Below are 111,714 nucleotides of genomic sequence, written 5' to 3' on the forward strand. Positions count from 1 at the left end.
CCTTGGCAACTTTACCACTGGACTTCAATTCCCAGAATTCCTCATGTCTGGCTGGGGAATTCTGGGAGTTAACATCCACACCTCTTAAAGCTGTGAAGGTTGAAAAACATTGAGCTACACCATTGTGGGGTCCCCCCCCCAAAAAAACCCCACAACAACAATGGTACAGTTAATCCTTGGTACAAGTAATTCTTCATCATGACTGGCTGAGGAATTCCAGGGGTTGAAATCCACAAGTAGTAAAGTTGCCCCGGTTGGAGGCCCCTGCCCTACATCTTCCTAGCAGCATACCCTGCTGAGCTACAGACCAAAGCCTTTCAGGAAAAGGACCCTGAAGCAGCAGTTAGCTAAGAAAAAAAGTACAGTTAGCTTTGCCCAATTTATATCTCAAATCCTGGGTGGTTTCCTTATGAGCACTACTGTCTTTTGATGTGAAGAATGTCTAGTTGTTCCTTCAAAGGCAGGGAAGGCCTTTGGTAACTGCCAGTTGTGCTCTCTCATCACCAGGGCAGAACAGGCAAGTCCCGTGGCTGTCAGCGGTTTTAGACATAGGACTTCCTGCGCAGATTTATTATGCCCAGCACATTAGGAAAGGAAAAATGAGTCTAAACCAATGAAATTTTGCTACATGTGATTCGTTTTAAAAATACACGCAAGGGCCTTGCTGCCCTGGGCAGGGAAATGGCCAGTAAGGATATTTCATGGGTATTTTCATTCTCTTACAGAAATTAAGAATGAGTGAATCCTTTGTTTGTTTGTTTGTAGGCACGTATTTGAATAAACAGGTGTCAGCCCCCGCACCTCTATGACTCTGCACAGCAAGGCACAATCCAGGAGTGTAAAAACATTAATAGCAATAGCACTTAGACTTATATACGGCTTCACAGTGCTTTTACAGCCATCTCTAAGCGGTTTACAAAGTTAGCCTTTCCCCCTCAGCAATCTGGGTCCTCATTTTACCCATCTCAGAAGGACAGAAGGCTGAATCAACCTTGAGCCAGTAAGGATTGAACTCCTGGCAGTGGGCAGAGTCAGCCTGCAGTAGTGTTTTCTAACGATGGATGGATGGATGGATGCAAGGAAGATGGATGGATGGATGGATGGAAGGAAGGAAGGAAGGGAGGGAGGGAGGGAGGGAGGGAGGAAGGGCAATAGCACGTAGGCGTATATACAGCTTCACAATGCTTTTACAGCCCTTTCTGAGCAGTTTACAGAGTCAGCCTCTTGCCCCCAACAATCTGGGTCCTCATTTGACCCATCTCAGAAGGACAGAAGGCTGAATCAACCTTGAACCTGGTGGGATTCGATCTGCCAAATTGTAGGCAGCTGGCAGGCAGCAGAAGGAACTTGCAGTACTGAACTCTAATCGCTCTAAGCCCTACTGTGGCAAAAAAAAGTTGTAAAATCAGATGAGACTCATTTAACAACTGCCATCATAAGTCAAGGACTCTCTGTACAATTGGAAGGCTCAATTTAATGAATGACTACAATTCCTCTCTTCCTCCCTACTCACCTCCAAAAGACGAATGTTGGCTTTGAAAGACAACAAAATTTGATCCCATGCAAAGTGCTCTCTTCCATTTTGAAGTACTTTTGGTAGCGCTCTCTCCTTTTAGAAATTTCTTTTAGAAATTGTAGGACAGCCGAACTCTGCCTGACCGAGACCATGACTCTTAAAAAATACCCCTTCATGCTTTTCTTAGCAAATGAAGCTGGCAAGACAGCCCATACTTTTAACACAGAAGTGTCCAACCTTGGTAACTTTAAGACTTCCAGAATTCCCCAGCCAGCATGTTGAAGTGCACAGATCTTAAAGTTGGCAAAATTGGACATTCTTGCCTTAATATACCGGCCAAGCAGTGAAAAAGCACTTACAATAGGTCACCAACCATGTGTAAATACAGAGGCAGGAGATGTTCAGGCAGATTTCACCTCCTGGAGTCCCATGACTCCATGGCTGGTGCGCAACAGTCAGGATTCCCTTAGGAAGTGTGCAATGCACAAATGATCAAAGAGGTGATCTGGAGGAAATCAACTGACCGGCAACTGGGGCTTATCCCAGCACCGACAGTGAGTCCGTGATGGAACAGAAGACCGCAATGGCTATCTGTCCAAAGGCTGCCAATATCATCTGGCTGGCCACAGAAGGAAGTGGATGATAGGCTAGAGAAGCCTTGACCTGACTGAGCAATGTCCCATGCTTTCAAAAAAAAAGTAGAACAGGAAAGATTTGACTGGCAAGAAACTCCCCACTACTATCCCTGCCTTTGTATTTCTTAATGTTTAACCACTGATAGGGACAGTTTCGGGGCAAGAACGCTCTATAATCACCTCAGGCCTTTTCCCTGCACTTAAAGGTTCTTGTTTCAAGCAACTACTGCACAGGAGGAGACACAGGAAATACCATCCAGTCTGCATGTGAGCCTTGTTAACTCGCATCCCTCGTGGTTTTGTAAAAGGTTCCATAATATTTATTAGTCAGAAAAGATGCTGCCAAACTACGAGTGTTATATACCTCCCTTTCCCCCATTCTCTTTCTTCAAAAAGCGTTAGCTGAAATCATTTCAAGAGTTTCAATTCAATTCCTTCCTCTACTGAAGCGTTTCTCAACCTTGGCTGCCAGGCCCACTTCAACTCCCAGAATTTCCCAGCCAGACATGAGGAATTCTGGGAGTTGAAGTTCACACATCTTAAGGTTGCCACGGTTGAGAAAGCACTGCTCTACTGTCACTGGGGACAGATGTACCCAATAAGAGTATTTCCTGGAGCTGTTAAAAACTCCTTTCTCCTGTAAAGATTTACAGGACCGCCTGCCATCAAGATCCTAAAGCCCTGCAGTGTTTTCTATGGAGACTGGGGGGAGAGAGCAGAGAAATTTTTGATTACAGACCTTGTGTTTTTTGCTAAGCTGCAAATTCTTACAAATGCAGACACATACCCACCCACACCCCAACAAGTCCTCAGGCAGCCCAGAATATTGACAAGAAATACTCATAAGACTGGGTGGTTGTTACAGCTCTTAAACTGCTCCACAAAGTAGGCTGACAGAAATTGAGAGTATAAAAATAAGATATTTTCCTTACCGAAGCAAAAACCAAACCAAAAGAAATGGTAAAAAAGACATACAAAGCTCAGGGCCGGCCTGACTGCATGATTCTCAAGCCCCGTGCTCCAGCATGCTCCGTGACCCAGTGAGGAAACGCTTCTCCTGCAGGGCAGGCAGCTGAGACGGCCTCTCGGAGCAGTCTCGGGTGGCCCTCAACAACGCCGGGAGCTACTGCTCTCCATTACCTCTGCACCTCGCCCTCAGTTCAGCTTCAGATCAGCCTCTCGGGGGGCAGAGTACGAGTAAGCTTTCCCCAGCACCAGGCGGTCCCGTAGGAGTTTGAAGAAAGCATAGTAGTTGCTGAAGAGGATCAGGGCCAGCGAGATGGTCTGGTGCCACTTCTCGGAGATCACCAGTGAGTAGAGTTGATAGAAGATGATGGCCCCCTCAAGGAGGAGCAGGATGTTCAAGATCCGCAGAGGCTTGCTGAAAAAAAACTAGAGGGAAGAGAGGATCCTTGGGGTGAATATCCGGCAGCTCCTGAGGCCCAGTGACTTCACAAAGATACTGATTTCAATCCAGGAATCAGAGTAAAATTATACTATTTAACATTCACGCATTTCTTACTTTATTTTATTTATACCCAATGTTTTGCTCTAGTGAGCATTCAAACCGACTTGCCAAACCAAAACAGAACCTAAAAAGTTAAAAGTGCAGAGTAAATATCTCATATCTTCATCAGATCTTTTGCTATTCTCACCTTGAACCTCACAAAATTGCAAAAAGGGAAATGGAACTGCAGCCACTTTGAGGGGGATCGGAGCTCTTAAAAATACATTTTTTTTTAATTTAATCAGTGCTGTGTTGGCTCTCTTGGCTGTCAGAGCAGGGCTGAAAAACTCTGGATGACAAGACAGGAAAAGGGCACAGAAGAGAAGTTTGGGGGAACAGTGGCAGTGCCCAACAGAGAAACACCAAGGTGCGTTCTAAGTTATGGGCAACTGTGTTTACTGACAGGGGTTTATTTAGCATCCTTCAACTTTCTAGCCTGTGGTTTTCAGATCAGCTGCAAGAGTAATGGGCAAATAGTCCAGAAAAAAAACTTTACTGATAAAACCAGCCTTTTGCCAACACAGCAGGGAGATGCAGGGCAGCCTTCACTTTCACACACACTGGTCCTGGAACGCCCCATTCTTAAGAACTCTCTGTTGCTAACAGCGGCATCACTGGCCCTGTGTTCTGGGCGTCTCTATCAATTAGAAAGTTATAGCCCAGCCTTTCTGGTGATGGCAGAATTAAGTTCCCATTTCCTCTTCTTCAGGCAAATGACGAATGTCTTGGCATGCTTTTAAATTAATGTTCCAGGCCCCAAATTGAAAAAATACCCTAAAATAAATAATAAAGAGGGAATAGAGGCTGTAGAAAATTCCCAGTAATGGTTTTCCTGGCTGGAGAGCCAATGAAAAGAACACCATCTTCTTTTCACTCAGGGCTTGGAGGCTTATAGGCAGAAGCTACCTCTGCAACACCCAGAATCCTTTTGGGCTACAAGCTAAGCAAACTGGAGCCTGGTTAATTCTTGGTTGGGAGACCACCAGGAAATCCTAGGGCAGTGATGGCGAACCTTTTCAGCACCAAGGGTCCAAACTGGAATACACATTTGTGCATGCCGGAGTGCCGAAAACCCCCAAAACCAACTGGCTGTTGCATGCATGCCTGTTTTTTAGCCATTTTTGGTTGTTTTTAGGCCCTTTTCAGACCATTTTGGGCCCTTTTCAAGCCATTTTTCGGGTTTTTTTTTTCAGACCGGTTTTGGGGCCCTTTTCAGGCCCGAAAATGGCCCGACCCTGGTTTTGGGCTGTTTTCCGGCACCCCAGAAACCAGGAGAGCAGCTGGCGGCGGTGCACATACCCACAGAGGGCTCTGTGTGCCACCTCTGGCACGCGTGCCATAGGTTCGCCATCAGGGTCCCAGGGATCGTAGGGTGCTTTTAAAAAAAAGTCCCTTAGCAAACCACCGGCTGCACTCATGCAGTCCCTAGAGACCAAACCACTGTGGAGGAAGGGCCGGGCAAGAGGGCAGCCATTCCCGGCCAAATGTTTGTACAAGGAAAGCAGCTTACGTGAAAGCGGAAGTGGGAGACATCCGAAGGCACCGCCACATTGGAGTGGCCCACTGCTTTGTAGACGTTTTTGCTGTGTTTCACTAGCACCCCCTGTGGCCACAGACATTCGTCCGTCCACCTGCAAAACACGTGCAACAGGGACCTGATGGAAGGAGCAGAAGGAGAGGCTGGGCCTTTCCCAGCGGCTAACCCTCCCCTTTGGTGGCACTGACTTCCAAGCGGGAGGACAGAGGACTGCCAAGCAGCACAGGGCTTGTTTTCTTACTGAGAGATACTGGGCAGGAATTTAACATTGGAAAGGAATCTCTCTCTCTCTCTATTTCTCTCTCTCTCTCTCTCTCTCTCTGTCTGTCTGTCTGTCTGTCTATCTATTTATCTAATCTCTCTCTCTCGTCATTGAGAGGAGTCGGGGAGTGAGTGAGAAGGGTAGTAGGTTGTCTTTCAGATCCAAAATCCTGGACTGTAGAGCAGGAAGGGCTGTCAAACTCAAGGGCCAGGGCCAGATGTGGCCCACAGGTTGCTTAGATCTGGCCCGCAGGGCTGCCTTGGAAACCTCCAAGGACCGGCCCGGGGTTCTTCTGCTAGCAAAAACGGTGCTCGGAAGGGCCGCACCACCACCACCACCTTCCCGAGCTCCGTTTTCACTGGCAGAGCCCTGCAGGAGGCCATCACAACCCAAAATGGAGCTTGGAACTGTGGGGTCCCGTTGCCCTGGGAGCTTGAGAGCCGGTCTAGGCACTTGCCCTCTCCTGCCTAGGACTCTGGACAGCCTGCGCCGCCATCCAGGATCCTCCGTGCGGCCTGAGAGGGACAAGGCTCCTCTGGAGGACAAGGGTCTGGTGCTCTCCCTGGTCTCGCCTTCTTCCGCTGGAGACACTGGAATCCCCCAGCACCACCCCGGACACCACAACCCGAGCAATGTCGAGCTGGCCTCGGCCACCCTAGTTACTTAGCAACTACTGACCGATTCCTTCACAGCTCCAGGCAGTCCTTGAATCACAACCACAACAGAGCCCAAAATTTCCGTTGCCAAGCGAAACATTTGTTAAATAGGTGTGACCCATTTTATGACTTTTCTCTTCGCAGTTCTTAAGTGAATCACGGCCTTTGTTAACAGTAACACAACTGTTAAGTGTCTCTGCATTCCCCATCGACCTCGCTGGTCAAGAGATTGCAAGAAGGGATCACTGGGCCCTGGGACACTGCACTCCTTGGCCGAAGATCGGTACACTTCTTCTATCTGGGATGGCCATCCTCTTCCACCGAGCACGCAGCTTCGGGAGGGACGCCCATGGAGTGGTGAGGGAGGAAGGGGACACCCGCCTAGCCAGCCAGGTCAGCCGAATCAACCCTGGCGATCAATGGGGTGACAGATGTCGCAGCCAGATCGCCCTCACATCCAGGGACACTGCAACCGTCATACGTGGGAGTCAGTTGCCCGGCATCTGAATTTTGATGATGTGACCATGGAGATGCTGCAATAGTCATCATTACGTCCCTTTTTTCAGTGTAGTTTTAACGCTGAACGGTCACTAAATGAACTGTTGTAAGTCGAGGACTACGCATATTTGAAGTTACACTCTATCTCCACTGGGGGTCCTGACAACTGCCCCCTCGCAGTCACATGGCACACCGGGGCACTTGGGATCGGTCCCACATTTAGAGTCTTTGGCTGCATCCTGTAGTCACGTGACTATCTTTTATGAAGGTTTTCCTGGAAACCAGCATTTCTGGTTTCTGGCAAAATTGTCCCACAGTGGACCATTAGTTTGTATTAACAATCATGGCAGCCACTTAACAACCGCCACAAAAAAGGGGTCATAACATTGGGTCGGTCAAATGGTTGACCCGTTTTACAATCATCATGATTTATGACCGTGATGGGCAGGTTCTACAATGGTCACAAATCGAGGACTGCCTGTATTGCATTGAGATGATACAATGTCCTGCAAATATAGAGCCACACACTGAAATTAAGCAATTCCTCAAGACAAACAGGTACAGGAAGTGAACTAATGTTATAGATACAAACCTGCGAAATACAGAACGGTGCTGACCAGAGATGGCACACAGGTGCAGCCGCTGCACAATTTCTAATTTCTTTTTCACAGAAAGCTTCCTTTTATGGTAGCCACTTCCCCATTCCCACCCCAAATTGGACATTATGGGCCTTTTACAGCAGACCCAATGCCAGAAGGCTCCTCAGATTTAGTTGGGGCTTTTCAAAGGATCCTTGATGGGCCGTGAGAACCCCACAGAAAATGGGAAAAGAGGGAAGAGAGGCTACGAGCAGGAGGACCGGGCCTTTATGCCAGCTTGTGAGGCCCCAAGTAGCATTTAGCTAGTTGAACACTTAAAAATGGTTAAAATATTTCTAAAAAGGAGACACCAGATTAGATCAAACTTAAGACGCCTGTTACTTTTCACCCCACTGCTTAAGGCGGCATTCTGTACCTCCAGGCTGCAACTGACAATTCTGAGAATTGGGAACTGACAAGTTTAGGAAGGCTGCTTCGTACAAACGGAGTCTCTGGCTGTCTAAAAGTACAGAGAAATTGATTTCTGGAAGACGGAGGCCACTCACTGATGCTGCAGGACGTTGGAGCAAAGAGACGGGTCGACCTTCTGCCAGCAGCCCAGATGTGCAGCAGCCTTGTGCAGGAGGTCGCAGTAGCGGGCAGGCAGCAGGTGCTGCATGAGGATGACAGACGTGCTGATGGAGACCAACAGGAACAACTCGCACGACCACTGCTTGTCGTAATACTGAGTGCTCTGTGGGAAAAGGTCAGGAACAAACAGGGGGGAAAAAATGAGGTCCACAGCTGTACTTTCCAAACTAGGCTTGCATTTCCCAAAGTATCCAGATCATCGAAGGACAGCTCTTTGATGAGTGGGAAACGAGGATTATTTGCGGAAGTCTATAGCACTGGGCCTGATCCAGCAAGGCTGTCCAACTTCTGCATTACATGGTGGTTCTGGGGACCAGAATAGGTCAAGTATGTTCGATTTTAACATCTGATCTGGAGGATGATTTCGAAATAGACTTATGAATAAAACCAAATAAGCACTGACTGTGTTGTAAAATGTGATAAAATATGTGAACCACCTCAAACTTCGTCTCTATAAAAAGGGTGTCCAACTTTGGTACCTTTAAGATTTATGACCTTCAACGGGGTGGAGTTTAAATCCACAAGCCCTAAAGTTTCTAAGATTGGACACCCCTGCCCTAAAACTTATTGTTTTATACAATAATTTGCACAACCAATTTGCACAACCTTGCCCAAGGCACAAAACTAAGACTAAAACTAAGATTAACAGTGTTGGTAGGGACCTTGTAGGTCATCTAGTCCAACTCCCCTCCCCGCCCAAGCAGGAGACCCTACACCAGTGGCCCCCAACCTTTTTTGTACCACAGCCCGGTACCGGCATCACAAAATGATCCACGGACCAGTACCGGCATCAGCACGCACGACCAAGGCAAGGCGAGCCGAGCGACAGGCCGGCCAGCTGTCCCCCGCTTCTCCCCGCCACCTTCAACTCCTCCTTTGTACCTTCTCGCGGTTGATGGGCTTTTCGGGCTCTTTCTTAATCTCCTCCTGAGTAACGGGAGACTCCACCGCCATCGGGACGGATCTTTGTTCGAAGCTGCCGCCCCCCCCCACTTCGACAAAACTAAGGCGCGAGGATTCCTTCAGCACCCAAACGCCGCTTTCCAACAACCGACGACCGACAAGCTCACCCGGAAGCACTTTCTCAAGCACCGTCAAAACAAGATGGCGGCACCCAAGCAAAATAGGCGGCACGGTACAAAATGATCCACGGACCGGTACCGGTCCGGGGCCCGGTGGTTGGGGACCACTGCCCTACACCATTTCTAACGAATGGCAGTCCATGACTGCGTCATAACGCCATGGTCTCAACCCATATCTGAGATCCCTAAATTTATGGGGCTGAAGAAAAATAGAACAGGATAAAACCTCCTGATTCTGAACTACACAGAAGAAACGACTAACTTCTAGAAGAAAGCGACAGTGTTTTTAGGGGGCCGAATGCATGAGGTTAAGTTAGTTATATAAACACGTCAAAACTCTTATGGTTTCTAAAAGGGCCCCCTTCCCTTTCAGAACTGGTCCAACCTCGAGTGAGAGGTCTGCCCGCCCCGCCCCACAACTGGACTGTCCTGCAGGAGCCCCAGTCCACAACCACCTACCTTCACAAACCACACTGGTACAAAGGCCACATAATAGGCACTGAGCATGGAACTTAGCAGCACCTCCTTCATGCGCCAGTTGAAATCCACTTTCAGATACTCCACTTCATTGCGGATCAGATCTGGGGAGAGACAGCAGGCATGGGTGGGCATAGTCTCCATGCTGTAGAGCTGCCGAGTGTGCTGCTTCCAAGTCTCCTTGAGAACAGAGAGGTAGTCCTTTCCCCGCAAGCTGACGTCCCCCGTGTCACGAGGGCCAATGCTGGCCACAGGAGAGAAGCCGCTGCTCTTGCGGAAATCGCAGTTCAGCTGCAGGAAGGGGATGTACATGCCAAACCTTGGAAAAGGAGAGCAATTCTGAAGTAACTTTTATGAAGTTATATTCATCATCCAGGTTACTTTCCAAACACTGAGTAGCTTATAATCTAACTGGTATTCATTTGAGAGTTCTCACAGAAATTAACATGAATCCGTTGCCACTAAGAATACTGTAAAACAAGTCAAGTGAGAGAGTGGGAAGAGGCCTACTTAATGTCAGAGATTTGTTTAAAGTAATTTAAAGAAATTACAAGTAACGTAACGCAATGCTTACTCTGGCGTAGATAGAATAACTTATTAAAATACAGTCATCAAATATCCAGAAGAGGACAACTATGCCATCACTGGCCACTGACCAAAACAACTGGATATTAAAGTAATGGAAACCCAAAATCATCTGGAGGACTATAAATGCTTTGTTCTTTAATACAGGTGGTCCTCAGTTAATGACAGCACCTGGGTCCGTAATTTCTGTCGCTAAACAATGCAGTCATAAACTGTGACATCACATGACAGCCTAGCAATAGCAGGTCCAACTCTTCTTGGTTGCTCTCTTTAAGGGAATCCAGAGCAATCATTAAGCAAGGATATCACTTGGTCACCATTTGTGACTTCCTATCTGCTTCCTCATTGAATTTGCTTGTAAGAAGTCAGAAAAGGTCACAAATAAGGATTATGTGACTTCTGGAGGCTGTGACACTGAGAACTAGCATAAGAACCACTTGTTCAGTGCCATCACAAGCTTGAATAGTTGCTGAACAAGTCATTAAGTATATCTATCTGTAAAAGAACAAAATTCGTTAAAGCTAGATTCTGGCTCCATATATTTTGGATATACAAAACTGTCAACAAGATTTGAACAAGTATGAACAAAGAGAAACATTAAATTGGATTATACTGTATAATAAGAATTTCATTTTTTAAATGTGTGCCAGTGTTGTCACAAAAAAAAAAAAAGTGACAATAAAGGTTCTTATATTTTTTTTCCCAATTTCCTCACTGAAAATAGCAAATTTAGTGTCAGGGTTCTGACCAGGGCCCTAATGCAATTAAGAGTCTCAAGCCATCTGGCAATAAAAATCCAGTCTTTTATTAGGAGTACCATGTCAGCCTTACCTGGACGAAGCCAACTCTGACTTCACCCACTTCACGCCTCACTTCTAACCCTTCTACCCCTCCCCAATGAGGCAATTTCAAGGGTTGTGGAGGTCACTCCCTCCAGGCATTGCTGGTATCCGTGGGAGATGGCCTTGACTTGCTCGGCCAGGTTACATTTTGGTATGACTGAGGAGTAAATGCCTTGGTGCAGCTGCGAGGTGCGATTTCCCATCCCCCTGCCTGTGGCAACTCAAGAGCAGGTCAGGGAAGCTTCACGAGTTGACACTTAGCAGGCAAGTAACAGATAAAGTATTGCTATCTTACTGACTAAAATGGATTGAAACACCTGAAACAGCTACGAATAAATGAATAGTTCTATAAAAGATGTAGGGCCCTTCTGAAGTTGTTCATCAATGCCCTAAAATTACAAATAATCAATAGAACAGTGGAATATTCTGACAATGCCTTATTGATAATTCCCTCATATTCTCTGTCAGGGGTTGTAGGGAGCTCCAAGAACGCAAAAACTGGTGCGGGTGGGCATTAAAGCAGCAAATCAAAAATTATAAACTTCCCAATTTTGTACACGCATGAAACAGACTTGCAGCTGCTCTAACGAAGAGAGATTCCTATCTTAAAGCTTTTTAGAAAGTAAACTGGAAAGGCAACCAATACTGTAATGCTATGAGCATACCAAACTGGATGTGAGGTGACTAGAATGCTATGGCTAATACTCTACTGGGCAATAGCATTCTAGTCACCATGCTCCTCCGATCTGCCATTGCAGTTAAGGTAATGAACCAGAAACCAAGAGACCATGAGTTCTGGCCCTCTCTTAGGCAGGAAAGCCTGTTGGGTGACTGAGCGAATCCCATTCCTTTGGCCCAATCCACCTCACAGGATAGTTGTCGTGGGGAAAATAAAAGAAGACAACTTGAGGTATGTAATGTGTAAGGATGGCACTGGGTGAACAATCGCGGTGGCGCATTGGTTAGAATACAGCATTGTAGGTTAATTCTGCTGACTGCCAGCAATTTGATTCTTGCTGGCTCAAGGTTGACTTAGCCTACCATCCTTCCAAGGCCTGTAAAATGAGGACCCAGACTGCTGGGGGCAAGAGGCTGGCTGTAAACCACTTAGAGGGAGCTGTAAAGCACCGTGAAGTGGTATATAAATCTAAGTGCTATTGATATGTAGTATGCTGGTGATATCCAGCTTTTTAAGAGCCGTGGTGGCACAGTGGTTAGAATGCAGTACTGCAAGCTAACTCACTGCTCGCTCCAGGAGTTCGATCCTGAGCAGCTCAAGGTTGACTCAGTTTTTCAGCCTTCCGAGGTTGGTAAAATGAGGACCCAGATTTTGGGGGGCAATATGCTAACATTGTAAACCACTTAGAGAGGGCTGTAAAGCACTGTAAAGCGGTATACATGTCTAGGTGCTAGTGTATTTAAGCTCCAGGGTGGCCAAGTGATGCCATGGACTGTAAAAGTATGGATGGGGAAAACAGGCTGCAACTCAACAATGACAAAACCATATGGCTGTTGAGGCTTAATGCTTCTCGGATCCAGGGCATTCCAGTCTTTAGTTTTAGATACTACGGTTGCACTGCATCAAGGAGAATTGGTACAGAATCTTTGCACTATTCCATTTTGTTCTCCAGTAGAATCCTCTCCAGGACCAGTTAACAGTCACTCATGCATCAGGTATGTCCCAGGTGGCGTCCTGCAATGTGCTCCATATGGAAATGGCTTTGAAGATCATCTGGAAGGTGCGACTAGTCCAGAATACTTCAGCACAGGAAGTTACGGGTGCATTTCAATGAAGCCATCTTATACCTCTGCTCCATGGAGAGACTGGCTTCAGTGTGCTTCTGGGTGGAATTCAACTATCACCTACACCTAGCTAATGTATGTCACCTAGAGTTAGCCAAAAATGAAGGTGGGATGATACTACTACTACTTCAAAAAGGATGTTAAAAAACACAAAATGTTTTTTTTCAATTAAATGGCATTAGCTTTCATGAGCACACAAAAGCTTATGCCTTTTAATAACATTTGTTAGCCAGAAAAAGGGCTACTGGATTCTTGATTTTTAATAATGAGATTGTTTCATTTTGGGAGTAGTTCAGAACCAGAAGGAAGCAGAAAGATGGGAACTGTGGCAGCCTGTTTGGTCGAGTGGTGAATTCACCAGGCTAGAAATAAGGAGGCGGTGAGTTCCCTAGTCCTGCCTTAGAAGCCAATTGGGTCAGTATGGGCCAGTCACCATCAGACTGAGTTCTAGTCCCACCTTAGGCATGAAAGCCAAGTGAGTCTGGGCCAACCTTGAGTTATTCATAAAAATAATAAAGGAACAATCAAGTCCTCTTTTTTGGTACTTACGGATAACACAGGAACAAGAGGTTGAGGAGCGAGTATGATCGGAAGAGGTGAATGATAGACTGGCACAGGCTCCAGCCTGCGCCAGTTAGGACAGCAAAGCGCATGGTGACAAGGAAGATGGAGCGTGGCAAGGAGACTTTGCCCGTATGAGAAGCCTAAAGGAACAACAACAAAACAAAACAAAACAAGGATATGACTACTTCTGGTTAGGAGGAGGAGAAGAGCAAGGCTTTGCACCTGCCGGCCAGGTAAGGCTGGCTGGCTGATTGGGGAGGGGGCAATCATTAGGTGGCTGCTGCTGCTTCAATAGGGAGGACAAGGAGAAAAACAGCTCCTGCCCGCTTCCCCTGCCCCCAGCAGCTTAAATGCTCCAAGCAGAGCAGTGACTGCACTCGCTCGCTTCTCTCATACCCAAACACACACAGAGTTTGGAGACCTCCCTCCCCCCCTCTCTCTCTCTCTCTCTGCAGGGGCAGTTGCGGTGCATGGGGAGCGGGCGGCTCCACACCTCACCCCACCTTGCTTCGTACTCCCCAACCCTGCTCGGGTGCCTCCTGCCTCCCATGCCTCTGCCCGCAGCTTGGCTGAAGATCGCTCTCTCTCCCATACGCAAAGAGAGAGAGTTTGGAGAGGCCTCCTCCTCCTCTCTCTCTCTCTCTCTCTCTGCAGCGGCAGTTGCAGAGCTTCCGTGCCTGGCTGGCGGGGCGCTCAGGTAAGCTGGCAGTTCCGCCCCCCCCACCTTACTTCATACTCCACCCCCCACAGCCTCGCTTTGTGGCCGTCGCACCAGTGCAGTGCTCAGTCTCCTACTAGGTTATGGAGGCGAGCAAGGAGAAGTGGGGAAGAATGAAGCGGTGTGAAGGGGGGGGTGGAGGACGAAGCAAGGCAGGGGGTGTAGAGCTGCCCCACCCACCCGCCCCGCCCCCCACCTTACCTGAGGGCCCTTCAGCCAGGCCAAACATCCATCCCCACCCAGGGCAGCCACATCCCTCTCCGCTAACCTTTCCAGCCCCTTTTGCCGCTGCCACGTGCAGAGCAACTCAAGTCGTCTGTGGGACTACAGTTAAAAAAACATAGTTCAGACCTTCCAACTTCTCACAAAAGAAAAGAAAAGAAAAAGATCTTGTGAGGTTGGAAGGCCTGGACTATTTTTTTTTAACCGCAGTCCCACAGACGATTTTAGTTGCTCTGCACGTGGCGAGAGAACTGGGCCTGGCCGTGCGCAGGCATGCTGGGATGGTGTGGGCTGGGCTGAAGTGATGCGGGCCGGACCTTTAACAGATTCCAGGATAGCCACGCAGGCCGGATTTGGCCTCATCAAATTGGCCTATGGGATGGAAGCAACACTTCCTTCCTGCTGCTAGGCATTTTCTGGAAAGCTCCTGGAACTAGAGAAAGCCACTGAGAAACGCAGCGCTGTTCTTGACATAGTAAGAAGCAGCCAAGGCATAACCGGAAACAGCAATTTCCGACATCTCTGACGGTCAACTTTACCTCTTTCACTTCCTTCACAATAGCAATTATCAATCTTCTTGCCAGAACAATAGTGGTCACTGCCAGGACATTGAAATCAATGAGGTGAAAATTCTGCAGGAAGGAAAGACAAGACTGTGATTACCCTAGGAGCAGCAATCTGACAAATGCCGAAAAGCAAGAAGAATTCCCAGAGAGCCGTAGGAGAAATAGGAAAATAAAGCCGTGAGTATACAGGTAATCCTTGATTTATGACCATCATTGGGACAAGAATCTCTACTGCTAAGCAGTGGCTATTAAGAGAATTCTGTCCAATTTTTCAAGCCTTTTTTGCCATGGTTATTTAGTGTATCACTGCTGTTACTAAGTGAATCACATAATCTTAAGTGAATCAAGTTTCCTCCTCAAAGCTGCCAAGATTGGGAAACACTGGATTACAGAGTCAGCAAAGATTTCTGAACATACTTCCTGCATAATTGAGCCCACAAATGTGGGAACAAATATGTAACATTTGTAAATATTATTATCTCATAATAATGGTTGGCACATTTTATGAAGTGCACTAGAGTTTATGCTGCAGTGTAGTTGCTGGGCCCGAGGATGCACACTCCAATGGGTGCAGCCCCGGGCTTTTCCTCAGCTATTGCTTTTCTGTAACACCCTTCAAATTAACATTAATAGTTTTTTAAATGATTAAGCCCAGACAACATAGAACAGGGTTTAGCAGGATGGAGAATTCTAGGATTGAAGTCCACACAACTTAAAGTGGTCAAGGTTGAGAAACACTGGCATAGAAGGTTAATATTAACTGAAGGGACTAGATTTAAGAAAAATTATAGTAGCTTTCACTTGCCATGTCATGTGCAGCCCTTATCCATTCCGCAAGACTCACAGCAGATCCTGTTGTAAATTACACTTCTATACTATCTATCTATCTATCTATCTATCTATCTATCTATCTATCTATCTATCTATAAATAAATAAAAATTTAAAAAAGCTAAGAAAAAGGGGGATAGCATTACCACCAGATGGATTCGCAACTGGATGACAAACCGTACTCAATGAGTAGTCCTTAATGGGTCTAAGTCTACATGGATGGAAGTAAGCAGTGGGGTGCCACAAGGTTCCGTCTTAGGCCCAGTACTCTTCAATATCTTCATTAATGACTTAGATTAGGGAATAGAAGAGGAACTTACCAAATTTGCAGATGATACTTAGCTGGCAGGAATAGCTAACATCCAAGAAGATAGGCTCAAGATCCAGATGGATCTTGACAGACTAGAACACTGGGCCATATCTAATAAAATGAAATTCAATGTAAAGAAAAGTAAAGTCCTACACTTAGGCAAGAAAAACCAAAAGTACTCATATAGACTGGTTGAAAGGCTTAATAGCAGTAACTGTGAGAGGAATCTTGGAGTCTTAATGGACAACCAGTTAAATATGAGCCAGCAGTGTGTGGTGGCAGCCAAAAAAGCTAATGTAATCCTAACTTGCATTAAACAGAGGGATACAATCAAGATCAAGGGAGGTACTAATACCACTCTATAAAGCCTTAATAAGACCAGACCTAGAATACTGCATCCAGTTTCGGTCACAACACTATAAAAAAGATGTTCAGCCTCTAGAAAAAGTGCAGAAAAGAGCAACCAGGATGATTGGAGACTAAAACATATGAAGAACGGTTACAGGAACTGGGCTTGGCTAGTCTAGTGAAGAGAAGAACCAGTGGAGACATGATAACAGTCTTCCAATATTTGAGGGGCTTGCACAGAGAGGAAGGAGTCCAAGGCACCCGAAGACCAAACAAGGCATAATGGATGGAAACTGATCCAGGAGAGACTCAACCTAGAAACAAGGAGAAATTTTCTGACAGTGAGAATCAATGGAACAGAAGTTGCCTTCGGAAGTTGTGGGAGCTTCATCCCTGGAGGCTTTCAAGAAGAGATTGGACTGCCGTTTGTCAGAAATGGTGTAGGGTCTCCTGTTTGAGTGGGGGGGGGGTTGGACTAAATGACCCACAAGGTCCCTTCCAACTCTGTTAATCTAATCTAAATGTGACTTTAAGATCTTGCAAACAGGCAATCAGATATAAAATACCCACCAATGAAGTATGGGAGGGAGGGTGAGATGGTGGGTACCACCACACTGTTTTGTAGATGTTTATGTAGTGGACAAAGAGAGCAATAAGATGACAAAAGAACAGCTGGAGTTCAAACAAGATGTTCCTCTCGATGGGAAGCTCTGGGATCTTGCAGTGCTGGAGGGGAACCACTGTTTGGGTTGCCAAAGGGGGGCTGGAAAGGCCGGTCCCTGAACCGCTCCTGCAAGAGGAAAACAGAGCAAGTCAACTAAACGAAGAGGTTCGTCATGTGCCTTACTCTGAAGGAGATAATTCCCAATGGCCCAATTGATAGGTGAACACCACACGATCACTTTAAACTAAGTTTATTTGAACAACAGTGTGGGATAAAAAACAGTCTTTACCTTGAGGATTCAAATAAACTGTATCATAAATGCTGGCCAATAATATCAAATGCCATTCTTATTATTGATAACGCGGATTAAATTTTCTGCTTACAGTGAGACTACAGTTAATAAAATGGAGGCTTGCACAAGTCAGACTTTGTGGCTGTTACTTCCTAGTTACCTTGGAGGAATATGCCCTGTTTTAAAATATTTCTGAGCAAGCCTCTGTAACTGTTTGAGCAAGTGATTAGAGAGGCTTATGTGCATTCAGGAATGTTGGTAATTTTCTGGTATCTATTTTACTTATTCAACTTCCAGAAATGTAATTTGGTCTGACAGATAGTCCTCAACTTATGACAACTGAGCCCAAAATTTCTGTTGCTGAGACGTGTTAAGCGAGTTTTGTCCCATATAACGACCTTTCTTGCCATTGTTGTTAAACGAATCACCACAGAAGTCAGTAACATGATTGTTAAGTGAACCAGGCTTCCTCTCTGACCTTGTCAGAAGATGGCAAAAGGGAATCCTGACATGACCCTGGGACACTGCAACCATCATACACACGAGCTGGTTGCCAAGCGGCTGAATTTTGATTACGTGACCATGGGGGAACGCATTTCTGAAAAGTCATAGGTCACTTTTTTCCAGTGCCATTGTAACTTTGAATAGTCGCTAAATGAACTGTTGTAAGTCGAGGACTGCTTACATTTGTACAAATCTGTTTTGCACACAACTCCTTTCCCTATTTCATTAACATCCCCATGTCCGATCTGTTTGTTCTTTGCTCATGCCATTACAATGCCCTCTAAAGGCTGCTTAGAGCAGGGTTGTCAAACTCAAGGCCTGCGGGATAGATTCGGTCTCCGATGTGCTCGGATCCAGCCTGCAGGGCCGTCCTGGAAATGGAAAGGGGCCTGGCCTGCCTCGCTTCCACCCATCCCATCCCTACTTGCATGTGCACATGAGGCAGCGGGTGAACTTGCACAGAGCCCGGCCCACACCATCCCAGCAGGCACGGGGGTGCGCATGAGGCAGGCACACATGTGCACGCCGGGATGGACTGGGCCTGTGTGCACTGAGCCCGCCTCTTGTGCCTTTCAGGTGTGTGCAGGGGGTGGGGGGAAGGTGTGTAGCAGCAGGGGCTCCGCAGCTGGCCCTCCAAGGAGCAGGTATGGCGGTGCTGGCACCGACAGCGGTCAGTCAGGGAAGACACGCGGGTGATGCGGATCACCAGATGTGCCTGCTCCATCCCATGTGGATGGGACAGGGCAGGTGGCTGTCCAGGCCTGACCGTGTGCCTCTCCCCTGCGCCTCTGCCTCCAGCTACTTCCGTGGCGGGCCAAGAGAAGGCGAGGAGCAGCTGCTGCCAGACACCATCGGCCCACCTGCTCTTCCCGACTGTTTTGGTCCGCGGTTGGAGAGCAGGTCGCCGCTGGTCATCTCCTCGGCCCCCTCAAGGGGGCCCTTGGCCCATGCATGGAGTGCATCCCTGTCACATATCCAACGCACCTCGGCCCTGCTGCAGGCCGCTACCACCACCCAGGCCACCAGCAGCTTGTGCAGGTCCATCAGCAGGTCCAAATGTTGTCTCTGCCTGACTGATATCCATGACATTTCGATGGAATACCTCACATTTTTTTTAATAAATACAAACACAGAGACAATGGATGGATGGATAATAGACAGATAGCCAGTAGAACTGTCAGCAGCATTTTATCTGTGTTATATCTGTATTACATTCAGCAAAAAACCCCAGCATATAGCTGACACTTTATTAGGGTTATTTGATTCAATGATTGCTGTTATTTGATTTAATGATTGCTGCTACGTAAGCATTGTATTAATTTTGGAAACAAAAATAAATCATTCTGGGTAAGGTATTGTCGTAAGTCAAATGTATTGTAAGTCAAACTGCTGTTGCTGCCTGGAGTAGCAGGCCCGCCCAGCCTGAAGGAGGCGAAGCAGCCAGCTGAAAAGGCCAAAGAGAGGTGGTTGTGCATGCGCAGGCCAAGCTGGTGGAAGGCAGCCATTGCAAGCGGGAAAAGCTGGATCTCCACTGGCGCCATGGCCGCCCAGGCTCAGCTGGGATGGTGTGCCTCCCTCCATTCTCTGCTGAGTCTGGGCAGCCATGGTATGATGGGAGATCCGGCTTTCCCCACTCATGGTGGGTGTCTTTTGCCTGCTGGGCCTTTTGCCTCTGCTTGGCCTTTCTATCTGGCCGCTTCGCTTCCATCAGGGTGGGTGGGTCTGCCGAGCAGTGGTGGTGGCAGCCCGCAACGGGGCCAAGGTGTATCAGGTGCATGAGGGGAACGCTCTCCACATTCAGGCCAAGAGCAAGACCCGCGAAGGGGCCAAGATGACCCGCAGTGACCTGCTCTCCAGCCACAAGTCAAAACAGACAGTGGGAGTAAGTTGTCCAGCGGTCCAGATGGATAGCCAGCCCGGTGATGGCAGTGGGCTCTGGAGCTGCAGCGGGTGCCAGCTAAGGAGCCGGCAGACTGCAGCTACGCCTGGAAACCACCACCCCCTGCAAAAAAGGGCGGTGAGCGTGCAGTGACCAAGAGTTTCCGTCTGTAGGTGCTCCACTTCCTGCCTCACCTCACTTTATCCCACAGGATGAGCGCCCCACCACGCCCGCCCACCCAAGACCCCTGGATTCCCTCCCCAATTCCACTCAGTCCTCACAAGCAACACCTACGGGAGTGACATCAAACTGGTCATGCTGAGTCGGCCTCCCCTGCCACCACCACCTCTCCCGGCAGACAGCTACAATACTGATCCAGCCCTCAATGAAATCGAGTTTGACAGCCCTGATTTAGAGCTATCGTCCTCTCCTTATCACTTGCAATAAAGGTAAAGTATTGGATCAACAATAAAGGTAAAGTATTCACCTTGCATTATTTATACAGTGCCAGCTGCATATCTCAAGGCAGTTTATACAGAACAATTAAAACCAAGAGAAATAACCATTACAGCCAAGAGAAGTAGCTACAGCTCCCTTTGCACAGATATATTTTCAGATGGTGTAGAAGCTACCTCCAGAGAAAACCTTGGCCACAAGAATACTTAGCATCGACATCTGGTTATCAATAATTTCCAAATCAAATTAAAGAGTGATTATTTTAAAGGCCTGAAAAATTTAAAACCAGCTCCATGAAAACAGTGAATCATTGCACTAATCTTCCTTGGCTCATCACAGCTGATCAGGATGTGAATTCCAGAGAAAAACACTTTTGTGTTGTGGTTTTACATTTGTTTCAACAAGAACTTCGCCCTGTAGCACAGCTTTACCTGGTACGTGAACGCACACTGGTGACTGAAGAAGTTGTGGAGTGGCTGGCACCACCAGGAGCTCCAGGTTCACAGAGAGGATTGCGGCAGTAGGATGTCCGGTTAGGTCCCCTTCTTCCCCCTGCCATAACCCCTGCCACTCAGAGGGGCAGCCCCACTCCTCAAATGGCTTCTCTGATTCTATGAACTGGAAAGGAAAATGTTGTTAGGCCTGTGTTGTTACAGCAATTCTTAGAATATCCGGAGAGTTCTGTATAGGTTTACCATTTCAAGAAAAGCATCTCATATGAGGGGTTGGTGTACAAATATCAAACCTACACATTACACAAACATGTTAACAATCTGTGTAAGAATGACTGGGACATCATAAAATTCTTCCTAAATTGCAGATACATTAGGCTCAAAGTTTAAAACTAGAAATTTCCTGAATCTCACTTTCAATTTATTCATTATATTACAGCAGCATGTTTCATGTATCTGGTTGCCATTTCTGTTGAACCTCTTCCTTAACCTGGTGCTCTCCTGCTTCAGTGGCTGACTAGGAAAAATGGGGATTATTGTCTAATAATGTGCTAAGGATGCCAAACTGTGGGACGCTGCAATGAGTTCTACTTATAACCATCCTAGAGCTGCTTCATGCAGATACACACACACCCTAATGATGCAACCTGAGTAATCTGGGCATCTACTTTGAGGAATCCTGTTCCAATTTTTGAATATTTTATCACTTTGGAAATATTTGCACATGGGTCTAGAAATAGCACTGCTACATTTAAACATTCAAAACTAATTTCTGAAAATCTCATTTCCTGGGGCCACTTGCTCTCAAGTAGGCTGTTTTATATATACAAAAATTCTGAAAAAAAATAATCTTATGCTACCATCTTGGGCAGAGGTCTCCAAGCTTGGCAACTTTAAGACTTTTGGACTTCAGCTCCCAGAATTCTCCAGGCAGCATAGTTGATAGAGTATATGATCATAAGGTTGGAAGGGACTTTGGAGGTCCTCTAGTCCAACCCCTGTTCAAGTCAGGGACCTTATACCAGGGGTCCCCAAACTTGGCCATTTTAAGACTGGTGGATTCAAGTCATAGCTGGGTGGAGAATTCTGGGAGTTGAAGTCCACAAGTCTTAAAGTGGTCAAGTCTGGGGACCTCTGATCTTGGGGGGAAAAATGGGGTACACAACGAACCACAACTATTTATAGTCATTCATTCCAAAACACTTTTATATCCATTTCGCAAAGTCAGGAACAACCCCCAACAGTGTAAAAGAACCCGCACAATATAGCAGTAGTTATACCAGTTGTTTTTTTCTTTCAAACTTGACCACTTTTAAGCCACTTGTACTTCAAGTCCCAGAATTCCCCAGCGATGAATTGAAAGTAGCCAAGTTCGAAAAACAGGAGGTTAGAGTGTGCACAGTTTAAACAGAGGAAGGGAATGGAGCCATCAGCAAGAAGCCCCTAAAAGTGCCACGGGATAGAGCAGACAGCTTTAAACCTGGAGTAGTTACTCCAGAGAGGGTAGTTGGAGCACATCCTGGAGCCATTTGTACAGGTAGTCCTCGATTTACAGCAGTTCATTTTAACTTATAACGGCACTGGGGAAAGTGACCTAGGACTTGTTTCTCAGAGTAGCACCTTCCATGATCATGTGATTAAAATCCTGGCACCTGGCTACTGGTTCATACTTATGACCGCTGCCAGCACCCCGTATTATGTCAGTCACTTTTTGCCGCCTTCTGGACAACCAAAGTCAATGGGGAAATCGAATTCACCTAACTATCAGGTTACTAACTTACCAACTGTGGCGATTCACTTAAGTGTGGCAAGAAAGATCGTAAAACGGGACAAAACCCTCTTAAGAAACGTCTCACCACAAAAAAAAAAAAAAACCCGCGGGGCTCAATTGCGGTCGTAAGTCGAGGACTACCTGCAAAGGGGGCTTAGGTGGTAAGTCGAGGCTTAGGAGGCAAGAGGCGCTTGTGGAGAACGGTTTGGGGTGATTTGGAGGGGGAAGGGGTCGTTACGGACCCCATTAAACAGTTCTGGGGACCAGGAAAAGGCGTGTTAACAGCTGAAGCATCACCGCGATGAGAGGAGGCGGCAGAAACGGCATCTAATCCGCGCCCCCGCCGCTGCCCTCCTATCGAGCCCGGCGATTGCTCGCCTTCAGGCTATCAAGAAAGCTCGCGGCCAGACCCCGCAGTCTGTTCCGGCGCGACCATTGTGCCTCGCGTGAGGAGGGAGCCGGGCGGACGGGACGGGACGGGACCGGGGCAAAATGCCCATCCTCGTGCCGGAGGAGGCCGCAGCTGCCGAGCAGCAGCACAGGCCGGAGGTCGGAGAAACGCGCGGGTCCCCGCCTCCCCCGGGACGGAGCGCGGCTGAGGCGCTGCAGGAGCCCCAAGCGGCGCATCGCGCAGCGGCCCACCGCCTTCGCCTCACCCATCGCCAGCAGCGTCGCTCAGCTCCAGCGGCCGCGGGAAACAAGATGGCGGGGGCGAGGCGCTCTCTCGGCGCTGGGAAAGGGGACGGCGGCCGCCGAGAGACAAAAGGCCTGTCGCAGAGCTCGCTTGGCTGAGCTCGCGTGAGCGCGCTCCGCCCCTTCGCGTCCCGCCCCTTCTTCTTGGAGGAGCTTCGGTGAGGGTGCGCGCGCAACGCGGCGTGCCCCGTACTCTCTCACTTTGGTCGAATTCCAGCGCGCCCGGAGGAATGGAGACTGGCGCCCAGATGGAAGGAGCCATTTTGCCTCGGGAGCCGAGGCGTCTTATGCAACCCCGCCCCCGGGATTCCAGTCTAGACAAGGAGGCGCTCGTAGCTCACTAGTCTGCCTTGCGAAGCTTAGCTGGAGACGCGCAAGGACCCACCCTTGAGCTTGGAACCCTAAACAAGATTGGATGGGAGACCACCAGAAAATCTTACAGCACCAACTAGACCAGGAGTCCCCAAATTTGGCCACTTTAAGACTTGTAGACTTCAACTCCCAATTGAAGTCCACAAGTCTTAAAGTAGCCAAGTTTGGGGGGCCCTGGTATAGGGTCCCTGGCTTGAACAGGGGTTGGACTAGAGGACCTCCAAGGTCCCTTCCAACCCTATGATCATATACTCTTCATCAGCTATGCTGGCTGGAGAATTCTGGGAGTTGAAGTCCACAAGCCTTAAAGTTGCCAAGTTTGGAGACTCCTGAACTAAACTTAGGCAAAAAATATCCTAGAATATTTGGCATACTTTCGTCTTGTCAGCTATGCAGACATGTCCGTGGAGTCTGCAGAGGAATGAAGCTGCTTTTTAATTCAGACCTTAATTCCTGAACGATCTTTCTTTCTCCAGCTGCCCAGTGAAGTGAAGCTGTTGGGTGGCTGTTTCCCACTACTGTACAATCTTTGGCCGCTATAATTTAGCACCTATATCCTGACAGCATTTTGATGTTAGGTTTGTACCTGTCTTCATATGCCAATGTTTCTTTCTTGAGGTACTGTACCAAAATGGCCACAAATAAAGATCTTTTGATTTCCAGTCAGAGCATTCTCCTGAACTTTAGCTTGCTTTAAATTAAGGTGAAAAATTATATAGCAGGAAATGTTGCTTGCATATGACTAGAATCGCCAACCTGTGTTTCCCAGAGCTGTGCATTTACACTATTGTGTGGTCCCACCTACTCTCCAAACTTTGGAGGAGTATTTGATCACTGAATTATTTAAATTTGACTTGAAGGTGTACTTCAAACACTGATCCTTTAAAAGCGAGGAACTAGATCAGCCACTTTCCTGACAAATATGCACATCCTTTGAATATTTAAGCAGATTCTAACAGATACTTTAAATCCCTACATTTGTTTTTCAAGGGGTTAAACATTGCAAAGCTAATAAAAATGGAAACAATATATCTAGTATTATGACCTTTTGTTCCAACAGCTGTGAATGAAAAGGGGGGGAAAGTATTCAATTCCCCCTTTTTCATTCACAAGTGTTGGAAAGTGCTACATGTGAAAAAAAACAAAAAAAAAACCACGGTTGCTTCTAGTAACCCTGAGAAGTTAGGAAGGACCGAGAACTGTTTGGCAGAAGGATTCTTTCTTCTAAACGGTCCCACCCAGAATGGTTGTGTATATTTCAAAGAGGAAGGGTGCAATTATAATTAAATCCATTTTTTTCTGTTACCTACCTGGTAACAATAAACTTTCTATTTTTCATGTTCTTTCTTTCAATACTGTGATAAATGATTTTGCCTGATCCATATGAAGGCTGAATTATAATTTAAAAATAAAGTTCAAATGAATGTCCATAGGTTGCTCCATCTAGCAAAATGATTAACATAAAATCATATTTATTTAAAATAGGAACCTTTATTCAAATGAATTGTACTATCATAGCACATGAAAATAGATCCAAATAACATTCCTTTGTTCCAGTACTAACCATAAAAAGAGGAATTTCTAGAAAGTCAGTGCATTCTTTTAAAATGTGAAAGTGCACGGAGTAATTATGGAGCAACAAATCACCAAATTGTTGAAATCTTGTTGAAACACTTTACATAGGCCATAAGCGTTAGTCTGCAGTGTCATTTTATGTTAGGCAGAATTTGTAGTACTTCCAAATTTACAACCAAAACTTAGGGAAATAACCTAAATAGGAAGGACTACATTATCTATAAAATAAACCGCCCTGAAGTCCTGTCCAGTACATATAGAGTTGAAAAAGATTGGAAAATCTCCAAGATTTGATAAGAATGTGTTCTATTATAAAACTTGTTTCCAAGTCATCTTCTTTGATTTGAAGACTCCGCCTATTTGGGGAAAAATGGAGAAAGTTACTGAAATATATCACTTAATGTTTTGGTTATGTTCAACAGTAACATACCAATAAAACAGTGGCACAGTTATGATTTAGTGATTTACAGTCAGAGCCCCCAAAACACAATATTCATGTTTTTCAAATTGCCCCTGAAATCACAGTGAAAGTAAGACATCCATCTGGAAGCCAAGATATGTTTTAGTTCCCATTACATACTCAAGAGACTTGTCACTTTCAGTTTAAGAGGTAGCTTGCACCTTCAGACCCATACAGAACTCATTGTAGGAAGAGAGTCATGTTAGTCTATGGTAGGAAAAAAAATCATGAATCAGAGGGTTGCAGGCGGCCATCCCAGCCGAAAATGGAGCATGGGAACCCATTTTTGCTGGTAGAGTACTTGGGCCACCACAGGCACCCCCCGACACGAGTGGCATCACCCACCCCAGCCATGCCCCCCCTTCCCCAGGGCAAACACAACCCTGATGCGGTCCTCAATGAAATCGAGTTTGACACCCCTGGTCTAGTGGTTAAGGCACGGGTGTCAAACTCCTGGCATCATGTTGCCGTCACATGACATTTTGCGAAGCTTCCCCCATTTGTGGAGTTGGGGTGGGCATGGGCTGCGTGTGATGCATCCAGCCCGTGGATTTAACACTCCTGGCTTAAAGCATCGGGCTAAAAAGCATTGCACTAAAAGAGACTGTGAGATCTAGTCTTCTTCTGACCCAAACCTTTTTCCAATAAACAAACATAAACCAAAGGGAACGGAAACCTTTTAGTTATTCTTATGAATCCCCGGTTAAAAGGCTGATGCAAATTAATTAACTTTGATAAGCACCAGCCTCACCCAAACTGTGCGAGGCTGCCAAGAATAACAGATAAGAAATATTTCACAAGAGTCTTCAAATACCAACCTAAGATATTGTAATGTCCACGAGACTGAGTTTCAAAACGTCTTTGCTTCCTGCAAAGAACGTTTGCTTCACAGCTGGCTTTTATCTGCTTGAAGGAAGGGCCATTACCTTGCAGTCTTACTCCCGAGTTACCCATGCTGCTGCAGCTGTTTTCTTCAAGCAGCCCTGCGCTCGTCGGGAACCTCATTGCTGCTGCCAGCCCCCACAATCTCTGCAGGCAGCAGTCCAATCCCTAATGGTCCTGGCCCCTTATCTGAGTCCTCGCTCTCCTCAGCCGTCCGCACCTGCTGCTGGCTAACCACAACAAGTCTCACTTTAGGCATCAAATGCTGCTGAGTGACCTTGTGCCAATCACCAGGAAATGGTGAGTACTAGTCCTGCCTTAGGCAAGAAAGCTGAGTGACATTGCCAGGAGACAGTGAGTTCTAGTCCTACTTTAAGCATGAAAGCATGACTGGGAGACTCTGAGCCAAACCCAGCTGATTTTTCGGCCAGTCACACACTTAGCCTAACACACCTTACAGGGTTTGTTGTCAGGAAAATAGGAGGAAGGAGTCATATGTTCACTGCTTTGAGTTATGTGTAAAAAAAATAGGGGGGGGGGGATATGTAAAATAAATAAATAAAATTAAAATAAAGCCTTAATAACACCCAAATAAAGTATGTACTTTAAAAAGAATACTTGTCTTCAGCTTTTTCCAGAAGAGAGGCAATGTTTGGGCAAAAAAGAAATCTCCACTGAGAGGCCATTCTAGATGGCAAACCATATCACTGCAAAACAGCCCTTTGGGGGCTTCTACCCTATCCTCCCCAAAATGGGGGACAACCAGCTTCCATCTCTTAGTAGGAACTGAGTAGTCAGGCCAACCAAATGGGGAGATGTAATTCTGTAGACGACCTCTTAAAACTTTAATGACAATGCCAATGCAAAAATAACCTATGCAAACTGCAAGAATATGGTTTCAAAACCAGACAAGCAAAAATAGATAAACATACCCAACCATGTTCTCATCAAATGTCACTTTCACCCAAACTGCCAAGCGCTACCTGCAAATGGAAAGACAGAGTAAGTTTCCTCACCACCACACACAATTTGAAATAAATTTTGACATAACTTTTGCATGCAATTTAACGCTGCAGGGAAAGGAAACATGCAACTTAAAACCTACAAATGGGCATTTTAAGATAGCGAACAGCAATAATGGGTAAATAAGGGCTGAGTTTTTACTTGGATTTTGTTGATAAACACAGGACTAGCTACATCCATATTTATATTTAAGATTTAAATCTTTTTGCTTTTGCCCAAGGTTTACAGTTCATTACATTGACAAAAGAGCACAAGTATTAAAACATTATTACTAATTTATGCAGATGCAAGTGGATATATTTTAAGTATCTACTTTTAAAACATCTTTTTTTTCTTTTTACCAACTTTTACATTAAAGTTAACACTTGAAGAATTTCAGTGCTAAATAGTTTATGCAAGTTGCCGTCACAGTTTATGTAAAAGAAATGTGCTATTAAAATCAGACATTTAGGTTACCTTTTGAGTTTTTCGGTGCATGTTAGCTTTAAGACATCCTGAATTCTCCTGCGATAATTTTCCTTTAAAAGGGGGGTTGGGGCGATCTTTTCATCAAGCAAGACATTAAACCCTGAAAGCTGACTCCAAACCGTTGCGGAAAATTCAGTTATTTACATTTTTTTAAAATAACAATCTACAAATAACAACCTTTTTTTGTTTTTGGTTTTTAAAAGTAATTTCCCTCAATCATGCACTTCTGTGAGCAATTTGACAGTAACAGTGGATAGTTTTTTTCACCCCCAAGCAGTTCCTCCCCAATGAAAATCCAATTTTAAAAAATGGCCAAGAAGACAAGCCACAATATTACTTATCCACCTATTCTGGTTTTAGTCCAGGAACAAATAGCCACTTAGGCTTATAGCCAATGGCGGCTTGGAGTTTTTTTTTTTTTCCCAAAGGGAAAGAAGTTCTTTCTCCTTGGAGGCAGGAATTTAGTGACTTGAGGCTGTGTGAACTGGCAAGCTTTGCAATGTTCTGTTTTATGCCCCTCCGTCGTGGGCCATAGCAAATGATCTGCCTGCCCCGGGCATAAGCCATTACTTTTGACTGTTAAGAACTCTGACCCCTTTTCTTTCATATAAAGAACTTTTAGTTTCTAGGACATTGAACAAATTGGCAATGGTTTGGCTCAACCGTGCCTGGTGTTCTATGGAGTACAGTCCATGGGGACGTGCTTTGGGAAAGCGGCCCCAAAAGGAAGCGGGCTGGGGGACAGGAGGAGGCTGTGCCTTTTTGAAATCAACTCTGGTTGCAAGGTGACAGCACAGAATCACTGCCTACAGATGGAAGGTCAATAGCCGGCAGAGAAAGGAAAGGCTTTCCTTAGCCAGTGGCTTCTAGAAAGATTAGACTATGATTCTTACCACCCACAACTTGGGGACGAAGGAAGAAATCTAGTACTTCCCCAGGAACAGCAAGTTGAAGGAGGGTGAAACAAAACATTTATGCAGCAGCTTGAAACCTTGTTCAACTTCCAGGGGGTGAAAAACAGTTTTGTTTTAAAATTAAGCTCATTTGACTTCATAAAGTTTTAAAGTTTCAGAGTATACCATTTTATCTCTTCTGGTTTTAAGTCTTTTGTTTTAAGAAAACAGACCATGTTGTTTAACATTAATTTAAATTTTATTGAAAGAGGAAAATCTATTTTACTGCTTGACCAGAATTAAAAAAAAATGACAATTCATCACATTTACTTTGATTAAAAAAAAGGACTAAACTTTATTGACAAACTGCTGCAGACATCTTGACAAATTTTAGCTACCTATTTCGGCAAGCTTACACATGTAGTAGCATTTAATCTTCCAAGAACAAAATGGGAGGACAGTGTACAAATCTATGTACAAAATAAGCTCTCCTTGGTTTTTCAGCTGCAATGTCCCTTTTTAACATAATACGAGTGTCGAGACACACAAACATGTCACTGGAATGACTAAAAGCTTGATAATGTTGCCAATTGTAAGCTTGAACTATATTATGTACTGCAAACACTCGTGTTAGCTTTCCATTAAAGAAAAAAAAAAGACACAATGCACAGCTACTTATATTTAATATTTCTTAATATCAAAACACTGGGCAGTTAAGAGCAATATAAAATTACAGAGCAGCTAGATGTCCATTTTCTTAAAATCTCTTCATGCACAATTGAGCTAAGAACACTTTTTGCTTGAAAACCTCTGCCTTTAGCATCCCAGAATTTGGGGACAAATTTCAATATCCACATTGGAAATCTTTCTACAAACCTAATTTTTTTTTTTTAAAAAAATTAAATCTACTGAAGAAAAAAACCCCCCACCATTTAATTTGTTCTAGAGGAGCCTTCCTATTGATATTTAAAGTTAAGATTAATCAAGCAATTTGCTGTTAAGGGCAAAATTTTGACATTTGACCTTGCTTTTTAACTGTGGCAATTACTACAGTTACATTTTAATTCATTAAAAAAAAAACTCTGAATTTTGAAATGTAGCCTACTTTGGGATTCTGCAACTAGAACTTTTATGGGTTGCCTAAAAAACAAAACAAAAAAATTTAAAGATTAACAAACTTTAATTCCATAACTGTTAAGCAAGCATGTCACTTTGGAAACTAACATTTTATCTCAAAGTTTTCTTTTTAAAGGTACAGTTGTTGTTGTTTTTATATATAATCTAAACAGAGAAAGAAAAGCAGTCTACACACTTAAAAGTTGAATTCAGTTTTCTAACTCTAACTTATTTAAAATACTACATACAGACGCAGAATCTAGGGTCAAGTGGTCAGGGAGGATGGAGGTGGGAGAAAAAGGGAGCCAGAGAAAAATCAGGGAGACAATTACTTGTCTGTTGTGGTAAAGCAAGAGGAATCCTGGGAGACACTAGAATCAGAAACAACTGTTTGTTCAAAAGGGTGATTTGCCCTGGTGAATGTTCTAATAGCGTCCGTACGGGTGCTCTCTATAGGCTCCCTTCACTGGCCTAGCAGGAGGGGCCTTGAGCGAAGGCCTAGTTCCGTTCCAGTCGTCTTGACCTGTGAGATGAAAACAAAAAACAAAAACCATCACATTTGCCCACTTAGCTAAGAGGAAAAGGGTAGCAACTCTGGGGCAAGGATGATCCCATTAACCAAGAGATTGTGAGAGGCCACTAAACAGGGTCTTTTCAGACTGATTCATGCATTTAGTGATGGAAAGCTTCTGTGCCACTTTTTCTCCATCTTGGCAATTTTTAAGATGTGTGGACTTCACCTCCCAATATTCCCCAGCTATCATGTCTTCGAATGAAACTATGCATTCCACCAGGAACACCCTAAACAGGATTAACGAGAGTCTATGTACTTTCTTATTCAGGAGCAGTTTGTTCAAGAAAAAGTGTGAGTCTATCCACATTTGTTATGTGCAAAACTGTTCCCAGGGTGGCTGAATAGTTTGGGGATATAAGTGTCCTGGAAATGTTATAGATCAGCAGATTAGTGAACTCTGCATATCCATATTACGCTCATCATCAGAACACATACAGTGAGATTTAAATGCTGCTTTCAAGCTTTCCTCTAACCATTTTGTTTTTTTCCTTTAAGCCACTTACTTAGCATGTTATATTCTCCGTTTAGGAATTAAGGTGGCTTATGCTGAGCTTAAGAGCTGCAATTATACTCACACCTGCTTAGTGTCAGCAAAGTGACAGTATAAATGTGTTCTCATAGGTCCAAGAAAAGCTGGCACACAAGAGGGAACTCATTCACAATACTTAATAGAAGAAGGAGGGGGGAACCAAAGGCTTAGGATGGTAAAACAAGAGGAAATCACGTATGTTTCTGTTTTCTTTTGATTGGCTAAAACTCCCAAAACTGCATATTAATTTCAACAGAATTCTACCGAATACCTCCAAAATCAATTCCCCCTTGGACAAATGACTTGTACTCCAATCAACACTGTTGTTTCCCTGAAGTGTTCCACAGATCTTATTTTTCTTATTATGGCTACAGGAAACCAGTTGAAACATCTGCTCCTACCACACTAATTAATTAGCAAGGGCATCTGGGCTCAATGTCCAGAAAGACACAGGCCCTTTTGGGGGTACCTCAAAGCCAGACAAGTGATTTCCAAAAGGCAGAGACTATTTTTTGGGGGGTGGGGGGAGAGGGTCTGTGTGGATTTGAAACAAAATGGAGAAACTATGCTAAAAATACCCTAAGTTCGGTATTGTCCAATCTGGAATAAATTCCAGACTGAAGTTTCTGTATAAAGTCCTGAAGCTGCTTTTCATTGCTCCAATTTGTAAGAGCTAGTTTGGTCTAGTGGTTAAAGCACAGGGTAGAAACTGGGAGACAGTGACTTCTAGTCCTGCCTTAGGCATAAAAGCAGCTGGGTGACTTTGGTCATTCTCTCAGCCTAATCCACCTCACAGGATTGCTCTTAGGAAAATAGGAGGAGGAAGGTGCATTAGGTATGTTCACCACTTTCTGTTGTTTATACAAATAATAATGGTGGGATATATATAAAACCAAATAAATATATTCTTAATGTGATCCCTACAAACGTTACCAGTTTGTCATAGGATCTCTGTTTGAGCAAAACATCTGATGCCCAAATTCAATTAATGAATAAAACTCGAATCCATACAATCACTGTGTTCCTATCCCCTGACACACAGACGTACCATACGCCTCATAAGATTCTTGAGCTTCACCATGTCCATAATCGTAATATTCTGTTTCCCTGCAAGAACAAGAAGAGGCTGTGTTGATGTTTTCTAGATATTATACTGCTATTACTTAGACGGCCTAATTTGAGATTTTTGCAAAACAGTTTTTTGTAAGAAAACAAAGCAGCAGACTAGGTTACCACCTTTAGTCTTACTCATGTATGTCACATATATAGCCAAAGCACATTACTTAAATATAGAATAACATATCTGAAAGACTTCCTTAAAAAATCAATATTTTGTTCCCTGCATCACACTAACCAAGAGATACATGTCAAGATTGACCCGCAAGGCATTTCTTCCCACTTGCAACTTGACAAAGAAGCTAAGGAAGGGGGATAGATATGACTGGAATATGTGGGGAGTTGGGAACAAGAAAAGGAATTTACGTATGCCATTTGCAACCTGAGAAAATCTTGCAATCTCAAGGTCAGATGCATTGGACTTTCGAAAGGTGCAGACTGTTTTCCCAAAATAAAACGTGTAAGTTGGATTGGTGGACAGTGAACAATGGACGGCCCGGGGAAGGAAAAGGTTTTTTTTAAAAAAAAAACTATGGTGCATTTTGCACCAAAACCTTAGAACTGGCTTTGCTTGTTCTATGCCTGCATGGATCTGTCAGTAAAATAAAAAAAATGTCCCAGGAGGGATTTTTGCTACGCATGCCAACAGGACATTGACATGCAATTTACTGACATAGTCAGTGAGAAGCAGTAAGCTATATGCATGTATGCTGAAAAATTTAGAGCAAGGCTAATTTGTGTAGTTTGGCAGAATGCTCAGTAGAATTAGACCTAACACAAACAGAAGCAGCCGTGCTTAGTCTATTACAGGGAGTCTCCAGACTTCAATTCTCAGAATTTCCTAGCCAAGTCCAAAGACCCCTGGTATATTACCAAAAAACAGACAGGTGAAAAGGTTGTGTGTGCTCCTGCTCATTTTGTTATATGAAAATTAGAACTGGTTTTGTTGGGAAAACATTAGAGATAAATACAAAGAGTTATGTAGCAAAGGTATATGATAACACAGAAAGAGATAGGGCCAAGAAAGGCCAAGTGCTGAATGAAGGTATATTGAATACCAGAATGAGCAACCAGTATGCAATCATAAAGGTATTTCAAAAAGTGTGAGCCCTTTTGAATATTCAGTATTTCTGCATAAATATGTGATCTGCTCTCAACACAAGTCCTAAAACTAAAGAGAACTCAGTCAAAAATCTTGAATTCTTCACTAATTGTGGGGAAAATAAGCCCAGGTGACAAACAGTAGAAAGGGTAATAAGCAAATCAAGAGACTTTCCAGGAAATACCAGACAGCTGGAATAAAAAAAAAACTAAAGGGAGGACTTACTGTTGACCCTGGCTATAGTAGCCTTCATATCCTTCATAACTTTGCTCAGCATAAGCATCATCATAGCCCTGAAATGGACAAAAAAAGAGAGAAGGGGGTCAAGGAGCTGGAGTTGCACAGGGGATTCATTAGGGAAGGGAATGGTGCTTCTAATTAAATTCCATCAAGCAGAAAAAGCCTTAAACTCATCTGGAAAGATGATTTAGCACTTGAACTTGAGGAGGCTCATAGGAATTTTCCATGGAACAGAATTTCTTTAAAAAAATTTTTTAGTAAATCATCCAACTGATCATGAAGATAATTCAAGATTAGGGTTAAAATTTCATGATATAGTTGTAACTATGTCCTAACAGCTATTTCTTTCTAGCAACTGTCTATGGAGATTCTCAGTCATCCAGGTCATGATTGTCCCAAAGTTGCTTTTTCAAGAGGAAACTGGACTTTCTGGTTTTTCTTTGAGGATGTTTTTGCTTCTCATCCAGGAAGCTTCTTCAACTCTGTTTCCAAGGTGCTCTCAAACCGTCAAGCATCCAATGTTTAATATTACTTACATAATCTTCGTAGGTCTCTGGTGCAGGAGGAGGAGGAAGCGGTATTCTCTGAATGCCGGCTGCACGAGCTCTTGAGGCAGGGGCCCCTCTCACTGCTGGGAGAGGGGGGACTCCGCGGGTCACAGCTGCTCCTCTTGCAATTGCGCCCCTCACTGGGGCACCCCGTACAAGGGCTCCACGAGGAGGAGGAGGAGGGGGACCCACACCACGTCCTCTGTTCAGAAAAGGCAGAAAAAAGCGATACAGGTGGTCTGTGCAGGAAGGCTGATCAGTTGCTTCTCAGGAAAACAACCTGAGATAAAAATGATTTATCTTCACAAAGCAGAGAAAGAAATGCCCAAATTGGAAACCCAGTCTAAATAAGTTTAAGTATCTATCAAAGTCAGTTAAAAAATAAGTTAGTGTAGCACAGACGTCTCCAAACTTGGCAACTTTAAGACTTGTGGATTTCAACTCCCAGAATTCTCTAGCCAGCTATGCTGGCTGGAGAATTCTGGGAGTTGAAGTCCACAAGTCTTAATGTTGCCAAGTTTGGGGACCCCCGGTTTAGCACTAAGAAGAGTCTGAAACCTCTAACTGAAGGTTAGTTATTTTATTATTTGATTGATCAGAAAATATGGATAAAAAAGAGGAAGCAGTATTATTTGCTACCAAAACAGCTGGCTCAGATTCTTTTATTTAAAGGGGAAGATAAAAATTTTACAGAATAGTTTATTTTCCAAGATTCAATCTTTGAATCAATTGGGACTTTTTAAACTGGAAAGCCAATGTTTTCAAATGTAAGGCAAATCTATCAGCGGACCCTGGAAGAGATGAGGCAAATTAAAACGTGTATAGGACAGTGAAAGTTAGGGTGACTTCAAGCAGTGTTTCTTAATCATGGCAACTTCCACATATGTGGACTTCAACTCCCAGAAGCGTGAATGGACACATTGGTTGCAGCGTTCTGAGGTCAATTCTACAGCTAGTGTGTCACTTCACCTGGAAATGGCCAAAGTTGGGAAAGGATGAACCAAAGGAATACTGCTATTTAAATATATTTAAAAGTCAGCTATGCAACACACTTAAAACTATCCGCAAAATAGTGAAAGATATGCCCTCCTCAATCCAGTTTGGAAACCAGGTAGGTAGCCTGACATTGGAGACATTTTAGACAAAAATCATCCTTGCTCACTGCAAAATATATTAGTACAACTACGTGGGTGGGTATAATGAAAACTGATCCACGATAAAGAGACAAGAATGGCAAGAAGTCTGCTGGAAAAATAACACCACTCTCTTGTATAGTTCTAGGGCAAGTTAAATATACTATAATAAACCAACATTCCAAATTTGTTGTCTAAAAGAAACTGAACAATTTTTATAATGGTTCTCACTTTTTTAACAGGACTCATACCACAGACGTAACTCTCCCAAATTTACTAAAAAAAAATTACTGTTTTATTTAATGGCATTTGTTCATTTTCTGAAACTTAAGTGCAATATTAATGCTTAATCATTTCAAATTAATTATCCATGAATCTGTTCATTACCTAGGAACAGGTGGGGGAGGGGGAACTGCTCCCCTTCCACGGACAGAGATCCCCCGACCACGTGTTGGCTCTGGCACCCCATTGAGATAGGACAACTCCAAAAATTGTTCCTGGCAGATATCATCCATCATATCCTATATAGAAACAAAGAGAATTAATTTCTGTTATATACAGAGCATTTTAATTTGAAAGACCATTTTTGTGCACTCAGCAGCAAATTCTGTTTGCAAAACAGGAGCATATGTTTTTTGCAAAACATTCTTTTGTCTCTTCAGAATTTCTATGTTTCTAATATCCACCAATAAATCTAAGTTGCTTCTTTCACTTCTGTCTCTGCTGTGTACTTTTACCTCTCTTCCATCAAAGGGTGCACAAATGGCTTCAAGCAATCTGCTGTAAGCGGAATCACTATGGTGAGATGGGAAGTCATATAAATCAAACACAATACACACGCAGCACAGGACAACCAGTCTCAAGCAACGTTTTATTCCAGTGTCCAATTGTCTCATTGTTTTCCATAGTTGAAAACCGAATTGATAATTTTAGTTTTTATAGTTTCCTTAATTTGCTAATATAATTTTTATTATTAAAAATACTAAAGCAATAAAAACTAAATTATAATCGAGAAAATAAAAAAGAAAAATAAGAGAGAAGGCTCTAAGCGCAGTAAGAAAATATATTAAAAACATAAAGATATAAAAAGTGGCTTCTAATATTCTTCACAGCAGTTATAAGTACAATTGTTTGTTTATATTAAATTTATATGCTACCTATCTCACAATTGAGTGGCTCTGGGTGCTTACAGTACCATGAAAACACTACAGGCTATTAAAAGTTAGAAACATTAAAATATTAAGCATTAAAATTAGAAACATTAACAGTAAAGTAAATAGTATCAATGCGTAAAAGGACTATATTTTAATCTTTCTCTCTAAAATAACATGACTCTCTTCTTCCCTTAAATTATCTAATAATCAAAATCATAAATGTTCATTGCTTTTATTTTATACAAATAGTCTATAAGGAATTTCCAATCATAAAAATAAACATTGTCTCTTTCTCATCAAGGTCAAGTTGTCCATCTCAGCAAGTTCTGTCAATTTCTCCAACCGGAGATGGTGCATAGTACAGAATCTTTTCATCTTTCTTAGATTTTCTTAACCCCTTCTTTCATATCCGTTATTTATTCTTGCAAATCCAGTTTCCATTTCTTTTTTAAAAGCATTTAAACTATTGATAACCATTACAGTCACTTTCTTACTAAGTTCTTCAAATGTTTTCTTCAGATTTACTAAGTTCTTCAAATTTTGTGAAATGCTCTAATCTGTAGTTGTTCTAGCGAACCTGTTTTACCATATACCAATCTTGCAGCTTTTCTTGTTGATGCCAGTATGAGAAAGTTAAAGTACAGCATTGTGGTGGAATGTAGTCTGGAATCCCAGGAGAGAGGAGCTCTTTCCCAGAGGATAAAGAGGCTTGGAAATTCTAATAGGGAGGAATAGGGTTAAGGCGGCCCTTCCCCGCCAATTCTGTTAACAGAGTTAACTATAATTATTCAGAGAAATGCTTTAATCTGGCAAGATTCTGCCTATATGTGGACAATAAATTACTCAGAAGTAACTCCACATGTTGTTCTTGGGACCTGACACTCATTTGCTAGAATAAAAATAAAAGGCAAGCTTCTCCTTCTCTGGTTTCCTTTTCTCTCCCTTTAACACTTTAGTCCCAATTAGCCTATGTAGTTTCTGTCAGACAGTCTGGCTTGTATTACCAGTATCTTCTTATTTTGTAAAATCCACCAATTATTTAGTCTCCTTAAAAACAAACAATCTGCATCCATAAAAAGATCTGGTCTGTTGGTGCAGCCTTTAAGATATAATGCAAAACACTCATTTTCTTAAGCACTTTTGCATATAATTTACAATTTAAGATAGATATTCTGAATGGAAGAACAAAGCTTCTTGCAATTAAGAGGAAAAAATGCTATCTTAAAGGATTTTAATTTAAAAGCAAAAAGCTTAACAAGATTGTGATTCAAGGAAGTTTTAAACAGATAAAGAAGACAATACTTTTAGAAAATAGAAATATATTTTTTGTAGCAGAGTGCCTTTGAAAATAGTAAAATTAATCAGTTTTCTTTAAAAAAATACCAATTTCAATTGAGCTCAGTTCCTGGTGACTTCATTGAAAGGTCTTTTTAATTTTATTTATTTATTTATTTATTTATTCCATGTAATGTATAAGCTGTCCCAATAACAGACTGAGTACCTTACAGTAATCAATATAAAGTAAAAGGTAAAAAAACTCAATTTGGAGGCAATATTCTATCAAGTCTTGGCATTCAAGAAAACTCCATTCTCTTGACATCTTGGAAGAACGAAATGTGCACTTGCCAGGTAGAATGAACAGAGCGGAGGTCCCAGTCGAAAAAGATGACCCATAGATAATAAGGACCTGTTCCATAAAGGAAATCTATTAGTGATCAAGACAGTTCTTATAAAAGGGGTCTTATTCTGAACAATGGCCAGTCAACAAGCAGGCGGGGGTCTTGCAAACCACTTGTAATTTATGCATAGGCAGAGGAAGGTTGGTAGGTTGCGCCTTTGTGCCTCAGTCTTTACTCCTAGTGACTTTTCTTGGCAATTTTTTTAGAAATGGTTTGCCACTATCTTCTTCCCTAACCGAGGCAGGGGATTGGCTCAAACTCACCCAGCTGCCGAAGGCAGTACTAAACTCATGGCATCCCAGTTTCTGATTTGGTGCTTGCAAACACAACATCAAACGGGGCTCACAATGAATAATCCAAGTGTCAGATGACAAAGGTCGAAATGACTGATGTTACAGCACCTTATTCCGGAATGGAGATATCTGGCACACCAGCCTTTGGTAGGTGTAGCTCTTCTAGCCATCGTCTTCATGTGCTACACCAAGAGCCCTGCTCCTTGTAGGTGAGAGCAATTTCATCAGAATGAAGTAGGAATTTGGAAAATTAGAAATAAGCAACACTGTTTCACTGGGATTTAACCAAATTCAGATGCCCACCAGAACTTTCCTTTGGTCATCAACTTGATATCAAGAGCATACTGATTATCGCTCATTTTGAACTGGCAGATGACCCATCTCATACAGATGCTGAACAGGGCCAACATGACCCACTAGTGGCCAAGGGCTCTTTTTTCATCTCTTTACCTAACAGGACTTATCTCACAAGTGGTCCAGAAGGATGCAACAACATTAGTGGAGGGAAGAGTATCAAGCATTCATCCGTAAGAATGAGTGATGCTGTTTCAGTTGCCATAGCTACCTCTGAATCCTGACCGCAAAGGAACCAGATAGTCTACTTCCTCCAGGATCCTTTGTTTTGGTGAGTCTCCAACACTTTCTCCAAAGTAAGATTGTACTGTGTAATGAGGAGCTGAATCTTTAGAAGAAACACATCACCTGTCCTTCAAGATGACAACACGGAAAGGTTTCACCATTCCTTTTTCCTCTGATTTTTTTCTCTTCCTTGTCTAGCTCTGATATTTCCTGGTCTCCCATCCAAAGAGTCTGAATTTCTCTATTTCATTAAGACGTTTACCAACTCTTTTTTTGCAAAACATTTCAAATTCTTGTGTCTTTGGATGCCCAGAGGCCATTTTTCTAGAAAATGTCTTGAAGGAACAACAGCAAGACTGACTCAATTAATTCCAAAGGTTAAACAGACATAGAAAACTAAGATAGCAAATACAGGCAGCCCTTCTTTACCGACTGCCTCAATAGCGATGGTTCAGTGTTATGACGATGTTAAAAACAGAGTTGTGACCAATCCTCACATTTATGACGTTTATGTTGCAGTGTCCTGCGGTCATCAAAATTGGCTTCTGACAAGCAGAAACAAATGAAGAACACAAAAGTAAAATTGCAAGTCATAGATATTTTGCTTAAATGATAGAATAGGAAGTGGTGTCATAAGCCCCTTGTGGTCATATGTACTTGTATGCCTTTATGCACAACATTTAGAAAGGGGTGTGTGTGTGTAACTGTTACATACCGGAACAAGGAACTTCTTGACTTCTTCCATGGCATGGGCCATAAGAGCATAAGCCTCACAGGGAGGGCCAAAGACCTCAATGAAAACATGCAGATCCATATTTAAGTGAGCATACTTTGGATCGCCTCCTTTGCGCAATTCTTCCTCCTGGAAACACAAATAAATTATAATTAGGATTTTAAAATAGACACAAACCATTCTTAATCACACACTACTTCTTAACATCTGATTACAGCTAAGATTTGTTCTTCTTTCCTAGCTTTTCTTAATGTTATCCATCAAGCACAAGATAAAAACTTATAGTACTGTGAAGGAATTAAGAATTAGGAATGTTCTACCTGTTCTTTTAAGCAGTTTACAGAGTCAGCCTATTGCCCCCAACAATCTGGGTCCTCATTTTACCCACCACGGAAGGATGGAAGGCTTGAGTCTGATGAAATCTGAACTGCCAAATTGCAGGCAGCCGGCTGTCAGCAGAAGTAGCCTGCAGTACTTCACTCTAACTACTGCATCACCGTGGCTCATGGTGATCCTTGAAGGTTAAATACAGTACAGCTACCGTAGAAGGATCATGGTAATCCTTCAGTTCTTTCAGTTCTTCTCATTTCTGTAACATTGATATGCCTGCTGTCCACACTCTTGGTAATTGAAAGCTGGCAGTCAGAATAGAGAATTCATTGAGATAGGAATCCTAATTAACTTGGATGCCTTCTGCAAGGATAAGATCCTACTTCAGACTGATACTAATCATGTCTTTTGGGGGTGGGGGAGGGATGTTTCAATGAGGGGGTGAGGTTAGCCCTTCCATATTCCTGCTGGCCACTTCAAGTGTTTCATGTCCATTGGTAGTAAAAGCCTGAATAGGATTATTGCCCAGATCATTTATAGAACTGCAAAATATTGGGGCTGCCTGAAGATGTTTAAATTTGGAGGCAACCATTTTGAAATTATAACCCATTTACTCAATTTCTATGGAAACAAAAAATCAGAATTATTTATCCAAATAAAACATTTTTTTAATCTGTTAATCCATTTGTAAACTCAACATCATGCAATGTGCTAAGTCCAGTCAGAAAAATCTTCTAATGAGGTATTCATTAAAAGCCATTGAGGAATGAACATCAGTTCAGAGCTTGGTCACACTGCAATGTCTGGGGGCTGAGAGTAGAACTCTCAAGATTCATTTAACTTCAGGAAATACCTTTAGTCTTCAAGCTACAGTGTCAATCTGCAGGTAACAAAAGGTGACAGATAAGTAAATGTTGTATTAGATACTCAAAATTTTGTCTAGGGAGTCCTACCTTTGCCTTGTCTCTCATTGATCCCTTCCCTAGGACAGAAATCTTTGCTCCAGTTTCCTCCTGTAATCGCTTGATGGTGTTGCCTTGGGGGCCCAGTATCTTCCCAACAAAATTGAACTGAAAGAAAAGATAACTTTCTTCAGTTGTCATGATGGTGGGCAGCACAACTTTATTATTTAAGTAGCAACTGTGCTGACTTCAGTATTCCAACCAAAAAGGGAAACATTCTGAATTTTGGTATAGGCAGGAAAGCAACATGACAATTCTGCAGAATAACTTTCATCACTACATTATAGAAAAATCCTGCTTTAATTCTGAATACATCATTCAGCAATAGCACTTAAGACTTATATGCTACTTTACAGTGCTTTACTACTCTCTCTAGGCCTTTTACAGAGTCAGCATCTTGCTCCCAACAATCTGGGTCCCCGTTTTACCAACCTCAGAAGAATGGAAGGCTGGTGAGATTCGATCTGCCAAATTGTAGGCAGCCGGCAGGCAGCAGAAGGAACTTGCAGTACTGCACTCTAACCACTGTGCCACCATGGCTCTTTACTTACCAAATTACCAGCTGCTGCATTATTTATTCCCCTACCAAACCTATATTAAGACGTAAAAGAATAGAACCAAACACAGGTTCAGATCACAATTAGGAGATCAGCAATTGTAGCATTTGCTTGTGATTTACACATTGAAAAGCTACATGTCTTGCATCTTCCATACTATCCTTGCTGTTTTTTCCCTTATTTTCTTTCACTCCATTATTTTGGGCCCATTTGCTCCCCCGCCCTTCTAAACCTATATGTATTTTGGATTGGCATTCTTCCTTCTTTTCATCCTTTCAGACACTTGCCCTTATTGGATTCTACCAATCATATATTCAGGCCACTGCAGGAATGGATGCTGGTGCCAATCTCCTTCCCTATTCCTCAGCCCACTATTTTTTTTACCTTTGAAATTTAATTTCTGAGGCTTCACAATTGTGGCAAATATAGATTGATGGTCCAACATATCTGGGAAATATCTGGTTCCTAACAGTTTTATGCTAATATAATTATTACCGTTCTATAATCCGAAAGTGGTCATAAAGTGAAGGTAATCCTTTTGCAGATGTTACAGGTATCTCACCTTAGGATACTGCTTGACCGGTATAAGAACTCGTTCCTTCAGTTTCATGTTTTTATGAGAAAACAAGTCCAGATAGGTCTCTTCTTCATCCTTCTTTGATTCACCCTTTTGAATTTTGTCAATTTCTAAAAAAAGAAAAAAGTCAGTTATCAGCTGACTTCTATTATCTAAATGAAATGCATGACTTATAAAAAGGCTGGTGCAAAAAGGAGTTTGCAAGACCTCCCTCATTGTTATACTTTCATATAAGCTTGTAAATCGTCAGTCAAACATGATTGCCTCTATTTGTATGGCTGCCCATCTCATGTAAGTGATTCTGTGTGGCCCACAAGAGATAAAAATGAGTTAAAAATCAATATACAAATATATGGAATATATACCCGCTCAGGATATCACATCACAGAACTCAGGAGGTTACACCACAAAACCTCAGGATGCAATACAGCCAACGACCCAGATTACAGCACAAGAACCAGGATGTCACAACAATAGAACTCAGAAGGTCATCACACAGCCCATTACCCAGGTCGTTACAACACAGGAGGCTGACAGACACACAGCCAATATCTCAGCCACACATGTTCTTACGAAAAATCCAGCCAATCTGCAAACATCAACTCCACCTACCAATCAAGAAATGGCAACACAGCCAAACTCCCCACCACTATATATTGGGAGCCATATATATATGACTGTCATGTAAAGCATTCATATAGCCAGTAGAAAAAACTAGAAACTTCTAGACATCAGTGCTAATGAAATAAAAACTATTTGCTAGATCGAGCAAATACTAACAGCCAACTGTGAATCATTTCAAATAAATATAATGGGATTACATGCATACAAAAAAAGTGTATTCACTTAGCATTAGTGAGAAACAAAGTGGTTTTGTGTGCACATAAACATGGAGACAGTTAGAAACAGCTTCGGAAGTAGCTCTGAGTGCTGCAAACAATGAAAAAGCTTTAAATGATTAGCACTCCAAAGCATTTGTTTTGAATGCTTTGCACGGATCTTTAGTAAATATATTTGAGATAGCATGGGAGTGGTGGTAAGATTTTTAATTTGGATTTTGTTTTGCAATAATACTTTATTATTTCTTATGTTACTGTGCTTTGAAAGTCTGCTAAAGTTTGGCTTATAACACCAAAAGATTAAAAAATGAATTATATAGTAAACGTGACTCTCTGACATGAGACAGCTTATGAAAGTATTTGTATTTGTATTGTATAAATTGAATTTGGAACCAGAAACATTATTATTGGGTACAATCAAAGGGATTTTGAGTAAAGATAAGAGATACGTCACTGTACACATCCTAACTGCAGCACGAATTATCTTTGCACAAGGTTGGAAGAATGATAAAATACCATCAGAGGAGGGTTTAATTCAAAAAATAATGGATTGTGCTGAACTAGACAAATTCACGATGGAACTAAGAGTCAAGGATGATCATGATTATTATGCGATATGGGATAGGTGGTATGAGTGGGTGAAGAAGAAAGGTAAAAATGATGTATAGTCACAAAATGAGAAATATGTATATACAATGACACATTTACTGTTAATAGAGTTTTGTATTTTTGATTTTAAAGAATAAAAACTTATGTATAAAAAAAGAAAGTATTTGTATTGATTTTTGTTGTTGTTTGGTATGAAGGCAAAGAACGTTAAGTTCCTTAGAGAACTTGATGTCCAGAGTTTGTGAGGGAAGCGGTCAATTTATCTACCATTATAATTATATTCAGGGAAAATAAAATTGGAGCCTGGATCTATATTTATTGATTTATATTCTGAATTACTGTATATTTTTTCCAACACCGACAAAGCCATGGGAGAATGGCAGCGGCATGCGCAATCCCAGCCCTGAAACTAAGGCCAGAGCCACCACCATGGGCACAACGGGAACGAGGCCCCAGATGTGCCACCAACGCGTGCCCGAAGGCCCTTCAGGCTACAGTGGTCCCTTCTCACCAAGCTGAAAGGGGGGGGGGGAACCCCAGGCAACGATGACCAGTCGCTGGATTCCTATGACAGCGAGGACGAGGGCAAAAACGACCCAATGAAGAGTGGACTGATCCCCCCTTTCGTCTTCCCAGTATGACTCACAGACGCAAAAACAGGGACTCGGGGGACTTTCCAAGCCCTAATAGATTCAGACTGCACTAGATGCCTGACCAACCTAACCATGGTCCTGAAAATGGGGATCAGAGCAAAAAGGCTGGCCCACCCAATCTGGTTCGAACAGGTCGATGACTCTCTATTGGGAGGGGCCCATGCCACTCACTTAACTGAACCAGTGAGGCTAGAGCTAGCAGATCACTGGGAAACCATTCAATTAGTAGTGGCCCCCAAAATGACAGATGCAGTCATACTGGGACTCTCCTGGCTAGATAAGTGGGGCCCGACCATTTGGTGGCAGGAGGCAGCCGCAGACTGAGGATAGCAAGGGGACCCCAAGCCCCTCCTCATCAGCAACCCTCCCAGAGAGCCCACCAGAACAATTGAGTATCCAAGGGATCCCCCTCATCAGTCAGTTTGACCAATTGGATGTCAATGCTGAAAGCAACTTGGGAGAATGTTAAAAAAGTGCTAGCTAAAGCAGCGCAGATCTATAAGAAACAGGCAGACAAACACCGAGCCCAGCAACGGCCATTCCAGTTGGGGGAGAAGGTCTACCTCTCCACAAAATATCTGAGGCTAAGCTCCCTAGCAAGAAACTGGGGCCAAAGTTTATGGGACCATTCCCCATAGTAAAGATCATCAACCCAGTCATGGTGCAATTGAAATTGCCCCGATTGTTAGGGAAGATACACCCAGTATTCCATAGTAGCCTCTTAAAACCCATGCTCAGATCAACCCTGAGGCCCCTACCTTGTGAGCCCCCAGATCCCATGGTCATAGGAGGCCAAACCCATTATGAGGTGCAGCGAATCCTCAATTCGAGACAACTCCAATACTTAATCAATTGGAAGGGCTACCCCTTATCAGAGGCATCTTGGGTGAAGAGTAGGAACGTTCAGGATGATTGCCTCATAGCAAGATTCCATGCAGAAAATCCAACCAAGCCTGGGTGTGTGTGTGTGTGTAGCAACCCTAAATTCTATACCTGCACTCAATTTGGTTTTGCTTTGTGTAGGTCTTCAAGAAGTGAGGGGAGTCAAATGTCAACTCGTAAAGCATGCCTGTTTCTGAGTTGCCATAAGCGGGGGACCAGAAGTAGATTCCACGCTTATCTTACCAAGATTGTAGCTAGGCTACCAGATCTTCTGCCCATGAAAATCCTTCATTGGAGAATGTGATTGATGACACCCAGCCAATGAACGTGCTTCTTGGAGAATCTGATGTATGACACACCCAAGGGGAGGGGGGAAACAGGATCACAGGTGACCATGAATTACATGTGTCAGAGTTGGCTTCAACTGGGATAATGCCAAAATGTTGCTCCTAATAAATCTTTTGGATTCTTTTGAAGCTTGGCTTGAAGCTCATTAGGGCAATTGCCAGAACCCTGACAACCTACCCATCACTCAAACTGGCTTAAACCACATCACAATAAAGCAGCAATGCTTAGGAGGGGAAAAGCATATGTGATTAAAAAGGTTGAGCAGATAAAAATTAGATATAGAACAAGCAAAATTTATCCAGCTAAGCAGAGGCCTGCCAGAATAGTTTTCACCAGTTAAGCTCTGGGAGAACTTCAGAATCTGCATGTGGTAATAAAAACATCCTTTATCATAGCCCATTTATCCATTATCCAGGGAGATTATGCAGAAAGGCTATTCAACCAGCAGATTTGGAACAGCTGTGTCACCGATATACAAGCACTTGGAAGACACAAACAGACCCAGAATTATCTAGAGATAAGGAATCTGTAAAAAGGATCTACAAACTGGAAGACTGGAATCCAAAAGAAATGAAGGGGGGAAAATAGAGGGGAAAGGCAAAAGAAGATCACATTGTATAAAGACATCAAGAATTTTGATTGGATCAAAACCTCATAGCTCATATATTAAACTAGCTCGATACCTGTGCTTCGCTACGAAACTATGCCAGGCTTAATTTTTGGGGAGGAAAATAAGGGGGGAAAAAATTCTGCCCCTGCTTACCATCGGTATTGATCTGGCTAGCATCCTGTCAGTATGAGAAAGTTGAGGGCTGTTTGGAAACAATATTTGCTGTGTGAGCAAGGAGCCTGGGTGTGGCTTAGCTCAACTGTTCTGTACTAAAGCTGCTTGCTGCCGTAAAACTGAAACTCCTCTCCTCTGCTTGTATTTGGAACAGATTTTTTTTCACGTGGGGAGGGGGAGTAGAACTCAGCATCAGAGTGTATTAATAATAACATACAAAATACTAATGCTGATGGTCATTTCGAAAAATCCTTTCTCAGTGAGCACCTAGAAGCCAAGAGGAACGTGCGTGCCTAATTTCAAGTTTGTAGGCTTTTCGGTTCTGGAAATTTCTTGATGATGTGTGAGTGGTATTTCGGTTTTATAGAGAGAGATTCTAACCAATGTATATTTGAATGAGACATATCCCCACAAATGTATTAAGAATTTATAAGAATTCAATTCTAATTTGCATAGCTATATATAATATATATAATATTCAATATATACTACAGCATATTGAGTTTTAAAGCCATATTTTTCAACAAAATGCTTCCTTTTGGCTACTTTGTACATATTTATCTTTTCTGGGATTTATTGGGATTCAAAAAGCATGAGAAGGACTTCCTGTCAATGCTAAAGGCTTTAAATGAACTTTGTTGGCCTGAACAAAACAATGATTTTTTTTTTCTTTGCTTCTAATCCCTTTAAGAATATAAATGTTGTTTCCATTTTTGCATTCTGATGCCTAAAGGAAAAGCAACTTTTACAAAAGTCAACAAGAGAGCTCAAGGTCAAAGACAGGCGTTTCTTTGAGGAATAAATCACTTTGCCCTTGCAAGTATTGCTTTCCTTAAGCATCAAAAGCTGGTGTTTTTGCATAAAAAAGGCTTTCTGGATTCAGGAAAAATAAGCATTTATTTCTAATTCTTCAAAAATAAGCAAAGCTACCTTTTTTTTCTCTCCAAATTTCACATCTCGACTTAGTTAGAAAAGCTTCTGTGTTCAACCATCAGCAATTCTTTAATGTAGCCATTGCTGATGTAATAGGGCTATTTTTAACCCTAAATGCTATGGAGGGAGAGCCTGGTAAATGTGCCTGCAACAGAAAAATGGTTTTTCCACTGTTCCAGTTTTCCCATGAAAGAAAAAAATCACATAGCAATTAATCTTTTAAAAATCCTCCAATAGTAGTAGAAGAAACTGCTTTAAAAGTTCGTTGTTGTGCAGCAGTGGCTCCCAATCTTTGGGGTACAGGAACTGGTTCCATGGAGAAAGGTTTTTCCACGGACCAAGAGAGGGCATGGTTTTGTGTGCTGCCTGCATCTTGTGGATGGGGCTTTGCTTGTTTGTGTGGCCCAGTTGCTGGCATGCCGCACCACAGCCCGATGCCACTCCATAGACCCTGCACTGGGGAACCTTACATATTTTACCAATTCAGCCCAATCACTGGGTAAGCTGCCCTCTCTTGATGTAGAACTTACGTGCTGCATACAGAGATACATTTGGTCAGAAAACATTCAAAGAGAGGGCAAAATCCGAAAGCAGGGTCACAAGGAAAAAAAGAGTTGAAAAGCTTTTTTGATGTGGCCAAATACAGGATAAAATGAGGTAAAACTATCCATGGGCCCTCAAAGCCAGCAAGGTTCTCTTTTATTGGTGGAAATGGAATTTAACTGGCAGAATTTAACTCCCCACGAGGCTTGATGCCTTTGACACATTCATTCCTTTGAGGAATAAATGACTTTGCCCTTGCAAGTACTGCTTTCCTTAAGCATCAAAAGTTGGTGTTTTTACATAAAGACGACTTTCTGGTTTCAGAAAAATAAGCACTTAATTCCAATTCTTCAGAAAGGAATAAATGCGTCAAAGGCAACAAGCATTAAAATAGACATGAAACTCTGAGAAGGGAATTATTCTGACATTGTTATATTCTTTAGTCTAGCAACCCAGAGATAACAGGGAACAACAAGCAACTGATAGAAAAGGGATGACGATTGTCAAGAATTCAATTGTAGAAATCAACAATTTAAGATAAGTTCTTCTAAATCTTGTTTTTCATCTTTGCTTCAACAAATGGAATTTAGAGCTGTGAGGTAACTGACTTCATTTAAAAGGATATGTAAATGCTTCTCATGGGTAAGAATAATACAAAACTGTATTATTAATACAAAACCTTAATACAAAACTGAAAATGAATGAATAACAGTGCCTTCCAGCAAAATTAAACTACAGATCTTCCAACTGGTATGGAAAAGAAAATACATTTTCTTCCAATATAGAATCTGCTTGGTCCTCAGAGCAAGAACACTTCCACCTTACTGAGAGAAGAAAAACAAAGTAAGTAACAAATCCCGGCTCTTTGTTCTACGTTCTGACTACAGTACTTATTTCCAGCCAGTTAAGATTCACTTGATGTAAGAAGATCCTGAAAGCACAACAGCTGCACTGTTGCGATTAGATCCTATTAAGATGGAGAAGGGGGTGCTAGTGAGACAAAGACTGCCATTTCCACTCTGGTTGGTTCCAGAAGCATGAAACAAGAATTAATGCAGATATGCATAGCAATGGCATAGAGAGAGATTACAAAGTCTCTGGACGAGAAGGATACACGGAAAAATCTCTTTTTAAATCTTCTCTAAAACAAAGGCATTCTTAGTTTTGTCTTTTTAAATCAGTGTTTTAAAAACAATTAGCATCAGCTTTACTACACCAATTGTTAAGATAACTATTATAATTCCTCAGAACAGATAAAACCACTGTTATTACAGAGTGTGCTGGAAAAAAACCAAGTAAAAACATTTTTTTTCTTTTAAAAATGGTGCCATCGCACTGTTCCAAAAGAAATCACATGCTGGAAAAGCACAAAGGAAATGCGGGAAGAGAATATCCTATAGCTTGGATTATATTTCCAATTGAAAGAGTAGCAATCAGCATAGAAATATTGTAACAGATCAAACTAAGATCTTAATATTCTCCGAAAGGAATCATCCCCTTCCTCTAAGGGAAGAAAGGCAGTTAAAAAATAGCCTATTCACAATATAGTCGAGACATGCTTCACCTACATCAACTCATTTGCTATATTTACAAAACCGCCTAAGTAAATCTGCTGTACAATCCTATTTTGGTTGGGAGGGTTTTAGCAAAGCAGTTTGGAAGAGATTAAAGCCAGTGTCTGGTAGTGGAAGCAGATGTAAAGATTTTCTGGAAAAATAGTTGGGTTAACCTATTGCCACAAAAGGAGTCTTGGGTAGACTATAAGATTATAGTGCTCAATTCATTATGATATTATCTTTTACCACAATGAATGTATTTGTTTTTGAGTGCAAATAATACTCATTAAAATCTTCTGTGATCACTAGGTATAGAAATGCTGAATTTATCATTATACACAATTTGATACTTTTTGACACCAGACCTTTGTTAAATCTGTTTGTGAACTAGTCCACAAAAACTTACACTGTAACACACAAACAGAGATTTGTTCAAATATACTTTCTTACATCTGAAGGCTGGAAGCCTGAACATTTGATGAGCAAAACACGCAGCTTAAATTTGGGTATGCAAACACAAGGAATCACGTTATTTCAAACGTGTATGTTCCTCAATAAATGCAATGTAAATAATCAGCAAACAGATTTTAATCAAAACTATCATTTGAAATACTCATTTTCATAAGAAACTCAGGTATCAGAGAAGAAAAAAGCAACCCAGAATTAACTTAAGGTAAGTTGTTGATTGCTGTTCCTAAGTACAAAAGAGTGTTTTATGTTAAGACCAACCACATTTACAGGTTTGTAATAATCATGTGGTATGAATATGTGAAAAAGAACTACTTTTCCTACTTACAGGAACAATAAGTACCGTATACAAACAAACAGATAAAATATCTGCACATAGCTACACCACCATCTGTGTTGACACTGGTGCTTTACGAAAGCAATATTGTCAGAAGAGGTATAAAACTCATGGCATGATCTGTCATACTTTCAAGCCAGCCCAAGGCGAAATCTTTCTGAAAAGGAAAAGGGCCAGAGGGAGGATTCTGTGGGCCGGGCACCACTGGTGGTCCGTGAGAAAATTTTGGTGATCCACAGAAAAATGTCACCCCCCCAAAGCAATTAATCCAGGCTGCACCGCCCACACGGCCCAGGGGAACACAAGGCTTGCATCGCTTGCATTGTGAACAACAGGAGGTAGTGAGGGGAGGGGGGAAAGGGTGCCCCACTCGCCCCATGCGCCTGGCCGCTGGGCTGCTTCCTTCCACTTCTTTCTTCTTCTGCTTTTGGCTGCCCTCAAGGAAAGCAGCAAAAGCGTTTCTTTCTCTCCCCCAAACTCTGCCAGAAATGAATCTTTGGGACCCTGCAAGGCCTCCTGCTCCAAGAGGCTGCGCTGGTACAACAATTCTCATGGAGTCATTTCTGGCGGAGTTTGGGGGGAGAGAAATAAAGACTTCTGCATCTTCTGCTGCTTTCCTTGCAAGAAGGCAAAAGTCTCTCTTTTCTTTCTCCCCCCATGGAGCTCCCAATGGAGCTGGAGAGTATCCTGCGATCCCAAATAAAGAACCATCGGTAGGAAAATGGGGTGGGGAATTTTCCTGCAGACTTTTTTTTGGGGGGGGGGATTTTCCCAGGGTCCCTGGTCCTCGGGATTTGAAACGATGAGTTTGGTGGTCCCTGCGGTCCAAAAGGTTGGCGACCCCTGCTCCATACCAGCCAACCGGGCAGAGGTTCTTCCAGCCCGCGGCGATGACTCTGGAATCAGCTCTTTCCAACTATGGAGCTGAAACGTCCCCGAAGAAACCACACGCTGGGAAAGCACAAAGGAAACGCGCGGGAAGAGGAAGATCCTACGGCCTGGATCCCGTCCCCAACTGAAAGGGTGGCAATCAGCATGGAAATGTTGCAACGGATCCAACTGAGATCGTAGTAATTGTCTCCGAAAGGAACCGTCCCCTCCTTTCTCCTTCTAAGGGAAGGCGGGCAGTGAGAAAAACAGCCTCTATTCGCAATAGAGTGGAAGGAACTTTTTTTTTCCACGCCGCGGGTGGCGGAGAGATTCCACAGACACGGAGCTAAGAGGCAGGAGGAGCTCCCGGGGACCCAGGGCCGCTCCGGGGAGGCTCCCAACCCCCCCCCCGCCCCCCGATCGGGGCCCGTCCGCCCGCGAGCCGCGCCTCCTCGCCCGCGAGAAGCCTGGCGCCGTGCCGCGCGTGAGGCGGGGGCGGCCCTCCGGCGCCGCCTTACCTGCTTGCAGCAGCTGCATGGCGTGGGTGAAGGAGGGGTCCAGGCTGTCCTTCTCGGCCATCAGCTCGGGCAGGTACTTGTTCTCGGGCTCGGCCTTGGCCGCGGAGACCGCGCCGGGCATCAGCGGGTGGGCGCCGCGCTGGGCGCCGGCGGGGCCGAGCTGGTGGCCGAGGGCGGCAGGAGCGGCGGCGGCTGAGGCCCGCGCCCTCCGCCGCCCCGCCGCCGCCGCGGGCCGCCCGTCGCGGGAGGCCGCCGCCTGAGGCGACTGGAGTCGAGCCGCCACGGCGGGGCCCGGCGGCCGGCCCAGCCGGGCGGCGGCGGCGGCGAGATCCTCGCGGCGCTGCATCCGCGGCCGAAGGAGCGGCAAAGGCGCGCGAGGGAACAGGGTTGCCACGCCGACGGAGCGGAGGGGCCACCGGGGCGGGAAGCGGAAAGAAGGGGGACGCGGCGTCCGTGCTTGCGCTTCCGGCCTTTCTTTCCGCCGCGCGCCAACTACGGCCGCCGCCAACCGCTCCTCGAGTCAGTGCCCGACTGCGCCTGCGCAGGACTCGCTGCGACTCCCTTCGCGCAGGCGCACCGGAGGGCCGCTCCGCCGAAAAGCGAGACTCTCCAGACGAGGTGCGCAGGCGCCCCCCCCTTTTTTTTTTTCCGCGCACATGCGCATCAGAGATCTCTTTGTCGCGGTGGAGCACGTGGTACCCTCTTCCGTCGCCTGAATTGGTTCGGTGGGGGGGGTGGGATCGGGACTGAGAGTCCTTGTTCTAGTTGCAAGAAAAAAAAGCACAAAAACACGCTTTGTCCTTGTAGCAGGGTCAATGTTACTCGATGTAAATGTGATGTTTCCCACCAGAGCGTCCTGTTGGAGATGTAGTGCAGAGTCTCGTCTTTACGCCACGTTTGTTAAAGCTAAATTTATTTCAATAGGCTTCGTTGATTAGCTGCATATTATTTATTGGAGCTCTGCTCCGGGCGACTTCATTTTTGGTAGCAGTCCAATAATGGTTTACCTTTTTGTTTGTTTTTCCATGTAGTCCAGTGTTTCTCAACCTTGCCAACTTTAAGGTGTGGGGACTTCAGCTCCCCAAATTCCCAGCCGACTGATCTAACCCGCTATCCTGTGGTCTTCCTAACTAGGTTCAATTTATTTGAGATCTGTCAAAGTTGGTAAGATGTTCCATATAACTGGATATAAAGTCTCTTTCAAAATAGGACTTGGGCAATAACAATTTATTCCTTTATTTATTACATGTATAGTATCCCACTCTGATATGACTAGGTGGCTTACAAAACAAAATAGTTAATACAGAGAATAGAAATGCCATGCAAGAGGCCATTAAAATTAATCTGGAGAAAATTAGCAAATTTCAAAAACCAGAGGCCCATCAGCCACAGGATGAGGTCTCAAGGACCCCACCCTGGAGGACTTGAGAGAGAGCAGTACAAATCGGAGGCGGTGGGCAGGGGAATTGATGTCTCATGGAGGGTATTGTGGCAGTTTTGCTACAGTTTTGTAGCCTGTTCGAAAGTTGATTACAGAGAATGAAATACAAAAGAATATGATAAAATGGGCTAAAAACATTGGACACAATACAGATAATCCTTGAGTTACAATGCAGGTAGTCCTCAATTTACAACCACAATTCAGCTCATAATTTCTGTGGTTAAGTGAGACATTTGTTAAGTGAATTTTGGCCCATTTCACAACTTTTCTTTCCGCAGTTGTTAAGTGAACTACTGCAGTTGTTAAGTTAGCAATATGGTTGTTAAGTGAATCTGACTTCCCCATTAACTTTGTTTGTCAGGAGGTTAGGGTTAGGGTGACCCCGGGGCACTGCAACTGTCATAAATATGAGTCAGTGGCCAAGCAGCTGAATTTTGATAATGTATCTACTGCTGCAATGATTGTAAACCATTGAAAAACACTCATAAGTACTTTTTTTTCAGTGCCATTGTAACTTCGGTCATTAAACAAATTGTTGTAAGTCAAGGACTATCTATAACAATAGCCTTCTAGAAGAAGAGAGAGGAACCTACCCCACTTTACATCGTGGGGGCGCTGTGTGGAGAGAGCTTCCTCCTTTAAATTCCTGGGAGTCTACCTCAGCAAAGATCTCACCTGGAAAATCAACACAACCCAGGTGGCCAGAAAGGCCCAACAGAGACTCCATTTCCTCAGGGTCTTGCGAAAGAATAAAGTGGAAAAATGACTGATGACCTCCTTTTACCGGCCCACAATAGAAAAGTGTCCTCTCATATTGCATGACAGTGTGGTATGTTGGCTTGACAGCCATGGATAGAAAAACATTACAGAGGGTGGTGAGCACGGCTGTTCCCTGATACCACTAGATGACCTCACTAGGGCTCACTGCCTAAGAAGAGTGAGGAAAATTCTCAGGGACGACTCGCATCCTGGTCAGCACTTCTTCACTCTCCAACCATTGGGTAGGAGATAGCATAGCAAAGGAGAAGCATAGCCAGTTGTATTAACAGGCTGAAGAACAGTTTCTATCCGTGGGCTGTCAGACTTCTGAACGGAAAATAACTTCATGTCAACATAGTAGGATAAACTTGTGGGGCCGGTGCATTGTGCAACAAGATTACATAGTGCAATAAGATTGGGACTGGGTTGGGGGCTTCTGTCCTCACTGTGAGTTGTGTTGAGGGGGGGTGCACGAAGGGAGGCTCAGCCAATCTCATTGTACACATGTTGTATTCTGACAATAAAGGTAATAATACTAAAGTAGAATCCAAGCTGGAAAGGTAGATTAATGCCTGTTTATAAATAAACAAGGAGAGGCACCTCATGGGGAATCACTTTATATATAGTTCAAACACATTGGGTTTGGAGTGAGTTCTTTCATTGGTTAGCATCATTTGAGTCATCTATGATCTTGCATGCATGCTTAGTAATTTTACATGTACCGCATTACATATATCATCCCATCATAGTATGATCCTCATATTCAGAAGTTGTAGGGGGTAGCATCCCTGCTGCATTCAAAGTTTGTCTTCCCACACTGGGATAGGCTGACTGCTGTCAAAGATAGCAATTCCACATTGGGCTCATCATAAGTGGAAAAAATTTTCAGTATTGCTTATGGATACCATTGCTGTATCTGCTGTTTTGCCTTTTTTGATCCTCCCCCCAACGCCAGCAAGCTATGTAGTGCAACAGTTCTGTCCTCTGATATCTTCGGATCAATCCCATCCCCCTAATGTATAAGCCAGGGGTCTCCAAACATAGCAACTTTAAGACTTGTGGACTTAAAGTTGTCGGAATTCCCAGAATTCCCCAGTCACGAGTCTTAAAGTTGCCATGTTTGGAGATCCCTGGCTTAAGCCATGGTCCCACCTGCCCTACCATTGCAACCTTCAGTATTCTTGATGGGCGGCGTGAAAGGAGCCTGGAAACCTGATGATTGTTGATGTCTGTACCATCTTTTGATTAGAGCAGGAAAGCAATTTTCTACTGCTCTCTGCTGGCGGAAACTGAAATGATGTTGCTGTAAAGACTAGAATCTAGATTCTCTCCCCCTAGGAGGATAAGAATGAACTTTTGAAAACTGGATATTTCAAAAGGAATTCTTTATTGAAAAGGAAGACAGGAAGTCAATATTCAAAGCAGAATCTCATATCCTTCCAGGCATGCAGTTTAGATAAAGGGAGTTAGAACCCCTCCTCTTAGTCTGATGTGGATTTGGTCAATACGAAGAAGCAACATGTTAATCTCCCCCCTTTTTTTCTGGGAACGTAGTTGAGAAGAGATTCCCAGGAAGTTTCTTTTGGAGCTGGAATTTTTATAGCCCCCTCTCGCTATCTCTCCAAGGGGTGACAGGTTTCCAGGCATCTGGGGGCTCCAGCCCACAGTTGTAAATCGTTTAGGTCATACAGATTCAGTACAAGAATTAGGATATTCAGGTTACATCAAAAAGGATTACTTGTATCCACACACTGCTTCTTCTTCCATTGAAGAATGGCAGATACACGGATCTGACAGTTGGTGAGCATAGACATCTATCATTCTTTATTTTTCCATTTTTTTATTTCAATCTACATATAACAACAATACATTAACAGGGTGGCATCAGTATATCATACATCTCTCATTGCATTATATTCATATTAATTCATACTTCTTCAATATTTATTTTCAACCTTATTCTCTACAAATGCCTACCAACATATCAATTAAACATACCTAATAATTCCATTATTCAATTTTCCCTCTGTTTCATTTTATTTTTTTAAAATGAAAAATTCTCGTTTGGCAAGCAGTGTCGTTCCAGGTTTCACCTCTCAATACAAACATGACCATAGTTACCTATTCATTTTATTTGTTTAATTTCATATTACATCATCATCATTATTAAATACTAAGCTTATCTTATTCAATCCCAATTCGTGTTCTCTTTTCTTATTTTACAATATTATCTAAAATTCTTATCTCAATTCTATATTCATTTATTCAATTCCAAATCTAATATATCTCCTTCCATTTTTCTTAGCATATTTTCATCTTATTTTACAATATTATCTAAAATTCTCATCTCCTTTTTATTATTTCTCATATTATTATTTTTTCCTGTCACATTTGTCATTTTATCAATCCTTATCTGTAAATATAGTTGTCCCCTCTAGTTAATAATTCAAGCCAACCACCTTCATTCTTCCTTAATATCAATCTCCCTATTTAGTATAAAATACAAATATATATATTTTTCTCAGATTCCGCATTGTATTTTCTCTATGAATCATTACAAAATACTATTTTCAATATATTCTTATACATCCCAACATATTACCTTGCAGAATCCCCTTCCTTATCCCTTTTTTTTTCACCTATTACCTTTCACTCTTCACCTTTTCACCTTGTTTTCATCCTCCCCCTCTGGTTTATTGTATTCTTGTGTATGCTGAGTCACCATTTCTAATTTCTGTAATACATAATTACACATTTCAAGTTTGATTTTTATCATGTCCTTTGTATCTTGCATATCCAATCTTACGTCTTGTAAGTCCAGTAGTCAAGTCAAGTAGCTCCTCCATTATATCTTCTCCTTTTTTCTTTTTCTTTCCTCTTCCTTAATAGTTGAAATCCTCTTCTTTGATAGATATTTTCAATCTCAGAGTCCAGTATCTTATTTCAGCCAATATATTTTGAGTTTATTTTCAACAATTCATACTCTTGAATCTTTATTTCAAATCTTCTAATTGGCCTCCCAACTGTTTCCCAAATTACTGGGTGGTTCTTTGACAATAATATAGTTCCTTTTATTTTCTTTCAAGTTCCAAGATCCAAAGGCCCAAAAAGACCAGATGCTTGTTTTAAAACATATTAAAGTTTTCCTGTTCCGTCAGGTGGCGCTCTTGAGTCTTTTTCTTTTTAACTTTCTTTGTTAAATATTATGTTTTTATTAAGTTCGCTAATTTCAATCATTAGCTTTTCTTTTTAACACATTCAATTGCAGCATTTAGATATGCTCTTTAAGTGCCCACAATTCGATATCTGTCCAATTTAATTTTTAAACCTTTGTTGTGTTCATGTATTTTCCTTTAAATTTCTCCTCAAGATTAGTCCAGTAAAATAATCAAATCCAAATTTAAAAACCCATTTTCTTTCTCACTTTCTCTGGTCACTGCTTCCACACACTTTCCTCCAAAATAGCCCTTTAATTTGATACTGGGGTACCTCAAAAGTGATGTCCTTTGCCTGGTTCGCACTCTGCCTGCAACTTCTCTCTCCAGCACAAAACTTAGTTTCCTGGAATGTTCTTCGTCTTCGTGGTGGCCATTTTAAGACCACCGCTGCAGCTTGCCTTTGGGAGGGATTTTCCTGTCGGGGGGGGGGAGTTGCAGCTCCCCTCAACCCTCCAGGTGATTTCCCCTTTCTTCACCACCCCACCAGGGTGGTTCTGGTTTCGATCGGGACCCTCCAGCAAGAGAGCTCGGGCGAAACTGCGCATAATCATGGATTCCACACCGACACCGACGGTGTCTATCCTGCTTTTGTCTCAACTGCAGCCAAGCCATGATTAAAGTGGCATCAAATAGTTATCTTTCTAAGTACAATTAGTTCTTGACTTATGACCACAATTGGGGCTAGAATTTATTTGCTAACCAAAGTGGTGGTTAAGTGAGTCACGCCCAGTTTTGCTGTTTGTTTTTTGTTTACAACGGTTGCTAGGTAAATCACACAGTTGTTAAGCAAATCTGTCTTTCCTCTTTGACTTTGTTGGATTGGGAATTTTGGGAGGTGAAATTCACACATCTTAAAGTTGCCAAGTTTGAAAAATATTGTGATGATAGATAGATGGATGGATGGAGGGAGGGAGGGAGAGAGAGAGAAGGAGCATTCACACATAGATGTAGATTGCTGTGGTAAGAACCTGGATACTAAACATTGATAATTATTTTCCTGGTTGCTAAGGGAATCTGTCAGAATATTCATGAACTGGCAGAGACATGGTTAACAAAGTCAGCCAATGGGAGCTGAATTGGAGGGTGAGAGTCTTGGCATGGCTTAGTTCCATGCTCTCAATTCTGAAAGTAAAACAAGTAATCTCTTCTCAGCTCCTGAGTTGCTGTTCGTGTTATGTTACGTTGGAAGAAACTATTGGTATTTACTTCATGTTGTTATATATATAAAAAAGTTAATGATCCTGCTGAATCAGTCATCTGTATGTTTTCTGGATTTGAATTATGCTGCAAATTCTCAAAAAATCTGAGTTTTCCAAACTATGAAACGGTGGAGTTTGGCCAGTCCTTCTTTTTGAAGGTTGATATATTGCAAGAGCACACACACACGAAAATATTTTCTGCCAAAAAAGAAAGAAAGAAGCTTCATTTGAAAATAAATCAGTATCTGGTATTCTTGAACTGTAGCTTAATCCATTCTTTCTAATAAACCTCATTAATTAGAACCTTTAGGCTGATTTTGGAGATTAACGGCTTCTGGCCAGACTTTGTAAGAGGAAAATTTGATAAAACCCTACTGGCAGACAATCACCCCACTATATTTACCTATTTATTGATTTCATGTACATAACTTCAAACCCATAACCTCCATCCAGTTGGCCATTTATAGTAAGGACATTGAAACAGAAGCTATTAAAAATGTCAGCACAATTTAAGAGTACCGAAGTGAAACTGTTAGTCATAACACTCCAATCGCTCGAACAATCTGAGTTAGGAAATTTTGTGAGCCTGTATGGACTGGTTGAGCTGCCTTTGCTGCAAGATCTTTTATAATATAGTTAATCATGTTTTATTTTTATAAATCTGATTTTTGAACTAACGGGCAGTGTAGAAATAGGCAGGGCTGGATCCATCTGTAAGAAGCAGTTTTGCAGATATCCAGGGGCCAAGCCATGCTATTCTTTAAATATCCATAGCTATGGGTGAGATGACATCTTCTGAAGGACACCAGCTCACCTTGGTGCTTTGATTTTAGAAGCAACAGGCTGATGACATTTCAAGCAGATGTTGCAGAGGACATGTCTTCAATCTCATTCAGCAGAGAGGTCTCATTATGTTTACTATTTTATTGTTTTTATCTGCATTTTGCATAGGATCTCAGAGTGCATGTTGATTGATTTCATTTGAACTTGGCAGCCCACCTTTAAAGCTCTCACCCAAAGTTTAGCTGTATGATCTCTAAGGTTACAAATAGCTGAACATGTGTTCTGGCTCAATTTGTGGAAAACATTGTCAAATGAAACTTTCTAGCAGGGCTGTTTCTGTTGAAGCAGCAGCAACAGCAGCAGCAGCAGCATAGTTTCTGCCAACAAGAACTCGATCTCAATAACTTTCATCATTCTTTGAGTCCCACTAAACGTGGGTGGGGAAAATTTGGTAGATTATGCTGTGGCTGGAATTTCAGAAGGCTTTTGGAAATCCCCTTCTCCAAAGTTTCATCAGAACAATTACCACAGGCAGCTTTCACAACATGAAGAAAAAGGCATATTTGTGGCTTAGTGTATTCCCCTCCTCCTCCTCCTCCTCTTCTTCCTCTTCCTCTTCCCCCCTTTCTCCTCCTCTTCTTTTCTATACCATTTAGTTTGCAACAGAATATCAATAACAGTCTTAAAACCAGCCCCATGACTCTAGCAATGCTTGAAAACAATAAAACATCAAAATGTTAATTTATGTTATGTGAATGGAGCTAACACGGTTATTTTATGATTCAGCGTGTCGTGCAAATTGAGGCAGGTGGTTCACTTCAGTCAGTAGCTGTAGCGAATGGCTGTGCAAGCCCGATGCTCACATTTACTTCTGTGACTTGGCTGCCAACCAGGATCTCCTTATGCCAGCTGGCAGAACTCAAGATGGTCTCAAAATATATATCCTCTCAGACAGACTTTCCTCATTACTGTGTGCATTTGGACAAGAGACAATTGACCGCTCTGGGTCATGTACAAAAGAGAGATTGCCCAACCGCTTCCCTTTCTGCCAGGGGGAAAAAGACGTTGTCATTTTGAAACCAAGAGAGACTTTGAAAGTTGAGGCTGTGAAGAGAAAGTGACCCTTTCCATTTCCTCAACAGAGATATTATGGGGAGTTCAGGAAGAATTGAGGCAAGGGGAAAAAAATTTTCAGGAAAAATGACTGTCTTTGAAAGCATAAGAAGAAAAAAAACAAGAAGTAACCTCTCTTTTAATTAGAATAATTGCACAAGGCTGTTTTTCCTTTCCTCTGGGTTAAGTCTATTGTCATAGGTGATGATTCTTTTGATCGTTTGTTCCTTGTTCAGCTCAGTGAATTTGATATTTTTATGCAACTTGGAATCTCTTCAGCAAAGGACTTCTACAGTAGACATTTTGACTCCATTCAGAAACTTGTATTGTACAGGTAGTCCTCGAACCTGTGACCACAATTGAGCCCAAGCTTTGTGTTGCTAAGCAAGGCATTCATAAAGTCAGTTTTGCCCCATTTTATGACTTTTCTTGCCCCAATGTTAAGTGAATCACTGCAAGTGTTAAGTTAGTAACCCAGGTGTTCAGTGAATCCCTGGCATCCCCATTGACTTTGCTTGCCAGAGGATTGCAGAAGGTGATCGCATGACCCCAGGACACGGCAACTGTCATAAATACGAATCCATTGCCAAGTGTCTGAATTTAATCACGTAATCATGGGAATGCAGCAACAGTGCGAAAGTGTGAAAGTCATAAGTCACTTTTTTCATTGTAAACTTAGAATGTTGACTAAAGGAATTGTTGAAGTTGAAGCCTACCAGTACTGCATAGATTTTCCATGGGGGGATTTCTTTTTTTTATAAATTATGATATGTGATTTTGAACAATTCTCTATGTTATCTCCTTTGTTGGTGAATATTTTATGTGGGACTACTCAGTGTTGGAAGGAGTGGTTTATATAGATAATACTCGGCATATAAATTGGTCGCTTATTAACTGTTTAAAGTTACAATCTACTTAACAGCCTGGTTCCAAAGTTTTAAATTATCACATGACTGCCATTAGCAACACAGCCATATTAGCCAGTTACATTGTCCTGTGGTCATGTTTTTATGATTTTCTAAATTTACTTCTGGTTTTCAGCAAAACTGTCTCGGCTAATAATGGGTTTGCTTAATGCAGTGGTTTACGTCCTCCACACACACAAAAAAAGGCATAAAATCAGGTTAATAATGTGCCCAACCCATTTTATGACTTATGATGTATGACTGTAATGGAGAGGCTCCATTATAGCAATAGCACTTAGACTTATATACCACTTTATAGTGCTTTAAGGCCCTCTGTAAGCGGTTTACAGAGTCAGCCTCTTGCCCCCAACAATCTGGGTCCTCATTTTACCCACCTCGGAAGGACGGAAGGCTGAGTCAACCTTGAGCCTGGTGGGATTCAATCTGCCAAATTGCAGTAGTAGCAGCTTTGCAGTACTGCACTGTAGCCACTGCACCACCAAGGCTCCTTAAATGGTCATATGTTGAGGACTACCTTTTTCTTCTTTCTTCCTCCTCTTCCTCCCCACTTGATTCTATTGATACTTTGCAAAATTAAGGACAAAGCAGGAAGGGCTGATTTTTATTTATGTATCTGTGTATTTTGGGGGGAGCCCATTTGGTATAGTGGCCAAGGTATCAGGCTAGAATGAACTCTAGTCCTGCCTTCGCACAAAACCAGCCGGGTGACTTGAACCAGGTCCTCTCTTGGCTCCAGGAAGCAAGCAAAGGCAGGCACCTTCTGAAAAACCTTGCCAAGAAAAGTGCAGTTCAGGCGGTTGCCAAGAACCAAGACTGGCTCGAAGGCACAAATATAGAGAGACTCATAAGATCGCCTCTTTCTGCACATAATTTAAATAAGAACAATAACACATATAAAATAGCAATGTATAGAATGTCAAGCTGCTGAGATCTGGCTCGGAATGCCTAAAACTTCTAAATGATTGTGTAAACCAAACACTATGAGGCCAGAATATAGCACGATAGAATTCATTTCGTGTTTTGTTCCCCCTTGTTTCTTTCTTTTTTTTTTTTTCTGTTTCTTATCAGTTAGAGGCACACTTTAGAGGATCCTGTCTCTATAAGTTGTTGTTTACTTGCTGGGATCAGCGGCAGCAGGCCAGGCAAGGCATCTCCTGGGAGTTAAAATATTTTTAATGTTGATTATTTTTATGTTGTTTACTGTTGTTTACTTGCTAGCCAACCAGAGTCATGTCTATGAGATAACCTGTACAGATGAGATGGCCTATAGGCCAGGGGTCTCCAACCTTGGCCACTTTAAGACTTGTGGACTTCAGCTCCCAAAGCTGGCTGGGGAATTCTGGGAGTTGAAGTCCACAACTCTTAAAGTGGCCAAGGTTGGAGACCCCTGGCTTATAGGTTTATTAAATAAATAAAAATATCAAATAAATAACTCTCAACCGGTAGTATACTAAGGCAGAAATCAGAGCTAAGTGTGTCACAATGGCTCAACCCCATTCAGTGTTTTTTCTTTGTTATTTTTTCAGGGGTGCGTGGGGGGTGCAGAATGGGACATAAGCCAGCCATGCCTTAGGGCAGGAGTGTCAAACTTAATTTCATTGAGGGTTGCATCAGGGTTGTGTTTGACCTCGGGAGGGGGATGCGTGGCCGGGTGACCAAGGCCAGCTGCACATCGCTCGTGTCAGGGCACCTGTGGTGGGCTGGGGGGATCCATTGTCTCCAGCGGAGGAAGGCGAGACTAGGGAGAGCGCCAAACCCTTGCCATCCAGAGCAGTGGGCCGGTGGTGGTCTGTGAGAAAATTTTGGTGGTCCACAGAGAAATCTCACCTCCAAAGCAATTAATCCAGGAACACAAGGCTGCCCCGCCCATATGGCCCAGGGGAAGACAAGGCTTGCGTCGCTTGCATCACGAGCAACACGAGGTAGTCGGGAGGGGGGAAAGGGCGGAGGGGGGGAACTTGCCTTTCTCACCCCACGTACCTCGCCTGGCCACCGGGCTGCTTCTTTCCACTTTCCATAAATGTCCTTAAATACATTAAATGCTATAACTGCATGTAGGAAATTCTGGAGAAAATGAAAGCCTTTTTTTTTTTAATCCATTCTCTCTCTCCACAAGTGATATGTTAGCTTGAAATAGAGGAAGTTTTTTTGGGCGGGGGGAGGGAAAACTTAAGGCAAACCTGTTTTCTATTTATTTACCCACACAGATGCCTTCTGTAATTTTCCATCAATGTCAAAGAGGAAACAGTCTGTCCTGGACTGTAAAATGAAGCTTTATGGCAAGAGGAGGAGAAAGGTAATATTTGTTTTAGGGTAATGCTAGAGGACATAATCTCCCACTTTCTTTCCTGGCATATCTGAACTGGTTTTAGTTTGGAGCAATGGTTCTCAACTTGTGGTCCACGCGCCCCTGGGTGGGTGGGGGGGTCCGATGTCATCCCAGGGGTCCGTGAAGGCTTGAAGAAATGCTATGATTTAAATCTTGAGTTAAGTCTTGGGGTCCATGGCCATGATCCAGCACCACAAAAGGTATTTAAAGGGGAGTCTGTGGTGAAGAAAAGGTTGAGAACTCCTCGACTTATGACCTCAGTTGGGATCAGAATTTCTGTTCTAAGCAAGATGGTTGTGAGTGAGTCATGGCCAATATTACAAACATTTTTTTACAATGGTTGTTAAGGTGAATCACTACAACTACTAAGTGAATCACATGATTGTTAAGCTTTATCCGGTTTCCCCCATTGACACTGCTTGTCAGAGATCAGATGGGAAGTTGGCATGACTCCAAAATGCTGCAACCATCGTAAATACATGCCAATTTCCAAGCATCTGAATTTTGATGATGTGACCATAGGGATGGTGTAATGGTCACAAATGCAGGGACCAGCTGTAAGTTCCTTTTTCCTTTATTCCCATTGCAATATCTGAACAGCATGTTCATTCAAACAGTTGCTAAATGAATGGTTGTAAGTCAGGGACCACTTGTATACAGGAAGCTTCCTTCTGACATGGTCTCCAAGTAGGACCACATCTTTGGGTGAAACATTGTTTGAAAGCCAAGATTTATATCCATTAGATAGACCTCAGCTCCACAGAAGACTAATAGACTAGAATTGTGCTTTATTTTGATTGCATTGAGAATTAATAATAATTCACTAGTGTGAAATTATTATTATAAACTTTTATTCATTAAACATGAAACTCAGTCAACTGAACATTTAAAAACGTTATCACAAATATAATTGACTGGCTCTGATGGTTGATACGGGTGGCTGCCAGCATCCTAGATATCAACCAAGTATCTTCTTAAAATGTATGTTGTTCCGAGTAGTCTTTTGCAGGTCCTCTGGTGCTACAGCAGGAAGTTGCAACTTCTTGATGTATTTTGCAAAATTCTTGGACATGGTACCAAGTGCCCCGATGACAATGGGTATCACTGTTACATGTTTCATCCGTAAGTATATAGTTTCGATGGCCAAGTTGTGATATTTCATGATTTTTTTCCAGTTCTTTTTCTTCGACTGGCATCTCCTCGTACAGCAACATCAATAAATTGTATGCTTTGGTTTTCGACAACTGTGATATCTGGCGTTTGTGTTCCAAATGATGATCCATCTGTATTCGAAAGTCCCACAAGACTTTCACCTTCTCATTTTTGACAACTTTTTCCACTTTATGTTCCCATTACTGATTTTGTGCGATTTTGCTGCTCTCACATATTAAGTGTGGAACATTTTCAACTTTGTCATTGCAAAGTCAGCAATTTCGATTGTCAGTTTTGTATCTTTGCTTTCATGGCATTAGATTATAGTGCTTGTTCTTGAGCAGCAAGTATTAAACCTTCTGTTTCTTTCTTGATGTTCCCATTTTAAGCTATGCCCATGTCAAGTTATTATCACATTTTCCTTCAATGTTTTTCAAGTGCTGTCCGTGAAAAGCTTTGGTTTTCCATCCATTTAATCTGTCATCCAGCTGTTTTTCCTTATATTTTGGCTTTGTTTCTATTGTTTTTATAATATTCTCCATTTTTATAGCCTGTAGCAGTTTTTCCTGTACTTTGGTTCACATAGTCATTCAAACTTCGTTTTTCTTCTACAGTTTGATGGACTTGCAATAGTCCTCTGCCCCCTATTCTTCTTGGCAGGTACAACCTGTCAGTGTCATTTCGTGGGTTTCTTTTTTGGCATTTTATAACCCAATTCTGCAGTTATAACGGCAGCTCTGCTGTATATTAGTTTCATGTAGTGTGAATTAATAATAGTTCAGGTAGTGTGAAATAATAATATCATCATCATCATCATCATCATCGTCTCTTAGAGTGCTTGTTCACATCTGCTCTTGGTACAACCTATAAAAGGAAAAATAGGATGCAAAAGGCTCTCCCTTGCTGAGATATGATACAGTACATAAACATAATCTCTTTTTCAGTCAAGCATCATAAATCAACCTCTCTCTTTAAAAATATAAAAAAATAGCTTGCAGGTGAGAAAAGTCCCAGTTTTGTTGATTTAAAATACTAATGGCTTAAAGTGCTTTAAATGAACGTCTTCTTGGGCATGTGATTCATCAAAGTAATGAGAAAAAATACATGAGGATTGCTTAAGACAGCTGGGTATTGCATAGACTGTTCATAGCAGCTGTCTGCATGGCAGAGACAGTTCTTTCAATCTGGCACATGGTTGGAATTAAAAACGACAACAACAACAACAAAACCCCTCCTGTCTCTCCTCCGTAGGGTATCTATTTGAGTAAGTGCCTATAAAGGTAGTTCTTCACTTAATCACAACTGAGTTCAATTTTTTCATTGCTAAGCAAGACTTGTGTGTTTTGTCCCATTTTACAACATTTCTTGCCGCAGTTGTTAAGTGAATCACTGCAGTGATTAAGTTTAGTGACATGTGTCAAGCCTGAATGCAAGTTAGGTGGTGGATTTGTTATATTTGGGGTATTGCAATGCCCCGGAGTTTGTTTTATGATGGTTGCGTTACTTGGAACCTGACAACATTGCTAAGTGAATTTTGTGACTTTGTTTGTCAGAAGGTCACAAAAGGGATCACATGATCCTGGGACACTGCAACTGTCCTCATTACAAAGGGGCGTGGCACAAAGGCAACACAGTGAAATGAGCCAGAAGAATCCCTTTAATACCTCCAACTTTGCCTCCAATGTCCAGGTTACCTTTGGCTGGAGAAAAAACTCTCCCAGGAACAGCCTTTAAGTGGAGGAAATTCAGTCTGAAAACAAAGTACATACAAACTGTAAATAAAAATCCACACAAAGCAGCAATTAACTTGACAGGGCAGGAGAAGGAATTGCAGACTTTAAAGCCCCGCAAAACACACAATTGGGAAGATGCCAGGAACATAGATAAGCCTTGACAATACTTCACAATAATTCACAATTTGGTCTTAACAATTTGCTGGCCGCAGTTTCCCTTTTTAAACACTGTGTTCCCAGCTGCAGCTAATGAAGGGAATCAGAGCCCTTTCCTCCCCCATAAGCCACACAACTCCTGTTGCTTTTTTTCTCCATTCCTCCCTGAGTGCCCTAGGATGAAGAGGGGGTGGGCCTGGATCGTCCTCCAAATTCCCTCTCCCTTGCTCTACCTCTCCCCTGCTCTGCCCAGCCGGACTTTGCCCTTCCCCAGTTTCTTCCACAGCCAACAGAGCCACACTCCCAGAGCCACACTCCCACTCCGTCAATTGCTCAGCCTTCCCCTCTAAATCAGATTCCGACAGGAGCATGATAACCAGCTACCAAACACCCTAATTTTGATCACATGACCACAGGGAGGCTGCAATAGTGGTGCGAAAAACAGCCATGTCACTTTTTTTCAGTGCCATGGTAACTTTGAATAGTCACTAAATAAATGATTGTAAGTTGAGGACCACTTATATGACTGAAATCCACAGAACCTCTCTCCCATTTTAAGAAATTCCCTGTCAATTCTAAGGCTGGTTGTTCTACCTGTTGTCATTGGTTTAACTTCTTTATATTTAATTTAAATTCCATTTTTTTCACTTTGCTCATCTTTTATTGCTAGAGCAGGGGTATCAAGCTGGATTTCTTCCAGGGCTGGATCAGCATTGTAGTTCTCCTCCACGGGCTGGCACCGGGGGGACGGGACGGATGCCTCCTGCAGCACCCTGCTAATCAAACAGGGCACGGGGGGCGGGCTGTGTGGTCCCCCACACCTCATTTTCACCACCCCATGGCCTCCTGCAGCATTCTATTGGGTGAAAATGGCCCCGGCTCTCTTTGTGCTGGGGAATAATTTAGCTGCCAAGAATTTCGTTTGATTACTGAAATGAATGCTGGGCAGCCCAAAACTTTCTTACCCAGGTTGCAAATGCTTCAATTTTTGCCTCCAGGTTTCAACGTTTCCAGAAATTTTGCATCTCTAGAAATACTCCTGTCAGAGGGTTGCTCCATACACCTAGGGAAGACAGCTGGGTCTGTAGGTGCTTGGAAACTATCTAGATCAGGGGTTCCCAACCTGGGGTGCTCGCACTGCCTGAGGGTGCGAGACGATATTCCAGGGGGTGCGAGAAAAGTCCAGGTAAATAATAGGATATTGGCTATATGTTGGCATTTTTATTTATTATGCAATGGATTAATTTTGCTTTCATTTTAGAGTTAAGTATCGTTATTTAGTGGCCATCACATACATAGCTGAAAAGATTCAATCCTACCATATATTTAACGCGTTCAGTAGTTCCTAAAGTCTAAATTTCAGGGGGTGCGAGGTTCGAGTGAAATTGCTTTAGGGGTGCGGGGCGAAAAAATGGTTGGGAACCACTGATCTAGATTTTGTGCTTGAAACAAAAAAAGAAAACAAAATAATAATAATAATAATGAAATTCTGACTTTGGGATTTGCTGATTAGTTAGGTTTTTGGTTATAGAAATGGTCACTATATACTAAGTATGCAAAAATAAAAAGTTGAGGCTGGAATGTTACTTTTATTCTACTGCGCTGAAGAGTTGGAAGTTAATGCTTTTTTCTGTTTCTCCTTTACCCGCACATTGCTTTCTTCCCAATTTTCCCAGTGTTTTTATTTTCATTTGTATTTCATATTTGGATAAGTTTAATACTAATATACAGGTAGTCCTCGACTTACGAGCCCAACAATTCAGGTGTTCTGTTGTTGAGACGTTTGTTAGTGAGTTTTGCCCCCATTTTACGACATTTCTTGCCACAATTAAGTGAATCTGGCTTCCCATTGATTTTGCTCATTGAATGCTTGCACAATGCGATCTTGTGACCTTGGGACACACAGCCACAGCCATCAGTAGGAACCAGTTGAATTTAATCACGTGATCACTGGGCTGCTACAAAGGTAGTTTTTTTCAGTACTGTTGTAACTTTGAACGGTCACTAAATGAAATGTTTTAAGTTGAGAACTACTTGTATATAGATATTTCCAAATTTGGACTTCGAGTCTCAGAATTCTCCAGCCAGCATGAACAGGGGTTGGACTAGAGGACCTCCAAGGTCCCTTCCAACCCTAGAATCCTATACTCTTATCAGCTATGCTGGCTGGAGAATTCTGGGGGTTGAAGTCCACCAGTCTTAAAGTTGCCATGTTTGGGGACCCCTGGTATAGAACCTCATGGCAAAGAGACTTAAGACACCCCAGCCTCCCCGGCTCCCTCCTGGATGGTTACACGACTTCCCAGCCAGGGATTTCCTCATGGTGCCCCGTCCCAACCCAAGGGCGCCCACGCGCCTCCGCCCGAGGAGAATGAGGCGGGGGTAAGCGGAGGCCGCGTGAGGCGAGGGCGGGCAGGCGGAGGCGGCGTCGAGTCGACTAGGCCTCCACCCCCCCATCACCCCCCCGCTCGGCCAGGGCGCGGCGCAGGCGCACCTGCCTCCAGAGCCGCGGCCGGGGCGGCTTTCCCGGCGGGCCTTGGGATTGGTGGGCGGCCTTCTGCCTGTCTGGGCCGGCTGAGGGGGGAGCCGGAAAAGCGCGGCCTGTCGCCTCTGCCGCTGCCGCTGCCGCTGCCGCTGCTGCCGTCACTGCCTTCCCGCCTGCCAGCTCCGGTTTCGAGGCTGGGTGGTGACGTCGCGTCGCGGGCAGGAGGCCCGGCCCGGCTCTTCCTCTTCGGTCGCGGCTCTGGCCCGGCTCCGCGCCCTGACGCAGGCACCAGAGGGGCCTCCCCGCCCAGGCCGTGTGGGAGGCGCCCGGCTCGCTCAGCGCCTGGCCCTTCAATGCTGCCGGTGGGTAAGCGCGAAGGCGGCGGCGGCGGCGGCGGGCGCGGGAGGGAAGCCTCGCAGGGCCTCTGGCCCGGCGGGAGTTGTGGGGCTCCGGCGCCGTTGGCTGTGGGGAGGTTGAGTGGGGCGGCGGGGTGACATTGGAGGCGCGCGAGCCCCGGGAGCGGTTGGGGGCCGGAGGGGCTGGAGGCGAGCAGGCGGCGGGGCCCATTCCTGGCTTCCCTTTCTCCGAGGGCCCCGGGAGGAAGGCCGTCCGGGGCTCCGGGGGAGGGCTCCTGCCTGCGGCGGGTGCTGAAGACCAGACGGGGCCCCAGGAAATGCTGCTTGAAGTCACGATTGGGGGGTGGGGGGTGGAAATGCTGGCGGGACCTTGGTGGAAACCAGCCGGGCAACCACCGTTCTTCGTACTCGGGCAGGTCCGGCGAAGGCTTTGCGAGTGACCTTCTCTCCCCGCTCCTTCCCTTCCCGAGAGCCGGGCTTCCTGAGCGTGCCTGCCCTTGGAGGCAAAGATGGCAGCCTGGATCCCCGGGGAAGCCCGGCTGCATTTGGCTTAAGAGAAGCGGGGAGGTGAAGGGCACCTGGGGGAGAAGGGCCGGGCAACGTTTCACCTGGAGCGCCCCGGGACGGGAGCGGGGGGTGGGGGAGCCGCCCGAGATCCTTGCACGAGCCACCTGTGGCATGGCTCCCTCGTTGGGATGGAGAACAAAATGGAGGCTGCATAGGAGGCGGGTTGGGGAAGAGCTGTGTAGAGCAAGGGGTCTCCAACCTCGGCCCCTTTAAGCCTGGCGGACTTCGACTCCCAGAATTCCCCAGCCAGCTTTGTGCCAAGTTTAGAGACCCCTGATATATAGGGTCTCTGGCTTCAGCGGGGGCTGGACTAGAGGACCTCCAAGGTCCCTTCCAGCCCTATGATCATATACTCTTTATTAGCTATGCTGGCTGGAGAATTCTGGAGGTTGAAGTCCCCCAGGCTTAAAGTGGCCAAGTTTGGCGAGCCCTGGTGTAGAGTAAGGAAGCAAGCTGTAATAGGGGAGTTACGGCTCTACAGTGTAGTAAGAGGCAGTGGTTATGTAACAACAGATGGAGTTTAGAGCTTAAGACATTGAGGAAATGAGAGCTGCCCATATACAGTAGACAAGATTACTGCTTGGTAATTCAAAGGCAGGAAGGTGCAAAGAGCACCTTGGTCAGAAATGGAACAGCAAAAATGGGTGAGAAAGCTCAGCAGAGACAGCTCATAGGGAATCGAGGCAGTCTGTTGGGGCTAACATATTCCCACGGGTAAGGGGTCTTTTAGAAGCCTAGAAAAAATGGTGTGTTAAGTGGCCGGCTCCCATCTCTCTTTTTCTTGTTTGCTTCAAACTCCCCCCCACCTTCCTTTGGTCTTGGGAGAAGTCTTTTTGATGTTGATTTCCGTCTCCATGGACAGGTTGCTAGTTTCAGTTAGTTCTTGTGTAAATTGAAAATGAAGAGAACACTTGCCCACTTCCTGTTGAATGAGCAGAAGTTGTTGTGACTCAGAACTGCAGTAGTAAGGAAAACTAGGCACCTCCTCTTGTGACTCAAAGTGCAGAAATGGGCTTTGGTCAGTTCTTCATGAGAAAGGCTTGTGTCTATGGGATTGGGACAGAAGATGATAGATTCTCTGTAGGACACCTTGGCCTGTTGATTCATTTTGGAGCTCTGATGAAATTTTATTTATAAAAAAATAATGAAGTTTGCTTTTTTTTCCATTCTTAACATTTACTCATTAAAAGCATTGTTTTCAATTGCTTACTTAAATTTCTTTTTCTAAAAAAATATAGTACTGATACTGGTATTGAAAAGTTCCTTTAAACGTAATTTTCATTCTATAATCATAGAAAATATATTAATATGAGTTATGCATTTTATTCCACAAATTGGAAGACTTAATTGATCCAAAAATGTAAGTTTCATTAGGCCACTTAAATATTTCGCTAACAAATCAAAAATATACCTAAATAGATGGGGTGTTGTTAGCTGCCAAAACTCTGGCAATTGATTTAAACTATGAAAATTGAGTATGATTCAACAGTAAGCTTGTCACAAAAAGTTGTTCCTATACAGCTAAAGTGAATACACCTAATCTATCTTCTACCCTGTCTCTGTACTTTGCCCTACTGTGGAATGTTGTGCTGGTTAACTGTTGAGAGCCCAGAAAGAAAGACAGAGAATATGTGGCTGTAAAGTCACTTAATTTGAATAAAGACTTCGTGGTTCTGTCTGAAGTAAGGTGCAAAAACTTTTTAGGATGCCACGATATACTTTTACTTAGAAGTAATTTATTTGATCTGTAGATACTTCACTAAAAACTATTTTTTTCAAAATATCAATTTTTAAACTTAGCGGGCGGGGTTGGAATTGAAATTTCAGCTTTATTTTCAATTCTGTCTTTTGCAAGTAGAATGTTACTATGATCATTTCTTAAAATTGAGAATTTTGTGCCATTTAGAAAAGCCAGTTTTTCTTTCTAAAGAAAGAACTGGAAAGGGGGGATACCTTTCATCATACAGCATAGAAGTTCTGCATTTTGTTACTGGAAGGAAATGGGATGCAATTTCCTCTGTTTTTGAGAAGAATAAGAAATCTTATTCAAATTGGTGGATAATGTGAGTTTTGCTAAAGAAATGGGACAAAGCACAAGCATAGATAGAAAGTTGATGATAAAAAAGCATCCAAAATTGCATTTAAAGAATTTGTACATCTTGAAGTAAATACAACAGTGTGATTTTTACATTGGAATAATGATTTTATAGAAGATTATGTTCACTTTTTGAAGCTACTGACAGTGATAGGCAAATGCCTGAAATCTCTATCTCTAACTACCACACACAAGATACTACAGGAGAAATTTCGTTATTCTATCATACTGACTTCTGATAAAATGCTAAGCTAAATTTTAGCCTGTGGGGTGAATGATAACTTGTTTAATACAGAATTGATCTTAAATAGCTTGCTTGTTCAGTAAAATATATATAACCTTTTACAATCATGCTGCACTTTGACCTTTATCTCTCAAAGTTCTCCAAACAGTAAACTTAGTTTCTGAAAATGGATTTATACCAACTTGTCTATGTGATCCGGAGGTATATCAGTAATTAGTCATTTGAGTAAACAGAATTGTTGACATTGATCAGACATTGGTAGATAGATCATCAGCCTCTAGAGTGAAATGTGCTACATGTGAAATATGCTTGAGGGAGTTGAGCGAGTTGTTTTTGTAAATATATTTTATTTCCATTCTGCCACATACACCCCCCCCCCACCCCCGGAAATTGGAACTGCATATACTTGGAAACACATTCCCTCAACATTGTCAGTAATTGGAAATCATACATTAATTTATTTATGGATCTAAATTAATTTGCTTTTGAAATTCATTTGCTCATTTTAGCAAATTCTAGGAAGTCTGAAAAATCACAAGTTCCTTCATTAGCAGAACTAATTTCATGCATTACTTCCACTATTCAGAAATCACTTCTGTATTTGCAGTTTCTAGCTCTTTTTTCCGCATCATGTAAAGTTTGTTGAATTCTGTTGATACAGATGATACATTGAAAATAAATTGCCATTAACCAGATTACTGCAATATGGAAAATTCTTGTGTTTTTATTTTTCTATGGAAAATTTTCTGTTCTATATCACTGATGTGGCTAATTTGAATTGGGTAATTTGCATCATAAATTTTCCAGTGCAATCTGAAAATTTCCTTATGCAACTTATCTTGAACAATTTGCATGGTGTAATTTTCCAAAATATTTCCATGTTCAGTGTTTTATAGAAAATATGCATCGTTGCAATGCAAATATGTTGGGGACAATTCTTTAGACTGTAATATTTTATCTTTGGTGCAGAATCTTAACAGCTTACTGCCTAGCCCTTCTGGGCTCCTAGAAATTTGGCACTGACGCCTAGAAACCTGAGGTATTGATAAGCCCCTTAATGCGCATACACCTCCCTTCTGTTTTTTTCCTGTAACATTTAGTAACAAAAGCATATTTCGGTATTTTGCTTTTTTCATAGTTGCTTTCAGGCTGATAATATTTCAGTATAGCAAGTACCATATTTATCGGCGTATAACACGCACTTTTCCCCCCTGAAAATAGGGGGCAAATGATGTATGCGTGTTATACGCCGATGTCCAGGGAGCGGAATCCTCTTTAAGGGATCCCGTTCCCAATAGTGCCTAGCGGCGGCGCAGCGTCGTGACGTGATGTCAGCGCTGCGCCCGCCGCATATTTTTTTCCTGAAATTTCCCTCTTAAAGGGAATGCGTGTTATACGCCTGTGCGTGTTATACGCCGATAAATACGGTAACTATTAGATACTATTAAATGAATCATGAATAGAGGTATATTACTATTAGATACTTTATACCTGTATTCATGATTCATTTAAATTTAGATTAATTTCTCAGTGTTTACAACCCAATGAAAAAAATATTCTTTATGAAATTATCACTAATTATGAAATGCTATTAGTATATGGTTTAATATAAAACAATCTTCATAACGTCTCCTCAAACCAAATTATCACTGAATAGTGGTTCCAGGTGTAGCATTCTCTATCCTGTAGGCAAACTTTAGGCTATTTTGAATGTTTAATTTGTATGTTATTTTGCTGAATCTAAGTCACTGGACCCCTTAAAAAGAAAATGAACCTATCATTTTTTTTAAATTCCAAGTTTATAAATTTATATATCAAATCTATAGGCTATCTAATTCATAATGACTCTGAACACTATATGTTAAGAATACATTCAGTAGAATAAGATGAAAGAGAAGGTGGACCAATACACCCAACACTTTTTAACAGTTACAGGTAAGTCTGTAAAGACTCTCAGTCATCCAGGTCATGGTTGTCCCAAAGATGCTTTTTTCAGGAGGCAACTGGATTTTCTTGTTTTTTTCTTTTGAAGACATTTTGCTTCTTATCCAAGAAGCTTCTTCAGCTTTGACGGGACAGTGGCAGGGCAATCCTTCCATTCCCCACTGTCCTGTTGAAGAAGCTTCTTGAAGTGCCGTTGCCTCCTGAAAAAAAGCATCTTTGGGATAACAATATAGATAGTCCTCAACTTAAGATCACAATTGAGCCCAATTGCTACGTGAGATAGTTGCTAAGTGAGTTTTCTCCACTTTATGACCTTTCTTGCCACAGTTGTTAAGAGAATCACTGTAGTTGTTAAGTTAGTAACAAAGTTACTAAAGAGAAAGAGGAAAAAGGAAAGTTTACCTCCTGAATGTGAAAGACAGGGGTGGGATTCAACTGGTGTCACTAACAGTTCGGTGACTGTGTGTGTTATTTTTAAAATATTAAAGTGTCCCTCCCCCCAAGAAACAATACTTACTCATAATATATCCTTGGAAATGTCTGTTGACATGACATGGAGAAGAGCCCCACAATTTTTTAATGTTACTATTTGTAGAAGTTTATGTTACTATTTAAATTCCCTAATGGTGAGAGCAATCAATAAATGGAACAACTTGCCTTCAGATGTTGTGTGTATTCCATTACTGGAGGCTTTTAAGAAGGCTGGACTGAACAGCCATTTCTCTGAATTAATATAGAGTCTCCTACTCACACAGGGGTTGGACTAGAAGACCAACAAGGTCCCTTCCAACTCTCTTATTTATGTTTATATGGAAAATAAAGAAATGTAGAATACAGCAAGAAGTAGAATGAGTTCAGATAAGTTAAAGATGTTGCTTGCATATACTAAAAACTAGTATTCAATGTCTGGCTGATGGATTAGCAACTTGTAAACTTGCCTCCAGAAGTTGTGGGTGCTTCAACATTTAGTGGTTTTTAAGAAGAGATTGGTCAATCATTTGTTTGAAATGGCATAGGTCTCCTGCTTGAGCAGGCTGTTGACCTCCAAAGTCCCTTCCAGTCCCTGATAGGAGACTGAATTAGAAGTTTGGCATAAAAAAGTAAATGATCTGAATTAAATGAATAGCATTGTCAGGGTACTTTTAACATTTTCTGTCTTCTAGCAGTGAAACTTAGTATTTGTTCCAGGACTTGCTTGATTATGTTTTTAATCAACCTGGGCTTCTATTATCTAGTATATGTTAGGACTACAGTTCTCAAAAGTTCCCATTAGCATTGCCATTGCATGCTATTTGGAAATTCTGAGTTGTAGTTTCAGTGCAGCTGGAGGTTATCCAGTTTTGGGGAAGGCTGTGTTTTGAGTTAAGCTTAGATAAAGTTTAAACCATGTTCCTGTCCCTATGTCATATCATCCTAAAGTTCTGAGTTTCCTAATCTACTCCTAAATTACTTCCAAAACTGCTAGATCCATTCTTGCTGCAATGAAAGCCAAATTGTATTTTTTTAAAAGCTCTGAGGATTTTTTTCTTTGAGCTCCATATTTTCTTAATGTTAAGCAAACATGATAGTTGTATGAATCCATTTGAATGGGCGTTTTTGCTGGAAACTGGCAGAAAAATTTGAGTTGTAGTCATGTAACCACAGAATATCACTATCAGTTATAAAGTTGCCTGACGTGGTCATTTGGTCACAAGGGGAGTGCATGACCACTTCTGACATTTTGGGGAATGCTTTATGAGCCATAAAGCATCTATTTGATGCTATAATCTGTATAGTCATTAAATGACTGGTTGTGAAATGCTTCTGTAAAATACAACTGCTTCTGACAACAGTTTTTAATACACGAGCAAGAAAAGAGGAAATATCACTTCCTGCTTTCATGCCATTCTTTTGATTATGTATGGTCATGCTGGAGTTTAATCAAAGTGCTAATGATTAAGTTTGGGAGTGAGGGGACAGAGACCATAGTTTCCACAAGGAAAACTATCAAGCTTGATAATCCGGAGTCTGCTGGTATTACCAGGTATAAAAGTAAATTGCTTTATGACTCTTCTTATGAGAAGAATAAAATGGAAATATTTTAAATAGAAAAGGTAAAGAAGCATCAAAATTTTAAAAAAATCAGGATATTTTAAAAGATTGAAAAACATGTTTTTCTTCTATATTTATTTTCTTGTAGTTTGATATTTATTAAGCTATCCTCATAAATTAAAATAATTAAGACTTGGACTTCTAACAGTATTTTCTAAAATTTGTGATCCATGTCTCAAAGATGGTCTTGAAAAATCATATGTACGCAATTATTTTTCTATAGGGTACTAATCAATCCGATGAGGTTACATTATATACACTTTATACATTCTTAGTGCAGTTTCAGGTTTGCAAATAGTAATACCATCTCAATTTCTGAAGTGATAGTTTCCTTTGCTAGCCTGTGATACTTTTCTGTAGTTACAATGCTACATATAAAACAAATGTATTTCTATTTGTGAATATATGTTTGCTCACCATTGGCCTTTTGTTACTATGGTTTGAATCTGTCATATTGTGACATAGGCAATTGGAAAAAGGAAAAATAGAAGAGATTAAAATTCACCACTATTGAATAAACTACCCATTAGAAGTCTAATCCCTTAGGGATTGTTAAGGAGAGCTATAGCAAGAGCATTATTTTACGCAAGCAGCAGTTTTATAAATCTCTTCTCACTTGTAACTGTATTGTTAATTGATTCCCTACTGTCAGTTGATTGTTTCTCTGCATTCAGTGGTATTTCAAGCTGTTTGCCTAGAAAATGGCTTCACCTCCCTTCATATACCTTCCTTAGCTATTGGACCATTTGAGATTCTTTGGGGACCTGAATGCTTTACGTGTATTGATAGGGGAGGATGGGAGTTGGCAACGTGAGGATCTAGAGCCACACATGGCTCTTTGGGCCCTCTCCTGCAGCTCCCTGTCGGATGATCCTACCAGTGGCTGGCCCCACCGCTCTCCCTTCCCTCCCACTCCTGGTCTGCCCTGAGAAGAGAAGGACTACTGCGGGTGGATGGAGACTTACTCCGTAATCCAGAGCGGGGGCAAAAATGTGCTGTGCGAGGCGCTGCAAGAGCAGCGGGGTCCGATGCAGCTGGCCCAGTCAGTGTCTCGGGACGGACGGAGAGGAAGTTGCGTGTGTCCTCATATTCCTCTCGCCATCTCCATGGCCTGCTCACTGCTCTTGCAGCGCCTCCTCCTCCTCCTGGGGCCCAATTACAATGTGGAACTTCAGGGCAGAGAGAAAGTCAGACAGCACCAAGAAGGGCCAGAAGAAGAGGCAAGTAGAGGGGTGTTTCCCTCCAGCTCTGGAATATGGAGCGAGCCTTCGCCACTGCCGTCCTTCTCAGGGCAGACTAGGAGTGTGTGTGTGTGTGGGGGGGGAGGCAGCCAGTGGTGGGTTCAGCCGACAGGGAGCCACAGCAGGGGGATGAAAGAGCTTCATTTATCTGGGAACCTGAAATGATCTTGATTTAAATCATATGGTTAAAAACCACTCAAAGAAGAACAAAGAACATCATTTAAAAAAACTCCAACCATCACCTGTTTTTGGAAATGGTTCAAGAAGGAACACACACATGAGGGAGGGAGGAATGAGAAAGAGGGATAAGAAAGAAAGATGAGAAACGGGGGGAGAAAGAAAGAGATGAGAGAGAAAGGGGGGAAAGGGAGAAAGATGAGAGAGAGAGAGATGAGAAAGAGATGGAGATGAGGGGGAGAGAAGAAGAAAGGGATGGACGGAGGGAGAAAGAGATGAGGGCGGAGAGGGAGAAAGATGAAAGAGAGAAAGGGAGAGAGAAGGAGAGACGTGAGAGGGGGGGAGATGAGAGGGAAGGAGAGAGATGAGCGAAGAAAAAGGAGGGAGAGGGAGACAGACAGAGAGAGCTGTTTCCCAAAGAAAAGAAAATACCGGGAGCCACAAAACCTGGGTAGCCATGGCTGGGGAGTCATGTGACTGATTGGGAGTGAGTGACGTGTTGGCCACGCCCACCCAGGTTTTGTGGCTCCTGGTGTTTTCTGTGGGAAATAGGTTCAAATGGCTCTGAGTGTTTTAAGGTTGCAGGCCCCTGGGCAAGGAGAAAATTGAACAACAGCATTGCAAAGCAGTCTTTAGGCCTCAAAATCCCCTCTCACACTGTCAACATTTTATACATTTTATTAAGCTGTGTCCCTTTCAGTTTATTGTTGCCAGTCTGGGATTTTCTATGCATTGAACTTCATCAGCTATAATCTGCAGTCAGTACAATGGAAGATCATGTTACTTGGGACTTGAGCTGTAGTCCCATACATCCAATTATTTAGAGCTTTAAATCCTAGTAGTAATGAGACCGGAAAATGTGAGATGTTTCTGTGGCACATAGTTTTTGCACATTAGTCTTTCCTTCTTTCAAAGTAGTCTTTGATTCTGAAAAGCCCTGTGCCTTTAGTGGCACAGCACAATATCTTTACCACCTTCTTTATAATATGTGGTGAGGATAGAACTGTGAAACCCACTTGGTTGTAGTTCCCCAGTAGGTGAGCATGATAGACTGTTGCAGACATTTCTATACCTCCAGTACTCTTTGTAATAGCTAAATTGTTTTCACACATAATCCATAAAATTGAGGTATTTTCATTATTTCCGGGACATGGCTAGCTTTTTGTCTTTGATTAAAAGCCCTCTCCATAAGCAATTAAGATTGGGTTGAGGGGGCTTACCTGGGATTGTGTAAACAGGCTACTGAAGTGATTAAAGTGCTTACCTGGGAATTTATAAATGGGCTACTGAAGCATGTAGTCCCTTCCTTGGGTAATGTACGTCACAACCTTGGTAAGGATCAACACTGAAGTGAGGCAGGTTAGAATTTCCTGGTATTTGTTTTATATTGTGCGTCATGGAATACTCTTGCCTTGTGAAAATGTGAGCTGAATTGTTCTTGGCTTTCAGCTTCCTCCATACATATATGCTTTATGCAAACAGAGCATTTAACGAAGCCCTCAATTCTCATATCGTGACACTGAACCTTCCATAAGCAGGCTATGAAAGGTAACAATTTTTTTAATCAGTGCATTAAGCACAATCATTGGAAAGCAGAATTGATTCTAAATCTGCAAGGAGAGTTAGTGCAGTGTATCATCTGCGGAAGGCTATATGTGTCAGGTAATATGAAAGTTGCCTCTTTCATACATGCATTCCTTAAAAATCTATGAATACTTCTCTGTAAGCCTAGATACTTTCTTCCTTGTCTTTTAGGTTTTCCATTTGAATCCAAGCCACACATTTATGGCGATTCTGAGCGTCAGGGCAGATTTCTGCCGGGCCCAACACAGCACCCTGGCCGAGAAGTGAGCTGGAGGCTGGGGTCCCTCGTGGGCTAACTCAACCTGGCCTTGAAGACTCAAGACCCTGAGAATAACCCTCAAATATATGGGGTTATCTTCTGCACATTGGAAACCTCTTCCTCTTAGTGACACTAGAGAAGCAAAGCCTGGCCGAACTCCCTTGGAGAGAAGATTTGTCCATACAATTTTCTTTGTGCCTCACCAGTGCCTAAATGTAATCAAGGCTGCCTATTTTTTGCATGTAGTAGAAACCTGCAAAATCTGAAGGAGTGCCACCTGCAGTGATTGAGGCTGGAAGTTGAATTTCAGCAGATGCTCAAGAAAACCAGTATTTCTTAAAGTGAAAAATTATTCTGAAGAACAAAACCAAGGAAATAAGGAAAGTTCTCACCTATCCCCACTTTAGTGGTCTTTGATGTTTTCTGCTGTGAAACATTGCACAATTTGATTTTTAATTTTTGTTAGCTCTCATATACTTTCGTCCCTTCGCCATTATGAACCGTCCTGCTCCAGTGGAGATTACTTATGAGACTATGCGCTTCCTGATTACCCACAACCCAACCAATGCAACCCTCACCAAATTCACAGAGGTAAGAGGGTTATCCATCTATGATGCATAAAGTTTGAAGCATTAGTAAAAGTATTGAGAGATGGAGAAATGGAAAGGAGGAAGAAAAAAGCATATCAAAAGAAAAAAAAAGTAATTTTATGTAGCCCATTCATAAAAATTCCTTTGCTGTTGGTTCATAGATTATCAAAAAGAATTCATTATTTTAAAAGTTCAGCCCCCACGAGTTCCTTACCAAAAAAAAAAAAAGCAGATAATTTGGAGCAGATAACAGCTATGATACACATAGCGATAACAAGAGTTCCTGCCATTGCAGTGCCCCCACAGTTACATGAACAAAATTCAGGCCCACCCGCTTTTACAACCGCTACTACCACCCCCTTTGCTGACTCTCATTGTCTTCCCCTGCCTCCCCTCTGCTGGGGTATGCCTCTTGGCCATGCACTGGTGGGTGATGGTATAGGAGGAGGGTGTGTGCACTGCATTACATTCCACTACTGTCTGGCTCCTGTTTTCTGGCAAGAAAATTCGCAGCTGGTAGTGCCAGCTGGGTGGCAGCAATTAAATAGATGGCCGAAAGGGCAGAGATAGGTAGATGGAGGTACATTGAAGTAGAGGCAGTCCCTTTCTTCCAATAATGCTTGGATCTCATTGAGTCCTCACTTAACCATGTGAGATTCGCTCAGCAGCAACTGGGATTGCTGGAGCCACCATTGCTAATCAGAGTAGTCAAATGAGGTTTTTGGTTAATGACTGTGTCACTTAGTGATGAACTTGCCAGTCCCAATTTAGATAGTTAAGTGAGGAGGGGTTGCACTTCACCAAATCTAGGTTAGTCACTTTAACTATTCAGTGGTAAAAATAAATGTCAAGTCTATTTCAGTTTTTAAAATAAAGGAACTGTATCATTCCTTTGACTTACTTTGAAGAGGCCATTATTGATCCTCCATAATTTGTCAGCGATTGACAGCTTACATAATAGAGGAGTACGATGAAAATACAAAGAAGGTTTTTCCCCTGTGTTTGGTGTGTTTAACACCTAAATACAGTCCCACTTTGCAAAACTGACTAATACGTCTTCCTGTTTTCTCCCATAGCCTTTATGTCAGATACTGCTCAGGATCCACAAAATTCTCTGAACTGGTAGACAAATCTGCAGATTAAAAATGTGTGATGGACATTTCATAAGATGGTTGCAAAATGTTAGAATGCACACATTACTAAGCAGCATTGACCCACTGCCATTTTATTGTTCTAAAAATGCTTTGAGCAACTCTAATGTTAGTTAAATTCCATAGTTCTACTTCTGCCTTAGGCACAAAAGCCAGCTGGATGACTTTGAGCCTACCAGTTTCTCAACCTTAAAAAACCACTTCTGAAAACGTTGCCAAGAAAGTTGCATAAATTTGTGTAATCACCAGTAATCGGGATTGAATTGATTGATACCTCCCCAAGAATCCCTTTTTGCTAATGGAGTCAAGAGGCTTCGTGGGGAATGCAGAACAAGCTTGAGCTGAATGTCTTGCATTGCAGTATGCTAATTTCTCTCTTTTTAATGATAAGATTTGCAATTAAAATGAAATGATTTGCTTACTCTAACAATTATTGCCATCAGAAAACAAGGCAGTATTTCAGACAAGTAAAGTTTGATGGCTGTTCAAACAAGGCAACCACACATTTCCATGTAAACAAAATTCGTAGAGCTGGTGGTGGTAGGTTAGTTTTGTTCTTCCTCATTGCCGGGCTCTTGTCTAGGTTGGGGACACTTAACATTTCTTACCTTTCTTCCGATTAAAAAAAAAGTCATTCTTAAATATTCTTTTAGGCTGTTGATAAAGCTTGCTTGTCTGTTTCCTTCTCTATAAATATAAACAATATAATGTTAAAGCAAAGCAGTTGTCTTGATAAAGTCACTGTAACCTGTGGGCTTCTGTTAAGAGAATTTGATGTTTCACTGTTATTTAAACAATTTTTGTCATCTGTTAAGAGTTTACTAAATGAAAAGCTGATGCCCTTGCTTCTGTGTATATGTCCTCTAAAATATAATTACCTAAAAACCAGTTTCTCCACTGTAGTCCCTAGTTTAGTGCAGATACCTGTAGGATTATTTTTACCATGACCAGAAAGCAGGAAATTATATTTCTTAAAGTGGTTTGTTAGTCATTAGGATGGTCTTGTCAATGAATTGATCTAATTCCCCTTGAAAATAGCCCGTTATTTTTCACGATAGTTACAAGAGCAGCCAGATTTCAGCACATATCACCAATTCCTAGTAGGGTAGAATCTCAGAAAAATATCCTGGAGCAATTAAGGGACCATCCCCACCCTGGAGTTCGTTTCTTCTCAAAAGTTTTTGAAAAACAGAAAAGAATCTAAACTACTTAAGATGCAAAAGAAATTAGTCTCTGTCTGGAAATGTTTAGACCAAAAATTATATATATGGGAATAATTATATGGAGCAAAATTTGTATTCCACATTACTTTCTCCCCAGCTTGGTTGTACATCTTCGTGTTTTATTGAGGGAGGATGAAGTCCAGAATAATCTGATTTTCCCCCCTATTTTTAGAGTTACCTTTACTTGACTATTTCTCCTAATAGGCAGAAATGAAGGGATACCACATTCCTGAGATTCAACAGCCTGTTGCTGCATTTGTAGTAAAACTAGAAACTTTTAGAGTGGTGCTTAAAAAAATGTGAATCCTGTTAAATTTTCAATATTTCATCATATATCTGACCTTAAATACTACCTATTCTCCAGGCAAATTAAATAAGTTCAAAATATTATACCTGATAATAATCAGGTGTTTCAATCAAAGGAATTATTCTTTCCCCTTTAAAAGAATTTACATTCCCAGGGGTTTCAATATTTTGCCACATGCAAACACATAGTTTTGGATTATTTTCCTCAATAATAAATACATGGACAAAGTTTTTATTCACTTGTTCAATTTGGATCACTTTATCTAGTTTTAGGACTTGTATGGGGAATCACTCACGTGATGATATAGTCCTCAACTGTGACTAGAGGTGGGATTCTACCGGTCGGACCGGTTCTATAGAACCGGCTGTTACAATTCTGCACAGTTCGGAGAACCGGCAAATCATGCCCCTGGCTGTCCCCTCCCTCTCCGCCCGCCCCTTCCCTCCCCACCCAGTCAGCCCTTACCGTGCATGCGCAACATTGTGTGCGTGCCTGACATTGCCGATTGCATTCTCCCCTGCCCAGTCACTCCTTAAGGTATTTCTTTTTTTTTCCCCCTTCCCGATGATCAGCTGTTCCAACGATCGGCTGTGCTGGGATCCCCCTCACTGTCTTTGCCCAGGAGGCTTCCCTAAGGCCCAGGAGGCAAAAAGGGGCGCGGGTGTGTGTGTGCTGCGCCCCCCTGGCACTTCATTTTTTTTTCCTTGTGCCTCAGGGAAGCCTTTTGGGAGCAAAACCGTACCCCTGGGAGGCTTCCCTGAGGCCCAGGAGGTCAAAAAATGGAGTGGGGGTGGGCTGTGCAGCACTCAACCCCCCCCCCCCCCACTCCGTTTTTTGCCTTTCTGAGCCCCGGGGAAGCTTTCTGGGAACAAAAACTCCCCTTCCCCAGGGGGCTTCCCTGAGTCCCAGAAGGCCAAAAAAAAAAAAAAAAAATGGAGGGTGTGCTGCAAAAAAGGAAAAGGAAGCTATGCCCACCCAGTCACATGGCCATGCCCATTTAGCCACGCCCACATAGCTGGTTGTTTCAAAATTTGAATCCCACCCCCGACTGTGACTGGTTGAAGTTGCAACAGATCTACCGAGGGGGGAGGGGTTACTTACAACTTTGATCACCTTTCCCTTCCCACATCGTGGGATTCCATTTTGAGTGCTTAGCAACTGGACTGCATTTATAATTGTTTGCAGGGTCCTGTGGTCACATGACTGCATTTTACGACGGTCTTGTCCAAATCCAGTATTTACGGTATTTTCAATTGTTCGCAAAACCATGCCCCCAAACGACTGCTTGTGGCTGCTTTATGACCGCAGTGCTTACTTACAACTGCTTACAAAAATAATGTCAGTGTAAGGACTAGCCTCTCCCCCCCCCCCTTCAAAATATAAGTATGAACTCTTGAAAACTTTGTATTTCAAAAGGAATCTTTTTATTGAAGAGGGCTAAAGCATGTCAAAATTCAGAGCAGGGTCTGGGGTCCCTCAGGCCATGCAACTAAGATAAAGAGAGTTGTGAAGATGTTATTATTCCAGCGGCTCTGAGAAAGCAGATAGGGAAAGGTTCCCCGGAGTTACCTTCCGGTGTTGCAATCTACATATGGCCCCTTCTCCCCTTACATCCCTCAAAGAGGTGAGATTTTTCCAGGCATCTGGGGCGCCAGGCAATGGTCATAAATCGTGTAAAAGGTTATATAAAGTCAACGTAAGAAATAGGATATTTAGGATACATGGTGAGGAAAAGAATTAAATATATCAAATCCAACCCACCCTTTTCTTCCATCGAAGAACGGCAGATACACGGATCTGACAGTCGACTTTACCTGCTTTATGAGGTCATAAGTTTTGACCATGATCTGCAGGCTCCATTTCAGTCGTAACTTGAGAACTACCTGGATTTATGCAGAAATATTGAAAATTCCAAAGGTTCACAGTTTTTAAATACTGCTGTTATAATATTACTCTTTTTATGCATTGTTGACACAGAGGCATCAAGACAGCCATCTTAGCTTGCAGCAAAAATACTTTTTGATAGGTTGCTATAAGATAACAGTTATTAATAAAGCTGCATGCCTCCAGAAGTGATACTTTTTGCCCCTTACTCCGAGAAATAAATTGGACATGTTTCCTGTTTGTTCACAAAAGGAGCTGAAGAAATATGGCGTGACCACCTTGGTGCGAGTTTGCGATGCTACCTATGATAAAGCACCTGTTGAAAAAGAAGGAATACAGGTTCTGGTGAGTATTTTTCAATCTTTGGGAAATACAATCATGAACAGAATGGGACTGACAATATGGCAATCTTTCCATTTCATAGCTAAATGTCTTTTATAATGCTGTGGAATGTTCCTGTACCTGTGTAAAATTGGTTTGGAATCTGGTCTGTAAAGCAGCTTGCATTTTTCTCCTTGTAGGTCTATGACCAGTCGAGGTTTTGACAGTTACTCATTTAGAGGAAGAAGCATTAGTAGTATCCTGTTCACATCAGAACAGACAAAAGATTTCAAATTGATCGGTTCAGCAGATACACAGAACTAAGTTCTTCTTAGATAGAGAAGTCACAGAGGAAATAGTCCCAGATGGTTAACTGCGTGTTTTCTGAGGGACCCATGATTATGATATGAATAAAGTATACCAGCATGTTGCTTTTTAGTATATTTTGATGTAAGTTGCAAACCAGTCCAAAGGTATTAATGAGAAAGTCAAATATTAAAACAGAATGTAATTTGTTTAACTGGCTGCTGACTGTTAAAGCAAACTATGGCTTAGTAAAGGAACATAGAGGATGACCATAACAGGGGGAAGATCCACTTTTTAGATAATGGGCAGATAAATATCACAAAGTCCAAAAAAAAATTGGGGGGTGGGCGGGGGGAGAGATCTGAAGGCATCTCAGACACACCCTGAATTCATATGAAGATAAAGAGTAGGAGAAGCTCATTCAGTCCTGTTAATATTCAGAAAACGGTACCTGTTCAGATATGTTACTTTAGTCAGTTTTAATGAGAGTAGTTTTACATACAAAGCTTCTTGGTTTACACCACAGTCACATGGCTGCCATGCCAGGATATCTGATTATAAACTATCCTGGTTATCTCTTAGTAATATTATGGGGATGAGAAACTGAGTCACCCTTGTGCCATCTGAGAAGAGGAAGGGGTGGGTTCTTAGTCTGATGGTTGCTCATAATCAGTAAATGCCTGGGTGAGTGATAAATGCTGGTGCTAGAAAGTAGCAGAGAGATCCAGCAAGACGCAGAGAAGGATGACTAAGCCTTCCCTCGTGCATTTGTAGAGTTCCAGAACCTTGGATTATTCTTAAACATTGGTGTGGTTGTTTAATCTCTCTCGCACAAACAAATGTAAACTGGTAATACAGAAATTATAAAACATAACAAATCAGCAAAATAGTATTTTATCAACAATAAATTGAAGCAAAATTCATTTCAACAGATCAGTATCTCTGTGTGTGGGGGGGGAAGGCTGTTTTCAGCATAGTAAAAGGAAAATATAAAAATCTCAATTCTTCTAATATGGAGAAGGATTCCCAGAATCTCTCTTCTCCCTTTGTCAGAGGGATTTCTTTGCACAGCATGAGACTCCAGAATTCTGACTAAGGATTTGTTGGGATCGTTCATATCGGTGCAAGCAGTCTGAGGGCTGCTGCGTGGCATCCTCTGTGTATACAGGTAGTCCTCAGATAATGTCTGTTGAATGTCCATTGCTACGTAATGCGGTTGGGAAGCGTGACAATCATGTGATCGAATTGCTTAGCAGCAGCAACCTTGTTGCCATTATTAGCTAAATCCAACACAGTCATTAGGAGAGGAACAGGTAATCCTTGCTTAACAACCAGCCATTTAATAACCATTTGAATTATGGCCTGTGAAGCACGTCTGATTTGTTGCAAAATGCCCTCCCCAGTAGCGTGATCCCTGTCTTGCTTAACCACAGCCATTGAAATTCTGTCTCAATTGTGGTTATAAATTGAGGTACTAATACTCATCCCAGTAGAGTCTAATAGTCATCCCTCTAATAGTCATCCCAGCTCCAAGACCCAGTAAGGTAAGGGACCGCTTCCTTTTGAACTCCCCCCAGCTGTGCCCTCTTGGCTACCTGCCTATATTCTCTTGCCAGCTGTTCTGCACTCATCAGTACATACTACTACAGTACTGGCCAGGGCCTTTCCCATTGCCTTCTTTTGCACTGATGCAGCCAGGCAGGGCTTGCTTTCATGTGCTGCGGTTGTTTTGCATAAGAAGGCCCTAGATGGGACATGAATGGAGGCCCTGGACAGCTCACATGAGAAGCCCTGGCTGGACCAGCACGAAAGAAGGTGGTGCAAAGAAGATCCCAGCTACACAATAGCAGAGCATGATGTGAGCAGGGCTGGGTGGCAGAAACAGCAGCGGGTGGTAGCAGGTCAGTGGATGGCCAGAAGGCAGCTGTAAATGTGAGTGGCCCTGAATTTTGTTCCTTTGGCATTGCATTGGCCAGAACTTCAAGGACTGGTCTTTTAGTCCCTTCATACAGGGCTGCTTGAATGGACGCTAAGCAAGGATTATCTGTCATTAAATTGAGCCAAGGAAGCTATGTATTTTTTAAAAACTCGCCAAAATCCCTGGACTCTTGCTGTTTTAGAAACAAGAATCTTAAAAATAAACTGATTTCTGAGAGTTGCTTCTTTTAAAAAAAGAGAGAACAGCAAACCATAGAAAAACAATGGGAAACCAGTTGAAAAAAATACTTAAGAAACTCTGGTGAGGAAATTCACTGCTTTGGTTAACTCCTCCCTCTGGCAGGAGGGATAAAATGGGAATAATTGAGCTGCAGGACCCCGATTTCATTTCCTATTTATGTTTAAATTTCTTATAGTGTCGATTAGATATCGAACGTTAAGATTTCTGAATGCATGTTAAAAGTAAAAACAAGCCCTATATTTCAATAAATGCAACTTTCTAAGGTGAAGTATGTATAGCTGTAATAACTTAAATGCAATAAAAATTCAGGGAGTCAACTTCTCAAATTGTATTTTTGTTTTATTTAAAATAAAATAGCATAAAATAGGGATGTGGCTAAAACATATTATTATGATATTCTGATTTCAGTTCATATTCATTGATCAATCATCATGAACCTAAAAGTTAATAAAAGATTTTGGATAACTTCGACAAATCTAAATTTAGATCCATTTTGAGATCAAAGCTAAGATTTCGTGGAAAAGTATGGATAAAAAAGTATTGGGACTTGGATCCTGCCTTGGCTTCAATATTTTCAAATAAGAAAATCTTACTTTTATAAATATCACTACAATTATTAACATCAATATTTGGGACAATTAATATATAAAGAAAAAGGGTTTCTTGACTAGAAATTATGAAAATCATGAAAAACAACAAATTACTATGAAAAGATCTTGGAATTCCTGTGCCTGTTCAGAAAATCATATTTAACAAATGCTTTAAGGTGGGAGGATTAAATAAGATATCTTTAAAAAAATGAGTACTGATTTTTCCGAATGAAAATTCAGGGCCCTCTGGTCTTAATAGCTATTCTAATTTATTCAAGGCCAAAGCGAAGTCTTTGTAAGGGTGGAAGTAAAGACATTTTCAAGAAGCTCAACTCAGTAGGCTTCTTGTCAGCATGACCAAAGTGAGCGGCTGTTGCTTTCTCCCAATATTATTTTTGGATCTTCCATATTTCTAGGAATTTCCAGCCCTGGAATTCCTAGAAGTTGCCCATCCCAAATTCTTTTTGGAGCTGACTCTGCTTTGATTTCTGCCTTAGCTAAAGTGGACTAGGAACGTGCCATCTTTGAGCCTAATGTCAGTACACATGCCTTACATTTTTAATGTCAGCATTAAATATCAGGACCTCAGAAGAGTTTTTAATATTCAATATAAAATATTTAATATTCAATATAAAATAATATTTAATATAAAATCCCTCTCCCCAAGTAAGAAAAAAAATCTCCAATAAGGATAAAATTTGGAGAACCAGAAGGAAACAGTTATGCATCAAAAAGTAGAGCTAATTGCAAATTAGAATTAGGTTTTAAATTGTTATTATGGATTGATCCATGTTGCATTCTTTATTTCCTTAGTCTACAGAATCCATGAGATCTCCCCCCTTGCCCCATTTTCTTCTGTTGTTTTCAGTTCACAGTTTATTTCAGGTTCTTTATTTACAGAATAAATAATTTGTATCTTGTTCTGAAGCAAACATTCTTATTATGACCACCTTCTAAGACACCCAGCATCCAGACAAAATGCCACCTTTGGTTAAGTTTCCACCAATTTTTCTTCTAATTTCCTTATAACTGTAGCCTTGTTCACTTAATAATACTATTTTACATCGCTTTCTGGGTGACCAGTCACCTCTTTGCACCATTACTTTAATTTTATTACATTTTACAAGCTCACTAAATGAAAGAACACAAAAAGACCCAACCAACTTGATAGCGATCACATAACACACTGACAAATGTCCTCTCAGCTTCAATACATGACATCAATAAAGGAATCCTACTGTGATCTGATTCGTTCATTGCCAAAACAAGATGACACCTGATTGGCTCTCTAAACACTCATGCTCATTGCCTACAAGCAGATGAAGGGAAGCTATCTGGTATCAACCTAAGCAAGTTGTGCTTCCTTTTTCTGGTTATTTGGCTATAACTTTTCATAGAATACAGATAATTGAACAAATTTCATTGCATTGATTAAATTATCTTTCCATTGATATATAATTTTATGGTACCACTCAAACAAAAGTGGTGTTATTAGCCATTAAGCCTCAAAAATACACTTTTCCTAAAAGGGTTTCCACAATTTTGGCCACCACTGTACTAATAATTACATTTGAAAGGCTGTTACATGGAAGAGGAGGTCAATTTATTTGTCAAAGCACCTGAGGGCAGGACAAAAAACAATGGATGGACAGCTTGTCAGAGGAAAATCCAATCTGGAACTAAGAAGAAACGTCCTGATAGTGAGAACAATACATCAGTGGAATGCATCAGCTTGTCTCCCAAAGTTGTGGGTGCTCTTGTCACTTGAAGGTTTTCATGAAAAAAAATTTGAACCATTTGTCTGCAATAGTATAGGAACTCCCGCCCTGGGCAGAGTTGGTCTGAAAGACCTCCATGGTTCCTCCCAGGCGTATGGTTCACTGCTAAGAGAATTTTGATTTAAGAATCGTCACATTCTCTCTTCCCCTCTCCTCCTGGTTGGTTCAGTTATTTGGTCCTAAAAGAGACTTCACATATTTTATTACCACTTTTCAGAAATAGAGCTGAATAGTTACCAGATTGAGGTGGGGTGGGGCGGGGGGAAATGTACCCAGTGAATTCTAGAGTACTTGTAGGCCAGGGAAGGATTTCAAGTAGAAAACCAACAGACGACCTTGGCCTTGCTGCTACCTCCCACTTTCTTAATGGGTAATTTAAAGCAATTTAAAAATTACAGTTCAAAGATACCCTTGTAATATTGGAGATTTGTTTGAGAATAAGATGGGTCCAAGGTGCTTATAGAACAATTCACTGATCTTGCCTTGGCAGATTACATTTAATTCCACTGACCTCTTTTATAATGTTAGTAAACAACAAGCCCTCATAAGGATGTCACTCCATAAAGGAAAAGAGAAGGGGATGGTCATGGGATTTTATTGAGATTACTCCGTGGCAGTTGTTGAAACATCACAAGTTCATGTGTTGGCTTCCAAGAATAGCTTGTGCTTGAAAAGCAGGCATGATTAAAGATAACAAAATTCTTTTCTAAGAATGGTTTCATTAGAAGGTGCCACAGAGAAGTAACACTGCCTGGAACACAACATAATTTGACTCTGGTGGTTGTAGATGAGTTGAGTATGTTTGTAAATTATATTTAGCAAGCTTTGAGCAGTATGTGAGCCTAATTATTTGCCTGAAAGATAGGAACCAATTTGCAGGGTTGTATTCATATATACATTGTGTCCCTGAAGAGCTAAATGTCAGCCTTCAAGATATTCTTCCTTTGCTTTGCATCTTTCGGCTGTCATAAGTAACGGAGGAGGCAGGGGAATGGTTACGGGAAGTGAGCTGGAGGTGTTACAAAACAGAACTATATAAGTTGGGGCGGGGGGAGGTTCTTGCTTAGGCTTCTATGCTATACACAACTGCAACTCTTTATCAAAATATGTCAGGGTCAACGGACAGAGGCCTCATCACCACCTGGAGATGCCCACATAATGATATACACAACTTTTAATTGGATGACCCAATTGAACTATTGGGGGTGGGAACATTGCCGTCACTTTGTATATGTGATTTACGCGCTCATTTTCTCAGATTCAGAATTCTTTTGTTGCTACCATTTGATTTCCAGTAAAAGATATCTTTTCTCTAATTAACGGAGTCTAAGTATTTCTTTCTTGGATTTTGAAAGGAGCACCATCTGACACTAATGTGCAACAGGAATAAATGTGTTGGTCTAGCTTAGAGGTCCCCAAACTTGGCAACTTTAAAGACTTGTAGACTTCAACTCCCAGAATTCTCCAGCTGGCTGGAGAATTCTGGGAGTTGAAGTCCACAAGCCTTAAAGTTGCCAAGTTTGGGGACCCCTGGTCTAGCTTCTCTTTCCTGGAAGCTCCTTTGATATCTTTGGAGCAGATTTACATTCTCTGTCTAACCTATTTCTTTGGGGCTGTGTGGAAAATGGGAAGAGGGAACACCATATATGGTTCTTTGAGTTCCTGAAGTAAAGTCAGGATATAAATCTAACACACAAATATGTTTTAGAACTGTTCATCCTGACTTAGAATCTGTTCCCTAACATGTCAAAGAGGGAATAATAACTGCCAGTTCATGGCTTTTTGGGAAGAAAAACAAACATGAAACAAATTTAGCAAGCTATAAATATATTCCTAGTAGCAATGAATGCAGCACTTGTCCTTTTGGTCTCCTTCAGAATTGAAGGGTGCACTTTATGAGTCTTGCAACTTAGTCAGCTTCCATTGCTGCTTAAAAGACATCTCAATTCCTGTCTCACGACAATAACTTATCAGTGGCAGCTTCAATTTCAGTAGCTCTGCCCTGTACCTCTTTTCATGGGTAGGAAGTCTCTCTGGTGCATGGCATCCATTCTGATAAGGCCCTGCAGGGAAGGCCTTGCATAGCTGTTAACTTGAGAAATAAAAGGGCTTTTGAGTTCTAAACAGATGTTGATTCGCTGAGGTGCTTGAATTAACTTCCAGTAATAGTGTGTGGGAGCTTCTTGCCAATAATGTTGTTCTCATGAGTGTTTACAACACGATGTCCTTATGAAATAAACTCTATCGGACTTAATACAGCAAGGATGCCTGCATTGAGGTTGCTGCTTTTTCCTTTGATATCTCCATGGACTTCTGTTCATGGTGCAGGCTGTGTAGGTCTCTCTGCCCTATTTGCTGTCACAATTTTACTATCCTAGCTTGTTGAGTTTCTTTCCTTTGGCCCACTCCTGCGCATCTTTTGCAGTTTCTGGACAAAAATGCAGAAATGTGACACTAAAATTTTTAATTGGAAATTAAAATGTTAAAAATTAGTAGCTGTTTCGTTGGTGGCACAGTGTACTAAGGGCGATTATCTCTGGTATGGTGATAATTATTCAGTTAATTTTGGGGATCTAGTTAAGTAAATATGGGTTGATTGAAATACAGATTGTACCCAGTAGTGGTATGCAACCGGATTGGACTGGTATGGTAAAAAAAGCTACTGGTACGGCCAAACCGGTTCCTCTGACGATCAGCTGAGAGGATAAAAGAAGCGACAAGCGCCATGGGTTGGGTGGAAGGGTCACTCCTAGCTTTTCGTTTCTTTATCCTCTCACCTGATTGGTGTGTTGGGGGTGCGCACGCCTGCGCGCAATCACCCACTAAACTGGTAGTGACCAAGGTAGGAACCCACTACTGACTGTATCTTTTTCAGAATATAAAAAAGGGACAAAAATACTAAAAAAATCTGACTCTGGTCTTGTCGACAAAAAAAAAAATAAAAATGCTTGAAACTGTTTTCCTGAAAATTAAACCAGATCTTCTTTCTGGCCATCTTCCCTGGCTGCTGTCTTTACTGAGTGGATGGGGATCTTTGGAATCAGGTGCTTAGTGAGGAGGAAGAGCAGTAGGAAGATTTGCCTTGGGTTTGACGAATGTCATCTGGACTGGCCGAGGTATTAGTTCAGTATGTCCAGATGTTCAGAGTGTCCAGGTGCTTGTAGATTCTGGGAAGACCTTCAGATGCCACCAGTCTCCATTGAGAGCCAATGGTTTCTGATATCCCTGCATGTGTTTTGACAAGATGGGATTTGTGGCTTATTTTTTAGGGGCTTGTTTTTGTATTATCAATAACACAAGCTGCAGAGCTATCTGTTCTGCAGATTTGATAAAACTTTGAACTTGGGAACTAGTGCCACTATTTGCTCTCTCTTTCCAGGCCGCTCCCTTTTCCTTCAGTGCTATATGCTCGATTAAACCTGAATGCTGCTATTAATTTATGGACGTTGACAATTCTGACCCATCCTTCGCTTCCAGACCTTATGCTCTTAGAATAGTTGGTTGCATCCGCACGAGAAGTTTGTAGTTTGTGTTTTGTGCGTGGATCAGAAAATAACAAATTTAACAGTGTGAGGGATAGAGGCACTACCTGACTAAATGTTGTGGCATTGCCTTTAAAGTATATCACTCTTTACCTTTACTTAAGTAGTTCAAGACATCTCGTGGGCTATTCCTGTGCTACATCTCAAGTGAAGCTAAGAGGAAGTGACTGACCAAGGATGCCTAATGGCTGAGTGGAATTCTGATTTCCTGCTTTTAATCTATTCCTACTTCATTACACGGGCCGCTTTCTCGATTGAGATACAAGTAGACCCTGGGTTCCTTTGACAGCATGGTAATCCCCTGGTTTGGATGAGAGGACTCTTGGGATATGTTTTGGATTGGTAATATTTTAACCTTAGTTGCTTAATAATACAATCAGCTAAAATAAAGAATGTAATTCAGTTAAAATGTTACACAAATCATACTGTGTTTCTTTTTTCTTTGGGCTGAATAGGCTTCTGAGCTACAGTATGCCATTCCTTGTTGGAAATGAAATAAATTTGAACTAATTTAAATTAATGGACTTGATTAAACACGAGGCTATTTTAAAGATACTGTATTCAATTGTTCTTGTTGGTCAAGAAGTAATTAATTCAGGTATGCAGTTCCTATTAAATTAGGCTGGAGGCTTCAACACATTATCTTCTCCATTGACTAAATTGGTTTCAAAGACTTCTGACGTCTGGAAGGATTAGTCTCTCTCTTATTTGTACTGTTTCTTCATTTGCAGAACTGGAACAAAAATAATCCTTTCTCTTTTCCAGCGACAAAAACTCCGGCGAATGTCCCGTTTATCTCTAGCCAAGCCTTTTCTTTAGCCTTCTGGTTCTGTACATTCTTTTCCATTTCTAATATTCCATTACCCAAAGCCATTTAATTTTAATTGCCTTTCCTTTAAATCTCCAAATTGGCTTGCTGTTCATTCCAGATTATATTATGCAATCTTGTCCTTCAAAGATCTTCATTATCCTTCCTTCTTCGTATCTCTTCAAAGATCTTCATTATCCTTCCTTTTTCATATCTTGATGCTTTCCTGTCTGCAACTTTCATTCCTTCAACTCCATCAATTGAAAGTCATCTCTCTTGGGGACTTCATCCTTTCTCCATTGCTTCTTGGAACTCCTGAAGCCATTTTGTTCCCACTAGCTCCCTACTCAAAACTAATTTTTCCTGGGATCCTCTTGATGTAATTCAACCTAAGCACATCCCAGTTTACTTTTGCATCCATTTCCCCTCCTATGTCATATCTTAAGTTGTAACACTGGGACAAATCTGCCTGCCCAGCGAGAGAAAGCTCTGTTATTGGCTGCAGAGGCCTTTCTTGAAGGGCCTCTGACAGAGAAACAGAGGCTGGGGATGACGCGCGCAAGCCACGGTGAGCGGCTGCAGAAGTGGGTGTTGGGATGTGCGACGTCTGGCTGCAACTATGTGAAGGTAAGCAGCTCAATCTGCCCCCTATCCCCACCTTTGCTGGATTTTTACCCATGTGCCTCGCTCCACCCCATGCAACCAGGTAGAAGAGAGTGGGTGTGGTCTTAACTAGGGCTTATTGGGTGGGGGAGGGCCTATATTGGGTACCCTTCTTAAAAAATCAAGCTGGGGCTTACTTTCAGAGTAGATCGTATTTTCGGGAAAACACGGTGTGTATAAATAAAATAGGTAGGTAGGTAGATACTGTGTTTCTCCAAAAAGACGAGCCCCTTTGAAAAAAAGCCACATCACATTTTTGAGCACATGCGATCAAATTAAGCCTCACCCACAAAATTAGCCCTAATTACGACCTCAGGGTGCAGGGGGTGGGACGAGGCACACAGGTAAAAAATAAGCTGGGATGGGGACGGGGATGGTGGAGCTGCCCCACTTACAGCCAGCTGCCTGCAATTTGGCAGATCGAATCCACCAGGCACAAGGTTGACTTAGCCTTCCATCCTTCTGAGGTGGGTAAAATGAGGACCCAGATTGTTGGGAGCAAGAGGGCTGACTCTATAAACCACTTAAAACACTGTGAAGCGGCGTACAAGTCTAAGTGCTGTTGCTATTACCAGACCTGCCTTGCCTTCTCCTGCAGCCGCTTGCTACCACTTGCACGCATCACCTTGGCCTCTGTTTTGCCTTTAGATGCCTTCCGGAAAGCCCTCTGTTATTGACTGCAGACATATAAACTCTGTGTGTGCATGCGTGATTAAACTCCACTCATATTTAATACTTTTTTGTTTCTGGGATATAAAAAAAAAATTAGTAAGCAATACCAGACCACATCCAAATTTTCTGGGGCCTCACATGTTACATAGGTATGAATTAGGAGTCCGCTTGTTTCCTCTTCCCAGCGTGTGTGCCTCGTGCCTCCTGTTCTAAGTTGTTCCCATTAATTTGCAAATGGGATTTGATGGAAGCCTTGAAGATATGGGGGTGTTGACTTTGTTCTGCCTGCTTGGAAGAAAGTTGGTGCCATTCCCCCTTTTCTTCAGCCTAGATGGACTTCACATGTATTTGTTTATGTCCAGCCATTATTATTTTATAAATAAGACAGTGAAAACACATACCGTCTATCACAGAAGTGAGTACACCCCCCTCACATTTTGTAAATATTTAAGTATATCTTTTCATGTGACAACACTGAAGAAATGACCCTTGACTGTAATGTAAAGTAGTAAGTATACAGCTTGTATAACAGTGTAAATGTGCTGTCCCCTCAAAATAACGCAACACACAGCCATTAATGTCTAAGCCCCTGGCCACAAAGTGAGTACACCCCATGTCATAATGTCCAATTGGGGCCCAAAGTGCCCATATTTTGTTTGGCCACCATTATTTTCCAGCCCTGCCTTAACCCTCTTGGGCATAGAGTTCACAAGAGCTTCACAGGTTGCCACTGAAGTCCTCTTCCACTCCTCCACGATGACATCATGGAGCTGGTGGATGTTAGAGACCTTGCGCACCTTCCACCTTCTGTTTCAGGATGCCCCACAGATGCTCAATAGGGTTTAGGTCTGGAGATATGCTTAGCCAATCCATCACCTTTGCCCTTAGCTTCTTTAGCAAGGCAGTGGTCATTTTGGAAGTGTGTTTGGGGTCGTTACCATGTTGGAATATTGCCCTGGGGCCCAGTCTTGGAAGGGAGGGGATCATGCTCTGCTTCAGTATGTTGGCATTCATGGTTCCCTCAATGAACTGTAGCTCCCCAGTGCCGGAAGCACTCAGGCAGCCCCAGACCATGACATTCCCACCACCATGCTTGATTGTAGGTAAGACACACTTGTCTTTGTACTCCCCACCTGGTTGCTGCCACACACGCTTGACACCATTTGAACCAAATAAGTTTATCTTGGTCTCATCGGACCACAGGATATGGTTCCAGAAATCCATGTCCTTAAGTCTGCTTGTCTGCAGCAAACCGTTTGCGGGCTTTCTTGTGCATCCTCTTTAGAAGAGGCTCCCTTCTGGGACCACAGCCCTGCAGACCAATTTGATGCAGCATGCTGCATATGGTCTGAGCACTGACAGGCTGACCCCCATCCCTTCAACCTCTGCAGCAATGCTGGCAGCACTCGTACGTCTATTTCCCAAAGCCAATCTCTGGTATGATGCTGAGCACGGGCACTCAACTTCTTTGGTCGATCATGGCGAGGCCTGTTCCGAGTAGAACCTGTCCTGTTAAACCGCTGTATGGTCTTGGCCACCGTACTGCAGCTCAGTTTCAGGATCTTGGCAATTTTCTTATAGCCAAGGCCATCTTTATGAAGAGCAACAATTCATTTTTTAAGATCCTCGGAGAGTTAATTTCCACGAGGTGCCATGTTGAACTTCAGTGACCAGTATGATAGAGTGAGAGCGATAACACCTATTAATGGCTGCGTATTGCGTCATTTTGAGGGGACAGCACATTTACACTATTACACAAGCTGTATACTCACTATTTTACATTGTAGCCGTGTCATTTCTTCAGTGTTGTCACATGAAAAGATATATTTAAATATTTACAAAATGTGAGGCCATATACTCACTTCTGTGGTACACTATAATACTCATTCCTCCTCTTATTTTTCCCATGACAACAATGTTCTGAAATGAATTGGGATGAAGTCACCCAGCAGGATTTTATGCCTTAAGCCAGACTAGAAGTCACTGCCTTCTGGTGTTTCAAAGGTGCAACTGGACTTTGTTTTTTCCATTTCACTTCTCATTCAAGAAACTTATTCAGTTCTGAGTGGATAGTGATGGCAGGGGATGGAAGTATATATATTCCTTTAGTCAGTGTTTGCAGCGTGACTATTATTATGAGACAACCCAGGAGCAAATTACAGCATACAGAGACTTAAACATTTAACAGTGGTTTATATACAACAGTTATACACAGACATATACATGGTAGGCAAATACCTTCTTAACTCTACACGGAGAAACTCTGCACTGGATACAGGACACAAGGAGAGAGAACATGCCCTCTAATGGCTGCCTATATATAAACACCTCTTAAAGGGGTAGAACCCATCCCCAGTCTTAAAGGGAAATAACCATGCTATGCTGCTTCATTCTTGGAGTATATCGTATTTATTATATTCCCGAATCTGGTTCCTAGGTTCATATTATAGATTTGCTGTATCATACATTTCCAATTTAGATTATCAAATGCCTTCTGGGCATCCAGAAAAACAAGGGCCACTTGTTTCTCCAGATGTGCTTCGTAACATTCCAAAATGTCTAATACTATCCTTAAGCTATTCCTGATATATCTGGATGGCAAAAAACCGTTTTGATCCGAATGGATGTATTGATTCAATAATCTCTTTATTCTATTTGCTATTATGGTCGTAAATATTTTATAATATTTTATATATGCTGGTTGATTCTTATTACATCAGTTTATATTGCATCAGCTTCATTGCTGGTTGGCTCTTAAATCCCAAGACCTTAATACCTTTTCAATCATCTGGTCATTAGCACTCTCTCGAAGAGCTGTTGAGACCACTTGGGGGGCTCTCTCTGCCCTCTGAGTCACCTGAATCAGAGTGCAAATGGATATGGAATCTTCTTGGAACTGCTGAAAGTTGAGTTGTCTTCTGAAAAAAGCACCTTTGAGGCAACCATGTTCCGATGACTGAGAATCTCTGTAGACATTTCTTCTGATGATTGGTCCATTCAGATAGCTTTCATGCCTAAAGTGAGACTAGAACCCATTGTCTCCTGGTGATTGGCCCAAAGTCACCCAGACAGCTTTCATGTCTAAGACTGGACTAGAACTTGTGAGCTCCCAGTTTCTTGCCAGGTGTCTTTACCATCAGACCAAACTGGATATTCCTCTTCTTCTGTTTCCAAGGACTGGCCGTTTGATGACGGAGCCCCGCCCCCTGGTGAAATTGTGGAGGACTGGCTCAACCTGTTGAAAACCAAATTCCGTGAGGAGCCAGGCTGCTGTGTTGCTGTGCACTGTGTGGCAGGATTGGGAAGGTAAGCATTGTCTTACATTAGAACAGGAAAACTAACTAATACTGTTTTGTGTGGGGGGGTGGGTGCTGAAGGGGGTGGGATAGAGTAAAAAGGTAAATTGAATGAGGCTGTGCTTAGCTTAGCAAAGTTGAGATTTATCTGTGTGGTTTTCTATGAAAGGGGGTCTTACTTTGTAACACTGTTTCGGGCTTACTGTGGTTTTGACAGGAAATATTCTTGCCCACTTACGTCAGATATACTGTTTAAACTTACTTATCCCTTTGTCAGATACCAGTGGATGAATGTGGCCCAGTCTCTTTTGAGGGTTAGGGTTAAAGTGAAGGCAGCTGCCTGTCAATAGGCATATGTTTGTCTGCAGAAAGGTGACTAGTCAACTCCTTAAATTTCTGCCTTACCTCTGAGCAACTGCACATAAAATAAATAGTAAACTAACCTATTTGTACAGCAGTATGCCTCTTCCAAAGAGATTTTTCCCTTAGAAGGGTTCTGGGTTGGCACACATACATTGTTTTTCCTTCATTAAGCTAATCTTTAACCATGTAAAGTCTTTCAGTTTCCAATTTATTCTTTCAAAACTTTAGGACATTATAAAGCATGAGAATCAATCTGCCAGTACTAAAGTATAGACCTCTGACATTCCTCGGAGGGACACGGATAATTCTTGGGGTTTTGCTTGAAAATAATTTACCTTAGTTTAGCTACACCTCTAAATAATCTGTCTCCTCTCAGTAGGTGCCCCTGTGTGTGCATGGTCACTAGAGGTTTAACATGAAACAAGGCTGGTCTGAGGTTCCTGTGGGTATCTGGGGCTTAAAACACTCCAGAATATTCAGAAGAGTCCGACTGTTTCAAACTTGAAATATCTATTTTCAGCTTGAAACATTTTGAAGAGTGCTAATATACGCAGTAGCCTGCATTAGTGTGTTGAGCCTCGGGCTGTTGGTGGAGGATTGTCTGATTTGGTGTTAAGACTTCCTTTTTATGCTAATGGCCTGTGATATCGCCATCTTAAGATATCAGTATCTTAACTGATTATACCTTTCTGAGTACTAAGTAATGCAAAGGATGGATGGGTTAAGCCCAGAGTGCCTACAACTGTTAGCAGAGATAACCCAAGTGGCCTCAACAGTGCTCCGAGAGAGTGCTAATGACCAGATGACTGAAAGGGAATCTATATACTTCCATCCCCTGCCACCTCTATCCACTCAGAATTGAAGTTTCTTGGATGAGAAGTGAAATGGAAAAAACAAAGTCCAGTTGCCTTTTGAATGAGTGCCAGCTCATTAAAAATTGTACCTAATTACCAAGCAAAGGTATCTTTATTTTCTTACCCATGTCTCATTTATTTGTACTGAGCTGTTTTAGCAAAAGGTACAAACCATAGTTATATCACTTCTGTTTGGCACCCAGAAAACCACGGACTTGGACTTGAATCGAGATCAGAACAGGTATCCTGTTGCTGCAAGGCAAAAACTGTCTTGGCCCAATGGCTATGCTAATTGGATTTATTTCTGAATGTTTATTGGACCAATTTTAAATCTGTCTTAATATTTCATGTCCTTCCAGAGCTCCAGTTCTGGTTGCCCTTGCACTCATTGAATGTGGAATGAAGTATGAGGACGCTGTGCAGTTTATAAGACAGTGAGTGGGGTTGATCTTCTGGGGTATTCTGTCTCCTCCTGCCTTGCTTTCTGTTTAAGTTTTTGTCTTGAGGAAGTTTCTGTCACAGTGGTTGAAGTAATTATTTCTGATTTTGTGCAGAGGCAGCTGTGAAAAAAACTTAGTTCAGACTTCTTCCCAGCTGATGAGTAGAAAACAAGGATTTGTGCTTGAGGTTTCTGCTGGTACTAGAGAATGTCCCCTAAAGCAGTGGCCCCCAACCTTTTTTTGTGCCACGGCCTGGTACCGGCATCACAAAATGATCCACGGCCAGGTACCGGCATAAGCATGCATGGCAAGGCGAGCTGAGCGACCGGCCAGCCAGCCGTCCCCCGCTTCTCCCCGCCACCTTCAATTCCTCCTCTGTACCTTTTTTGTGCTTTTTTGATCTCCTCCGCCATCGGGACGGCTCTTCGTTCAAAGCCGCCCCCCCCCCCCCCTTCGATGAAACCAAGGCGCGAGGATTCCTTCAGGACCCAAACGCCACTTTCCAACCAGAAAAGCTCACCTGGAAGCACTTTCTGTCGAAACAAGATGGTGGCGCCCAGCAAACCAGCGGCCCAGTAGAAAATGATCCACGGACCGATACCGGTCCGGGGCCCGGTGGTTGGGGACCCCTGCCCTAAAGGACATACAAGCTTTGGCAAAAGAGCACCTTAATGCTGACTTCTTGTCTTGATTCCTTGGGATTTTGACCAGCTTCTTTGGAATACTTGGCCAATACAACCAGTCTGGATGGGAGAGTTTCCCTGCTTAAGATTCTTGGTCCAGGCGATAATGGTACATTTTCCAGAGAAACCTAAGTTGTCTGTGCAGAAAGTGCCCTTTAGGACAGGGGTCGCCAACCTTTTGGACCTCAGGGACCACCAGACTCATAATTTTAAATCCCATGGACCAGGGACCCTGGGAAAATCCAAAAAAAAAAAAAGTCTGCAGGAAAATTCCCCACCCCATTTTCCTACCAATCAATCATTTTTTGGGGGGGGAGGGGATCGCAGGATACCGTCTCCAGCTCCATTCTCAGGCGGGGGGGGGAGGGGAGAAACTTTTGGCTTCATGCAAGGAAAGCAGCAGCAGCAGCAGAAGTCCTCTTTTCTCTCCCCCAAACTCGGCCAGAAATTAGTCTTTGCGGGTGCAGCCTCTTGGAGCAGGAGGCCTTGCAGGGTCCCCAAGACTCATTTCTGGCAGAGTTTGGGGGAGAGAAAGAAAGACTTTTGCTGCTTTCCTTGTGTGCAGCCAAAAGCAGAAGAAGAAAGAAGCAGAAAGAAGCAGCCAGGCCAGGGGAGTGGGGCGAGTTCCCCCTCTCCTCCCTTTCCCCCCCCTCCACTCACTACCTCCTGTTTGCAATGCAAGCAACGCAAGCTTTGTATTCCCATGCGCCATGTGGGCAGCGCAGCCTTGGGTTCCCGCGCAGCCTGGATTAATTGCTTTGGGGGTGAGATTTCTCTGTGGGCCACCAAAATTTTCTCACAGACCACCAGTGGTCCCTAGCCCACTGGTTGGTGACCACTGCTTTAGGAGGTAATCCCTACAGCATTTAACTGAAGAAAAAGGCTGCTGCTAGCAAAGGTAGCCTGGTTTTCTCTTAATATGCCACACGTTCCTAATTTAAGGATTTATCTCACCAATCCAGCTTTGGTTGTAAAATATTGTTTTAATTGCATCTTTCCTCTAAGACGTTTGGCAAATGAGGCTCCCCCCAAACATCCCATTTTATCCTAAAACTTCCGATACAGATTTGGCTTATGGACTCTTCTCTTTCTCCTTGCAAAAGAAGAAATTTATTTATTAAATGTATATGCTACCTGCCTAAAGCGACTCTCGGTGTGGTTTGCAATAATACAAAAGCATGATATAAAAGCATTACAAATAAGTTTAGCAAATAGATAAATGGTTAAGACCAAGAGAGTGGAGAGCACAGGGATAGACATTGGTCTCTAACTCTCATCAGCCACCTCCAGCAACGTGCATCCCCAGCAGGACCACAAGCCAGCTGGCACAGGCAAGCTTTAAGGCTCCTTTGGAAGGGTGGAAGTGGATCTAGGCTTTGGGGACAAGATGTTCCAGAGGTTCTTCTCCTTGACTTCACTAGCCGAAATTCCTCACTGACAGGAAGAAGGCCTCTTCTGCTGGAGGAAGCGGAGCAGACCAAAGCCATTAGGGGGAGGGGGTTCCCCAGATAATCTGGCCCAGTGCCATGAAGGGCTTTAAAGGTGATAACTGACACTTTGAACCTGGAAGCAAACTGGCAATCAATGCAGCCGCATTGCTGGGTCTCCCCTGTTGTTGAATTAATGCAGGTAGCGATCAACTAAATTGCAGGCTTAATACAGTCTGTGGATCCACTTGCCCTTGTGTGCACATATGCCAATAACTTTGTCTGTCTTGTGTCTTGCTGTCATTGGGATAATAGAGCGGAAGGGCTGAATGCAAAGCAGTTTTCAATTCTCCACACTTGGGGCTATTCTGTTTTAGTCATGGACTCAGCCATTATACACTAACGCCTGGAATCTCTTGTATTTCAGGAAGAGGAGAGGAGCCTTCAATTCTAAACAGCTGCTCTATCTTGAGAAATACCGACCGAAGATGAGGTTACGCTTGAGAGATGCCAACGGGCACTGCATTGTGCAGTAAGCCAAGTCCCTTTGTGATGTCTTTGGCGCTATCATGGCTGTCTTTCTGGACTTGTGGAATCTGGAATTGTAATTCTTGCATTGAGCGACATCCTGGCCATCGTGGAGTCAGGGCTCCTCTGCCTTTCTCCTAATGATAATGATTGTGATAAAAAATAAAATTAAAACAAAACATTTCAGTGCAGGATTGTCTTCTCATGTTAGTCTGATCATCTGCCAAGCGATGGGAGTTTCCTTACTTTTCTGTATTTTTAACCTTTTTTGGTGGAAGAAACCAAAATGATTTTATGTTTTGAGGAACACCGGAGTATGTGCAGAAAATTTGTAATGGTGGAGTAGGACGGGGAGCCCTAATGAGGCCCTAGCCTGAATTTATTATTATTTTTTAGTTTTAGAAGTGGTTTCTCTTTCATTTTGTTGAAACCTGAAAGATAGAATTGGAGTTTCGTATGGTCCATATGAGTGAGCAACAGTCTTAAACCCTGTGGGGTGCTCTTAGAAATAGTGTGATATATGTATGTGTCTAAGTTTGCTGGCAACTGGTTGTTTGTACCAGGGAGGGACAGGCAGCATCAGTAAATCTGATATTCTGGGCTAAAGCCCTTAACTAGGTGTTATCTACAAGTATCTTTCAGTTTACACCTGAAAAGGCACCAGGAAGAAGGCTGGGGTGTGGGCTCATTTCATAAATGCTGGTGGTTGTGATACATTTAACAGTGATGTTTCATGCTCTTATTATGCAGATGTCCAAATTACATGATGGTGGGTATTTCTGATGTTGTCTTCAGTGCTGAGATATATTGCTCAACATTTGTCTACAGTTACATGTTATCTAAATGTTTTGAGTTAGAAGTTAACTTCCTGCAATTTAAGCAGAAAAAAAAAATATCTTCCAGCAAAGAGAGAGACTGAATGTTTTTGGTGAAAACAGTTAAAATGCCAACTATCATCCAGGGCGGATGAAAAGATGGTACGTTTCCTGCCTGGAGAGATCTGAACAGTTGAGTCAAGCCTCAAGTCTTCCCATGCGGCTTTTCCATCCCTTGGCATCCTGAGCTCCCAATGCCTGCGGGCGTTTTTCCAGCTTAGCCTCTCATAGAGTTCACCTTAACCACTGATTGCCTTGTTTTTAACTTTTCACCAGGATCTTAAGGGAGACTTGCTGATCACACGCTGTCAATGCCTCATATGTTTATGTTGTCATTGTGTAAAATATGGGGAAACTGGGCTCAGTTTTGATTACTGATTTTGATTAGGAAAGGCAGGAAGTTTTGCTTGTACGTTTGTTCATTTTAAGTTACTTATCTGCCAAATTGCTTCAGTTAAACTGAGTTGTTCGTCTTCCAGCTCAGTTTTGCTTTTTAAAATGTGTTTGCTGAAGATTTTTAATTTATATTCTTCAGTCTTTGTGCAGCCTCAGGCTCCAGTGAGTTCCTCCAGCTGCTCTGTCAGTGAACACAGACAAGGCCTTCCAGCTCTCTCCAACAGGGTATCTCATGGTTATATTGTGCTGAATCACTTGATATACAGTAGTCCTTTTAAATATTTTGAGTCTAAAAATCATTAAAGCTTCCTGACAAACTTGTGTGAAAGCTGATTGTGATCATAATGCCACTCAAATCTCAATGTGGGTGGCCCTGGAGTGCAATCCTATGCATGCTGATTGAGAACTTCTTTAAATGTAGGGAAACTGACACCCCTGAATGTTTGTAAGATTGCAGTTTTGACTGGTTTCAGTTTGTAAATCTATAAGTCCCAAATGCCAGATTCCTTGATACTTTGTTTTTTACATTGTTGTAAAACATACAAGTGTTCAGAGCGGCATGTCTTACATTTAAGAAAGATCATGTTTACCTGGAAGCATAATTCTAAGAAGAAAAAAAATAGAGATGTCTTTCCTTATTTCCTGCTCTGGCTGTCACACATGTGCATAAAAGTACACATCCTTGTAATCAGATCTGATTTCCTCCAAAAAATCTTATTTTGACCAAAAAGTACTGCAACATAATGTGTTGAAGTCAGATTTTTTAAAAATTCCTAAAGTTCTGCCCTAAACTTGTAAAATAATTGGATTTCTTTTCTTTTCCCTATGTATAGTTTTGTTCTCCCCTTTCAGTTTCACTGTATTGTATTACAGTATATTAGCTTGTATTTCAAACCTAGCAGAACTGATTGGGGGGGGGTGGGGGAGCGGTTCGGTATACAGGGCTACACATTCTGTCCTAGAATAGAAATGCTGGAGCTTCAATGTGAGCCGAGCTTAATAGGCACAATTTCTGGTTTAGCACTTGAAACATAGTGCAATAAAGTTCTTCCTGTAAAGTTTCCTCCTGGCTTCTTAGTGAGTTTGTTACAAGGATCAGCTGTCGGGTTAGGGCAGAAGTCCAGATAATGAAAGAACTTAAAAAAGATTTGCTGCCTCCTCCTGGAAAACATATGACTTCAATTTTTTTATTTCTTCTGTGTTAGACCCAATGGCATTTCAGAGAAAATGATCCACTCTGAACCTTTGATCTTGCCTTTAGGAAATACCAAATCAATCAATTTACTTACTGGTAATTAAAGAGTCTAGTAAAGAGAAGGACAAGGGGAGACAGGATAGCAGTCTTCCAATATTTGAGGGGCTGCCACAGAGAGGAGAAAGGGGGTCAAGCTATTTTCTAAAGTGCCTGTAATCCAGACAAAGGAACAATGGATGGAAACTGAACAAGGAGAGGCTCAACCTGGAAATAAGGAGAAACTTTCTGACAGTGAGAACAATCAACCAATGGAACAGAAGTTGCCTTCAGAAGTTGTGGGAGCGCCATCACTGGAAGCTTTCAAAAAGAGACTGGACTGCCATCATTTTTGTCAGAAATGGTGTAGGGTCTTCCGCGTGGGCGGGCGTTGGACTAGATGACCTATAAGGTCCCTTCCAACTCTGATTATCTGTTATCTGTTAATTCCCAAACTTCTGATTCTGAAAAGCCTTTTTGTTAGGAATTCATGTAATTCATTTTTGGATAGCTATCACCTGTCCTTCAGAGGATTGTGGGGATGAAGGAAGTTTGTGTGCCTGTATCTGGTGCTGCCTGAATCTCTTTACTTGAAGAATAATATTGGATGCTGTCAGAATCTCTTTTTTTCAAGATTCAGAAGCCATTCCATAATTACAACAGTCACATAAATGCTGTGCTACATACACCGAGGAGTTTATCAGCTTGAATGTTAAACCCAACACATCCTGCCTTAAATGTCTGAACTTTCACTTCAAGATCTGGGCATTCCTTAGTTACTGGACTGATTTGATGCAAAAAACATGAACTGAAGTGAGCTATGAATTAACCACATGCACTGTCAGATTTAGGCATACATTAAACAAGCCAAACTTAGGCCTCCCAATCCATCGGGCGCCTCAACATTTCAGAGATTTTTAAAAAATTTTATGTGGCGTTTATGTGTACTTTGCGTAGTAAATGTGAGGTTTTAAAATGGCTTTATATGTAATTAAAATGCACATTTTTTGTGGTGACCAAAGGTTCTGCTTTGCTACACATCTTTATGAGACTTTCCAGTGCAATTTTTTTTTAACAAGAGGGCCTTCAGGTTTTATATAGCTTAGGGAACAGGTGTCAAATTTGCCATGTCACATTGCCATCACATGACATCCTGCAATATTTCCCACCTTCGCAGAGCTGGGTGCCACCTGCACATGATGAATCCAGCCTGCAGGTCGCCTGTTTAACACCCTGGTTTATGGCCCCAAGTCTAAATCTGGCACTGACCCCATGGGCCAAGTTGCACAACAAACTAAGCTAAAATGTGGTTACCTGTTTTGCAGTTTGATGTGTCATGTAAACACAACTATCTGAGCTGCATTTAATTTTGGAAACCTGCTTTCTTGAAACTTTCCTTCACAAGAGCCAATCTCAGAACAGGAATTTAGGGTACAAGATCAGAATCTAATTGGTTTGTTTTGCTAATAACATTTAATTAGTCAAAGTAAGGCAACTGTAGCTATCTTGGGGCACCAAGGTTGTAGATGGAAGTAGATACTTCCATTCTCTGGGAGCATGACACTCTTGTTCCTTCAGTGCAAGACAACAGGAACTCAGCCAAAAATTGGTAGCTCAATTATCACTTCATAGTTTTATTCTATAGGGGTACATGCAGCTAAATATCCTTCACCCTGTTTTTTTTAATTCATGTCTCACTATGCCAAAACCAAACAACTCCCTGAAATAGTGTCAATCAGCTACTATCCTAATGTAACTGATGGCAGGTGGTTTAGGGTTGTAAACAACCAATCTGCATCAAATATACCACTGTTAGATATTTAATCTGCCTGCTTATTTCATGTCAGAGTCCTCAGTTGTTTTGTTTGAGCTTTGTGGCATGAATTATTTTATCTGATTATTCATATTGGTGCTCACCAGGCCGGGATACCAAAGGCAGGTGAACAGTTAATTCAGGCTCTTAGCGGGGAAAGGCAATCATCCCGCAACCAACAGATGGAAAGGCTTGGAGCAAGGTATGAGACCATTTAAAGCAGCGTCATCCTGCTTCCATTCTCCTCAGAGGTTGTCTTCAGCAGATCCTGACCAGTTCTGGAGAACCTGTAGCAGAAATTTTGAGTAGTTCTAATACCCCCCCTGACTGGCCCCACCAACCCTATCTATCCTCTGCCTCCTGAGTCCCACCTGATCGCCTGTATCTTTTGTTGCCCTGCACTGGAGAAATGAGCTGGAAAGCAGGTTAGTGGAGTGGGGCGGGAATGGGGTTTTGCAGTAAACTTCCCCTACCACCCCCATCAAGCCACCCCCAAAGAACCAGTAATACAAAAATTGAATCCCACCACTGATTGTCCCCCATTGCTTCGAGGCTCCTTTCAAGCTTGGCTCTAGGTCTCACCTGTTTCAGCCATTCCCTCCAAGCAGCGTGCCATCTTCCTCTCTCTCTCACACACACACACCCTTTGCGCCATTCAAACGCTGCCCAACTATTCCCCCAAAGGCCACCTTATTAGGCACTGGAGCTTCCAGATCTGAGCTGCATTTGGGGGTGGGGGGGGGAGAGGCTTCCATTCTTGGCTGTGGAACAGAAGTTGCCCTCGGAAGTTGTGGGAGCACCATCACTTGCGACTTTCAAGAAGAGACTGGACTGCCATCTGTCAGAAATGGTGTAGGGTCTCCCGCTTGGGGAGGGGGTTGGACTAGATGACCCACAAGGTCCCTTCCAACTCTGATTATGTGTTATCTAATGCAGGGGTCTCCAAGCTTGGCCACTTGAAACCGGGTGGACTTCAACTCCTTGCTGGCTGGGGAATTCTGGGAGTTGAAGTCCACCCGGCTTCAAGTGGCCAAGCTTGGAGACCCCTGATCTAATAATGATTGTCCGACTTCTACCGCCCCGATCTCTTACGTTTAGTTTTGATGATTTCCTTACAAAGTGAGCCACCCCCTCCCCGTCCTCAATTATACTGTACAAAATCCAAAGGAGACCCATGACCCAAAGAACCGGTTCAACGGGAGGGAGGAAACCACTAGGGGCGGCTCTGCTACGAGACCCAAGCCCTACCCACTCCTGCCTTCTGTGCCTTCCCCGGCTCCTGTCCGACGTTCCGTTTGAACACGTGGCGCGAAGCCCCGGCCAAGCCTTCCCGACGTCCCTCAGTTGCGTTTGGATTAAATCGCCACTCACGCGCTGCACGGGCGAGCATAACCCACCGATCCCTGCCGAAGAAACTCCGCTACTTACACGTGCTTACGCGTGGGGGCGGGCCGGAAGCGCTCAAGCCCCGCCCTCCTCCGCCTTATTGGCTTCTCGGGCAGGCCCCGCCCGCTCGCCCCGCCCACCTCTGGGGAATGCGGACTCGGCGTGGGCGGGGCGAGGGGTGTGGGCGGGGCGTTCCCCTGGTAGGATCAAAACTCCCTTTGTGAAGGAGGCGCGTGGGTTGTTCGCGGCTGGACTGGACGACCGTTGGGCTTTAAGCCGCCCGCTTGCGCCCCATCCTCCCCCTGCTCGGCTGCGGGGTCTTGCATTGGAAAAGGACGCAGCGTGGAGACCCCTCCGCCGGCTTCCCGCGGCTCGCTGTGGGAGGATGGGGCGCAATGAAATAACGTGTTTTTGATGCACCCTCATATAAAGATGCACCCTCCTTAAAGACATGGCCGAGATTTTACCCTCAGAGCTGGTAGAGATTACGGGGAGGGGACAAAATTGATAAAAGAAATAAGGGAGGAAGACTGCACTGCCTCTGTATTTGATTTTTCTTCTTTTCACAATACAGACTCCATAGTCTTTGAAGGATTGTGCAGAGAAAAGGACATGAAATAGCAATTGCCCTGCAAGGAAAGAATACACCGAGGAACCTTTTCCTTTTCATTACGAAAAGCATTAGTTGAAGAAATTACAAATGGAATTTACAGCACATCAATCCAAAAAAGCAGGAGCAAAGAAAGAAAACAGTGGAAAACAGATTGGTTTAACCTCAGAAATACTATCAACGTCTTGCAAACGCCGAAAGAAATCTCTAAAGCAGAATACAATAATAAAGGCATCTTTTGTACTGTTGAAAAATATCAACCATGAAAGAAAAGAAATGCATGAGGCTCCACGTGGAAAGCAGCTGGCACCACAAATCCAGCACAAGAAGTTTCCAGCTTTTAGACAACTGCAAGTCGCACTATATGACATATTGGATAAAAATTGCATTCCCACGTTAAAGAAGTCCTACCAAATTTCAAATGTTGAAGCAATGCTAGAAAAGGATAAAAAGGGCACAACGGAGAGGGGCACCACAGAGGTGGATAATTCTACGGAAGCGGGGGGATTTTCTGAAGAATTGGACCCTGAGCAAACCAATTCAGATTGTGACCTTAGAAAATCTAGAAATGGAGCCAAATCTTCAAAATGCTCCGCGTTGAATGATCAGAGCTTGTTTGCAACATTATCTTTTATTGAACCAAACCATAGAAATGCAGTAATGGATCTTTGTCACACCCAAACAGATGAAGACAGAGAAAGAAGCTTTGATGCAGAAAAATCGAGTACTCAGTGTCTTGAACCCAGTAAAAAATGTATGGAATCTGGGAGCCATGTGGTTAAAGAAATAGAGGAGGATGGCACCTATTATAAAACAAAAGTTGATCAGGATGTAGAGATCGTGCTCTCAAGAGATTCAAGTGAAACAACTATTAGTGATGTAACCCAACCCTACAGCCTACATTCCATCTCTGTCTCTGGTGAAGGAATTTTGCGGAATAAGGAAATGATCTCTGCCTTTAGCAAGGACATATTCTCCAAGACATCAGTTAGCACAACGATCTTGTCTGATAAAAACCCTCACAAAGGAGGCAGATGTCAGGTATCCGAACTTCTCTCATCATTTTCAGAAATAAATCTTAATTTAGATATACAGACTCTGACTTCCAACAAGAGTGAAATTAAGCTGCCAATAAAGGAAATGGTGAGTCTCAGTCTGAATACATTCACTGAAAAGATCCATGGAGATCAAATGACCCTTGAAAAGGAAGAAAGTAATACCAAGGATTGTGGTAAAAATATAGAGAGCTTCTGGTCTCTGCTAAAAAACAATGAAATTCAGTGTGATAAAGCTCCTGTGTGTGTAGCTGATGAAAAAATGGCTCTAGATTTGGAGTATGGAGATGATGGCCTTTCAGGTCACGGTGCTGAATGTTTACTATCAGGTGGCCATTTAGCAGAGCAGACATACCCAGATGACGATGATGGAGTCTTCATACACACTGAAGTAGAAAAGGCAGCAATGCCAGTTGAAGACAAACAAGTCAGTTTCTTCAATAATGAAAAAGGAAATACGCATTTTCCACCAGCAAAATAAAACATTTCTGTGGGAGTATGATTATAGTTAGTCTCTTTATGGAGAGTAACAATTCAATTTGGGAAAATGTCCCCTGTGCACTCTAGGCTGGATCAAATGTGACCAGATGCTGAATATAGGAATTAGTAGTAAGACAATCTAACAATATAAAGGTAGTCCTTGACTTATGACCACAGTTGGAATTAGAATTTCTCTTGCTAAGTAAGGTTGTTAGGTCCCATTTTATGATCTTTTGTGGCCATGGTTATTAAGTAAATCTGCAGTTGTTAAATGAATCATGTGGCCATTAAGCAAATTTGGCTTTCTCCTTCGATTTTGCTGGTTGGGAAGTGTCAAATGATGTCCCAAAAGGCAACTGGATTTTCCCTTGAAACGTTTCGTTTCTCATCCAAGAAGCTGCTTCAGTTCTAGTTTCTTCATGAGAAGCAAAATGTTTTCAAGGAAAATAACTTAAGAAAGTCCAGTTGCCTCTTGGATAAGCACTTTTGGGACAACCATGACCTGGATGATTAAGAATCTTCGTGGATGTCTCAAATGATGATTATATAACCCTGGGACACTGTAGCTATCATAACAGATGAACAGATAATCAGAGTTGGAAGGGACTATGTAGGTCATCTAGTCCACCACCACCCCCGCCCAAGCGGGAGACCCTACACCATTTCTGACAAATAAGTACATAAGTACATGCTAGTTGCCAAGCCCCCAGACTTTGATGACGTGACCATGGGGATGCTAAAATGGCCATAAGTGTGAGGACTGGTCATAAGTCACTTATTTCAGTGCTGTTGTAACTTTGAACAGTTGCTAAAAAAAAGGTCATAAGTTAAGGATTACCTTTGTACTTTCTGTGCTTTTCCAGATCCTTATTGCTCCCACGTTGGGTTAACACCAGGGTATGTGTGCTTGTATATTAAAATATAAAAAAAAATTGAGATGGCAACATTGATCACATAATTATGATGGATAAGCATCAGGAAGTTCCTCCATATGCCCCTGGTAACAAGTGTTAACAATGTATTTTATATTATCCATGATTAGTGCCAGTATTCAAAGTCATTATTTGCTTTCCTAGATTTTGTGAGAGAATTACATTTAAATGCTTAAGATCTTAAATGCAAAAAATCAGCATAAATAATAAAAGCTGGGTCTTTGTCACAAAACACTATGCTTATTCTTATTATGCTTATTCATCAGCATAAACTTTCTAGCACCTGTTTCTCTGGCCAGGTTTAACCTACGTTTGGTTGGTAAAAGAGAGTCTCCAATGGAGAATTT

General features: G+C 42.5%; 3 protein-coding genes and 3 long non-coding RNA genes across 12 annotated transcripts; 2 read left to right on the forward strand and 4 right to left on the reverse strand.

The window, feature by feature from the left end:
- Positions 1–3,051: 3,051 nt before the first annotated feature.
- On the reverse strand, positions 3,052–22,933 carry TMEM39B (transmembrane protein 39B). The gene is made up of 9 exons (XM_026702698.2): positions 22,861–22,933; positions 20,413–20,599; positions 16,757–16,976; positions 14,673–14,765; positions 13,179–13,333; positions 9,382–9,718; positions 7,756–7,943; positions 5,169–5,289; positions 3,052–3,543 (listed from the first exon to the last, which is right to left on the reverse strand). The coding sequence occupies exons 2-9, from the start codon at positions 20,538–20,540 to the stop codon at positions 3,307–3,309; spliced, it is 1,479 nt and encodes a 492-aa protein (XP_026558483.1). The 5' UTR covers positions 20,541–20,599; positions 22,861–22,933; the 3' UTR covers positions 3,052–3,306.
- Positions 22,934–24,740: 1,807 nt separating this feature from the next.
- Positions 24,741–25,555, reverse strand: LOC148124884 (uncharacterized). The gene is made up of 2 exons (XR_015744748.1): positions 25,425–25,555; positions 24,741–25,200 (listed from the first exon to the last, which is right to left on the reverse strand). It is a non-coding gene; the product is annotated as an uncharacterized LOC148124884 (long non-coding RNA).
- On the forward strand, positions 25,424–27,296 carry LOC148124885 (uncharacterized). Its single transcript, XR_015744749.1, has 2 exons — positions 25,424–25,500; positions 27,109–27,296. It is a non-coding gene; the product is annotated as an uncharacterized LOC148124885 (long non-coding RNA).
- A 1,514-nt stretch (positions 27,297–28,810) lies between these two features.
- KHDRBS1 (KH RNA binding domain containing, signal transduction associated 1) lies at positions 28,811–51,625 on the reverse strand. The gene is given in 11 exon segments (XM_087939538.1): positions 28,811–30,209; positions 31,838–31,896; positions 33,233–33,300; positions 33,784–33,997; positions 35,316–35,449; positions 39,349–39,495; positions 40,650–40,766; positions 41,778–41,902; positions 51,133–51,261; positions 51,264–51,369; positions 51,371–51,625. Coding segments are annotated over 11 exon segments (1,305 nt in total). The 5' UTR covers positions 51,479–51,625; the 3' UTR covers positions 28,811–30,111.
- On the forward strand, positions 51,081–102,770 carry PTP4A2 (protein tyrosine phosphatase 4A2). Of its 7 annotated transcripts, XM_087939541.1 has the most exons (7): positions 51,100–51,205; positions 62,779–62,867; positions 78,897–79,575; positions 84,392–84,484; positions 98,174–98,304; positions 99,871–99,945; positions 102,489–102,770. In XM_087939541.1, the coding sequence occupies exons 3-7, from the start codon at positions 79,480–79,482 to the stop codon at positions 102,595–102,597; spliced, it is 504 nt and encodes a 167-aa protein (XP_087795667.1). In that variant the 5' UTR covers positions 51,100–51,205; positions 62,779–62,867; positions 78,897–79,479; the 3' UTR covers positions 102,598–102,770. The 7 variants fall into 7 exon arrangements, with proteins under 7 accessions (XP_087795666.1, XP_087795667.1, XP_026558486.1 ...); XM_087939540.1 differs by lacking the exon at positions 62,779–62,867 and having other exon boundaries at positions 51,081–51,205; XM_026702701.2 differs by lacking the exons at positions 51,100–51,205; positions 62,779–62,867 and adding an exon at positions 68,315–68,788.
- Positions 63,667–68,689, reverse strand: LOC148124886 (uncharacterized). Its single transcript, XR_015744750.1, has 3 exons — positions 68,436–68,689; positions 65,717–65,802; positions 63,667–64,916 (listed from the first exon to the last, which is right to left on the reverse strand). It is a non-coding gene; the product is annotated as an uncharacterized LOC148124886 (long non-coding RNA).
- Positions 102,771–111,714: the final 8,944 nt, after the last annotated feature.

This window comes from Pseudonaja textilis, chromosome 10 (assembly GCF_049901715.1).
Source record: "Pseudonaja textilis isolate UNSWEBS1 chromosome 10, rPseTex1.2, whole genome shotgun sequence".
Lineage (NCBI taxonomy): Eukaryota > Metazoa > Chordata > Lepidosauria > Squamata > Elapidae > Pseudonaja > Pseudonaja textilis.

Bases quoted from the DNA above. Each gene is read 5' to 3' on its own strand.
- PTP4A2 (XM_087939540.1), top strand. From the start codon at position 79,480: ATGAACCGTCCTGCTCCAGTGGAGATTACTTATGAGACTATGCGCTTC. The intron at 98,305-99,870 runs GTAAGCATTGTC...ATGTCCTTCCAG, and splicing joins TGTGTGGCAGGATTGGGAAG to AGCTCCAGTTCTGGTTGCCC. The intron at 99,946-102,488 runs GTGAGTGGGGTT...CTTGTATTTCAG, and splicing joins GCTGTGCAGTTTATAAGACA to GAAGAGGAGAGGAGCCTTCA.
- TMEM39B (XM_026702698.2), bottom strand. From the start codon at position 20,540: ATGGCAGGGGGAAGAAGGGGACCTAACCGGACATCCTACTGCCGCAAT. The intron at 13,334-14,672 runs GTAAAGTTGACC...TTGTTCCTTTAG, and splicing joins TTGTGAAGGAAGTGAAAGAG to GCTTCTCATACGGGCAAAGT. The intron at 9,719-13,178 runs GTAAGTACCAAA...TCCTTTTCCAAG, and splicing joins CTCTTGTTCCTGTGTTATCC to GTTTGGCATGTACATCCCCT.